Source organism: Chironomus tepperi, unplaced genomic scaffold (genome assembly GCF_022539635.2).
Source record: "Chironomus tepperi strain 1889 unplaced genomic scaffold, CSIRO-AGI_Ctep_v1 contig_88, whole genome shotgun sequence".
Taxonomy (NCBI): Eukaryota; Metazoa; Arthropoda; class Insecta; order Diptera; family Chironomidae; genus Chironomus; species Chironomus tepperi.
Genome location: NW_027226210.1, coordinates 93,703 through 237,881, shown reverse-complemented (window position 1 = coordinate 237,881; position 144,179 = coordinate 93,703). Strand labels below are relative to the sequence as shown.

Genomic DNA, 144,179 nt, shown 5'->3' with positions numbered 1-144,179 from the left:
CTTGATTGTTCAAGTCCTCTTGATTGTTCAAGTCAACTTGATTGTTCAAGTCTCCATGATTGTTCAAGTCAACTTGATTGTTCAAGTCTTCTTGATTGTTCAAGTCTTCTTGATTGTTCAAGTTAACTTGATTGTCCAAGTCAACTTGATTGTTCAAGTCATCTTGATTGTTCAAGTCTTCTTGATTGTTCAAGCCAACTTGATTGTTCAAGTTCTCTTGATTGTTCAAGTTCTCTTGATTGTTCAAGTTCTCTTGATTGTTCAAGTCTCATTTTCAAGTATAAAAATATCATCAAGTTCTTTGGGAATCGACTTAAAGTTGAGCCAACTCAATAACAATTAGGTCGACAATGCCTGAAATTGGCAAGCTCCAATAAATTTCTTTAAAAGTCTTCCTACATCCCAACTCAAAAACATTTGATTTAACTGTATTAAATTCAATTTCTTACCTTTCCACCTTCTTTTCTGCTGACTTTCATTCATATTTAGTCTGAATGTTTTTTAATAAAATTTACAAAAACGTCAGCCACAAGCTACCCTAAAAATAATGAAATATAAAAAAAGAAAGGAAGTGAGAGAATAAAGAATGATGAAAATACTTTTGACAGACAGACATCATTTTGGATATCCACGGACAAGTGATGGAAAACATGAAAGCATGAATGAAAATTGACATTAAAACTGACATCTAATGAACAAACAGCTCGGTTCTTTCCCCTTTTTTTCATTTGACTTCCAACAATAATAGAAATAATGTATTTTTATAGCAGCAAAAAACTACAGCTTGATCCACAGAACATTAAAAAATTGTGGGATGACATAGTCTGTTCTATCCGGTGGTATGGTGGGAATTTGTCAGCATAAAAATAGTGTTTAATTTGCTATTTGACATGAAACTTTAACATTGTTGCCATAAATTTTCATTTTAATTTCATGCGGTCAAGTTAGAATGAATTCTAATTGCTCATTAATGACAGTAAAATTGCTGGCTCAACGGTTTTATGTAGAAGTGTATTTGTGACTCTCATAGTTCCTTCTTTTATTGTTGTTGTTGTTATCTTCTTATCTGCATTTTCGAGGACATGTGGGTGGGGAACTTATTGATGTTTGAATGTAGTTTTGTGGATACAATGTAGGTTAAGTTTCGTTTTTAACGCGATATTAAATTTATGGATGTTGTGGATGTGAAATTGATGTGAATTAATTTAAGAGCTATAATTTTTTTGGAGGGTATATTTAGTCATGAGATATTTTGATGGCTTACAGACATGGAAAAATTGTGAATTTATGTTCAAGTTATAGAAAATGGTTAAAGTTTGTAATGTTGATGCAATAATCTTTATTCGGGAGTCATCGAGCAGCACAAGTCGTTAAATCGATCCAAAATTCAACATCAAGCTAAAATGATCTTAGTATGGTGAGGGTTTGAGCCGAATATGGCACCAAACTAAAGCCACGTCTTTTTGGAACAAGATTGAAACCTAATTCGACACCAATTCAGAGTCAATCCAGTCTACAGCCGGATTTATACTAAATCCTGTATCAAGTTAGAGTCACATTTTCCTAGAGCCGGATTTAAACAAAATCCTGCATCAAGTCAAAGTCACGTCTGTCTTAAGTTAGTGACAAAACTAATTTTAACCAAATCCGGCGCTAAGACAGAGTTATGTCTCAATGGAGTCGGATTTAAACCGAATCTGGTACCAAGTCAGAGTCACGTCTGTCTGGAGTCGGATTTAAACCGAATATGGTACTAAGTTAAAGTCACAGCTGCCTGAAGTCGGATTTAAACCGAATCTAGTACCAACTCAGAGTCACGTCTGCCTTGAGTTGGATTAAAACCGTATCTGGGACAAAGTCAGAGTCATGTATGCCTGGAGTAGGATTTAAACCGGGTCTAGTAACAAATCAGAGTCACGTCTATCTGAAGCTGACTATTTGGGGCCGAACAAAGAGGCAAAGGCCGTTTCTCAAAGAATCAGCAAAAATCCACCATAATATCCACATTCCCACCCAAAATCACCCTCTAACATCAACCTTTCATTACCTTTTAATGACAAAAGAGATAATTTTATTTATTGAATCGATTATGGTCTTGATTATTCAGCACACACAAAAGTTTTAAGCCATAAAAGTGCACTTACGAGAAAATTGATGAGTAAACTTTTCTAAACTGAAACCAATTTCCATTCATTACTGCTTATTTTAACTTGATAATTTATTTAAAAAGTTGTATTCATTCGTGTCCTACATTTTTATTTGCTATCTATCCAGCACACAAAAAAAAACCCCAGCTATCTACTGAGTGCTTTTGATAATAAAAATACATTTTTATTTGGGAATGGCGAATGGTATTATCACCGGATATAGCCGATAAAATTGTTCATCATTTCAAATAGGGTGGAAAGAAAAAAATTGCGTGACTAAAAATGGCATTGACGCATTGATATAGCCACGACAATAAAACACTACTCTATTGAACTAGAGGGGGTTATAAAATAAATTCCAAAAGAAATTTTGTCAAATTCTTGAATTTATTAATGTTTGAATTGCGTTATGGTCGTTGGACGATAGTTGATGAGGAATAAATTATATTTGTACTTTTTATAGACGAATTACAGCATAGAAAGTCATGTGGATTATTGTCATATTGCCGAGCAACACAATTTAGCTGCTAGGGCATCGCTATGCTGCTGTGTTGAAGCAAGAGTTGTGTTGGTCGTGAAGGCAACTTGAAGACTACATGATAGCTGATTTTGACCCATATTTACGGTTTTAAATAGAAAGACATTAAAAATAGATGCACGAAATTGTCGTATATATGAAATTTGAAGGGATCAGCCTTATGAGCTGGAGAAACTGCGATTTTAAATCTGTTGTACCACAACATTAAGACCTACGGTTTACGATGGAATTCGAACTATTTGCAAGCTCTGCACATTACAAAGACTAGAAAGCGTCGTACTTGTTGAACTGTCCATCAGATAGCAGTCATGCAAAGCACTGCTGTCTCTATCTCCTAAGGAGCTCTTCACTACAGTCGTACTCTTCAAGATATTATTTTTGACTTCAATAATGTTATTGAGCAAGCATGATGAAGCACCAGTATTTGATAGGATTGAAAATCAAGTATGGAGAACTAAGCGACAATCGACGTAGAATCTGAAGCTCTTCTCTCTGACTCCAGCTCTGAAGCTTTTCGAGTCCCCCTTGACTACAGCTCTATATTAGTGAATCTTGTGTCGAATAGTCAACATTACCGTACCCAGCAACGCTGAATATTTCCTACTTCAATTATATTTCTCAATTATTCAAAAAATCCCATAATTCTTTCAATTAATCATAATTTTAAAGACATTTCAATCTCCTCCCCCCGGCACACTTCCATAAATATAAAAAGTTAATCTGAAAACATTCAAAAAAAGAATTTACAGCCCCAATTTTTTTTTCTGCCATCATTATTGCTTCCCGTAGTAAAAAGTCATAAAATCCATAATATGGATTATAAAAGCAGGACGTGATATCAATAAAAATACTAATAGGAAATGTTGTAACGTCACATTTGACATTTTGTTTAATTTTCAGAGACCATTTCAAGCTGTGTCCCACACTGCATGTGGGAGTTGAGATTATGAAAGTACTGAATTATGAAAGGCACAACTGATACTTCAGCGTATGATGAATTATGAATGACTATCATCAATATTGAAAAGGAAGTGAATGAAACAATGACAAACTGGAGGGGGATTTTATGGATGAGATTGTTGTTGACTTTAGGAATTGAAAATTTTTTAGAGTGAATGATTTTAATCTGATGATTGTAATGACACGGAGCTTTTGTGATGTATTGACAATTTATGCGGATAGGGATGTAAGTGATGACTGTTTTTGGGATGGTTTTAATTAATTTTTTGGGTTTTAGATACACAAAGTAATAGTGTTGAATCAATATAACAGCTAGATCAAGCGTGGAATTGTTGAGGCATATTATAGACGTGCAGCGGTCACTAATGGCTTAGATTTGACTCCCTTGTAGCAATTTGGAACGATTTTGTGCAGTAAAAGGGAATTTCTGACTTGTTTCTACCAAAATGGGCAGCATCTTTGTCATAGACTTACATTTTGTCTGACTTATTCAAATATCCGCATTGAAGATCCCAAAAAATCAAGAAATGACTGTAATGACGTGAGTCCTGTGCAAATCCTTGCCATTTGGTGGACATTTGAGGACATCATCCTGTATAGTGATCAAAATATTGGATTCTGATGAGAATCGAACTCACATCCTCATGGATTCTCACAAAAGAGAGTAAAATGGATCATCTGCTACCTAATCACCCGGTCACAGAGGCCTTGCTCTCGCACTGACAGATTTACCTGCATATGACTATACATATGCCTACATAAGACATCATAGTGACTTAATCCTCCTCAAATTGACCCCATCGACTGCCTCAAATCCACCAAAACCATAAAAAAAAAATTATCAAATCCACCAGAAATCCGCCAACTTCCGCACAATTTTCCACGCTTATCTCTACATTCAAAAAAAGATAATCATCACGCCTTTAGTCAATAACATTAAGCAACAGAACATAAATGTTGACATTCATGGACAATGAAATTTCAAATGAAAAATTGTTATCAAAAATAATTTGTTTTATCGTTTCGGACATATAAAGGAAGGAATGTTGTGTATGTTTTATTTCTTCATTTTCTTGTTTTATGACACATTTGTGTGTTTATATGCTTTTCGGTTGTGACCTCGGGATGTTAAAATAAATGAAATTACACATGAAGAATTTTTGTTGACTTTGCAACTTTCATATTTGTTTTGTTGGAATTTTTTATTTTATTTTTTTGTTGATTTATTGATGGAATGGGAAATGTTTAAGGCTGTTCCATGTAATGGGATTGTTTAGATTACTTCAGAAGGAAGCTCTGTGTGGATAGGATCATAATTGAATGGGTATGGAGTATTATATCGTGAATCTTGTGAGAAAGGTCCAAGAGCTTATGGAGAGAAGCTATCGACAGACGGACGGAAGTCAGGGATAAAGGAGATGTCTAAACGATGTCATGGATCGCAATTAATGTCTACGATCATCGAAGTAAATCATTAAGTCTCAAGTTTTGGGTTGCAAATCAATTAGATAGTCAGTAATGCTTCAATCGCTCAATTGGCAAGTGGGAACCAGCATTAAGACCATGGTCCTTTTCAATCAATTTCAGGTGACATCTGAGAGATGCCATGAATCACTATTGATCTGTTTAGCCAATCGTTAAGTCCAATTCACTTTTCTTTGAACTTCTTAGCTTTATAGTTGAGTCTACCGTCTTACTAGACCAACACAGCACATGAAACTAGTACTAGTGCTTGTTTCCACCTTACTAGCTTCAACATCAAGCAACTTTAAATTCCTTCGAATTTTTTTCCTGTCAAATTGCTTTAATTTAAATGTACTTTACATGACCTTACCATCAAGAATTCACAAACATCCTTCAAACCAACGTAAAAATGAAAGTAATTTCCAGTAAAACTCTCAAAGGATCATGAAGCTTTACGGAAAAATGTGGGCAGCAATTTCAACAGAAGCTCAAAATAGCCAACACTTAACGGTGAGAATAATATTCAGTAAATCCCATTTAAAAGCTGTTTTTAGTATGAACATTTAATCAATTTTTTACCTAAAAATTCAAGCTAGAAAATTGATTGATTTCAGATAGATACTAAGAACTTTAAGTGCTTATAAATTCAATAATTGAAAGCTTTTGAGAAATAATTAGGTATCGTCTGTGAAGTTTTAGGTAGGTTCAAAAGAAAAGGTAAAATTATTACATTTAATTAGACTAGATTTAATGAGTTCTTCTTAGTGTGTCTAGAAATGGAATCTTGTTATTGGTGTGCCTACTCATAGTTATTGATAATTTTAAGGTACAGAATAAATTGAGGTGGTTCTGTTTTCAGTATAAACTGAAGCAGAGGCGATATAACATGAAATGCCAAAAAACCGTTAAAGAATCAAAAAATAAGCTCTAGTTCCTCACACTTAGACAGTAACACTTTGGTGTGTATGGCTGAAATTTAGCCTAAATCAGACCCTATTCACTGGTATATAAATAATTTCTTAACTCTGTAGCTTAGCTAGAATTATTCCAAAAAAAGTGAGAGGAAGTGTTCGCATTCATGTTAAATTCCACAATATATTGACTATTGAAACTGGATCTCCAATTGTTCATGATCTTTCCCCCTTAAAAACCCACCCAAAACTCATCTACCAAACAACTTCATTATTTGATAAAACCATCAAATTTAAATAATTTAACAGTAATCCGAGTGTAAAATAATCAATTTTTTAAAATCATTTTAATTATCAAAGGGAATCATATTACCGCCAATCATTTCAATCAAATCATTCATAGCTGTAATTAATCAATTAATTATCCAAATGCAATCGTTTGATGTGATTAACATTATTTTATATTTATTTATTTTTTAACTTAATTATTCAGTGTTGTGTTATAAAAAATTTAAATGTGATAAACCATAATAAAAATCAGCATTAAATTCCTTAATAGTATTTTTTATAGGAGCCAGGAGTTTAATTAGAATTTTTTATGGACTGGAGGGGGTTGAAATTCCATATCCCCCTTGAATACGTCCTTAATAGTATCGTACCTTTAATTACTTACTTCATAGGCTGGGGCGCATTTGGGCCCATTGACTCGCGATGAGAACGCTTAAAGCCTAGGCTCTATCCTTTGAGAACTTCAGCCAATTTGGAATGTTTGAAGGACTTTAGCGTCTTTTTCCACACATCCATTCCAGAAAATCTTTGGATCGAAACTACGAAAGCCCATTTCAAGGCTTAGCTTAATGCATGATTCCACAAACATCATGAGCAATTAAAGTTATTGATCTTAAGTAGCTTTATTATTTCACATCCTGTTCACTCCATAGCATAGACTCTCCGCAATTCACAATATTCAAATTAGGGTCAAAATTAGTTCAATAAATATAAATCAATTAAGATCATTTGAATTATAATTATTACTATCGATATATAGCTCCTTAAACGTGTGAATATGCGAAAGACCGTAAATAGCAATTAAAGAACAAATAATTTGCCAAATGTGGCCAAATTTACCAATCGCATTATATCTTCTTAGTTTGATTTTAAGTCATTTAAATCAGTAGCCAGGTCAGTAACCCGAGCAGCACAGTGTTGTCGATTGGACACTGCTTCGTCGCCGTGTTAACAGCATACATGAAGGTGCCTTAGGGGCTTTTCAAAGGCAAAAATCTCATTTAGTCCAATGCTACTCAAGCTAGTCGACCAGATAACACTAGTGGACTAATCGGGTTTAAGCCGAACCTGGCCTCAAGTCAGAGTCAAGCCAGCTTTGGGTCGGAATATTAATCAATTGACCGATTAGTGCTCTTCAGTCCTCACCGGCAAGAAGAAGCAGATTGACCCCATCACCCACTTTATCCTTATACACCCATAAAAAGCCACAACTCTGAAAAAAATCATTCCATCCCCCCTCAATATCTATTAAATTAAAATAATATGCTTAAATTATCACAAAATAGCCACACATAATATTGAGTGTAATAAAATAATGAACCAATTATGTCACGTCCACAAAATGATAATCAATTAAATATCAATTTGTATAATCTAATTTTGGCATCAAATTTTCATTAATGCCAACAATGTTGTGTTGATAAAAGCAATTGTTCTGGACGTTGGCAACCAAAAAATATAAAAAAAAAGTCTCTCAATTTGTGTGAATTCAAACAATTTGCAGTTCAAATAATCGCCATGAGAATCATTATTATTATTTTTTTTCAAGGGGTAAATATGCATAAAAAATTATTTTTTTCACTCCGCATTGTGAACAGTGTACAGACAAAACAGAATTATTTACCTGTCGTACTCAACTTTCATTGAGCGATTAACAGTTCATGAAAAGCTCAATCAAATTGTTATGCAAATTTCAACACAACAATGGGATTTTTTTTGTGCTATGCATTGCTCATTCTCATTTCATTGTTTTATAAGTGCAGTTGTTGATGTCGAGTTGAGGATTTTAGTGGAAAATGATGCAGTTTTGGTGGATTTGTGGTTGGCTGGGGAGGTTTTGGGGTTTTAGAAATTTAGGTAAATTTTTTTGTGCCTTCTTATTAAGACTTGATGTTCTAAACCCAAATTTCAATACCAATGGACCCCCGTTCAGCTCTTACTCCTCTTTCAAACATCTGTATGCTCCTGGATCATCATAATGCGATTTAACTAATTATATCTGATTTTAAGGATGAATGAAGCTTTCATGATGTAATTTATCATTCTTATAACTAAACAAACAATCCCTGGAGGAGTTTAACATAAAAATGGTTAAAATCAAGCCACAGGCTAGCGTGGCTCTTGCTACAGGCTAATTTCAATGAAATCCGACCTCAAGCCAGAGCCAAGTCGAATTATAGTCGGGTTTCAGCTATTCTTTGCCGTGTGATTTTTGGGAATCAGTTAAAACTGGACACTCTGACAAGCATCTTACTCGGATGGCATAAAACGACAAAAATGCCAAAAACTACCAATCTGTCTTAACACAGATGAAGGAGAGGAGGTTATAGGGGTGAGGGGGAGGTTAAGGATTCTAGATTTAGATACCAAGGCTTTCCGGTCTCAAAATATCAAAAATTCCGATTTTTTGCATTATATAATTAGCAAAAGACCTCCCTACCTAACGGCATGCCCATTTGGTGCCGTTCTTAGCTAATTCTAGTTTTACACCCACTTAATGCCTAACCTAACGATACCTCAATTCTAGATTTTCTTTCCATTTCTCTATGCTTTTCAGGACTATTTCATCAAATGCGCCTAAAAAAGCTTCACTCATGTCATCACCTTTCATCTCAAGTTTTGCATATCATACAGTGAGAAAAGCATATCCACAGGCATAAACGTACAAAAGCACATAAACATCCTCTTCCACTCCCTCACACACATATACATGAATGCTCCAGTAAACTCGAAACATTGCGGTGTACTTTTATAATGAAATGTTATTTACTCATCTCATTTCCACTGTTGTTTATTTGTTTACCCACTTACACGTTGATGCTTTCCTTACAGTCTCAACTCACCCGCAAATTAATTGAGTTTAAACTCAACGTTCTGCTATTGTTTTAAAAAATTTCCATATTAATTAATTTTTTTTTTTTTTTTGGGATGTTGAGGAACAAAAAAAGAGCCCTTCGAGTCTTGCTTCTTCTTCCTCATCTTAAGAAAATAATGAGAAAATTTTCCTAAAAGATAAAAAGCTTAACTTCAATTAAAATTCATGGATAAATGGGTCGATTAAAATGAAACAATGAAATTCAAACTTTATCTTCATCATCCTTTCCTGCTCGGATGCATGGCATGGCACAAAAAACTGTTTGATGTTTACATAAATTTTATAAGGCCCGAGATGTGTAAGATAATTAAAATGGATGCATGCTGTATGTCTTGGATGTGAAAATTCCTTAAGATCCATAGGTGAGGGTAATGGGGAGTTAAAGTGATGAAATTAATTAGAATTAAGGTTTCTTGTGGTTAGAGTCGATTAAATTAGAATTTTCTATCTTATAAAATTTTGGAAATGGTTTTTACCAAAAGGTAAATTTTGTGGTGAATTAATATTATTGGATAGGAGGAAGGTAGATCATATTTTACTGCTTTAAAGTTTGTGACTAGTTTGTTGTAGCTCTTTGTTTTGAACCAGTACTGGGTAACCATTTTGTGTCTCTGAGAAACACTCTATTACTGCCAGTACAGCACATCCTAGTATTATTAATATAGCTCAACTTAGTACTGGCAACGATACACACCCATGTGCGTGCCGCGGAACATAGGTTACCTACACTGTTTTAAATAGATCAATGAAGTATTTCAGAAAGTTGCTGAAGAAAAATGTCCTAAATTTAGAATATTGACAGAGTTTGGAGAACTTTGAGAGTCTGGACTCAAGTTGAGGCACCTTCAGAGTGGAATCTGTCCAATTCTGAATTTTTATGCTAATTTCTTGTAAAATGTTCCATGAAGTTAAAATAGGCTTAACAGGGTAGGCAAATAAATGAGTTTGTTGGCTCAAGGCATATTTCAGAGTATGGGCATAATTATTAGGGGAAGGAGGTTGTGTTCTTCTAGGGTCCCCCTTCACCTCCTCCTTCCAAATGCTTGTAGTTAATACAGAATGTTTTCAACTCCTTCAAAATATTGGTTGACGACTTGCTTCACAGCAAAGTATGAAAATCTCTTCAAAGCGATTGCTCATTTGTTACGTAAGGTTGGTTTGTTCAAAAAATTGATTTGTCAGTCAATCCCTAACAATATTTAACTGCTAGCTTAACAAAAACTCTGATTATCAATATTTTTCTTAAATATCAGCACTATTGCTTGACATTTTGCTTATTGAATTTAAAGAAAACCCCAGGGAACACCCCAAACTTCACAAACCATAACAATCAACCCCCAACCATCCATCCACAAATATAATTTCTGCATAATCACTCCCCAAAACATCCGCAAACAATAAATACCAATATGATATCGAGAATAATAGTCACATGACATAATAAAAGTGTTGAATGACTGTTGTAAAATAGCTGATGATATTGAAAAAAGGAACATGAAAATCCCTTTCACAGTCATCGACTACCTTAATATTTAACATTTTGACTCGACTTATGTTGTTGTTATTGCCGGTTGCATTGTCGGCAGTAAATGAATGAATATTTAAAAAGGAAGAGAAAAAATCCCATTAATGTGTCCTTTCCGTCACCCTTTTTACGCCTTTACAGATTTTTTTCCTTCCTTTTTTGATTTCATCGTAAATTTGTTCCTCACACTCTTCAATGCTGTATCTGTCCTTATGATCTCATTCTTCTCTTCTTCTTGAGATAAATATTCGCAAATTCATGTAATATTGTTGTTATAGATCCTTACCATACTCTACATTTTTATTTCCTCTTCTGTTGTTGTTATCCTTGAATCTTATTTACTATCAATGTAGAATTTATTTGACTGGATCCTTATAATGTTTTCATGATTTGTGTGTTTGAATGTTACGGGAGATGGCTTGAGGGATGTTGGTTAAGGACAGTGTAGCTGAGTTAGAGTCTGAGTTGGAGAAACTTTCTTTGGCCGGAGTGAAATAAAAATTTAGAGATTTTCAACCCTCAACCTTTTTTCTTCCTTAGCCTCAAAATTGAGCAACTTAACCTCAAAATTGAGCAACTTAACCTCAAAATTGAGCAACATAACCTCAAAATTGAGCAACATAACCTCAAAATTGAGCAACATAACCTCAAAATTGAGCAAAATAACCGAAGTGATGCAAACATTTTAGGATTCCCAGCCCTCAACCTTTTCTGCTCTTCTTCTAAAAACGAATCTGGTCCTTGATGAACAGTGAAAGATAGAGGATGACGATGGACAGCCTATTTCCAACCTTTCCGAGTAGCACAAATCGGTTAGTCGCTCAAAAATTCGGTCCAAGACCCAAAAATCTCTGCTATGGTCCTGAATTCGGATTCAGATCGGATTGACATCATGCCAAAGTCTCGCCGGTCTGTTGTCAGATTTTGGCTCGATTAACTGACTTTTGCTATTTGAATTTGGTTCAATATTGAGCTAAAGAGCTGATCAAGCATCAAAATCATAACAATTTATAGCAGTTCCTTCATATATCCATCCAATCTTCCCCTCAATAATTCAAACATATTATCACTCATATTCCATTCCAATCACAAACACGTTAAACATTAATCCACAATAATTGTTTCCCATCACATCCATAATTGACGAGCAACCGCCTTTAAATTATTAAATATGATGAAAAAAATCACACAGCAAACAATCTTGACAATACATATACTGAAGGAACAGAGAGTAAAAAAATATACCCGAAATGTCAACATGAGCAAAAGTGAGAACATGCTTGAAAGCATCCCTTTTTTGCGACGACCTCTTTCGACACAACAATAACAATTTTCCTTCGAGAAAGAATAACGGATTGAATTTGTTGACAAAAAAGAGAGAAAAGACGATGGAAAAGTTGGGAGTGAGTGATGAAATTTTCTATTTTATATCACATAATGTCCTTCCAGAATGTCATTATAAATTTCCTATTTCCTCCTTGTCATTGAAAATCGGAGATATTTTTTTCATGTGTTTTGATGTTTTGAGCACTCATGTGTTGTGTATGGGGCTTTGAGATTGATTTGTCTTAGTGTCATATGGATCCTAGTTTCCAAGAGCAACATGGCATAAGACGGTAATGAAGGAATGCCAGTTAGATGTCAAAACTGAGAATTTTTACAAGCCAGAGCTCGAAGTCGAGTCGAGTCGACTTCAACCATATCGACTTCGAGCTCTGCTACAAGCTTTGTGATTCGGTCAGCAATAGAGTCAGATGAAAGACCTTTTGTAGCAATCTAGGATCCATGCTGGAGCATAGTACAAATAAATAAGTAAGTAAGTGTCATATGAGGTCGTCCACTTATTACGTAATCGACCCCTTGCCCCCCTACCTAATGAGTGTTACTTAATAAGTGACCCTTACAGGCAAATAGTGAGATGAACTCTATAAGCTTTTCCAGGATGCTGATATTGTCACTATTCACTATTCTTCGGGAGAATCGCTTGAGATGGACAGGTCATGACTCATGACCACAGGTTGCACAAATTAGTCCAGGCAAAGATACCACTTTTAGGTTCCTTACTGGTCTTTCTGTGTCATGAAAGCTTGCTCTTTGTCTGTTAGAATGACCGACTCCTGTAAGGTCATTCCTTTATGCTGTTCATTAGTGCTCTATTGACCATTTAACCATTAGCAGTAGAATTAACTAAACACACAAAAACAACGCTTAGTCCACAAACCATCACATCCATTAATCGTTCAAATCTAACTCACATGCTGTGCACACAAACACACGAAAAAAATCAGGAAATGTACACGTGTGTGTATTTGTGGCCATAAATCCTTTATTTTCTTTTCCTTGACAAAACACTCCATAGTATCCACATGTTTAACCTACAATGAGTGAGTTTTGTTGAATGATATGTGATGTGATGTTATGTGACAAGCATATATCTTGATATAAAAAAACAGAAGCATTACAAAAGAAGAACCATTTTGAAGTTCGTCCATCAATCAGCTTCAATACAATTCTTTAAGTTCAGTCAGTTTTTTGAAGTAATTTCTGGACCTTCTTGGAAAATTAAATTGCTGAACATTCAAAGAGGAAGGAGCTTTAATTCCGTCGATTAAATTTTCAAGGAAGTTCATTACAAATTGATTGTTTAGTTCTTAGAATAACATCCTTATTATTTTTATACTAATTTACTTGCGAATCCTTCCACGAGTTCCATAAACAAATCAAATTTGATTTTCTTTTAAATTTTTTATGAAATTGCTTCTCAGAAGATCAAACGAAAGCATGAAGACATTTCAGGCATTACCATATGAATGTGCACATACCAGTGTCTTACGTAGCTGAGCAACAATCTTCAAGGATGGAATATATTTGATGGGGATGGGTAGATTGAGACATTTTAGGAAAGGGATGGTTGGGAACCTTACTAGAACTAACTTAAGGAACCTTACTAGAACTAAGGTTCTACAGAAATAGAGCTCATGGGATTGCTGTGTGAGCAACGATGCAAAAGTGCTTGGAATTAGAAACTGGCAGAAGTTATCTAAAGACAGATCCAGCTTTCGACGAATTCTAAATGCGGCAATGGGCCCCCGTGCGCCTTCGCCAAGGAAGTAAGTAAGTAAGTCTAGAGAAATAAGTGCACACTTCTTCACATGATAGTTTGTGTGGGATTCGAACCCATATGTCCTATTAAATACATGTCAAATGATCATACCTACTGAGCTGTCAGGGGGTTGTTGGAGAGCTTGTCACAATGCTAATTTAAACTGTCTTTCTCTATAAATAGCTCAATGAACAGCTTAATGCACAGCAATTATCGTTGGATTGGACTTGCGAAGACTTGCTTGCATGCTTTGCTGGCCAAATAGGTCAATTGTGATCCAAGGACACAATGGTCCTCAGATGTTGCCTGAAAATGGTCTACTACTGACTATTGCTTGCCATTTCCCAATACCAAATGCAATTCTGTCAATGTCGACAGCTTCCTTCGATAAGTTCGTTGGCCGTCCTCGTGATCTTTTCCCATCAGTCAAATTACAAAGTCAGGCTTGAAGACCTTATTTCGGATTCATTTTAAGTAAAGCACCATGTCAGAGTCACACCGACCTTGTGTCAGATTTCGGACCGATTAACCCAACTTGTGCTTTTCGGCTACATCCTTGTAAATAATTGACAAAAACTCATTCAACCATCTCTCAAAAATCACCCACATTCCACATCAAGATGCATCTTTACAGCTTCTTATTTCAATCTAGACATTGAAGAATCACACAATATCTCCTCAATATCAAAACATCAAACAAACAATCCACAACAAGCAGAAGGAGCAAAAAAAGAAAATTCAATCAAATAATTCATCAAAAAAGCTTTACATCGTATAGCACATCACATGACAAAAGAAATAAATAGAAAATTGAAGATTTTTTGCTTCTCGCTGCTTCATTCCGTTTCAAAACTTGATAATCTGGCAATAAACAATAGATTGAAAAATAAGGAAACATAGAAAACAGATTGAATGACTGTGACTACAAATGGAATTTCACTAAAACACATAAAAAATATTCTATCCATTTTTTTTTCTTATTTCCCTTGTTCTAGATTTTATTTTTCATCAAATATTTTATCAAACTACTATTCAGTCACATACATAGTGTTGGAGATGCATTGCTTGGGTTAAAATGTCTTTGAGATGATTTTGTGGGATTTTTCGGATGGGGATTTTGGAGTTTAGGCAATGATTATATTGTTGACATTGATCGATCGTGTTCCTATCCATTTAAGCCATTCTTATAACTAAGATTCACTTCACTTACAGTTCCTAGGCGAGGATGGAGTTTGGGTGAGTCTAGGTGCATAGATATATGTAGATAGGTGCATAGATATGTATAAAAGAAATATAATAAAATAAATAATAATAATAATAATAATAATAATAATAATAGAGGTAAGGTGAAATGAATTCTGATATTGGTTCCAGATGCAAGCAAGCTCTTCTTCGACTCAAGCTCCGTTCCGACTCGAGCTAGGTCCTGACGTGAGCTCTATTTTGACTTGAGCTCGGTTTTGACTTGACTTTCAGTTTCGATTAGATACCTGAATTCATAAAAATCTTGATCAAAGACTGATAATTCTCAAAATCAGACAGATTAGACTGGTACAGTGGAAGGCAACCTGTCTGCTGCGAGACACTAGTGTGGACATATTACCTGAACTAGTGTATAATATTAGGCAATGATTGCCAACCTGAGTGTCACGGACCAATAATATTGAAGAGGATGAAGGTTACCTTATGAATATTCCAAGCATCAGGGGCGTGCCTGACATTAAGGGTGGAGGTTTCGTCCCCCAAAATCCATCAAACTCTCCTTTCCTTCCTTGAATACGCACTTGCCTAGAATCCCCAATCCTTGATATGTTCAAGAGTAAGCCAAACCGCAAATTAAAGAGTAATTAAACCTCCTTATTTCGAGTAGCCTACTCCATCCCCCAAAAACTTCTCCTCCCATCTCTCATCCCCTAATCCTGACAAAATAATCCTCACATCAACACCATCCACAAAAAAAGAAGAATAGAATCAAACAAGAAGCTACAGAGAGAAATTTGCTGTATCTTCAAATAGTGATGAAATCGATCCATTGCTTATTGAACTCTACAAAATACAATCCGTACAGTTCCTCAGGCTATTAAACAATAAAAAAAAGGAAGTGAAAAAAGCATTTTTTATATTGACGACATGGAACGTGAAGATGAAAAAGGAATTAATCATTAGATAAGAAGTTTTCACTCAAATGGGGTGAACTGAATTTTTTATGCGATGAAAAATTTCACTCTTTTTTGAAGAAGGAAATGACTGGGGGAGAGGATTACATGGTGTTTATGATGTTTCATTACGTTTTATAAAAGATTGTAAATTTGAACGATTGTGGTAATTGCATTGAATGTGGAGACGATTTAGATAAAATGTTTTGTGGGGAAATGAATAGATTGAAATGTGGGGGAGAATCTATTGAGTTGTTAATGCTCTTGTCTTATCGATGTTTTGTGTCTTATGCAGTCTTTATTGATGTTCTTGGGGGTGCTGATGGTGCATTTTAAAAAGAAGTTGGTAAGATGGAATTTAAGTTGAGATTGGAAGGTATTGTTATGCAGCATGACCATTGTTATCAATGTTATCAATGACCGATTTAAGGGTGTCGCTGGAAATTTGTTGAAATGGGGTTAGAGAGTATAGGGACGGTTATTGGTTTAGTTTTGGAGCAAATTGAAGAAGTTGAATCTAAAATGTAAGGGTCTTTGACTCATACCCCTTTGAATACGCCCCTTGACCAATCACCGTCCTATAATTTTGAGAAAGAGACTGTCCTGAGGTATCTCAATTCGATTTCGTCTCGAAAGTTCAACTTCTCAACTAGATGGTGCCTAAAGCTGACTTTATCACTGACTATCACCAACCCTTTTTCAATACCAAGCACTATACTGTCTATTTTGTCAATATCCTTTCAAGTGCTCGACTAGATAATATGCACATTATATGCACATAATATGCAGATAATATGTAATATGCAGATAATATGTCGAGTCCATACATTTCTCCCCGATTTTGATAAAACAATAAAAATCAGTCCAAAATTTCAATCCCGGGATTCCGGTATTTGGATATTCGGGATCCCAGGATAGAAAACCTAGATTGCTGGCCTTACAGAGCTTTGATCCATGGCATCTCTCAGTTGACGTCTAAAACTGGCTCTATCGCTGGCTGCCAATTGCCAATACCAAGTGCTACACTGTCTCTATCAACAGCCTCCTTCCAAGAATTCATTAGCCATCCTCAAGCTTTTGTGCCATCTACAAAATTTGGAGGTTACAGTTGTCAGCTATAAACTACCAAAATGATTCATACATCTACACATAGACACGTGTTACAACTGTCAAATTGTAGGTCAATACATCTATCCAAAAGTTGTCAACTAGCCATTCAACAAACAAAGAAAGCTATCAGAAACTAGACAATGAGCCAAGTGACTAACTCATCATTATCACATGTCAAACTTACCTTAATGCTTACTTATTATATTCTTATCACCAACTACCTTAACTATCAATCTCAAATTTCAATAGTATCAAAAGGATCAATTTCAATGAGCTGTAACTTATTGCAGTGCGTCAATCAATGTGAAAAGCTTCTTAAAGTACATGAAAGAATTAAGTGAATCCATTCAATAATCTCACATTTCGGCCTGAAAAATGGCATTGAGGAGTACGATAAGAGGCACACAAAAGGAACAAATATTCATTGTACTTGCATCGTATTCGTTGTCGATGCCAAGAAGGAGAAAGGCGCCAAACCAATGTTGAGCATTCCCACGTTCTGTTCCATGAGAATTACTTGAGGATTATGAAACTTGACATCACCCAAAGCCGGAAAATTTATCAGACACCATCAATAACTTTTGTTCAAGCAACTTTTACATCCAAATTGTCCGCATTGAGGAGAGACGTGGTGGAAGTGGAAGTAAAAGTTTTCTTCTTTTAACTTCTACTCCATTGGCCTTTATTCATGCCAATAAAATGAGGCAAAAAAAAGGAATCTTTCCACAATGCTTAACTTTACAATTGAAGACGATAAATCTTGAACTGTATCCTCACTCTTGTCTTTTATGCCTTTTTCACCTACTTCCTATGGCATCGTCATCCTTATATCATATATAAAGATATCCTATTCCATTATTATATATAGTTTTACTCATAATAGTCATATCCATACATTGTGGTGGGTATGTGTGTGTGCAACTAACATCTTTCCCCATATTCATTGCCTTCCTTCCTTCATTCTCCATTCACAACCTTCGTCATCTATTTTTGAGAGAATAAAAAATATGAATAAAAGGTACATTGCGAAAAATTTATACCTATCGATAAATCATAATTCATCTGTTCTTGAAAATTAATTTCCTTCCTTACCTCCATCGAGGCTTAGTCCTTTGCTAATGCTATTGTGTGTGCAAAAATGAATTTTATCAACGACAGAGGCACATTATAATAATTTTAAATTCAAACAAAAGAGAACAATTTCTCCTCAAGGAGAGAATCTTGTTCGTTGTTTTTGTTTGAGACGGTGAGGCTTGTGGTGATTTTGTGGGGGAATTTGTAATGAGGTTAGTTTAATGGCAATCATGATGCTCACCGTAAAATACGACAAATTTACTAAATTTACCTTAAATTTAAAATAATCGTCATAAATCACAAAATCTACCTCAAGATTTACCAAATTCACCTAAAAGCTTATCTAATTCACCATAAATTTCACCAAATTCACCATAAATTCCACCCAATTCACCATAAATTTCACCTAATTAACCATAAATCTAACCGAATTCTCAATAAATATTACCAAGTTCATCCTAAAGTAAATCAAGTTTCCGATTAATGATCACCGAATTCATCGTAAATCGCAACAAATCCACTATCACTTCAATTCTCACCAAATTCACCAAAAATTTCAACAAACTTACCATAAATCTCAACAAATCCATCAAAAAATCAGCTTTTTCTAACAATTTTCTCTTCAATCTCAACAAATGCTACCAATTTCACCAAATTCACCACAAATCTGACCAAAATCATCACAAATTTCACCAAACTCACCAAAAACCCCACCAAACTCACCATAAAACTGAACAAATTTACAAATCCATCAAGTTCTATCGAATTTATCATAAATTTCAACAAACTCACCACTAATTTCAACAAATTCATCATAAAATCACCAATATCAAAAATTTTTTTTCCTTAATCTCAACAAATCTTATCAAATTCGCCACAAACCTCACCAAATTCACCACAAACCCACCAAATTCACCACAAACCCATCAAATTCACCACAAAGCTCACCAAATTCACCTCACCGATGATCATTTTGTCATCATCAATCATGAATAATTCCAAATTTTCCACAACCTTCATCAAAATTGACACATCATCACCACAAGGACGAAAAATACATACCAAATGATAAACGAATACAATAATGATGGAAGAAGAGAACGGAATGAAAAGGTAGAAGAATAAAAAATTCGTTCACTTCAAATAACACCTCTATAAATGCCAATTATAAACTTTCTCATTCAATTCTTGAGCATCGTTCTCCATTTTTTTAATCCCCTCCTTTCACTATACGCTTCAACTACGGACAACTTTTTTATTTCTCTGTCTTGCCTCCTTCCTCAGTCTCAAAATTGAAGGATTCTTTTTTTCCCTTTTTTTCGATTGTTAAAATTTAATTTTTTGGAAGATGATAGGAATGAATGGCGCTTCTTCTTCTGAATTCACAATGAGCTTTATTTCTCTTTCAACAATAAGCAGATGAAGCACCGAACAAAAAGAATTTTTAATGAACGTGAGATTCTTATTTTAGTGCAAAAAGTAAGGAAAATATTCAATTCCAATTTTTATCATCTTATTTGCTATGCAATCGCTGTTATCAATCATTAGTATTTGAATCGGTTTCACACAGACAAATATTTGACTAGATATGGAAAAAAAAATGATTGGAAGTATCATCGTGAATATTAAGGGGAAACAAAATTGGGTAAATGTTATGAAGGAAATTGGATTTGAGCTTGAAATTGTCTTGAATGGGAAATTTTTGATTCAAATCTTTAAATTTGTTAATCGGTGGATAATGGCTGGAATTGATTAGCTAGCGTGAGTCTAGAATTTGGACGGATTTCATCAAATTTGACTCTTGGCCCGAGTTACGCCGGCATGGCCCAGGATTTTTTGTCATTTCCACGATGTGTGATTCCTGGCTATGTTAATGAATCCCAAATAGCTCAAACCTATTAATCGATCAAAAATCCAACTGCAGACCAGTATGACTCTGATTCAGTGTAAATCTTGGTCCTAGTCAAAGACACGCCGATCTGGTCCCAGATTTTGGATCGATTAACCGACTTGTTCTTGGTAGGAGGCACTTGTGTTGCACTTGGTATTGACAATTGGCAAAGGGCAACCAACCATATAGCCTGTTTAAAAATCCTACTGAATGAGGCCATGGATCACAGCTGATCTATCAATAACCGACGTGTGGTATTCGAGAATGTAAGGTGTCCCACCTGTTAATGTCACGACATAGTATAGTGTCTCGTAACAAAGTTAGAGTAGCACTTGGCTGGTTTCAAAAACGATCTAGCAGAGCTTGACGAGAAGTCGACTCTAGTCAACACGACTTCATACAAAATTTAAGTCGGTTTCGAGTTCTGCTTAAGAAATTTCCTTGACAAGCTAACTATAAATTAAGTATCGACGATATTAGTTCTGTAATAGCCACTCCATATGCCCTGACACATGCTTCATTCCCAATCATCCAGCATGAACCAAAATATTGCATGATTTAATCCCATTTCTATTACCAAAATATCCTTCACCACCACACAAAAATTGCAGCTCATCCTTCCAACAATAAATATTCCAATTCAACTCAAATTTGTTTATTTAGGCTGAGTTGAAGAAAAAAAATTCAAACATCAATTTTAGAGTGATTGAAATAAAAATTGAGGATAGCAACCGAATACAGATTTGATGGAAAATGTTTGAACAAGAAATGAGAAAAAAGATAAATTTAAGAAGCAATATTTTGCTGCGAAAGTAATTAGCGATGATTGATATGAATTTGATGGATAATAGCTCAGTTCTAGGAAAAGAATGGCTTCTTTTGGATTAGTAGAATTAAAATTTGTTGTAGCTAAGCTTAAATGATGCTTAAAATCTCACATTTTAGACATTTATAGCTTGTCTGGAATTGGATTTAAGTTGTTTATTGATTGGACTATGTCAAAGCACATGAGTATCAATAGTTCTTTTTATTGGCTACAGTTGCCCGAGCAACGCATCCCTTGAAGCCACATGGATTATGAAATACGTATAAATCGACCTTCGGTCCAGTTTGAAACTGAATTTCACAGAATCTGACTTCAAATTAGAGTCATGCAGGATGTCGTGCTAGCCTACAGCCCAATTTATATCACTTTTAGGAGCCATGACTTCTTGGAAACTGTTGATGACGTTGAAGATGTCCTTATCATTCAGATGATTTTTAGTCATATGTATGTCATTTGATGACGTCAAGCAGTTATCAGGAATACATTTACTACAAATTCGTCAAAATTTGTCGCTCGGAGTGACTTCAGGAACAAATATAGGTCAATGTGTAAACAGCATGCTAAAAGCTCTAATGATCTGTTGACGACATTAGAAAATAGCTTTACTGTTGGACTTAGGAAGGAATTTCTGTGGTTAGTTCCTAGAAACAGACCAACAATCTCCTGATTTACGTCATTAGTGAATGATTTGGTAGTTGTTAAGGATTGTAGAGCTGTTGCTGTTGCTGAAGCTTAATTTAGTCATATATCTCATGCCAGCCTACAGCTCAATTTTCATCAGTTTTAGGAACTATGATTTCTTGGAACATGCCAATGACGTTGAAGATGTCCTTATCATTCAGATGATTTTCAGTCGTATATATGTCATTTGATGACGTCAAGTAGTTATCAGGAATACATTTACTATAAATTCGTCAAAATTTGTCGCTCTACTTCAGAACAAATATAGGTCAATGTGTAAACAGCATGCTAAAAGCTCTAATGATCTGTTGACGACATTAGAAAATAGCATTTCTGTTGGACTTTGGAAGGACTTTCTGTGGTTATTCCATATTTACGTCATTAAATTCAATCAATTTTAGTTCTTCTTTATAGAGCAGTTTCTCATCCACTCAATCAGTGTGACATCAATTTTTCAGAAATTGTCAATCACCAACGAAAAAAGTGTCAAAACATCCACTTCCAATGCCCCAAAAAATCCAAAATAACACAATTCAGACTCTGTTGCTCAACAAAAGTATCAAACAACACTGTCACAAACAATTTAATAAATTATGAGTTGGGAAAATCATAACTCGATATAAAATCCACAGTCTACACTTCAATCACTTTTTCAACTGTATTATATCCAATGATCGTAAAATTCCCATGAAATTTTGATGAATTGAATTCGATACGATTTGAAAAAAGTTTAGAACTGCTCAAGTCTCAACCATGCTTAATGACAGATTTCAAAAATAAAACTTTTGAAATAACATTTCACATTCAGTTCCAATTTTTTTTCTCCTCCTTGCAGTTCAAATGAATGCAAATTCAACGTCATGTACAATAATAAACTTCAAAATCCATTAAAATCCTTTATTGCACGTACGAAAATTTTCTGATTCGGTATTGAGAAAAAGGATGGAGGAAAATTTTTATTTTGAGTTCATAGTTACTGCTGTTTGCTGTATTCATCGATTTTATTGTTGAAAAATTGGGAAAGACTGTATTTTTGGGAGTAAGAAAAGCTAGTGTGATTTGTGGAATTGAGGTGCAGTTTTGGTAGGATAGATCAATTGTGATTATAGGTGTGATCCATGGCTTCTCTAAGATGACACTTGAAGATGTTCTCAAATGGCTTCTTAGATGGTCTCATAAATGACACCTTAAATGGACCCTAATAGATGAGGACCCCGAAATGGCTCTAATGGCTTCAGTCTTCCAATTCCCAATACCAAGAGCCCTGTCCAGAGCATTATAGTGTCCGGGTTCAATCCAATTTTCTGACAACCAAAATGAAACCCTCAATTTTTTGGAATTCTGTGCTTTGAAAAGCTCGATTCACATGAGTTTCGAAATCATCAATCTAATTAAGGCTCCGATCGAGTTGGCTATTTGAATGCTGAATTTTCGGAAAGCCTCTAGCTCGGACATAAAGTCCAGAGCTGAGTAAGGTTGCTTTTGGTCAATCCCCAATTTGGACTAAATTTTTCAATTTGCTAGGATTTTTGAGCCAAATGCGAAAATTGACTTTTCAAATTCCCAACTCAGACCAAAATCTTCAATTTTATTGTATTTTTGAGCCAAATGCGAAAATCGACTTTTGAACCCCTTTCCTCTTCGATCCTCAACACTCCCACACGACGAACAAATCATTACGTAATAAGAACGGCCCTTTAATAGCTATCCATAAAAGGACATTTTAAGTTTGATCAACATTCAAATCAGTCGTAATTAATGTTCACAATAACCCATAACTTGAAGGCAAATGTAAGCCATTATTCTGTATAAAATCCTTAAAACTAAATGCTGTTCAATTTTCAATGCATATCAAGTCGAACTCCAAAGTGGCGATGCCCACACATGCCTTTTGATCCTCAAACATCAGTACATTCAATCACTTACTCTAAACCATTTCAAATGATCTCAACATCCCATCATCACATCTACAACTCACTCATAAAACACTAAGCACTCATCATCATCACACAAAATCCATATCTGACTGAGTGTACAAAATGAACACATAACCTCCTCACCTTCCACTCATAAAAGCACCACTCATAGAAATAAAAAAAAAACTTTTAAACTCACTCAATCGATTTATGAATTCATATTTAATGTATATATGTGTGTATGATTTATATTTGATAAATTGCGAAAGCAGAACAGAACTTAGCAAACATATCAAATAGGAAATGTGTGGAATAAGCATCATAAGTAGGATGGCCAGAGGATTTTTGCAAAATATCGGGACATTTTGAGAAAAATGGGGACATTTCTAAGTTTGGCACTGCTGGGGTTCTTTTGGGGCTATATTAAGTCTTAATATTCAAAGAATTACTTAAATTACGTACGAAACTTGCAATAAAGTGCAAAATTGTCGAAATTCACATCAGTAAGTAGGTAGAAAAGTACATCAGCGTCCCGGCAAAAATACAGCAGATACTTACTTACTTCGCTGGTCGTATAGTTCAGTCGATGACATCCCACAGGAGTCACCTGAAGCTGGTTCTATCGCTGGCTACCACTTGCAAATTTCCGATACCAAGTGCATTACTATCTCTATCGACAGCTTCCTTCCAAGAGTTCTTTGGGCGTCCACGGGCTCTTTTACCGTCCCTGCAAAAATACAGCAGATGGCCGCCCTAATCATAAGCTTTCCTAGTTTTTCATTCTCTCTCTTCATATTTTGCATATATAGTCATAGAATTTCGCGAACATACACGCGCTTATTTCCTTCATATACATTTGCGCGCGTTAGCATATCAAAAAATTGAAAATCGCATGAATCAAAAAACAACCAATTTGTTAAGAGAAGCAATTTATAGCGTTTGTACTGTGAGATGATTTATGGAAATCGCTTTTTATCTCCATTTTTTTTTTTTTTTTGGAAAGTTTTTCACTTATGGGAATTTTTTCCTCCTTTTTTTCCCATGCCGTATTTATTCATTCATGGATATGTGTGTGGCTTAAAGATAGATATATGCACAGATAGATTGAAATTCATAACTTTTTTAATAATAATATTTTATTATTTATGATTATACAAGCTATATAAACTTTTATTTTCCTCTACGTACATACATGCTTGAGGTTAGTAGTATGAAATTTGTGTGTATGCATGTGTGATTAATGTGTTAATATAAGTTTTGTCGAGGAACCGAGGAATAAAATATTGATTTGGGTTTTAAAAATATACTGACTGCTTTTGTGCATCGGATGGGATTTTTAGGCTGTTTTTTCATTTGGTAAATGGATGAGTTGTGGATATATGAATTGTTTTTAGGTATCTATAGGCTGAGTATTTGTTTTGCAATTTTAAAGTATTGAGAGCTGCACAGCTGATTCAACAGTTTAACACTAAGCTGTCGTGTTGATCGTTAAACGTGAAAATGACGTGGATGTGTCATGAAAAACTGTGATAGCTGCTTTTGGCCGATTTTGAGGGCAAAATTAGTATGTATGTCTAAATGTCTGTCTGATCATCTATGTGTCCAACTGTTTTTCTATTTGTATTACTATTGGACTATCCAAATTACCAAAAGTCGGGAAATCGATCCAAAATATGACACCAAGCCAACCTGGCTCTAAAATGGTATCAGATTTAAACCAAATTTGACGAAAAATCAATCATTCTGTATGCTTATTATCGGCATTACTGTTTGTTCATTCGAAATGAAACACTAGAAAAATTGTAATAAGTGGGATGGAAAATCCTGGGGAAAACCAGCTTGTTTTAACGTCCATGTTTGGAATCTCCAAGAAAAAAGGCGCTGTAGTGCTTCAAAAGGAACAAATGGAGTAGAATAGTAATGCAAGAATGTCAATTAGATGTCAAAACAGAGAATTTGTGCAAGCTTTGTGATGTGGAGTCAGCAACAGAGTCAGATGGAAAGCCTATTGTAATAAACTAAGCTGCAATTTGGAGCAAAATTCTAATAAATAAGTGAGTAACTGAATGTTCATCTGCAAGTCAGTCTGTTTGTTTGACTGTTCGTTATTCTAGTAGTCAATATTGCTGCTCAAAATTCAAATTGTCCAAACTATATTAATGACTTTAAGTTCCATACAGAAGCATAGCCAGGGATGTGAAGTGACTGATTTTGGGGGCACGAGCCTGAAAGCTGACTACGCTCCATCTTCCATAAAAGCACAGAATTTCTAGGACTTATCACTTCCTACACTAGCAAAGTGTCATTACTAATATAAATCAACCTACAGTTAAATAGTAAGCATCACTAGAACTACCTACAAGTTCATAAAAATCAAGAAATAATTGCTCCACATTTTAATTACAATTTCTACAAATAATTACGACAAAACTTCATCATTTACAGGAAATTGCGCTCAATTCTCTTCACTGAACAGCACATAGCACATTCACATGCAAACTTTTACCTAAAACATAATGAATAATAATAATTCAAAGTTTATTTACCGCACATTTTTAGCACCTTGAACATAATCCTGTCTGACTCTCATAGATCAACTGAAAACAATTATGAAGCATAAAAGAGGCATTAAGTGCTTTAAATACTTCAAAAATAATAAATTTAAAAATTTTTTCACTAAAATTTTTGTAATTAAAAGTTCTTTTTTTGTGTTACAACTTCTTTTTGGTTTCAGTCACTAAAAAACTTTTCTAATTTATTTCCGCTTCTATTTTTTTCTTGCTCTATTGTTATTGTTCGTTCACTTCTGTGGAATAAAAAGACGATTAATGGTAAATTAAGGCATAAAAATTCTTTACGAATATTTTTCTGTCTCATTTTCGGGTGAGATTTGGTTTAGGGGAACTTAGGGGTCTCTGAAAATGGCATAAGTCGGATAATCGATTGATAATCTGGCACTAAGCTCAAGTGACTCTAGCATGATGCCAAATTTAAACTGAATTCATACCCGAGCAGACAAAAACACATAGTAACTAGTTAATGGCAAGTTAATGTCCACTTGATGACTACTTCTAACGTATTTTTGACCACTAGGGATAGTCACGTCGACCTGAAATCGAGTTTTGGATCAAATAATCGACTTGTGCTATTCTGGGTCGTATTCTCAAGCGACACAATATGACGATGACATTGTATATGCATTTATTACGACATTCAGCTTCCATTGAACATTTACAACGACCTGATGTGTCAGACACCTTCTAACAGCCCATATCAACGTGAGATTGAATCAGATAGTCGCCAAAATCAGATCAAATTAAGCTTGATTTAGCAAAAGATGCAATTAAATTCGTGTAGTTATTTACTTGCTTCACTAGCTTTAAATCGAATCAATTTGGATCTATAGTCTCACTCAGATGATCCCTTAAGCTGATTCCTCTGCTGGCCACCACAAATTGAAGTCTCTTGGACTCAGGGGACGGAAAATTTAGCAGTCAAACTTTGACATTTTTTTCGCATTTTCATCATTTTTGTCACTTTTTTGTAGCTTTTTTATCTAGTTGGACTGGCAAATATGATAGCAGAAGCTCTAAAAAAGTTGGGCCTGGACAAAGCATTCGTCATTAACGTACGACCCTCAATACTCCTAAATTTACAGGTAAACCCCTTAGAATCCCTAAAAACTCACTCAAAACAATCATTCTGACTAAGTCACAACTTATGCATGTGAAAATAATATCCAAAAGACAATTTACAATTCCTCTACAGTCTCCGTCTTCGTCTGTAAATTTATAGACCATTTTAAATGACATTTTAAATGTTAACTTTTTTTTCTCTCATTCTTTTTATTTTTATTGTCGGATAAAGAATGAGACTGGAAATGAATTTTAGATGGGGGTAGAATTGTGAGAACGACTGAGTGCTATGCCATAGGCAATGTTGAATCCGTTTAACAGGCAATTTAAAGAAAGAAGCTTTAAATTACAACGAGAAATGTCTTCATTACTCTTTCCAGTTTTTTACTCATGATTAATTGGTTGAAATTGCTATGAAATTGAAAATTAATGTGAGAAATGAAAGTTTTATAGTTGAATGGCACTTGGATGGTTTGCTGTTCATGCAAAAAAATAGCAGAACGATGAGAAGAATTTTCAAACTAGTTGGAGTGCAAAGCTATAAAGTATCATGACATGAACTTATGTGTCGCTCTTTATTTTGCTCTTAAACTTCAAGTTATGTTGAGAGAATTTTAACGAGAATGATTTTTAAGTGAGCTATAGTTGGTGAATGTAATCCCTTGAAATGAAAGTTTTCATTAAAGTTATTGGATTTGTATGGTTTGTTTGAGGATGTTTGTGATTTGACTGGTTCAGTGTTAGTATAATCTTATTCGTGCTATGACATTTCAAAAAATTACGGTTTTTTGCAATATAAACAAACTGAGCCGGCGGCAATGCGTTAACAACACTGAACTAGTTGTATTTTGTCCTCAGAACTAGACATTCAAGTACAGTCAATAAAATAACCCAAGATTGGTCTCAGTCGACCTATTTGAATTGCGTTGTGTACAGGATTTAGAAGCATGCTCAGGAAGGAGCATATAGCGAAATTGTTGCAATTTGTTTCCTTAAGTTTGGTGCTATCTATAATCAGGTTTACTGGGGTTTGTTGCAATAAATGTCAAATCTTTAGTCCTTGTTGTGATTCATGCAATCGATCAAAGTTCGCCCGATGCTATGGACTGAAATTCGCCCGAAAAATCCCCAAAATTTGACTGAATCTTTAGACTGAAATTCGCATGAAATTAATCTGAAATTCGGACAAAGTTTTTACAAAATAAGACGAAAATTGGCTCAAATCTGGCAAAAATTCGGCCAAAATCTCACCAAAATCCGGCAAAAACTTGGCTGAAATTTAGACAAATTCCTATCGACTAAATGAACCTTGCTCATCAACCGCGTTGATGACCCAAGCTACTATTCGATATTTTTGAATTGCACCACCTTTTAGCACAAGAACCTCAACCCTAGTTGCCACAAACTCTTGTTTCAAGAGCCACAACGCATCAACCAGCTATGCAAAAACTATTAAAATGATTAAGCATTCTTATCTTTGACATAAATTCCTCATAATGTCAGAAAAATCTCCAAAAACCATTCAAGGATATCTGTCGCTCCTTCCAATATTCCCATAATCTCAAAAACCAATCAAAGATTCCACAAAACCATCACAAAAAGTTCGCATGCGGTGCATGGAAAATGATAATGATGATGAGTAAAACATGACAACTGTCATTCAAATAAATTACGTAGCACATCCCAACTATTTTTTTTTCCATCTTCCACCTTCATGTGAATGTTCATAAATTTATTTATTCAGATATACATTGCAGTGAAACTGCAGTCACGTTCATCCATCTCCATTTAAGTTATTTTTATTTTTTTTTCTTCATTCTCTTTCTTCTTCTTTGCTGTTTCAGTTGGTAAATTGGCATGAAAAAATTTTCATTTTCTGTTTAACAAGCGATTTTCTTATTGCTAAGCACGAAAACTAATTTTTCAATTTAATGCTTATTGTTGTTAAGAAGTTTTTAGATCATGGCATAAATGTGTTTAAATTTATTTGTGTTTTGCAAATTGAGGGAAGTTTGTGAACGATTTTTTTTGGAGGAATTTCAATAAATTTTTGGGTGAGGAAGTGATTTCTTTTGTTGGGTCGTGTAGAATGATTGAATTTAAGGGACAGAAATATTTTATTCGTCCTCTTTAATTGCATGAAAATGATTTTAAGGCATTTAAGTGCTGTTTAAGTATGTGACTATATTCTGTATTACTATGCTGTTGGAATGGGACTATTGTTATGGTCTATCAACCATATATCATTAGAAGTGCAATAGTAAAAGGGATACAGAAAATATGTAATTTATATATGACATTTTATACAGTCGAATAGCCTCAGATAGCTCAATTGCAGCAGCGTGCGACAAGGAATCATAAGGCCCGTGGGTTCAAGTCTCATTTGAGATCCTTTACTTGGAATTATACCCAGAGCTTGAAATCGACTCGAATTTCAAATGGACTCTGGTCGACTATACTTACTTCGTTGGTCGTTTGTGATACATGACCTCCCACAGGAGTCGCCTGAAGCTGGCTTTATCGCTGGCTTCTACACGGGTCGACTATTCCAAACAAAAGGAGTTCGAGTCGACATCAAGCTCTGTTTTATACTTCTGTTACTCAACTGTTAGTCTAACGTAAACTTTATTCTAATAATACTAATTAAGTAGAATGGGAAGCCAGGTGATTGACCTTTTAATAAGAAGCCTTTAGAAAAAAAAGCATGACATAACAAACATCTAAGGTATACGGAAATAATGATCGTTGTTTGTGAAAGAATTCTGAAACAGAAAAATCCCGAGCGCACAAATGAAGAAAGCTTCACCTCCGATCCTTGAAGACTCCTTTAGTGTTTTCTCATTCAAACAAAATGGGACCCTAATAGACAAAGCTAGGGACAAAGCCCAGGGTAAGGTTAAAGCACGCTTAAGAGAATGCTCAACAATAAGCAGAGTAAATTCTTGAAAGCTTGCGTTCTGCCTGTTAGAGAAGCCGCTCTGGTCGTCAATATGACTACCATATCCGTAGAGAGGAGCCTTCTACAATTGTGTCGTTTGAAATGTTAACGAAAACATCCAAACTTTTAATTTGTGGTCATTTACTACTTCGCTGGACGTATGTAGAGATCAACTACAATTTAAGACCTTCCATTGATGCCGCCTAAAACCAGCTCTATTGCTGGCTTCCGCTTATTAATTCCCGATTCTTAATGCTATAATAGTTCCTTTTATTGTCCCCTCTAGATGCCAAGGTGACAACAGTCTAATATGTGCTGATCGGGCTTGCAAAGTAAACTTCAAAAGCAAACAACTAATGCAACAATTGCAGATTCCATGCTTCTATTTGGTAACTTAGCAACCAATCAGCTTCGCAACTATAAAAATGTATTTTTGCCATTTTTATTTATAAATGGCTTTGCAATTGTCTGCAGGCTGAATATATGTGTGAATTTATTAAATTTATATTAATTTGAATTATGAGTCAGGGGTCAAAAATTTAATTATTTTCAAATTATTTTGAAAAATGTCATTAAAATTTAAAAATAATCTATTCAGGTTATGTGGTAGAAGTGCTGTCCAAACTATGTGCCACGACACACTAGTCATCAAGCAATAAGGTCAACAAACTAAATTCACACAAATTGTGAATATTGTGCTGCATTTAATTGACTTCGATAGAAATCGAGAAGCACTGATCAATGAGCCTTGTAATTCCCCAGAACAATAGAATGCAATTTGTACAACAACAAAAAAAGTTATGCTGGAAATATTAATAGAATTACTCCTGTTGCACTTTATGATGAAATAAATATTTCTCGTCGGGTATAAAAGCAGAATCACGGATGAAATTTATGTCAGTTGTCAATTATACGCGTTGATGTGCAGCTACTGATCGAAAATTTGTGAAATTTTGGAAAGTGACAGAAATGGAGTTGTGGACATTAAAGGTTCTATTGTTGGTTGAAGTACTGCTGTTCCTTAAAGCATCTGCTGAGATTAATACCCAAAATTTGAATACTTCTATTGATGGAACTGCTAAAATTTCATCAATTGATTTAGAGGACGTAAAGAAGTTCCAAAATGTCCAAAGCTTATTGGATTATTACCTCACAAATAGCATGGAACTGATTGAAAAATTCAGCAAAAATCCTTCAAAAGACTACAAATGTGTTAAAAATAAATTAAATCTCACAAATACTGGATCAAAGCTAATCACAGACACCGTTGGATACGTACTTACTCTATCAGCTATAAATCATTGTTATGGAAATCAATCAACGACATTCTTCACAAAATACACAAACAATTTGATGAAAATATTAGCAAAAGACTTTCCATATGAATACTTGGACTGTGTCAAAATGAGACTAAAGGAACTGAGGCCAAATGCAAAGATTTTAGCTGATTTTGATAGAAATAAAATGACAATAAATATGACAAAATGTGAAGAATTGTTTGATCCAAAAGCACTATGGGAACTGGACATTGAACTGCAAGATGTTAAAGGATTTTCATGCAACTCCTTCACAAAGGAAGTGTCAGAAACTGTGGATTTCTCATTGATAGTCATTTATTTTGTAAAAGATAAGGAGTTAAGAGGATATGAATTTTCACGAATTGTGGACTTGATTGTAAAGCATTTTAACTATACTGTTGAGTGTGTTGTGAATGATAAGAAGCTTATTAATGTAGACAGCATTAAAGACATGGATGTAAATTAAAGTTAGTGATGAATGTCAACATCATCAATTCTGAGCTAATACATACATTGATTATATCAGAGCTGTAGAATACAAGTCAGCATAATGTAGTCGCCTAGGGACTGATTTGATGTCAGCAAGATGAGAATATTTCTTGACACCTTCGTGATGGCTGTTTTTGGGACATTTTTGAGCAAAAAGTGAAATTTACTAAAGAATTCCGGAAGGCACACGTCGTAAAACTTGCAAGAAATCCGATACCAAGCTAACGTTACTTTGACTCTAGGCAAGATTCAAGACGGCTTGGGGTCGGATTTTCGACATTTCTATGTCATGTGCCTTCTGAAAGTCCTGTTCGGCATGATTGAAAATGCAAGAAAATTAATAATTTACCCGAAAGACACTCGGCGTAGAATAATGTGGTCCCAGGCTGGCGTGACTCTAGAGTGAGGCCGAATTCAATGAAATCCAGTCCCACACTAAACTCTTGCTGAGCTTTTGGCCTGATTTTTTGTCTTTTCTAAACCGTGTGCCTTTCGAGCTACTGCCACTTATAATAATCCATATCCAGACAACTGTTGAGTGTTATTTAAATGAATGTCAATTTTGTGTGTCCTATTACAAACCCTTAATAGCATAAGTCGGTTAATCGATCCTTAATCCGATGCTGGTTAGACTCTGGTATGGTACCTGATTTAAACTGAAACTACAAAAATAATTCAAATTTGACAATAATTAATCAAAATTTGTACTCCGTAACAAAATTGTAAAGCCAGCATTTTTGCCCTCCTCATCCTCATCCTCATCCTCTTCCTCCTATTCTGCCCTTTAGCGTTAAGTAATTTTTGAACGTTCCCTTATTCATATGAGCATTTAATGTGAATCAAGTTGTGAATAAAAAACTGTTAAAAATGTAAAAAATTGTTTTATTCCATCCATAATAATTCTACCAATATTCTACACAATATAGTAAAACAGCCTCCATCCTTATTAAATTATTTATTGAATTAAATGATACCGACATCCATGCTGATTCACGAAAAATTATACATTACCATCCAAAAAACAAAAAAATCTACCCTCACGCTCTATTAAGTAAAATTTCACATTCAACTCACTATTCTTACCACAATAATTTCCATCACATTCTACATCTTCAGATTTATTAAAGTATGTATGTATTGTATAATATACAATAATAATTTTACCTAATATAAAAAAAGTACAAACCAACAAATAGCATAAGAAGAAGGAGGCACTAAAGAAAAACTTTTGAAAAACGTGATATTATTAATATTCTTGACGCAAACATGAAGAACATCTGAAGAATGAGAAGGAAAAAAAAACTAAAATTTATAGAATAAGAGGATATGAGGGTAAGAAGGAGATTATGATGATGATCGTCGTGAGAATCAAGTTGTACAAGTAAGAAGATAAAAATTGACTTGCAGTTAGATTATGAGATGCAATTTTAGTCTATAGGAAGTGATATTTTATGGTAGTGGATGTAGAATTGGGATTTAGAGATGTTGCTTGATATGGCTCTGTGGTTGAAGGAATTTAGGTGATGCTGTTTGTACATTGAGTGATTATTTTGATCTAGATCGTTTTCTTAGTAATGTTGATCAACTTTGGAATCTTTAGGGTGCTCTTGAACTATCTACCCCTAAGGACAAGCTTTCAAGAGCTTGGTCTACTTAAATTACTGGGTCTTTGAGAGCATGCTCTTTGCCTGTTAGGGTACAATACATACAGGGTCGTCCTAAATAGCAATTTAATGACATAGGAAGCTGCTCAGGACCAGAGGCTTTATGATAGCCAAGAAATCACAAGTTATCAACAATTTTCAGAGCTTAACCGACTTCATGCAGTTGTAAAGTCGAATTTGACGCTCATTCAGCACCAAACCGATGAGGTCCTGTCTCTAGGTCATGTTATGAGCTTTTTGACGCCCTATGTCATTTGGATAGATGATTTTAAATGAGATTGGACTTTATTTTTGAATCTTCAGGCTTGGTTCAGGCTTCATCCATGTTTCATTAAATTCCAGTACCTCTAACTCAATAAATCTACTCCATTCAAGCTTTGAAATCAATCCAAGAGATTACTACAGCACCTAGCCTCCTCATCTGATCATCAACCCCAGCCAACAAGCCATAATATCACCAAATTCCCCACAATTCCTATCCATTCATCTCAAATGCATGCATATAAAAATAATTCACTGAAATATGAATCACAAAAAGGTAAAAAAAAAAGAATATCATTGTATAATGTTATTGTGTTCCACATGATTTAAATCTACCACATTTCTCATATGCAGCTAATAAGTTCCACATGCGAATGATACATTCACAAAACAAGAAAGCAATAAAAATTGTCTGCTGAGAATACAGGCAGAATTGCAGCTTTGAGATCGCAAATTATATTTTTTTGATAAATAAATTCAATTCCCATTCACATAAATACATGAGCGCATAAATTTTTAATGCCTTCAAGAGCATCTCCCCCCATCCACCCTCCTTCCTCCTCATTCCCATATTATTCATTTCACATTTTCCGATTTTTTTTTCTGTTCTGCTCTACGTACGCTAACAAATTTTTCATCTTCTCAGATACAAATGTGCATACATAAATGAGAATATATCATGCTGAAGCATATTACGTTATTCTACCTTGAATGTGATGATGATGTATGAGATCCAATGCCATAAATTGAATTACTTGCTTCTATTTTTCTTATGTCATCGTTGTTACATCCGTTTTATTTAAAGCTTATTGTTTGAGGTGGGGGGATGTTAAAGGTGATAAGTTGCTGTTGTGGGAAATATTTTTACCCGAAATTGGACTGTGATGTTTTGGATGGGATGAATGATAGCTGGAAGTGGTAATTTAAAGAGAAGACTGGTTTTTAATTGATTGGCTTAATGTCGGGTTCTAAGGACGACTATTGCTGTTGTTATGAGAGGATTTAGACCAAAATTGGAAGAACTACGGAAGGTGAACTCCAAAATAGAGTCCTACCAACTCTGGACTAGACATACAACTGACATTGTCTCGATTTAGGGTCTTTAGAGTATTCGGAATAGATTCGCAACTATAATCAGCTGCATGACCCAAGTATAGGCAATATAATGGTACCTAACCATAATTTGTGTTCTGTGTTCCCGTCTTTAGCTATTTGGTTGGTGTACGACATAGTAAGGAGAGTCTTAAGTAGTTTGGACCCCCGTTATAGCTGAGAACATCGTTAAATCTTGTCTGGAGAGCTTTAAGTCGACTTCAATTTTTAGTAGCGCTGAGTTGACTTGAGTCAACTTTTACATACATAATTCAAGTCGACTTAGACCTCTGCTTGCCTGCAACCGCCTCATTTAGGTCCAAATCTCTATCCACACCACTAAAAGCTCCCAATTCAATGCCCCTCAATTGAATAAAAATAACATTTAATTAAATTTACCTTAAATTTTCATAAATTATCTCCTACATGCACGAATTTAATTGCGTATATTAATTGTTAAGCTACATACTCTTGTTGCTGCTTTAAATTAAATTACATAATCTGATTATAAACTCTACAGCACAACTATTTTTGTACCATACAATAAAGTGCTTCCAGAAAACCTCCATTCCAAAATTAACACCATCCAACGTAATTAAACAGTTTCCTCTTTTAATGCTGTACACATTGCGTCACAGATATGGATCGATAGAGTTATGTACTAGGAAAAAAGCAAGCAAAAAGCAAACGCGTATGAAAAAAAAAGAAAGTTCATTTGTGGCTTTTTCCTTCCTCATTTTGCTGCTCACATTCATATACTTCCATCAAGTAAATTAGAAATGATTTGTGACCAAATTACTCATAATTATGTTATGCTTAAATGATGATGATGTTGATGTTATTATTATTATATCAAACAGGAATGTGAAAAAAAGGAAGGAGGATATAAGCGGAATTACTGTAATGTTTGTGCTTTGTGCGTTCGCTCGAAACAGCATTGCAGTAGTAATCCTTGCTGGAATTTCGTCGAAATATTTTGATGAAATTTGTAATTTTGTGAATATTTGCGAAATTGTTTCTTAATTATTTGGATGTCTGGGAGGTGTATATTCTCAGAAATTCAAGGTTGTGTCCAAATTGATGCTGCTTAGCTTTAAGATTGCAATAATATCCATCAAAGTCACACATAATCCATCAAACCTTCAATTTACTTTGACAAATTATCAACAAGTTCACCCAAAATTCCATCCAAGGGAACCACACGTCCATAAAAGCCCCCAAATTATGGCAAAATTCGCAACCATTAAAAACTATAAAAACAAACTAGACCAAAGAACGACGAACACAAAGAGGCAAGCTTCCAAGTTTTTTTCGGGAATAATGAAGTATATGGTGGAAAATAAAGCAATCAGTTATGCTAATGGATGGAAAAGTTGTTAATGTCAATTAATAATGGACTAATTTACTGTATATCAGTGGTGGGCAACCTTTTTTCTTTTGTGACACACCATTTATCTAGGTTAAGTCTCGATCGAAACCGCAAAATTCAAATTCAAAAATTCAAGCAATTCATGACATTTTCACGAAAGCAGTGCCGTGGCACACAAGTTGCTCACCACTGCTCTATATTGTAATAAAATTTCAGAAGGGAATTGAGGGAAAAGCGGACAATGAAGTAGAAAATTTGTGGTAAAAAGATGTAAAAAGCTTTTATTATTAGCAGTGCTTTTGAAAAAGTTTTGATGGAGATTGAGTTGTATTGGAGGGGACTGGGCAGGAGCTTGCTATTTAGGAACAATTTAAGTGGATTTGAACAGAGTAGTTCAATGCAGAATTGACTAGATTTTGAGGGTCTGGACTCCAAAAGTCCCAAAAATCTCCACTATGGAGTTGCTTCTCATAAAATGTGGAGTCACCCAAGGGTCAGACACTCCAAAAGTACAGTACTGTACTTACTGTACTTGTTGAATTTATATGAAAGTACAGCACTGTACCACTGGAGTGTTTGACCCTTGGAGTCACCTCCAATGGAGCCCGGACTTCGCTATAGACGACTCAGCTTTTTTTGGGATTCACCTTCACTAGAGTCCCGTCTATGATTGTGAAACGGTTTAAACAAAAGAATTGATTTTGTATGGATGCTTTATAAGGAGGGGGAGCAAGTGTTTTAAAAATCCGTCTTTTTGCATAACCTAGCAAGTGAACAGCCCCAAAGCTCTACAAAATAAAATGCAAATTTTGATTTATTTGAATTTAAATCGTCATTTACAATAAATAATATTTGCATGCAATATCAACATATATTTACATATATATCCAAATGATCCAAAATATTTATTTAATAAGAATTCCCTGCATTCAATAAATTCAGCAATTAATTGACATATTTGAGGAATTCAATACAAAATTGTTAATGTTAAGAAAACATGCTACACATGTTGAGAATTCCAATATATATCTCAACAACAAATCATTCATGCAAGAAACAATAAGCCCTTAAAAAATTCAAATAAATTCCAAAAAACACGTATGACTGCCTTCTTGTACATCATATGAGTGATATTTTCTGTCAAAACATAATTTTAAATTCAAAAAAAAAATTAATTTTAAAACCGAGAAAAAAATGAGAAAATTTGAAAAAAAAATAATATTTATTCAGCTCATCCCTTTAAGCAAATGCCAAAAAAATTATGTCATCATTTTTTGTGCATGCAAAATAATAAAATAAAAATAAAACAAAAGGAGGAATATTATTCATGCAGACACACACATAGACAGGCATACATAAAAATGTCACAAGATTGTGCGATGTCATGTCATGTCATGCCTATCAAATACTGGCAACAAGGCACAATAACTAACTATGAAAGTCAAAGCTCAAAAAATCAATAATAAAAATGGGGAGGCAGGCAGGCAGCAGCAACAACACAAAATTATTTTTTTGTCCTAGAAAAAAAACGAAGAAAATCTTTGGAAGCAAAAATTTTGTGTTATTTTTCCCCAGCTGTCTGTTGGCATTAGAATTATGCATGCACATTGTGGAATATTTTAACTGAACTAAATTAAGCTTCTGCTGTTGCTGACGCGCACATATACACACAAAATTTTATACTATATGCTCATATATGAAATGATATGATATGATTTTTACCATCATTGCACATATAATGAATTGTGAGTTAGATTTATATGTCTCCAACAAAGTAGGGACTTTAAGGCGACTTTTTTGAGATGATTTTAAAGTCTTTCTTATAGCTTGCTTTGGCTGCTCTCGATAAATTGAATAATTGTAGCTGTGGAGGAATCGGCAAGACGTTTGGCTCAAATTTGTTGATACAATTGAAAGGTCTGTCGGTTCAAATCCCAAGCAAATTCCAAATTTTTTATCAAACTTCATCTGCTTAAGGAACATGAACAAGGAAAACTTAGAACAATGTTCTATTAAGAAGTAAGATCAGTAACATGGAACTCTTATAAGTTTAGTATAATTTGGTTTAGTAAACCTATGGAACCAAGTCTTCGACTTGCCACCAGGTTGCTACAAAAGGATTTCTGTCTGACTCTATTGCTGGACATATCACAAATCTTCTAAAAATTCTCAGTTTTTACATTTAATTGTTGAGTTATAACCAGTTGCAAATATACCATGCCTCTGTTTGAGGGGTTGCTAGACATCTTACAGTCGAGAAGCTTTTCATTTAATCCGGCTACAAAATACTTATCCTGGCATAACTTCGATCGACAGCGGTATTCTTAATGAAAAAGGAGAAATTGAAACACTTGACGTTTGATCAGTCACCAAGTCAGATTGACAGGATCTTCAACTCCAAGTCATGGATAAGCTTGAAAATATGAACAAGAGCTACAAGATTATCCTATGAATGGGAATATTGACAGAATGAATCTATGAACCACGCTATGTCTATGGAAAATCGAAACTAGAGTCTTAATTTTTGAATCCAGACTGAATTGAAGGCTTTTCGGACTTTTGGGGTCAGTACTCCCAAAGTCCTGCCAACTCTGGATTATAGCACGCTACAACATGAAATGATCTATAGTATCATGATGTCGATATTGGCAGGACAGTGCTCAAAGTCAATAAATAATTACAGACACCAAGACATTTCACCACCCATACCCTCCCCTACACCCACCAAAATATGATCATACATAAAAAATATTTTTCATGCACAAAAACAGAGCGAAAGATTCTTTGACAGTTTTGGAATATTGTTCGATTGAAAATAATCCAATAAAACATTTTATTTTTATCCATAACCAAAAAAGAAGGAAAAATATCAAAACATCAGTAAAATTAAGTATCATAAAAAAATATATCCATATTTTGTGCTGCTATGGAAAAATAGAAAAATTACGTCAAAAAAACTTTGAATATTTATCATGTTGCTTTATATCTGCTGACATGTGATCATTTTATGACGTATTCAATTGCAGCCACAAACTGGAGTTCCGGTAAAAAAATTTTCATTTAATGATATGAACCTTGGATATATGAGCGTGGGTAGTCACCAAAAATAATAAATTTTTTTAATAAGGTATAACGTCAACATTAATATATGATGTAATGTAAATGTTGATGAGGCTTACATCATGATGTAAATTTAATAATCTTTTTTTTTGCCCTCCTCATATTTAATCATCTCTCTTGAGTTCTTTTAAGGCATCCCTCATCCCAAAAAAATCTCCAGCTTAAATTATCGCATTACAAAATGTGGAACCTTTAAAGGTCTACATGATTTACAGCACAAATGAAGTAAAATCACTTCTTTTTTTTTGGGTCTCCCTTAAAAAACAAACATTCGCCTTTATAGTGAGGTATATAGGCATAACACAAGAGCCTTCATCAAACATTAAAATGGATATACAGTCATTTGCATGTAGAAGAAAACGAGCACGTCCATTTCATTTTGTTTAACTCTTCCGTTCTGTTGGTCGGATGGTGTTTGTGTTCTCTGTGAGAAGAATGGAGAGAACAGTCATTCTTTTTCATACCTTTCGTTTTTTGGTTTAGAGCGGAACAGGAAGGATGGTTTTAATTTTTTGAGGTTAGAACGCATCGAAATGTTTTGGGAATTTTTCATATTTTCCTGAAATTGAAACTCTTTTGGCGAGTCTCTTCCATGTCCAGCAGAGCGAGGTTCATTCAGATCGAGCTGAGCGAGACTTTTTTGGGTCGAGCTGAGTGAGAGACACTTTTGGATCGAGCTGAGTGAGAGACTCTTTTTGGTCGAACTGAGTGAGAGACACTTTTGGGTCGAGCTAAGCGAGACTTTTTTGGGTCGAGCTGAGTGAGAGACTCTTTTGGGTCGAGCTGAGTGAGAGACACTTTTGGATCGAGCTGAGTGAGAGACTCTTTTTGGTCGAGCTGAATGAGAGACTCTATTGGGGTCGAGCTAAGTGAGAGACTCTTTTGGGGTCGAGCTGAGTGAGACTCTTTTGGGGTCGAGCTGAGTGAGAGAATCTTTTGGGTCGAGCTGAGTGAGAGAATCTTTTGGGTCGAGCTGAGCCATTCTTTTTCAGACAAGCTAATCAAGGCTCTTTTGATTAAATTGGACAAAGCATCACCACGAAAAAATTCCTTTTCATAAATTAAATTTCTAAAGAAAAATTCACGTGAAACGAATAAATACAGACATTCAATGCCAGTCTAGCTTCTGCTGCTATTTCAGTCGTTTCATTCTTCATCTTCATCATCATCGTTGTCATTTTCAGCAGTCACAATTGACTCGTTGTTTTATCACAAGCCCATTTGACTGCAATGCAGTTTTCTCACGTTAGAACTGTAGCAAAGATTAAACATCAGAAGCTGCATGCTACAACACAGACCATACCATTCAATAATAAACACCTAATGAAGCTATACTTTATATCATCATGTGTACTTATGTATCATCATCAACAGCACAACACTATATAAATTTTTGTGAGTCTAGAAATTTTTTCAATTTGAATAATTTCGTATAGCTGCCATGAACAGAAGTGTAATAAAGTTATGAGCATAAATGAAAAAAATTTCTGTGGATGAGGAGATGAAGAGCACACACAAAAAATGGCAAGTCTCATTTCCACTCACAACAACAATGATGATGAGAGAAAAAGCTATTTTAAAGGAAAGGTGACATCCTTAGGATGACTTTTGGGTTGGAATTTTAGGGCAGATGAGTCAAAGAAGGCTCTAAATGCCTTTGTTGTAGCATCCACAATCAGATGTCTTATGATATAGCTTGGGGACCATCAGAAGATCCTCAGAAAGCACACGGCGTCAAAATGGTCAACATGACATTGGTCCCAGGCCAGGATTGATGAAATCCGACCTCAAGTCAAAGTCAAGTCAGTCTGGGCTAGAATTCCAGCCATTTCTACGTCTTGCGCTTTCCAGAATCACTTAGGATAGTGAATCTAGTGACATATCCTTATAGTATACCCAAAAGCTCCAAAACATCCAGCCATTACTCATATAAATCCAATCCCAATCCAAGCATCCCCAAAAGTTAACAAACCAAAAGAATCTGCCTAAATCTCCCTACATTCAAGGTAGTTTAACGTCTAGTATCATTACAGATTGTCATTGGGATAAAAAGGTATGGTAAGGTAAGGACATCATCATGACTTTCATGTGTAATTGAGCGTGTCGTATGTATATATGTATGAAGTCAAAAAAGCACACGAGAATGGACCCATAGTCATTTTCATATCCGAAATATGAGTAAATGAAGGTAGACAATGGTATGTTGAATGATAAAATGAGAACAGAAAGACTGTAAAAAATGATATATACATTTTCAACGTGAAATCCATGCTCACATGTGTTGCTCCATCGTAAATACAAATGGGTGAGGGTGGAATACATTGAATGGGATTTTTTTTATATATCCTGTACACAAAGTCTCATTTCACTTAATAATCCGAGTCATTATTTCTAAATTAAAAAGTCGAGTTTAGTCATTGTGTGTAGATTATATGTATTCCTGTGTCATTTACTAACTCTATCACGACCCCCTTAAATACCATCATTACCGACAGTGATAAAAGTAACAGTATGGTTGGAGGAACTGGGAGGCATCGTGAGAAAATTGCGGAAATGAGCTGAAGATGTTGATTTATAATTAAATATGAACTTTTACATTTTTCTACGTGTTACTGCATGGGTATAAAGGTGAAAAAAAAGTACAGATATGTTTCCGAACCACATCTGGGACAACGAGATCTTAATGACTCTCTTCCTTTGCATGCTTGTGTTATTTTTACATGCACTGAAAATGCATTGGAAAATTAGGTGCAATTTTCATTTATGTAGCAATAGGAAATTTATAACTATTCAGAACGGTGAGCTGCCGGATGAGGCGTATTTACTTGTTTTATTGCTGTATTATAGTTGCTTGCTTAGTTCGCTAATCGGGGAAATGTTAATCTATTAGATGGGAGCTGAATATGGCTATATAGGTAATGCTGCAATACTGTTCTAGTCTCTTCCTGGCTAATGATGCAATACTGTTCTAGTCTCTCACTCTTGGCTGTTTAGATTGTAGTTCAGGTGATTAACTTGTATATATAGATGGTGGTAGATTGCTAGGACTAGATGGCACTTTTTTGTGTGCTTAGATTTTATTCTAAGCCTGTATATAAGAATGGGGGGTTAATCGACAGCATTAAAGCAGCATTCACACTGCCAAGACTACTTTATCCCCTCATCAGTCTAATGCTTGTTCGAAACAAACTTCTCATCTATACTTAGGCTGTCCAATGCGGATTTTAGTCGGTTTAACAGATCTACATACTGAAGCAAAAAACTTTTAGGTGTCTTGCGTCGCGAAACACCGAATAAACCACAACATAAATTAAAGCAAAACAATTTCAAAATAAAATAAAAAACAAAGTGATTGTATTTTAAAAATTTAAATACAAATAAAATGGTATTTAAGTTAAAAATTTAATGAATAAAAAGTTTATTTAAAAAAAAAAAAAAAATATAAGAATGGTGGTTTGCTAGGAATAGATGGCAGCTGATCCGGGCTTTGCAGCTGTCTAGTTGCCAATACTTGATTTAATGAGATTCTAGTCAGTTTCTCCCCTTTTTGTGCTTAGATTGTATTATGGCTTATATTTCAAGATGGTTTATGAAAATGAGTCGAAATCAGCCATCATGGAGCTGTAGACGCAACTACGTGTCTTACGGTTGATACGACACGGTAGGATTGCCCTAGTTCTTGCTACACTTGCTACAAACATATATTCCACGACATAAATTACCAGAAAATTTCATATAATTTACGATTTCATAATTTTTGATGAGTAATAATATTAAGCACATAAGAATCCTCATATTCATCACATTTTAACAATCTATCTTTTAAGAGTTATTTTTTAACGACAATAAATTTCGTTGAATTCGTTAAAATAATCTTGTAAACTTTTTTTATTTCAATAAATTTTTTTGTAGCTGCACTTGAGAAAGCCATCTCATCGTCATGTAGAGCGTAAAATAAATAAATCTCAAAGCTGTTAGAAGATGCGACAGCAGTTGAAGTACTAAACAGCAGCACTAAAACCATCCAAGTGCATTGAATAAAGCTGTAATTTTTAGTGTTCCACATTTCCCTCCGCTTGTGCTTTACGTGTATACTCAGCCAGAGTTTAAGCTATTTTTCTAATATATTGTATTAAATACTTCCAAAAAATAAAAAGTTTGTATATCTACAAATACAAACATACCCAAAAAAAAGCAGCATAAGGAGCTTAAAATATGCAATGAAAATAATTCTTAATGCAAATAAGTTAATGACTGAGAAGCAGCTGCATGAAATTTATGAACAAATATTTATAAAAATATATACAAAGCGAGAAATGAAGCAGAACACACTAAAAAAAAAGAAATTCCGTCACGAAACTGCATTCTTTCACTACCGACTTTTTTTCAGTCTCAACATGACTTTTTATGGAACATTGCAATGTCGTTGGATTTAATTTTCTTTGTGCTGGTTTTTTTTCTTTGCATGGGTTTGGTTATAATAAATATTATGATGGCAGTGCTTTTCAAGCATTTCTGGTATTATGGATTTATTAAGGTGCATTGAAATGAGGACTTTTTGTTGTGATTTTGACTAGGTGAGTGATTTGTTCTGTGGATTCAGGTGGGAAGTTTGAGATTTTAGAGAATTAATTGGGAAATATTAGAGTTGAATCTTCTAATCCCGAGCAACACATTGAAGTCAATTGGGCACTCCTACTTCCACGAATAGACGAAGAGCATGCAGATGAGTATGCTCACAAAATTGAATGAGATTGCCGAATTAGATGAGCTTGCTCATTGTCTTTAAGGATTTGCCACCTTGACTTCATTGAGGCGACTGCGTCCGATCCATTTCTAAGGTATAAAATAAAATTTGCCGGATCCTACTCATCGAGATACTCTAGTAGCTTTTTGTAAGTCTGTCAATAAGTTTATCCAATGAAGTGCCTAATTATGGCTACCATAAGCTTAACTTTAATGCTTTCTCCCAACTCTGCACGCCACATGACTCATGGTATATCATGGCATATGCAACGTACCTAGCCACAATTTGTGTGTCGCGAATACACAAACCGAGTTGGTGTGACTTAGAACAGCGAAAAATGCACCCGAATCCGACTAGACTTTCCCTGGGATCGAGTTTAGGTCGTTAAAACGGTAGCTATCCATAAGCTTAGATTTACCTCAAAAATTCAGATTTTATTGCTTTTTGAGTGTATAATTCAGTGATTCAAACTAGTTCAAGATCAAAAAGCTGAACTTAAGCTTTCTGTTCTTCACTAGGGGCGTATTCTTAAGGATTGTGGAGGAGCTTTAGGAGGGTTGAATATTTTCGTATGGATCCTTTATTTACCTCTCTCCTTCCTTCTGAAAACGCTCCAGATGACCTTTCTTCCAAGCAAACTAGGCTAAACTAACCAATTATACATACCAATATATCGTGCCTTATAATTAACTCTAATTCAACATAACTCATAAAATTTTGTTGTCAATGTCAAAACTTCAAAGTCCCATTTTTCAGAAATTACTTCAAAGAGCCGACATACATAGAGTAGCTAGATTCTAAAGCCTTGATATGCCTATAATTAATATTATGATTTATAGCTTAATTTGAAAAAAAAAACTAAATTAATGTCAAGTGCAGTTTATGAAACTTTTGAATAGGAATAATTTTACCTCTATAAACATGCACTCCATAACATAAAAATGCACATAAAACGACCACTTATGAGTTGTACTCTTAATTTTACCCTATCAACTTACATCATATACACCAATTCACCCCATAACACAACATTAAACTTCTGAAACTCTCTTCTTTTGTTTACGACATCAAAACATGCCAAGTTAAAAGGGAATAAATAAATATAAATAAATAAAGAAAGCTTTCATAACAAGCAAATGGAAGTGAAGGATTAAAAAAAAGTTATCAACACATCATCTCTCTGCATGATTCAAATACAACACATTCTATCGCTTAATTCTTGTGAAATTTTTCATGAAACTTTTTTAATTGCACAAATCTACTCAAAGAAAAGTTTTTAGTCCCCCTTTTGTAGTTTGGATATTCATACATGCCATATGTATGCGAGGGAGAACAAAAAAGTTAAACTTTGAGTGAAAGTTGAGGGGACGTTCAGTAGTTCTGTAGCCCAAAAAATCATATTTTTGACCCCCGACATGCTCACTCATCTGTAATGAGGCATAACAAAGGCTCAACTCCCTCTCGCTCTTTAAGAGCGTTACACAACAAGTGAACAACATCCTGCTCCTCCCCAGTGCGTTACATGGCAAAAGCTCAACCCTCCTATCCCCCCTTAAGAGCACCTAATAAGCCAACAACCCCACAAAACCTAACACAAAAATTCCCCCACCTTATTTGCTTGGCATGTTGACAGTCTAAAATGTATTTCACAATGTACAGCATGCATCAAAACATTTCATGTTCCTTGAAGTTTTTTTCCTTTCTTTCATTTTTTTAAAGTATGAATATCGCATGTAATCGTCCTCAGCTGTTTTGTGGCTTTTTTTCCTTTCACACAAAATGTTTTTTTTTTGTAGTTGTATGTATATCCCATGATATAAGGCACCATCATCATCATCATGAAACATATCACGATCAATAACCTTGAGGGATAGAAGCGGTATATGACATAGAGCTGCAAATACGTGTACAATATAGAGTTTGGTTTTGTCGTGTTGAAATATTCACTGTATTAGGGGTTATTGGGATGGGATTTTTGGAGATTGTATGAATTTTGGATGTGGATGGAAGGGTTATTGGGACGACTATTGTAATAAGGGAACGATCGGAAGTTATGGAATGCTGAATTTTGCTTTAGACTCCTTTCGGCCACAGAATTCATGGAGAGAAGCTGTTGGAAGAGATGGCATTTGGGATCGATAATTGGCAGATGGAAGCTAGCTATATGGCCAGCTTTAGGTGACGTCTAAGGGAGATCATGGATTTAAATTGATCTGTACCACCAACGAAGTAAGTCATTAAGCCTCTTTAGTAGTGCTAGGTAACTCTGGGTTAAGGTCAAAGTTCCTTGTAACTCAATCCTTTTGCCTGCTTTTGGTTACCCAGGTTAGCTGAGTCTACTTCATAGACCCCTCATTTGAGCACTTCATAGTCCATATTAGTATATAAAATCCAAAAATCCTCAATTTCTGACGTGCTGTTGTCAGATTCAATTTGAATCCCGCACCATGCCAGAATCACGTAGACCTGATGCCGTATTTTGGACCGATTAACCCAAAAATCCTCAATTCCCGACATCCCATCACCCCTAAAACATCATCACAAATCCAAATAACCAAGTAAGAAGTAAGCTTCGCCTCAATCAAAACTGTTTATCAGAATATTGAATTATGCTATGGATTTTTATAGATGATGAGACATCCTCTCCTCTTTACTTCAACTATATCTGCAGTATACTAATCGTATATCCCTTCAAAGCATTTCTCATTATGAGTGTGTATGTGTGCAAACTCATCGTTTATCTCTGGCCAAAAGGAAATGTATATCCATGCTACAGCTAGAAAAGCAAACTCTTCACATTTTCGTCTCTTTTCTCGATCATGAGTCCAAACAACTCAGTTAAGCTTATCTTTGTTGTACTTTGTTGCTGCATCTGTTTTGTGGAGGAATTGGAAATGGTGAGAGGAAATGCTGCTTCTTCTTTTTTTTGGTGCTCAACTGTCAGTCGAGTATCCTTTTTTGCTCCATATTGTATATGAAATTACATCATAAGCTGTTACATGAGAGACATACACATTAAAGAAAATTATTATATGAAATGAAATCGAAAGGATGGAGAATTTATTTGTTCTGATACTTTTTGCAGAAGTGACCAAATTTTTTTTTTTTACTTCTTCTTAGTTTGGCAATTTTTCTTCTTGGAGATTATTGAATTTTTTTTTTCTAGTATTTTTCTGATTGAATTAAGTGGAATTGAAGATAAATAAATTATTACAATCATGGAATTGAATGTTGTTATGGCTACTGAATATATTAAGCTATTCGAAAGGATTTGTTATGTTCAATATAAGAAATTAGCAAGATTACTAATTGATTTTTATTCTAAGAAGAGTATGTGCTGAATTTCACGAGACTTTTACTCGAATAATCCTGAATGATCTAATTTTCTAAGAATTATTGTGACATACATGAGCGGAATAGTGCAGCAAACTTCATTAGTAGCTCAAAAAATCGGCCTTAAGCAGCTATTACGGTGCCATAACAGCATTTTTTGGATATGCTGTTTAAACCTCTATAGCGGTGAATAAACTCCTATGTTGTTCGATTCTGAAGAGGACAAATCGATCAAAAATCTAGCCTTAGCTCGTTGTGACTCTGACTTGACAGAGTCCTTAATTTACATTCAGCAGCACGCCAGGGATACGTCGGCTTGGACTCGAATTTGGATCGATTAACCTACATGTTCTATTCAGGAATATCTTTACATCTTTGTGAATTATAGTAATTGTGATATATGACATACATTAAAGCTGGCTACTGTTATTGATGTATATATATTATTTTAATGCAAAATTCAATATGAGTTCCCGACGTCGAGATCAAGATATCTCTGTCTCGATCTTGAGATTTGTCGAAACCAAGACTTCGATAAATGCTCTTGTAGTCTTAATCCCGCTCTCTATCTCAGTCTTGAGAATTTGTAAAGACCAAAACTTTGGGAAACCTTACAATTCAGTTACTATCATGTATCTCCTTTCATTTCCACATGTCATACATATATCACTAAAAAATTCCGTTATAACTATTCAAAGCCAATTTAATGATAAGTTACTGACTAGCTCGAGGTCATTAATCACAATTGTTCTGTACGGCCAACTTTTGAAATTTTCGGGATTCCCCGGGATTTTCCGATCCCGATAACGAAAAAGCATAGTAAGGGCTGACTAGTTCTTATGGTTTTTTGTGCATTCGGAGTTAATTTTCCTACTTGAAAGTCATAAGTTCAGAAACTTTATTACTTCCTTCACCATTAATCACATGACTACACTAAATTTAATTTCTAGAATAAACATCACCATAATTTAATAACATCCACCACAAGACACCCCCAACTCCCCTCCCCTTACAACAAAAAATTTAATTTACCACAAATAAATTTGAATATATTTTCTCATGTCTCCATCACAATTGTGTGACGTGTGACGTCAGAGCAGAAAACAAGCTGTTTTAATATTCTGGGTATTAAAATTTATCTTCATTAATGCACCCTCCTCAACATAGTTCTTGCTTTTTTTACTTAATAATAAATCCCAGAAAATAATTGTATTGTAAAGATTCATAAATATTAAATTACAAAACTACATGAAAATTTAATTATTCAAAACTGAATCACATTTGATTTATTTACAACAGATCCTGCATTTTAGATTAGCTTTTTTCTCAATTTACTTATACAAGATATTGCTGAGGGATCCTCCAGCTCAAAAGGGTCTTACATAACACTGTAGGTGTTCATGTTTTATTTTATTTTATTGGGAATAGACTCAACAGTAGATTAAAATTCATTGCCTTATGGACTCATGGAGCTTTTTGCGTATATTTCTAAAAGGAGTCACACACTTTGCATATATTCAAAAGTATTTACATGCTTTGCATGCATTATAGATTTTGAATGTTTTGCACGTGCTTGGAGATTTTTGTTTTGGGTTATTTTTTTCGGAGCTTTTGAAGGAAGCAATACATCCATCACTGTTAAGAGTAGGAGCTGTGAGAGGAGATTGCTTGTGATGCCTTTTTGTGATGGTTGTGAGTGTAGGTTTACAGCTCTGTGATGCTAAAAATACGGTTCATCCAAATCCAGAAAAACCTACAGCCTTAACCTAAAACATACCTAGGAATGCAACTAAAATTGAAAATTCAGGCTGTCTCTAGACCAAACCCTACTGAAAAACGATTTTGGTTGATAGTTCCATTAATAGAGGAGCTTGAAGCAGTTGAACAGGTATAAAAGTGGTAAAATGAATGGCTGTGGCTTCCAAGTGGCTACAAGGTTTGCATTTTTGATGGTTCGACTTCAACAAAATCTCGAGATCGTCTATTTAGCAGGGGCGTAGCCAGTAATTGATCCAAAACCTCACCCACACCACCTCTTCCTCTACCCTTGAATACGCACCTGATCCCTAGATGATTCGATCCAGTCTAAAGAATCCAAACTACCAAATGACTACAAAAATTGCAAACCTTGATGCAAGCTTTAACAAGCGTTTAGTTTGCATGGATCTAAATTGAATATTAACAAATGGTAGCCAACAATAGAGCTTCAGGTACAATTTAATTGAGGTTATGGTGATATCACATGACAACATATGTAGCTGAGGCCCCTTGATTCTATTTATATTGTTCATTTGGTTGACATAGGGACACAATATTTGAATGTGTGTCATCTCGTCGAATTCTATGCATATACATGACAATTGAAGATAATACATAGCTTTTATTTAAGATCTTTCTGAGCAGTATAATGTGTTGTGGATAGAGAATTTGGATAAATTGGGTGACTAATTGAAGAACAGAGTCAGATGGAATGGCATATTGTTGTAACTTAAGTTCCATATAGAAACATTGTTACTGTAGTAGCTCAACATGTATGACAGGAGACCGCTATGTCGCCGTATTAACGGTTAGACGCGAAGTTGCCTTAATCAATGTGATGGCTGATTTCGACTCATTTTTGCAGCATTGTACAGCTCGGATTCAAATTTCCCCTCAAAAAAATTCACAATATTTTGAAAATTCATTAAATGCCTTAAAAACTCATCAATTTTAGTAATGTTTGTGTCAAACCAAAAAAACATATAATTTTTTTGTAAATCCCAAAAGAGCAATCACACATGGGAATTCAATTCAAACTTATTGTTGTTGCTGTAAATGAGGAAAAAAAGACTCAAAAGCAAGAAAAATCGCTTCACATTACATAAAAAACCAACAAATTCAATTTCGATGCAGAGCAAAAAGGGCAAACCAGGAATAAAAATGCTGGAATGAAAATCTGTAATAACAAAGGAATAAAGCAAAGCAGAATGGTGATGGAGATGTAGAGGAATGAGAAAAATGATAAATCTTTGCGCTGACAGAGAATCCTTTCATGTATTTTTTTATATATTCCTTCCTATTCGGTTTTTTATCATCAGATTTTTTTTCTATAAAACATAATAGGAATGTAGCTCATTCAGCAGCCATGGCTATTGCTGTTCATTTTTTTTGGGGTTGCTGGAATTTGTCACATATGCTTTACACATTCCGAGATAGATTTTCTTTTTTTATGCCATTCAACTCGCTCTCGAATCCTATTTCAAATCTATCTGTGGATGTAGATATCTAAATACATTAATATCAAAGGGTCATGCATACTTTTGGACTATTATTATTATTGTTGATTCTTTATTATTGTTCAGGATTTAGCTGATTTTTGTGAGAAGTCAATTTTAACGACAGTATGTCATTTTCGAGGATTTAAGATCAATTTAATGACATTTTCCCTATGACAATATCCCTAAAGGCATATGACGTGGAAAAGTTGGAATATAGTGTCACCATGCCAGCTAGACTCCAGCGTAGGGTCGTATTTTGCTGAATCAGACTCAAACCTAGAGTCAAGTCAGTCTGAGGACAATTTTTACGGACTGTTTCAGTCATAGCGCATGATAGAGCATGACAATGTTCATGATAGTGTTGTGCAGTCGTATCAGTCAGGGTTGAGGCATACTGCTGGAAGATTTTAGTGCAGATACTAGTAAGACATTAGTTGAACATCAATTCGACATTAGTTAGTCAAGTTCTACACCAAATTTGCCTTATTTTAGTCTGAACTCCTGAAGTTCTGTGAATTATGTTCTGCACTTATGTAGTAGATGCAAATGTCTATTCATAGCTAGCGATAGAGTCAGCTTAAGGCACCATCTAGGGTAGGTCATGACTCATGACTCACAGAATGCCTAAGACTGCAATTTTTTTAAAATGCGCTTATAACCCAAATGCCCTCAAAACCCTCACCACATCCGGAAATTTCATTTTACACGATTTCATGCATGGAGTAATAAGCAAAGGAAAAGCACATTTTGAACACACAAGCATAAATATATTGACCCAACTTTCAATCTTAATCTATTTTTCTATGCTTTTTTACTTCTTGTTCATTTCTCATATTATTATCGGATATGTACTAAATTTTTGGATATTATTGAAATGAGATTTTCTGTTCTTATCAATTTTTTAAGGGATGGATGTTATTTGTAAGGTACTAAGAATGATGATGAATAGGAAGATTATGATGATGATGGATAAAATTTTGTAAAGGAAGGGGAACTGAATGGATCGAAAAATTGATGAAAATTTATAGATATGATTTGGTTATTTTGGAGAAAGTCTTGAAGGAGCTGTAAAGCTATATTAAGTGCTATATTGTTTAGATAGTGTTTATATGGAAGTTTTGAGGGAAAGAGGGTTATTTTTGGTAACAATTCCAGATTTATTTCCAATTTTTCACAGTAAGATGAGCGTACGAGTCAAATTATTAAGTGACTGCCATAAAGTCAGGTTAAGATGTCATCTAAAGAAAGTTATATAAAGGATCACAACTGATTTGGGAAGCCATCAAAGTAAATGAATACCAATGAGTCCCTAGCTCCCCTCCTTCTCATCCTAAGAGCGATTAGTAATAAGCAGAGCACGAAGTCGAGTTGAGTAGACTCGAGTCGACTTCAACCATATAGACTTCGAGCTCCGGTAATAAGTGAATGGCCTAATGAGTGTCTGTTAATATTGATGTGGATTCAAGGTTAGATTTAGTCAGACTTTAGGCGATTGGAGAGATAGAGCTATTTACAGACGTTCTCTAAACCCGGTAGCTGGTCTCCGTGCGCCCAGCCAAGAAATGAACGATGAATGAATGAATAAATTGTGAGATTGGACTTCAAAAATCCAAAAATATGCCTTCATATTGGAGTTCTGCCCACTCTGGTCGAGACAATATCGGGATATCTCTATTTTGATTTTGTCTCTAGATTCCTCTAACAGTGCTCAAAATATACTGAAATTTCATATGAAAAAGTAAGCTTAAATCGTCCTTAATAAAGGCTACCTCAAGTAGGTGTTAATATTGACAGCCTACCCCAATTAAATGATCCAAACCAATCCAAATGTGCTGCAAAAAAAACCATTTCCATCACAATATCACCAAAAAACATCACCAGATTGTCTTTAAATCCACAAAGTTTTAAAACCTATCAAGTTTACCCACCAAACGGCCCATAACAATCATTTCTTCCTCATAAAATTTCATTTCATTGGCAACAAAAAAAAAAATTCTACATAAATTTATTAAATTCCTCACGATTACTCTAAGCTGAATAAAAAACACAAAACCTTGAACAAAAGTTTAGACAACAGCAGCAAAAAAAAATCCATTTAAATGGAAATAAAAGCGTAGCTGAAAATTGCTTTTGAGGATGAAAGGACACAAATAAATGTGAATTCCATCATCATTATAACCCCTTGAAGAATCCTCAAAACACATTCTTGTCATTAAACTTTTCTTTCTTTTTTTGTTGTTGTCGCTTCCACTAATAGTTCTCAACAATAATGCTCGTAACATAAAAGAAGACATACACAAAAAAAATATCATAAATGGAATAAAATAAGCCATCAAAACTTTTCACATTAAAGGTCCTTTTCCTTTAATGCCGAAAGATTTCTCAAAGACATAACAGCATCAGCACCCAAAAGGCGGAAAAAAATGAGAGGAACCTCTCCAAATCTCATATGTTTTCTCATCATGTCGCTATAGAGTTATTTATATTTATATTATTGTGTGTTTATGGATTTTTATTCTCCTTTTTCTTGTTGTTCTATTGATTTTTCCGTCGAATTCTTTTTTATGATGAGAAAGCAGCCATAAAAAGCTTTTTATAAATGCTTTTCATGTCCTTGATGATACAAAAAAGGCATAGGAAAGTTGAAGATAATTGGCATGGTTGGGGATATAATGTGAATTTTTTGAATCGGAATTGTTGCATTTTTGGCCGACTTTGTAGATACTTACTTCCTTGGCTAGAGCACACGTGGACCCATTGCCGCGTGGAAATAACGCCTAAAGCAGGCTCTATTCTCGGAATATTAGGTACTTTAGTGTTTTTTTGCTATGCATTTAATCCAGGAATTCTTTGTAGATGACAAAGGAACACGAGTGTGGCCAAAGAACGCTGGGAAAGAGGTTGTTGATTGAGGCAGTGTTGCTCTTGATATTGTCAGAAGGTAGATGCAACTTCTTACGGCAACTAAGTGAAGCTATGGACCACGGTTCTCTTAGTCGCGATTCAGGACTTTGCTAGTGACCCTAACAGCCAAAGAGACCACTTTTAAGGTACCATAGTGGTATTTCTGTGCCATGAAAGTATGCTATTTGCATGTTAGGGTGATAGCCCAAGCAGCATGCTGCAGAAAATTCATTATTGGCCGAAAATATCAATCACTATGCCTTAAAGACACCCTCAAGTCATTTTGACGTTAACCGTCCACACAGTGACGTAGCGGTAACCTAGTGACCATATTGTGCCTCTCACGGTTGCAAGCTGAGTGTCATTTATGAAACTTGGTAAAAATATTCAGATTTCTTCAAATTAAGACTTAATATGTGTCATATTTTACATATCATCACGCAAAACAAAGCGTTATCTTGAATACAATGCTCAAATGAGTGTCTGAGCTTTGTTGGTATCGCAATAAGCTTAGCAACACGCTTAAAATGCAAAATTTTAGACATTATCACCAGAATTTTTAGCATTAAAGAGGTCGTCAAGTATAGAATTCAGTCATTTTTGAATTTAAAGCTAGCCATCTGCTAATAAAATCTCTCAAACTGTCTCTAACCACCAAAAACAGCCATCCGCGGCTGGATATTCTCAAAATTACACTACAAATATGAAAATTCACAATTTTTCTCAGCTCTTATTCTTACAGCCATGCATAAAATATCAATAATCCTCACTCTTCTTCTCCTCATTCAATAATCTGACAGAACAAAGTTCTAGTTCCATTTTCAATTTCGTTTACAACCCCAACAAAAAAAAGCAAAAGCAAATCAAACGATAGGAAAAGAAATAAAAGAGAGGAAGGCTGTCAGGCATTGAAATAAAAAAATATGAAGTAATAAGAAGAATAAACGCATAAATTCCCCATTTCATAATCGATCTGAAAACAATTTCATTGTGACTGAAAATGTTCTTCTTCCGATTTTTTTGAGAATATCATAAAAAGGAGCCGGAAGTGAAGAATCAAGCAGGGACTGAAGAACATTATAAATGTAAAAATGGTGAGTGTGAAAAAAAACTTTTTTTTTGGACCGGATGAAAATTTTTCATTCCTTTCTTTCGGCATCGTAAAAAAATTGGATGTAAATATTATTCGTATAGAAACATAGTCACGTTTCTGATGAGATGGAATAGGGATGTGAGAAACAATGTGATGACGGTTCAGCCCGTTGGGATGAATTTGGATTGATTTAATTTAAGGAAGATTTTAAGTTTTTTTTAGAATTCTGTGAAATGTGGGTGAGGGTGCTAAGAACAAAATCATGTTCATGTCTACAATAGTTATCTCTTGACATGTGACTAAGAATAGCTTTCAAAGAAAAAATCATTCTCGGCATAGGTGTGAGTCTTTCTAACCCGAGCAATACAATTCTGCGAACCGAATTTTTCACCGTAAAATAGGTTGATCTCAACCGTTAGTATTCCATCAGTCTAACTTCGCGTCCTAACGTTGATATGGTGACTTATTTATCATATCATCTCAGTTCTAGACTTGCAGATGAGCAATTGAAGATGTTGATGCCAGTTGAACATCCATTGGATACGATTTGAATTTTCGAAATTGAAGTCAATTGATGTCTAGCTCTGTGACAAATGCATGATCCAGAGTATTACACATTGGGCTTAGGACCTTTAAATTGAGCGTTGCTACTCACAAAATCTGAGTATTTGGCTAGAATGGAATCAAATCTAGTAAAAGTGTCTCAAGTAACAAAATGAGATAGTCACTAGAGATCCGCTATGTCATCACCTTAAACGGCAAGATCTGAAGTTGCTAAGTAGTGATGGCTAATTTGGTCCATTTTTAAGGCGTAAAATTAAATATGAGCCACATTGTGCCGTTCGGATTCAAATTCGATTTTATTTACATTGTTGAATCCAATTTGATCCACATCCTGTCAGGAAATATCAATGTTTTTAGGATTGTTTAACTAAAACAAGGGTAACCATGCACTAGCATCTTCAGAAGACTGTCCTCTAGTTTGCATTAGCTACAAGTCGATTTAAGAACCACACAGTTTAGCTATGAGTGAATGAACCTGAGTAAGCTCAAAATGACAATTCATAACGATAATGAAATATGACGTCATATGCCATTAGTGTGTTGCTCGGGTGTAAAAGAAATTTAACTTAATTTTCCGAGCAGCTTTAAAAATCATTGAAATTCCAAGAAACTCCACAAAAAAATTATTCGGTGATAAATTATAATTCGATGAAAATTCAATTCCCCCCTCCTGCCTACAATAAAATTTCTGACAAACTTCTCCCAAAGGATCTTCCCTAATTTTCTCCACAACAAAGTAAAAATTTTCAACTTTCAACGCCGCTTTTATGTGCTCAAATATTTCACAATTTTTGGCTGTTTCATATTTTGTACACAGTCAACATCCAAGTCACTTTCACACAATTTCCCATTTGTATTATGGATATTATATTCTAAAATTTATGATGGGACTCCCACTCCAAAACAACGGCAAAAACTTCATGCAAAGTAAATAAAAGAAAAAAAAAAATTTCATTCTTATATCCCACGAGAAGGAGCTTCTTCTTTTGAAAACATTTATTTTTCCTCCCCATCATCTACTTGCTATCATGACAGGACAATGAGATGACTATCATTATTTTGTCTGTTGAGAGAATCCAGCTGATGTTCAGTAACTATGGCAATAATACTTATATTACAGCTTTGATTATGGCTTTATCGATGGTAGCATTGATAGTTATGGCACTTATAAAATAGTCAGCTATGTAATGTCTTCTTTGTCTCTTTTGTTAATCCTTTGATAGATATTTATATTCAGAAAATATTGGTTGGAGAATAAATCCTTATGTGCTGTTGGTGATGACATACTTATAAGGTAATAAAATGAAGAACAGAAAGCATAAAGTATGCAATGCAGAAATTCATAAAGGTTGAGATTAATAGTCATCAATAAGGTTGTTAGTTTTGTGAAATTCGAACAAATAATCCGCGATTTGTTGAGTTACTTGCTTTGCCTTCCTGCTACTTTGAGGCAAATAGACTCGAGTTGACAAAAAACCGTTAGATCAAGTCATTAACTAGACATCGATTTGCCTTTAACTAGTTTTAACGTATTTTTGTCCACTCGGGAGAATTGAGGATTAGAGGCTTATTCAAGTGGATCTGATGAGGTCAGGAAGTCTTTTGACTATATTTAAATCAGAGCTTGAATCGACTCGAATTTTGTATTGAGTCGAGTCAACTTTGAGCTCTGGATTCAAGAATTGATAGGTTTTCTTGATTGGTACACATTGAAATGGCGAACTACCTCGAAGAAAAGGCGACAACTCAGCAAATTTGGATGCCAGGTATAATACAGCCTTGTCGCTGAGATGACCATAATTATTTCAATGTGAATTGATTGGGATTCATGCTTTTTACACTAGATTCTATCACACTATTCAATTAATGATGACAGTGTCGTCAGAGGTCGAAGCCGACTAAGCCGGCTATCCTCTGGTCAGACTTGGAATTCTTAATTGACAAGTGGTAGCCAGCGATAGAGCCAGCTTCAGGAACCGACTGAGGGAGGCCATGGATCACACTTGATCTGTACGGCCAGAGAAGTAAGTAAGCTTACTTTAAAAATGCGCTCTAATTCACAAACTAATTAAAGCATCTCCAACTTACTTTAAACTAAATAAAAGGAAATTAAAAAGGAAAATTTTTCTCTTTATTCACACATTCCCTTGATATTTTATCAGTCCGAGAGTCTTTATAATTGCTTTATATTGTATTTTAACACTCTTTTGTGAAAATTTTAACATAGTTTATTGTAAAATAATGAAAAATAAAGTCAAGGAACGCTTTTTTCAAGTTCCTTTGGGAATATTCTTGTTTGTGAGTAGAAGAAGTAGCTGCTGAATTAATTATTAAGTATCAAATTTATTGTCAGATTCATATATGAAAAGTGAAAAGTTTTAAAAACATCTGAGACTTGTGCTGAACGTATCGTAAATAAATTGAATTTAAGATTAACTTCACAAAAATTACTTTAAATCCAACAAATTATTTGGAATGGAATAAGTCTCAGAAAATAATAATTTCCCATTATAGATTGAGCACGAAGACATTTTTTATGCGGTAACAAGAAATTCTCATTTTTTTGCAATGTAAATATTCCACAATTTAAAATCAGAATTATGTAGATTGTTGTAAAATTGAGATACAATTCATCGTTACAATGTCACTGTCGCGTGGAAATGGAAATTGACTTATTCAGGAATTCAACGATGATGGATTGAATTGGAATTGAATCAATCAACATTGAAAATGTTTTGCTTGACAATTTATATTAAGGAATTTCTTGAAAATTGGATGGAATTGATGATTTTATTGTAAATTGTCGTTACTTACTATAATTGCTTGGTTTGTCTGGGTAGTTGAGGAATATAGCAAATAGCAGGAATCGGTTAATCAATCAAAAATCAGTTCTAAGGCTAGCATGACGTTATGATTCGGTTGAATCTGGTACTATACCATAGATACATCAACCAAGAGCCGGATTATGGTTCGATTACCCGACTTGTGCTATTCAGGTACATCTATAAGTATATCGATTGTTTCTAATTTATGATTCAGAAGCTTTCCGCTTCCAGACGATCTTATGACGTCCACAAATTCCGATTCGTGTTGACATTAGGTCGGTGAAAAGACTTGCTTGATGTCGAGCACCAAATTGGAATGATTCTGTCCTCATGCCACATTTTGGGCTTTTTGGCATCATGTGCCATGCAAAACATTACTTGGACATGTTGTTTGTGTTTGTAGAACTCTAATTTGTACAAATTAAATCGAAGTTAAAACGACTCGTATTCTAGGACCGTCTAGAGCCTACTTCAGATGACAATATCGGATTGAATAGACTTGAAGTCGATTTGGTTCAGCCTTGAGTTCTAGTTTCTACAGATATTAAGCAAATCCATAGTAATTGGCTTGAAAAAACCACAACAATGTCCGTATCATAGAATAGCTGAGAAATTACTTTATTATGGCAATTTTAATATTCATTTTCTTCATTCGTTGGAACATAAGTCACTCGCAATTCCCTTCATTCAAAACCACAAAGCGGTTCTTGATCAGCTTTCATGTTTTAGAGCTACAAGACTATTATTTCACTCTGGATTCATTTGTATGCAGTCAAATATTGAGGTCTAATGACAACTGAACTCGTGCTTAGCGAGATGATGCTTCACGTTCAATTCAACATTTTAAAGCTTCAAAATAAGACACATCAAACAGAAACTAATAATAAAGTCAACTTTTTGACCACTAAGAAATGTTTACCCTCATTTCACAAAAGCCATTTTAATTATTTCTTCTTTTATTCTGTGCCAAAAAGTTTATTTTATTCTGTCAATGAAGTGTAAAGAGGGGACAAAGACGATTGTAGGTGAATGGCAATGAAGACGTTTAAAAAAAGTTATTCCAACTTTTTTCTTGTGAATGTCTTGCCTTAAAAAAATCACGTTGAATATTTTACTATTCACGATGAGAATTTCACTTCCATTTTCTTTTATTTCCTTAGTTCAGTGAGAAAAAGAAATTAAGAAGAAGACAAGAAAGGAACAAAAAAAAAATCCGAATCGAGTTGGAATTTGCAAATATGCAATGAAAATTCAAGACATGTGTAGCAAGAATGATTGACATTCAAAAAAAGATGTTGTACAATGCATGCAGAACTACTGTGAGTTCACATATTGGAAATAGTTTTTTGAATTGTTGATTTGATGGATTTTGGCAATATTCAAGCTGATTCTTGAGATTGGGTATGAAGGTTGATGTCTAGTGATGATGATTATTATAGAAATTTTGTCGTTTTTGCTCTCAGAGGTTGAAGTCGACTCTGATTTTGGATGGAAAGTCGACTCAACTCCATATGATATTCAAGTCGACTTCAAGGTCTGCATTTCAATTGTGAATCATCATTACTTGCCTATTTACTTATAGATGATGCCTCAGTTTCTGGTTATCAATCAGGGGGGTCATATGCGAGCAATGGTAGTCCGAGGATGATGGCAACCTGTGTCTATCTTCGGAAGAAGACAACATATGGTCATCGGTGGAAGATGACAACCTGTGGCAATCGGTAGAAAGCAGCAACTTACGGCTATCGATGGAAATCGACAACATGTGGCCATCAGAGTAAAGCGGCAACCTTTGGCCATTTACTAGAGTAAGAAACCTGTGGAAGGCTCCATCTGCGTAAGATAGACTGGCAATCCATCCAAAACCCAGCTTTTGTCAACTATGCTAACAATTGTAATGCTAACTGGCTAACAATACCAACTACAATATTATTTCCATCAACAAATGACTCGAGTCGACTCTACTTGCCTCAAAAATTCAACTTTTTAAAGCAAAAAGTCATCAAAATCTTCCAAACAACACCCACATTGTATTTTAGGTCATTCAGCATATTTTGATCTATTGTACTCAACTTCCTAATTCCATTTATGACTGATATTGATGAAAAACGTGACCGAAATTTTATTTCAAAAATTACAGACTTTGTGTATAAAAAGGTAAAGTCAAATATTTGTGACTTCCGAGAATTCATTGATCCATCAATAATAATATATTCCATAGGACATTTTTTTATTTTGTTGAAAAATCAATATTTTTGAAGATAAATATGTAAAGTATGTTAGGTCAGTGCCGTTTTTATGAATATATCATCGAAAAAATTCTGACATTTTCAAATCAATTTTAAAGAATAAAAATTGTACACGTGCGGGTTAATAAATTATGATAGGTAAGTAACCTTAACTCATTTTTCATTGGCAAGGCTAACATAATATCGAGCGCATGTGAGAACTTGACCCTTTTTGAAATGAATGATGGAAGTATTCATTGTAATAATATGTGAAATTTGTAAAGAGAATGTCAAGTTTAGGAGCTTTTTAACGTTGTGGAAGTAAAGAGGTGGCTTGGAGGTGGTTTAAATTCATGGAATCTCCATCAGTTAGTGAACGACTGTGCATTGTGACTTCTATAATTATCCAGAATAGCACAAGTCGGCCTAATCAATACAAAATCCAGAACAAAGCCGGCATGACTCTGACAAGGTGTCGGATTTAAATAGAATTATGATTTATTGCTATTCCAGAGTCATTCAAGCCTAAAACCGGAATTTTGATAGATTATCGATTTGTGCTATCCAAGAATGAAACTTAATCCAAAATTCCTAGTTTTTTACTTCCAAAATAACCAAATTTACAATTTTAACAAGAATTTTTCCCAATTCTTGCAAAAAATCTAATTTTAAAGGAGCATTAAGCAACTTAAAGCTTTATTTTGCTAATTCTATTACAATTTCAAATCAATCGACCCACACAATCGCAGACATTTATCCCACGCCGTCCACATAAAACCAGTTTGATGAATATATAACATCTTTTGTTTTGCAAATATTGAAATCGAAATTCGGAAGAAAAAAAACTTTAATTAATTCAGCATAAATTTGAATTTTGTTGTGATTTAAAAAAATCCAAAAACACTTTCTCTGGTTTTTATGTGGGATAAAACGGTATTTTGATTATGTAAGAAGCCCGAATAGCACATCAATTGATTGATGAGAAATTCAACCTCCGGTTGGCATGACTCTGACTCGATTGGCTTCGATTCAAATTTGGTGCAATTACAGAGTCACGCTGACCAATATGCGAATTTTGAATCGATTAATCGATTTGTGCTATTTGGTCACCGATTTATGCTTAAATGCAAAACTGAAATTAGTTCAAAAAACTGTGCAATAAACATAAACACATATGTATGCGGAACTGAAGGTCAAGGTGTGTTTGACACTGATAATGTATAATGACCGTTATAAAGTTTGTCAAATGTTACCGAAAATTATTTGATTGCCTTTCTATATGATGATGATCAGGGGTACAATCATGGGGAACTTGGGAGGTCTAACTGTACTTTTTTGTAATTTCTCATCAAAATTCTTCATAATCCATTCAGACACTCAATAAAAATCCATCATTTTCTATAGAGGCCGTTCACTAATTATGTGTCCAAACGAGTTTTTGGACCCTCCAATCCCATAAAATTGCACACATAACGCCACCTTCCACACCACTCTTCCATTCTATAACGTGAACATAATAAGTAAACAACCCCATAGCAATTTGCAACTTTAATCATGACTAATACACCAAATGTCTCAAAACACATGATAGACGACAGTAAAATCACATTCAAGTTCCGAATTTCGAAAGCCAAAATCACACACAGCAAAATACACAAATTATGCTAATATAATTCATAATATCTCCAAGTTTGTTGCAAAAAAGATACAAATCAGTGTAGTTTCAGCCATCAGCAAGACAAAAAGTTCCACAAAAAGATGTTTAGTGAAATATTACTAGCTGCGCAAATTTCATTTCCATTCATGTTCATCCTCATGAACAAATACAAATCGAAAATACCAAATTTAAGAGGAAAGAATGTTCTAGTTACGAACGGATCTAACGGACTTGGACAAAAAATCTGCATAAGTTTGGCGCAATACGGTTGCAATATCATCATTGTTGACATTTTGCCAGCAGATGATACATTGAATAAATTACAGCGATACAATGTGAAGGCAAATAGCTTTAAAGTTGACATGTCGAATCAACAAGAAGTCTCAAAATTGAAGACTGATGTGATAAATGAGTTTGGAACTGTCGATATTCTAATTAATAATGGTACGACTGTGACGTATGAGACTGTCTTTAAGAATTCAAGTGAGAATGTTGATAAAATGCTGGACGGGAATGTTTGTGCTGTGGAGAATGTGAGTATTGATGTATTGGACATAGTGGCTTCCTATGGGGCACTTCCTGGTCGGCTTGACACTACGTTATATCCATAACATGTAAAAAGACCGCTTTTAGGTACTGTAGTGGTCTTTGTGTACCATAAAAGCATGCTCTTTGCCTGTTAGGGTGTGTTGCTGTGTCTACGGCTTATAGTCATACAGATGGTATCTGGAGCAGCTCAGACACCTAAAAATCCAAAATCCCAACCTTTCCATCAACAATAAACATCCTATCCTGTAAACAAACCCCATCCATACCACAAATCTCAAAATCATGCCTGAATAATCAAACATAAACATAAATTTCACATTAAACAATTCCCAAATTATTCTTCAATCTACACTGACCATTTTATAGCCGTAATCAGCAAGCTTAAACACCAATTACATGCAAATTTATCGCTCATACCCACACAACTGCCGCTACTAATTTCCTAATCAATCATTTATTTTCCAGATGACAAATTGTTTTGTCGAAACAATGAAGGAAAACGGCTGTGGCTACATAATGACAATTTCGGGAACACCGGGAATGGATGCACATCCTTATTCAACTGATAATTCACATGTTAAATTTAGAATTATGAATTTTATGACTGATTTGAAGGAAGCGCTGAAACGTCAAAAATTTAATGGAATTAAAATTGTTTATTTTTCACCAAAAACAGCACCGTTTGAGCCGGATGTGTAAGTTTAGGTCTGCTTTATTAAGTTTGAGGTAATTTTAATGATTTTTTGTATTTTAGGACACATTTTATGAAGGCTGAAGAATACATTAAGATGATTAAGCTTGAGGCTGATTCAGATTCGTTTTGGTCGTCATTAAAAATGCAGTACGTTGAGGTAGCTTGAGATTTATTGCGGTTAAAGAGGTATTTTTAATTGTAATTAAATTGACTTTAGCTATTTATAGTCAAATTATTCAGTAGCTTTTGTGTCATATTTTCGATACAATCAATTATTTATAAATTAATCTAATTATGCTTGCTAAATGTCTCAGGGTTTATATTTTTATAGACATAGAATTAAATAAAAAGCTTTGTGTAACGTCCTAGAAATATTTAAATGTCAATTCTATTATTTCTGTAAATTTAGTCATAGATTTTAGCATGCGCACATTTTTCAACAGCACGAAGCTTTTAAAGCTTTTATAAACTCTACAAGAAGCTTTTTTCAAAGTTTTTATGAACGTTTTGGAATTGAAAATTTGGAGAGAAAATGGAAATAAATTTTTAGCACTCGTTACATCTTATTAGAGAATGTCTACAAATTCATATAGTAAGTAAAAGTAGAATTCATGTGATAAAATAGAAAAAATTGGATATTTTATATCCAATTGTAGAGAGATTCCAAAATTGATATTGAAATGTATCTTTAGGGGACAAAAATACGTTATAACTAGTCGATGGCAAGAAAATGTCCAGTTGATGATTAGTTCTAACGTATTTTTGTCCACTATTACTAAATGAACAATGACTTAATGAACTGAGGAAATGGTCGGACTTATATAGCACTAGAGAACTGCTCACTTTGCAGTTGTTTCTGTTTGTACTAAGTATTGGAGTTACCTATCTCCTAGGTAGCGTTCTGCCTTTGTCTACTACACATACAGATTACTCTTTGATATTGGTAATCGGTCAACAGCAGCCAGCAATAAAGCAAGTTTTAGAAGCTAATTGAGACAGGCCATGAATCACAGATGATCTGTACGGACAGAGTAGTGAGCAAGTATGTATACAAATTGCCCTGATGACAGAGTTCTGCGTGATTCTAGTATTAGATCCAATTTTTGTACATTGTGTGTCTTTCAGGTCAATTCAACCATTAAAAACGTTTATACGCAGTACTGGTATTAGAGAATAACACACCTAATATGGTCATATCGTCCTATTCGCTTTTACAGGGACGTAATCAGAGGGTGAGGATGGAGTTCCATACTCCACCTTCATTTTTATGAATCAATTCCTCAATTTCCTAAAGATTTTCATCAAAAAAATTCCAAAGACTCATGATCCAAATTACTCAACGATTCTTAAAGAATTCCTTAAACACAAAATTCAAAAACAATTTACACAAAGATCATTGACCCTTGTTTACAAAGAGAGAATGTTACCAGATAGAACCTTTGGGAATTCTTTTTATAAATTTTGTTCAGAAAAGGTGTTCTTAAAGGTGGTGTATAATTTACAGCTATAAATCTCAAGGCTTGAAAAGCTACAGTTTCATAATATCAAAGGTTAATCGAGTCAAGTAGAAGAAGAGAGCTTGGCAGTAGGTAAATAAATAATCAAACGGCTTGATAAAGTATTACAGACGAGAAATTGTAGTTTCGGTATGGTGTGGGGCTGGAATTGATAGAGTTATACTGGGCTGTAAACTCATTTTTCGGATTTTCTACATCAAATGACTTTTGGACACCTTAAATTTACTTGTTAAGTTTTAATGGACAGCAGTTCATTTTTTTTTTTTTGCATTTTTATATGAACAATCTAAAGACATTGCGTATTCAGGAAGTGGAGAGGCAGTATTTGAGGTCAAAACAGCTTTTTTTTGGAAACAAGTTCTTTAATATGCTACAATTTCTTGGTAAAAAGTTCCTAATCACCATTCCCCCTTCCTTCTCTCCCTTCCTTCCACTGTCTGAAGGGAGAAGCACTGATTTGGCTAAAAAGACGACCCATTCCACTATTTCAACTGACATTTCAAAAAATTCTAATTATAATTAATTCCATGATTTATGAAAGTTTAAGAAAGCTGTTAAGTCTATATCCTACAAACATTTTCATACCCTTTAACATAATTTTAGCTTCATCTCATTAATCATTTCAAATCCACACCTTCTTTCCTATGTTCATCCACGAATATACAATTTGTCCACATCATTATATCCATTCACGATGTAAAAGATCAAGTTCAAACACCGACAATAACATTGAAAAATTTCCACTTCTTTTGCCTATTTTCAATATGTTGTATTCCCATTTCCATACCTTTACTATTGCTTCCGTATCCCTTTGCTGACTTAAGGAAAAACTTGAATAATTTTTCATACTCTGCAAAAGTCACCAAATAATAAATCATCAACTTTAACCTTGAAAATTGTATAGAAATAAAAATCATATGCGGTTATAGATGATAAAGGAACAAAAAATAAAAAAAAAAATCCACGTGACAACGAAGATATTCCAAGATCATGACGTCACAGGTTCGGGTAAAAGTTTGTAACTGCGCATAGTGATGCTGTTGTTGAATCCTTCAGACGAATTGTTACAATCTCATTTTTGTCCCTTCTTATTTTCAGTCTCTTACGTGATGTTCATGTGAATGAACACCAAATTATTAAAACTCTCGATTTTTTTTTTGTCCTGTCGTTGCCGGTTCCTTTACTTGAGGATGATAAAAAAAAATAATATTTTATGTGACGAATTGGAAGTGAAAATTATTTTATGAAATTGACTCCAAGTGGCTCATATCAAAAATTGATTATGTGCATATAAATGCTGTGTGAAGGCATTTAGCCAATGTCTGTGGACTGAAGACACATGTGCTATGGAAATAAAAATAAAATCAATGAGATAATTAAGGATTTGGATTTTTATATGAATTACGAGAAGGAATTTAAGAAAAGTTTTTGTGTGAAATATAAATCTCGTGGTAAATTATTGAGATTTGATGGATGTTTTTTAGTTCCTTGGATGAGGTTTTGTCAGAAAAATAATAAAAAGATGTTGTAATTATAATGAAATTGTGGAATGTGATTTAGTGCATTAAGAATTTTGAAGGTTCAAAATGTTAGAAATTAAAAAAAAAAGTTAAAAATTTCTAAAAAAAATTCAATTTTTGTTTAAAAAAATCTATTAAAAAATTCAGACTTTTTTGAAATTCCAAAAAAAAAGTTCAAAATTTTTTTGAAAATCTAAAAAAATTTAAAAATATTTTTTAAAAAATTGAAAAGATTTTGAATTTTTGAAATTTGAAGAAAAATTGAAGCAAATGTTCAAAAATAATATTTTTTGATCGAATAGCTGCACATTATTTTAAAATGCATTTTTATGAGCAATCTCTTCTCGCTTTTTCAAATAAAAGCTTTACTATTGTCTAAATAAATCCATTAAAATACTTAAAAAAATGAATGGAAAACCATAAAAATTTCCATATTCTAGTGAAAAAAGCTATTTTTGAAATCTGAAGTACAATGGATTATTTACAAAAACTAATGCATATCTATTTGATGATCATCATTGAAGGCATCTCAATTTGAAATTCTCTAAAAATATATGTAATTGAATATGGTACAATATGAGAGGCTTAAAACTATTCATTTCAAAATTTCAAATGAAATGATAAATTGATGTGTGTACTCGATAGGGACGTATTCAAAGTGGGTGGTGTGATGGACGAGTGGGGTCGATTTAGAAGTGAAGTTTCTTTTTGAAATTCTTCAAATTTCTACATAATTTCATCAAATTAATCCCAAAGCCCTACCTAAAATAATGCAATTCATTCAAAAAATCAAATTTTTTCAAATTTTAAGCAAAATTTAGAATCGTTTTGGGGCGTTCCTTTCCAAATTGAATAATTTTTTCAAAATTTAAGAAGCTTCCACTCAAAAAAAGTTTTCCTAGATACGCTCCTACCTGTAATGAGTGTCTATACCAGAACTTGAAGTCGACACACTTGAAATCGATTTAAATTGACTCGAAATCGATTAGCAAAGTCGACTCAAATCAAATCTAATCGACTTGACTTGGAGTTCCGGTCAATACTCCATACATTTCAGTACAGTCACTCAATCCTAATTAGAAATTAATCTTCCAAAACCTATTACAAAACCAAAAATATAGAACAATTTAAATTACATGTCCTATAATTTTCCTAATAAATTTGTCCACTTCTGTAACTGCAATTAAAATTAATTGAATCCATAAATTTCATGTCCATCTCTATCTATGACTATTTAAAATATCAAAATTGCAATTAAACTCGCTCATTAAAATGTGATTAATTTCATTAAACGTAAATTTTCAATCAATAAGCAGCAACAATGGCTGCATTCAAATTGAAATGTCTGTGATTTTGGACAATAGAAATAAACATTTTTTGGCTGGTGAATTTTGATAATTGATAATTGTGAACACGATTGGTTTTTAATGAGGTTAAATTAGGAAATTTGATTAAAATTTTTTGGTGATAATTATTGAATTTTGTGAGTAGTTTTAAATTAATTTTTGTGGATAGACAATTTTTTGGGAATTATTATTCAGAGATGGATTCGGTAAAATACTGCAGGTGTTCATTTCCTGCATTTTATACCCTAAAAGACAAAGAACATGCTTTCATGGTACAGAAATACCACTAAGGTACCTAAAAGCGGTCTCTATAGTCGCTAGGGATATGAATAAGTATTCAGATTTGGGGAATCTTCATTTAAACTGTCTTATCCAATCAATACAAGCTCATACGTTCATGAACTGTAAAAGGTAGTCGCTGGGGAAAGCTGAATCGACAAAATAGCTTAAAAGCGGCCACGCGGAAGATTGACGGCTGTTTTAGGTCCATTTTTGCGACTCAAAACTATATTTTCAGAATTATGCTGTTTAGGGCTGCTATATTGGTGCTATTAAGCTAATTTACAATTTTATTAACTTTCACCAATTGGCTGGTACTTCATCCTAAGTGTACTACCTTCGAAGGCCTTCATGGCAATGTTTGAGCAATATTTGACTATGTTTCAATCATGTTGAACTATGCAAAAATTAAAAATTCTTTTGAACATACTCGTACTCAAAGAATGCACTTATAATCAATACTGAGCTTCATACTCTGTACCTACTATAGCTTCATAACTCTTTTACTATTCTACAAAGATGTAGAACGAAAATGTCCAATCAAAAAATCAATCAATTTTCAATACAATTAATTCAAAAAGTCTCTCAAAAACTACTTCAACCATCCACAATCAACCGACAAAGTCTATCACAAACTATTAAAATTCCACTCCAAAACTCTCATTTTCATTTCAATAAAAGCCACGAAATTCCAATTTTGATATGTTGCAAAAAAATCCTCAATCAATTCAATTCGGTCAGTGCACTCAATAAAAGACTGTGGCACAATTTATTTCTCGCATTTTTCCTTTTGTGCATCGCTTCTCACTTCCTGACTTGAAAATTGTTTTCGCCATCATCACATCGTCAAACAGCATTTTTTCATTCCATCTTCACATTCATACGGTCGCTTAATACGATGATGTATGCATGGCAATCAAATTAAAGAGCGAGTGTTCCTTTTTTGCTTCACAGCCGTGATGTGAAGTTTGTACAGAAGCCAAAAATAATGTTTTTAAAGATAAAAAAATGAAGAAGGTAAATGAATGAATGACGGTAGCAAGGAATATGGCATGAACGTGAAAGTTTGTTCGAGTTTCTAAGTCTTCCGTGTAGTATTTTAGCGCAATAAATGACGAAATGGAATTTTAATTTTTGGCATAACTTGTTTGCACTTGAAATTAATTTTATGAGGGGAGCACTTAAGGAAGATTCTGTTTTTAGCTGTGGAATTTAATAATGTCGAGGTTTCTCTCATTTTGTGATGATTTTTGGGGACATAGAGATTCATATTTAATTAAATGTATTGTTCTATTTTAGTTTTTGTTGGAATTTGATGAAATTGAAGCTCAATGTTCAATTTTGTCATGATTAGGTATGGAATATCAACATCTTAGATCAGAATCACAGTGACACCTGCTCATAGCATTATGTTGTATATATAGACACGTGTAGTATCGCTGGAATCATTTTATATTAATATTATTATGAAGACTACCTTTATTGGGCAGTCTAGCAATCTGAGCTATTGCTATCTATCTGTAGATTAGATTTGAAGGCATATTCGGACGAATTAGGCTCTCGTGGTAGCTTCAGAGCTATTGCGACAATATGATGGCAATGTCCGTTAATACAGCGACATACTGGTGCACTAGGGAATACTCTGTGATGTTCAGGGTACTTTACCATAGTGACAATAGCTTATCAAGTAAGGAATCTCAAGATGGAGTCAATGCCAGAGATATTTCAATCTTGATCTCAATCCAAACTTGATCCCATGAATTCTACCAAGTCTAGACATCAAGAATCCTCAATTCTAACTAAATCAGCCCTCAGCAATCCAACAATCAAGATTCTCTGCCATTTCCATACAAAGCTACATCCAAAATATCTAAAATTCTCCTTCATCTCATTTGTAATTTATCAAAATTTTAATCTCTGTCTGATTTTTTTTCTTTCTTCTCCTTTTCATTTCACAAAATTCGAGATAAATTTAATCTGCATTCACCAGACCATTCAGTAATTGCCCATCCAATTGTACAGAAAATTTTCATTCAAATTTTTTTATTTAACATGTCACATCTAATTAATCATTTTCAAGTTTGTGACAAGTCGCTAACTAGAAGAAAATATTATATTAATTGCTTAAGTGTCCTGTACACATCCCTCCTTATTAAGGCTATTGAAGATGTGATGTAATAATGGTGTGGGTGGGTTCTAGTAGACCTTATGCTTGTGTTTTTTTCTTTGTCATGGTGATTTTGTGTAAGAAAATGATGAATAATTGGACTAGTCATTGAGGTTCTTTTTGCTTTTGGGAAATTTGATGTCAAAATTTGAAAAAATCTGAGGATTTTTGGATGAGGATGAAGATTTACTCTGACTTGGAGTCAAATTGGAAGAGGAAATTCTTCAGATTGAGACAGAGGGCGAGATCGAGTTTGAGACTAAGTCTGAGACTAAGACTGATACTGAGGCTACGGCTGAGGCTGAGACTGAGACTGAGACTGAGACTGAGACTGAGACTGAGACTGAGACTGAGACTGAGACTGAGACTGAGACTGAGACTGAGACTGAGACTGAGACTGAGACTGAGACTGAGACTGAGACTGAGACTGAGACTGAGACTGAGACTGAGACTGAGACTGAGACTGAGACTGAGACTGAGACTGAGACTGAGACTGAGACTGAGACTGAGACTGAGACTGAGACTGAGACTGAGACTGAGACTGAGACTGAGACTGAGGCTGAGACTGAGACTGAGGCTGAGACAAAGGCCTAGACGACTATCTTGCCTGAGATAGGAACCGAGACTATGTAAGAATCTTCTAATCAGGAAGCCTTAATATCAACCTATACAAAATTTTCCATGAGAAGTAGTTTGAGCTACCTCAATGTATCCACCAAGCTAGAAGAGCTTCTCTACTTAATCTCCTCAAAAACCAGCAACATTAAATAACATAAATGCGTCATCGCATCATCACATTCAACAATAATTTTCATAACGATTTCACAATCCACATGCTGGAAAGATACGAAACGAAATCTCATCAAAGTGCATGAAAGCGTAAAACTGAACAAAAAGAGACATGAACAAAAATAGGGAGACACATAATAAATGTCTGTAAGCATTGAAAAGAAATCATTTAGAATTTTGGAGATAGAATAAAAAAAATTGCTGTCAAAAAAAATTTATATGAGACAACACAATTAAAGATAAAGTCACAAGACATGCTCTCTTTTTTGTGTGAATTTTCTATTTTCATTTAGAATATGTCCTCAGCTACTTAGTCAATGTCTAATTTTCTTGTTGTTCGTGACAATGTTTATCAGTCATAGAACATCTTATTACAGACATGTATCATTGTAGTTCTGTTGAAGAAGAACCAAGTTTCTTGACACGATTCGCTTCACTTTTCATTCATCTTCCAATTCTTCTTTTTGTGATGACAAGTCATTGCCAATGTGTGGATAAATTCTCTCTTTAGTTTTTGGTGATGAGGTAATAACGAGAATGTGTGAATCTAATGTCGACAGTAAGTGATTGGCACGAACATATTGAATTGGGAGTTGTGCATTTAGGAGTCATTTTTTCACATCGTGTTTGATGTCGAGAGAAATGAATTTTGAAGATTGAAGAAAAGAAGAACATTTAGATGAGAAGTTACAGAAAAGTAGATGAGTAGTTTGGCATTGTGGTCTAGTTCCAGGGTGACATACTTACTGACTTAGTTCAACTTAATTTCTAGCAGAGCTCGAAGTCAACCTTTCCATTTTTCCATCCAAAGCTAAGATGACTTCAAGCTCTACTTTCTAGGCTGGAGTGTTCGGAGGCCTATTGTGGTACGATCCATTTGCATATTGTGACTTGTCAAGTCTCGTATTCACGAATATCCTTATAGTTTGTACCGTTCAGTTCAGTTTGTACCGAAAAGTTCAGTTTGCACTGTCTGTAGCGCATAGTCATTTATATTGCAGCAATGGACAAAAAAAAAGATGAAGGAGGTGTTTAGGTAGAAGAGGTTGAAGGACGATAGACATCCCGGATTGCATATAGCGACAAAAAAGCAAGGAAAAGTGTCTTGCCGCCTTGTTACTAGTTCAATTTCAAATCAGCTTTGCACCTACATACCTGAGTTTGGTATAATGCCAAGTTTTTCGATCTTATGCTTGTCTAGCTTTAATTTTCTGTATTAAAATCTATTCCTTCCACTTCTACCTCTCCTTTCTACCCTTCCTTCACCACCTCTCCTAAAAATACATCCACAAAATCTCCATATTACATCATCAAGACGTAAAATTTCCTAATAAATTCCATTTCAACAATTTTTTCTTCTCCGAATTTCAACATCATTTCTTAAAATACCAAAAATTACCATCAACAGTTATCTAATTTCAAAATCATGACGATTTGTTTTCCTTTTTTTTATGCAAATTGGCTTGCTGCTTTCTTAAATCAGAACCAAAAATTATTCTTTCTGTTTGAGAATAAATAAATTACAAGTACAGCAACAAAGAAGACATTATGATGAAAATTAATTTTAAGCAAATTTAAGGCAATTTTGAGAAAATTTAATGATTTTGTGGAAATGGGAAGGATGTTTAAAGGGAGAATTTTGGAATTAATTTTGGAGAAGCTTTAAAGGAATTGAAAAAAGGATTGGTTTAGTGACTGCAGATCTTAAGGGTTACTATCAAGCTCTAGATCATCGAGAGTCTGGACTGATGCCAGATTTTAAAGAATTCTTGTCCAATGCCAGAGCTACGTTGTCCTGATCCTGGATATATTGCCTTTTATACGACTAGAGCCGTCATATTGATAATACGGCGACTTACCGGTACCCTAGCGAACAAACTGCGCTGTTTGTTTGTTGTTTGTGCTAAGTGGTTTCATAGCCTCTTCTGTCAATCTTCTATACCAAGCACAATACTGTCTAGTCACCCAAGAAGTCAATGAACGTCAAATCTACAAATTTATCCCCACCCGCCAAAAACAGAAAATATTCAAAAATCAATCAATTTTGAAAGGAATCACTGCTGTTTATCCAATGATACAGATTTTCGCACACTTCATGCTTATATTCTGCATCAATTTTCCTAGTCATCATGTCAACAACTTCATCCACGCATGGATTGATCATAAATACCCATTTTCATTCATGAATAAATTTTTGCCTTAAAATGTAAAGACTTTAAATTGAATTGAATTACTTATGAGCTCACTTAACATAGAACATTCTTCAAGATTATTCATTTCCATAGATGCAACTGAAGTGCTCTTTTAGATCTCATGAATTTGAATCTGTGATTACTCGTACATTGATGCTTTTGAATTGAATTCTTTTGCATTTTGCTATTTTGTTGTGCATTTGAGCATGCAACTTTGTCATTTTGATGCTTATTGAAGTTGCTTTGTGCTTGATGCGACTGATTTGAATTGAATTTCGATTTAAAATGTTATTTTTTGGATGCATCCAAATATTTGAACATTTTGTTGAGATTTGACAATTTTGGTGCTGTGTTGAGTTTGTGTAGCTTTGAATCTGACTGTACTGATGTGAATACAACTCATTGTAGAACACATAAACGTACTAAATCATACTAGTCATGATTCAATACGCAACTAGACACACATTTCTCTGTAAATAAGTCAATTTCGGACGACCTCGACACATAAAACTGCAAAGAAACATTAAACAAAATCCATCAGCCCGAGCGATACAGAAATACAAGGCTCTGCCACGGATGCTCTTCTATTGACACTAAATAGAAGCTGTCTCTATCCTGAGTGGACAAAAATACGTTACAACTAGTTAATGGCAAGTTAATGTCCAGTTGATGTCTAGTTCTAACGTACTTTTGTATAGTCAGGAATATGGTATCCATTCGAATTACATGCGGCTTCCATTTAGTGTCAATTAAAAAGCTTTTGTGGAGCCTTCTCCTAACAGGCAAACAGTTTCAACTACAATTGGAACTTTTCGGCTAAAATCGGCATTACTCGGGTACATTCGTCAATCTTCGGCTACAATCGGCACTTTTCGGCTTCATTCAGTACTTTTTGACTAAATTTGGCACTTCATGGTACAGAACGACCACAACGATACCTAAAAGCAATCTCTTTGCCAATCAGGCTTCTTCATTTATGTCACTCGGGCAGTCAGTCCATTAAAATTACAAAGCATGCACCACAAATAAATTATAATAGATCTCGAAAGCAAAAAAGGGGATAACATCCAGCATACAAATAAATATAAAATAAATGGAAATATGCAATCACATTAAATATAGAGTGAAAAATTTATTTCCTTTTGAAATGCACAACGAAATGCTGTGGATTGAAGATGAAGCAAAAGCAGTGCTTTCTTGCTCAAGAAGCACCAGACACATTTTCTCCCCATTTTTTGTGAATTTATGCTCATAAATTTCCAAGTGAATTGCTGTTGATGGATTTATCTACTAACGATATTTTTTCTTGTTCTATATCTGAGTCTCTCATTTTGTGCTTTATCGAGTGATTTTGAGGGAGATGACAGTTTTATAGGAGACTGAACAGAACAATTTGTCGTCTGTGAATTTAACAAAGATTTGAGGTGGTTTTGAGATTGGATTTGATTTAAATTTGGGGTTTAGATTTCACTGATTCAAAGTTATATTCAAGGAACTGGTGCTGGTGCTTAAAGTCGACCTTACTGAAGACAGACTGATTCAGCCTAAGTCTGACTCAGCTTGACTAAGCTAAGAAGGCAAGAATTTTGGGGATGAAGAACGAACCGCATTGTAAGCAGTCTAAATCAGGCAATATGGTGAAGTCAAGGTGCCTTGCTTAGAATTTTACTGCTGATATGATGACATACTGGTGTCCTGACGAACAAGTTGTGCTGTTTGTGATCAAATCGACTAGAGTCGAGCCAAAGGCATAAAATCGATCATTTGCTCTATTTTCCAACTTATCTCCACCCTTATAGCCGACTCTACTCTAAAATGTAGGTTTTACGGTCAAGGTTGACTCAAAGCAACTCCCAGCATGACCTAATCTCTCCTAAATTCCCAATCACATCCCAAAAATGCGCTCACAATCAAGCCCAATATCCCTTAAATAAATCCCAAACCCACATACATATATTCTCATTCAGCTCAAAACTATCGGAATAATGTACATCAGTTATAGCAATATTAGTTCATTCAAAGCATACACAAAAAGATAGATGAGTAAGATATGAAAGAACTGCATCGAAATAGTGATAACCATTTCCTGTTACATGAATAGTAAAAGAAACAAGCGATTGTAGATCTCTTGAACCATAAATTTCAACTCTTTTTTTGCCTTTATCATCGTCATCATTGGAATTCCTTTTTTTTATTATTCCTCTACATTCTCGAATGTCCATGTGAATAAACTTGATGCATAAATCTCGACACTCTGAATTGAACATTTTTCATCGTGAAAAAGGCATTGAAATGTGTGCTCTTGTAGTAAAATTGCATTCAATTCCAGGGTCTTTCTCGATTGTAGAGTACTACTTACTTTATGATATATGTGGAATTTTATTTCATCAACAGAAAGGGATTTTAATTAAATTCATCATTGACTTGTTGGCCTTTATATGTTCTATTGAATTACATCTGGGTTAATTCGTTGTTTTACTGTGAAACATGTATCATGTAGCTGAAATTCTAGGTATTGGGTTGTTTTTAAAGAAGGCTCTAGTGTCAATACAAAATGTGAGATATTAAGCTAGTGGTGGGCAACCTTTAATATTTCGCGAAACACCTTGACTGTATGCTTTAACCGAAACCGGACACGGTATAAAGTTCATAGCAGAGCTCGAAGTCGATATAGTTGAAGTCGACTTGAGTCGACTCGACTCGACCCAAAAACTCCCAAAAACACTTCAAGTCGACTCGAGTCGATACTTTTCTTTTTGAGACGACTCGAGCTGACTCGACTCGACTTCAAGCTCTGGTTCATAGGATTAGAAAGCCGGGCATACAGATTTCACACTATTGCATTAAACTTAGTGTCCACTTTTGCTTTGGATTATTAGACTTGGGGATACTTGTTTGGAAGGTTTTCATGAAGAATCAGTTAGGAAGGAACAAGAAAAGGTTCAAAAAGTTCAATTTTAGAGTAACCTAGTAAGTGAATGGATCCTATAGTGTACTGTGCATCAAAAAGCTTGTAAACTCCTGACCTAGACCTAATTATCACTCTATAAAGTCAATCAAGTGTTCTAAATTAGGTTATAAGTAAGAATTCCATCAAAATGGGGTCAAAACAGCAGTCCCACTGCCACTGGGGCAATTTTTTTGACATTTTTGCATTAAGCTAGCTTTGAAGCTGTGTTATGGGTTTGTCGAAGTCTTGGATTCGATGAATTTTCAAGATTGAGACGGTATCTCCAAGAAAATACTCCAAAAACTCGGTTTTGATCAAGACTTCCTATTCTCGATGTTGAAAATCATTAGTAATGTCCCAGCAGCTACGCTGTACATTGCTCAATTCAGCAAATATAGCTCTATAAATGAAATAAATTATAAAATCGCTCCCAAAGCTCTTTCTTTCATCCAAGCTCCCGCTGAGCTTTCATTCCAGCACAAAATATATCCTCCAGTCAATCAAGATCAAAATCTTTGAAATATTCTATTTAAATTTCCTAAAACATTTCCCCCCAACCCTCATCTTCTGTCTAGACAACATCCGATAAAATTCTGACAAAATCTCTGACAAGGGACACTGCAGAAAAAAATAAAATGAAATTATAGAAAGTGTAAAATCATGTAGTGGCGATGAGAGATATGAAAAGTCCTTTACTAACTTTTTATCTCTTCATCCAATTTTTTTTTTGTGTCTGTTCTGCTTGTCCTGATTTTCGTTCTTGTTACAATTGCAGCTGAGTTGTAATTCAACGCAAGATAATATTTTTTTTGAGTCAGACACTGACGTGATGACTGTAAGTTCATTTTAAAGAGAGTAAAAGAACATCTCAAAATGACATGAAGGAACGAGAAAAGGAAATGTGAAGACATGGAAGAAAGTTCACTGATTGTGTCGTGTTTAAACAATAAAAGACTTGTGTTGGATGAATGGATTGAGGAAATGATACAAATAAATATTTAAAGTCATACATTACATCCATTCATCGCATCTACAGTGCTTAAAATTGTGGAACTTTGACTATATATTCCCAAAAAATCTACAACTAAGTGTACATAAGTGTGTGTTATACTATAAAATTAAATAAGATACATTATTATTAAAATAATAATAGTTATAGTGCTGTATATATGCTGATGATCCTCAACTTTATGCATTGTCGGATACACCATAATGCGGATTATATGGGGATTTATAAAACTCTATTTGTACAACTTATTTTTATTCATGAATATAAATGGTAAGTCTTTTGTGAATGACAAATGTTTTATTACAGTTTTTTTTATTTTTTATTATTTGGAAGGTGCATTTTTGGATTTTATGGCCTTTTTTGACATTTTTTAAACTGGATATTGAAGCTTTAAAAACATATAATTTAAAGGAAATTATAAATGAAAAATAATAAATTTAAAGTTTTAGATTGAAAATTAAAATTTTTAAATTGAAAATATTAAATTGAAAATTTTAAAATGAAAATAGAAAATTTTTAATTAAAGACATTAAAAATTTGGAAAAAAAAATGAAAATTCAAAAAATTTAGATTGAAACATCTTCTTTGAAAATTTCAAATTTAACAAGAAAAGAAAAATTTAATAAAATTGGAAAATTAGAAAATTAAAAATTGAAAAATTAAAGATTAAAAAGTTAAAAATTGAAAAGTTAAAAATACAAAATTAGAGAATGACTTAAAATTAATTTTTAAAGAAATTAATCATTTTGAAAATTAGTTTTTCAAAAGTTTTTCAAATCTGCATTTTTGCTTTTAACGTTAAAGAATAAATGAACAGAATCATTTTCAAGAATTTTAAATGAAATTAAAAAATTCAGTCTTTTAAATTGAAAATCTTTTCATAAATTTTAGAATGAAAAAAGATTGAATTTCATAAAAAATTATTGAAAAAAAAGTTAAATCTTAAATTTGAATTCAAATTCTTAAAATCTTAAATTTTAAATTTTCTTAAAATTTAGATTTTCTTAATTTTCAAATTTTGTTAAATTTCAATTTTTAAATTTTTGTAAATTTCAAATTTTCTTAAATTTCAAAATTTTCTTAAATTTCAAATTTCGAAATTTCTTAAATTTCATAAATTCATAAATTCAAAATTTTTTAAATTTTGAATGCAACAAAAATTAAATTACAAATTTTAGAATGTCCAAAAATGCACCCAAAACCAATTCCAGCGTCCAGCAAGAAATAAGCAACCTTCTTTCTTTCATCTCATTCCATCCTCCATTTTAAAATATAAACATTTTTATTGTGCTTATATTCATTCCTCTATACTTAATAATACAATGCTGTGCTGTGATTTTTTATGCTATCCGTCGCTATTCCTCTAGTCTTTTCTTTTTATCCTACGCCATGGTAAAATATATCATGAGAAAATATGCTGTTCTTTATAATTTCTTGTTTATAATTTATGCTCTAGTCTATGGAATAATCTCCATCATTTTGCCTTTCTCGCATCGTTGCTGCTGCCTTTATCAATATTTTGAGATACTTTTTTCTGCATCAATATTCTTTCAGTTTCTCACGTTTCTTCATTTTCCTTATTATACACAAAGTTGATGTCCTTTTGTGAAATATTGACTTTGATGTTCAAGTACATGATGTACATAAGTGGATGGTCTTCACATTTTACGTTCTTAATAAATTCAATTTGTAAGAAAACTGAATGAAAACTTTTAAGGATCCTCAACATTCATGCTTATTAATTCATTATGAATTTCAGCACGTTCATCTTATTAAGTCTGCGACAAAATTCTCCAAAAACGACAAATTTACCTCAAAAAAATTAAGAACAGTTCTGTCGCTGTCCTTCTTTTTAGCAATATTCATCCACATCCATCCACAAAAAATAAGAACTTTCAAAACGTGCCATAAAAGTTAATTAAGCGAAAAATTAATAAATTATCCGAGAACAATGAAAAATTCGATAAATTTTTAATTAAATTATTATTTTTCTATCGAATTAACTGAGTCTATTAGAGTGGAGTTTACATAAACTTTAAAAGCACTTTATGGTATTTTAAGCTTTACATATTAATTAAGGACGAAATTGCTTAATGCCTTGAAGTAGATTAAATGATCTGGTTAGTGAGGTAAATTTATGGTATTTTATACATAATTATTGAGTTTGTGAGAAGTTAAACTTGTTGTACTTGAGGCATGGAGGAGAGTGGGATTGAGGGGGGATTTGTCTCCTTATGCTTGAAATTCTCGAATTTTCTAGGGTACCGTTCACTTATGTAGGTTGTATACGTTATGTTTACTATGGGGAACATGCCTTTCTTCTTAACTTCCTTGTATGGTGCGCACGAGGGCCCATTGTTGCGCATAGGGAATGTCTAAAGACAGCTCTATCTAACAAGCTTTAAATTTTTGTTTTTTAGACCTTTCTTTCCCCTAAAAAGCGAAACGCGGACCTCAAATTTGCCTCAAATTTTGTATGGAGTAGGTAGACTCAAGTCGACTTTCCACATAAAATCTGAGTCTACTTCAAGCTCTGACAAAACATAACTAAGTGAAATCAAATATTCAAAAATTCACTCCATTTTATTACATCCTAACTACATCCCTGCCATATTTTGTTGCTCTAATTACACAAAACTGTTCGATTTACAAAATGCATTTTAGAAAGTACATCTGAGCTACAGTAAATGGTAATTGATACTCATCTGTTGTTTAATGAATGTGCAATTAAGTTAACAATGCTGTAGTTTATGCACAAGTTCAACTTAGTTCATAATAGGCGAATAATAAATCATTGATTGGCTATGTGATGAGACTGAAGTGATGAGGAATAATTTAGTGAAATTTAGGGTAAAATTAGGAATTTATGATGAGATTTTCGGGATATTTATTGCAAATGTTTCGGATTAGGGTGTCATAGACTAAGTATAACTGAATGTAGATCGTTTTTAGGGGGTAGAATGTGGATTTAAGGTCAAACCATACGTTTTTGAAAAAATTCTTGTCTACACCCTTGCCCGAATAATAAGTCGGTTAATCATCTCAATATTTGGCACCAGACATGACTCTGGTATGATGACTCGTGGTATAAAAAGAAGCATAAAAGCTATCATGTTGTCGTCAGGCACTCATATGTCTTTTCATTGACACAACAACGTAGCAGTGCTCCAGTGAATGCATTGTTCTGCTCGGGACAATTATTTCGAGTTTTGAGCATTTGTTCGTCCTCGACTGGATGTGTCTGAATAGCACAATTCGATTTAAACCAAATCCTTCAATAAATCAGAGTCATGTCTGCTTGTGAGCGAATTTTTGATCGATTTATCGACTTGTGTCATTCGGGATGAATTTAAACAATGAAAACTTCAAACTGCTTCTGACCTTTCAAGCCTCAAACAAACATTTATTCAAGTTCACGCTTTTAAAATTATCAGATCCACGCTTTTTTGCATGTTCGTGCTAACTGCAGATTTTAACAAATCCTGATAACATCAGTAACAATCCTGGCAATATTAAAATTACCAGTATATGCTGACTGTCCTCATACCACTATATCCAATACAAAAATGACTCATTATTCAACATACACAAAAAAAAGTTCCCAGACATATCCTCTTATCAACAAATGAACTCTGTCATTATGATAGCATTAATGGCACTTGTTAAGGAGAACAAATTTCATTAAATTAAGTCGATGAACTTAACACATCATTAGAAAAGCTTATTTGTATTCATAATGGGACATTAACCTGTAACCTTAGACATTATCAAGGTTAAATCAAGGAATGAATAAATTTTGTCTTGTGAATTTGGGGAAAAATTGTTTAAAAAATCGATTTGTGAATGAGGAAGTGCTTCCCGACTCTTAAAGATTGATCTAGACATAAAGGAATATTGTTCCGATAACAATGAACCTCAATGATGATTATTTTCATAGAATAAAAATCCATTAAAAGAATTTACATTATTTATTCATAGAAAATGCTTCAGCAACTCAATGAATCTACCAAAAATCATCATCATTTATTGCATATCACTTTGTATGGTATGCGAGTGGAAAAAAAGGTTATAGCAAATCGATTTCTGATCTCAAAAGCGATTCCGTTCATGATGATTGTTTCCTTTCGATGTAAATGCTTTTGGGGTATTTTTTTTCATGAATGAATCAATAATCGCAGTGAACTGCTTAAAGGCTTGAATAAAAAAAGGTTGAGGAGCATTGTTTAGATCAATTTTATAGGTGCGGATCGTGTTAAAGGGTTATGGACTTTGATATTGATATAAATGGTGAGAATTGTTGGAATTTGGATGAGGTATTGTCGGGTCATCAATGATTGATTTTGAAAATGTGGGGAAAATTGAAAATTTAAGCATTTTTGGGGAAAATGCTGAAATAACGTAATTCTAAAGCATTTCAAGGGGAAGATGAGGAGTGAATAAGGTTTTACAATTTTGCGACGGAGTTCAAATTTCGATTCAAGAATTTTGAAGATTAATTGCTATTTTCGACAATTTTGGCTATAATTTGGACAATATTGTTGAATTTTGGCTCAAATTTCCACAATTAATTTAGATTTAATTCGATTTTTAGCAATATTTTCGATTTGAATTCTTATTGTCTTTTACGGCACTTATCTTAACACCACCATGTACCAAATCCTCCTTCTAGTAGTTTATTCCTTCTAGACCGTTAATCCAAGCCACATAGTGCAGACCGAATCAAATACGACCATCCAGTTAACCGTACCAACTATTTACTTGCTTACTTACTGGAACAATGCTCCGACTTGAAGCCTAGTTTATTACAAAAGGCCTTATATCTGACTCTGTTACTGGGCACATGACAAAGCTTGTACCAACGACTACCACACCCAAATCATATTTAACAAAAAGTCTCAAACTCCCAAAATTTATTCAAAAATTACCAGTATAATGAACTCAACCTTAATAAAAATCCGAGACACACAAAAATTGTCTGCAATTTTCAAAAAAATAAAATTCCTAAGTTCAACATTTATATCAAATTAAAATCTAAATTTGTATTCAAAAGAAATCATCTCATCTTGTCTTGAAACATTTTCATCGTTCAGAATATTAACAGCTTTCAAACATGCTAGAAAATTTGAATTGCATTATCAAAGTAGAAAAAAAGTTATTAAGTGAATAGAAATTGTATTACAAGATAGAAACTTATATGAGAATTAAAATTGAAATTCATTTTTGTGAAGTAGAAGTAGTGCTGCATGCATACGCAATTCGGTTGGGAATTATATGCTACAATGTATTGAATGAGACGTCTTTAGAAATATTATAATAGAATATTAATATTTTTTGAGAGGGTTGGGAATTGTCGGGTATGGAATATATAGTAATGATTACAATTGCTGACTGCATCTAAGTTTATCTAAGAGATAAACTTGAAGTCAAGGGGCGGACACTATACTGACAGACACAATCATGTTTGAACCTGCTTCCTTGGTAGAAGTATAGCTTGATACAGTACTTTTGGAAGTGTTTTTGAGTGAAAAGTCGACTCCAAGTCAATCAGGTTTTGGTATTGATAGAGAAAATGCAGCATTTGGTATTGGTAATTGCCAGAAGTCAGTTAGCAATAGACTTGCTTTTAGATAACCTAAGAGAGGCCATGAATCACAAACTGATACTTCCGACCAGCTTAGTAAGGAACCTTTCACTTATTGCGTAACGCTCTTAGAGAAGGGCTGCACTACGAATGGAAGAGGGGGTCAAAAAGTCCATTTTTCGCGTTACGTACTAAGTGAACGTCCCCAATGTAAGTAAGTCAATCAAATGTCAGTAAACTCAAGCTTTAAACAGCAAAATTGCAATTAGGGATGTTATCACTGTTGATTTCCAATAGAAAACCAGCTCACCTTAATTGGCAACAGTTCACCATCCCTTGAACTCTCATCCTTTAAACAGCATATACAGTCATAATAATTCTATTCATTCACAGAATATGCACCGAAGCTCTATTCACAAAAAATGTGTATCCCAACTCAATCATTTCATCCTTTAGTTTGCTATTATATTTCCATCATGACAAGCCTTCATGCAAATATCATCGTCAAAGTTCCACAGATCCTGTAACTCTAATCTCATGAAAATGAGCCACAACGAGTTTAAACATTATCTTCTTTAAAGACATAAAGTAACAACTTAATGTGTAGGAAATTTGAGGAAAAGATTAATTTCATCAGCATCATTATTCCTTAATTCTTCCTTACTTCCTTCTTTTTGTCAGTTCTGTCTTCGCCATGACGCATTTGAATACACAATTTTTGTACAGTTTATGTTGAGCCGACGCTTTTTTTGGACTGTAAAAATGTATAGAGTGGATTGTTATACTCATGCAGAATATTCACGAATTTTCAGAATCATAAACTTTTTCGTTTCTTTTTTATGTTGACGACGATGAATGACGACGGACGGGGGTCTGTTTTGTTATCTCATTTGAGGGATGAGTGAGTGATGGCTTGGGTATGGTAAGGAGAGGATTTTTGTGGTTTTTTGGGATTTATTAAAGTGATTTTTTGATGGTGAATTTTGTAGATTTTTGCTATATTGTAGTTTAAGTATTGAAAAATCTGAGGCTGTAAAGGGGTGCAAGGGGATGAGGAACGGAGTAAGTTATGAATTTGACATCAAATCCCTCCTCACTATTGAATTCGCTCTTGATCCCATTTGAATTTGCTCTTACTTTCGAAGAAAATCAACAAAATGAAATAAAGTGCCAGCCCTGAACCACGCGGAAGTTCCAATAATCACAGAAAGGACCCAGAATCTGGCTTTTTTCATTGACATGATTCAAAGTGCATCTAAAAAAATCAATTTATTTATAAAAATACTTCAAAATGCATAAAAATATCCAATAAATTCATTACTGATGAGCATCAAGCATGAAAGAGAAATGATAAACATCAAGCATGAAAATCTTTAAAATTTCCAATATTTCCAGCATAAAAACCTTTTAAAAACTTAGTCCAGCTTATTTTAAATCTCCAAATATTCAATTCTAGGAATTATTCAACCCAATTGCCAAGCTATTTTCTCGTATTTTTACTTCTACAACCACCAGAAAATTCATCCGATATCATTTTGCCCAAATTTTCCTTCCTTCTGCCTGCACTGACATTCAATATTTTTTATGGGATCTTTCTTGGCGTAATTTTTTTGCTTGTATCATTATAAAGCCATTAATCATTTAAACCGTCTTAATTCTTCTTGTTTTTTTCTTCAACTTTTCTTCCTTTATTCCTCTTCATGTCCAAGCTGGACTTTATACTTTACAATGGCTCTTATTCCTGCAAAAAGTATGAAAATATTTTTATTGAATTTTTTACTCTTAATTTTTACATGAAATAGTTTTGTGATGTGAACAATTTGGACTGTGCATCTTCAAGTCTCTTTATTGGCATTCTTCATATTTATTGAATTTATGGACAGAATAAGAAGAGTTTCTAAGTAGATGAAAAAATAGAAAAATGATCAAAACGAAAGAAACATTCAAATTAAGACAACGAAAAAGTAATGGACATTTGGGGGAGGTACTTTTGTAAAAGACAAAGACTTCATTTTACCTGAGGTCATCAAAATAATTTGAAGATGAAGTTCATGAAAATACTTGAAATATGTAGAATTATTGCTGGTTTGGGGCTTCTTAGTGAGTCGATCTAGCTTGATAGCAGAATGGTTTATTAATTTGGTACCTAATTCCCTAACAGGCTAAAAGCATGCTGCCAAGAACCTGCTCTACTTGAATAAACTAGTAAAGCATGCTCACGAGCGTGCACTCAGCTTAATCTGTTCTGGATTATCGCAATGTCGACCCGGCTATTATAGGTTCTCGAGTCTCAACAGCAGAATTCATTCATTTGTCCTATTTTGAATCATATGCAGCAGGAACGCAGCTCAAAGTCTTTATTTGTAGATTACAGGCAATTATGTCATCAAAAATGGCGTTTATTCCACTTTAATTGAGTCCAGAGGTCTGGCTCGCATCCACGTCCCTTAAACAATTATTACCCGCGAATCACCCTAGTTAAAGCTATGGATCTCAACAATCTTAACAACTAAATGATTTTTCAGGCTGTTCCAATTCCCACAGTAAAATCTTCCATCACCAACTCTCACACACAAAAGTAAATCATCCCATTGAAAAATGCTAGATATCCATCAAAATGACATTTTCTCTTCCATCCACAGCACATCTCTTCTCGTTCATAATTCTCGTCTACAGCATTACATTCAAAGTCACATCTCGAAAAGCATTTATCATTTAATATCGCATGAAGTAAAAAAAAACTACTTAAAGGTCAATGAATTGTAAATTTTTCTGTTCATTGTCGTTGAACATCCTAGGGATATGTCTTGAGTGCTCTATAATTATTTCTGATAAAAGAGAGAAATTGTGTCGCTTTAGCAATAGTTTTCCTATTAAGCTGCAAATGACAGAAAAGTTATTACTAGTTGTGCGAATAGTTTTTGCTTTTGACTTATAATTGATTGGATTTGTGGATGAAAAGTCATTTGTTGGGGTTGAATTTAGTGAATTTATGGTAGCCCGGTGGGCATAAATGAAGAAGAGTCGGTCATGGAGCTTCAAAGACTCCGTTTATCCTCTTTTATTAGTACCAAATGAAATCAGGCTCTGTTTAGAGTTCAAATGATTGCAAAGTAAGGAAATGAGGTTCAGCGGCTCCGTAGCAGAGCCTTATTCACTTGTGTCGCTCGGGAAACTCAAAATTACATTTCAAACCAAAGCAAAAATTCAGATTTTCATGCAAAATTTTTAATTAAAAAAAACTCAGCATAATTTAAAAAGTTTTGCATTATACAGCGTTAATCTGTAAAATGTGGTTGACCAAATAGACCGCAAATTTATAATTATCAAGAGCAATATTAAGTCACTAATTAAAATTACAGAAAAATTCATCGAAAGAAGAGAAAAAAAAAGTCCATTAACTTGAAATCAAATTACGGGCACGTTGTTGAGCTTAAATGTCATTCAATGTTGACGTCCAACTCGAGGTGTGAAAGCTTTATGACTGATGGAAGCTATAATGAGCTTATTTTTTAGTTGAACACCATTTTTGAACGATTCTTTGTGCAAATTTTAATTACATAAAATTCCGTAAAACTCCTTAATTGAATTTTTTTCAATTCAAACTTTTTTCCCATAGAGTCACACAGCACATCCACAAACTGAAACACTCAAAACCCATAAAAATAACGATTAAATGGTTTTTGCTCCAATTTTTCATAAATTGAATTATTTTTTTTTTCTTTTATCAGCAAGAAAATGTTTTGTTCGATTCCTATTATTTTTGCTGCAATCGACAAAGCAATATGCTCGCATTCATTTGTGCACAAAAAGCTTCTATATTTTACCCCCTCTTTTTATTTATCAATTTTCAATTTGTTTGTATTTTTAATGCTAAAGGTTTTTGTGTGCTGTGATGATTTATGCTTTGGGGATGGCAGTTTGTCTTAAAAGGTGTGCTTGCTATTGGGATGTATTTAGAGATCGTCATGTCAAGAGAAGGATTTTAGTCAGGTGGGAAGGTTATGGAGTCAGTCATTTGAGACTTTCGAATTTCTTCAAGTTTACATCTAAGTATAATTGAGGACACACTAGTGTGCCCTTCTAGAACTCATCTAGTCATGAGCAGCGAAAAATGGCAATGATCAAGTTGGTTAGGAAGCTGGGCAATCGACTCAAATATCCCGGGCTCGATTTCAGGGATAGTCTAGTTCAATTCGAATGCTTTTTCGCTGTTCTAGTCACACCAACTCGGTTTGTGTGATTCGCGACACACAAATTGTGGCTAGATACGTTGCATTGAAATACTGTATAGTCATACCAAGAGCAGGGATTTTGAAGTCAATCATTAAGGTTTTCTAATATTCTTACATCACATCTAAGCATAATTTACGATACACTAGTGTAGCAAGTCTCACAGGTTGAACACCAATATTCTAGACTTGATACTTACTCCTTACTGCCAGCATGCTCCGTTGTGGAGCCTAGGATTCTACAAAACGCCTTCCATCTGACTCTATTGCTGGCCTTATCACAGAGTGCTTAGATAACATTGATCAAGATGGAAAATGGAAGCTTTGACCACCCAAGCTACCTTCTGCTGAATACGTGCCTGTTATGTAGAGCTTAGACTACAGTAAAAGACTTCTTTTCAGACTCTGTAGCTTGCCCTGTCACCTAGTTTGTAAATATTATATTACAGCACGTGAAGCTGACATTCTTTCATTATTGTTCAATGTCAAGGAGCTTGTAAAACTCTTGATCGCCGTTTTCCTTGCAGCTTCCAACCAACCGCCGTTCATCAAACCACATCAACCCAAGTAAATGCTCCTTACATCCCACATAAAATAATAACTTCCCTACCACAACTGCTCTTCTTTATAATTCAATTGAACTAGAAAGAAAAGCATTATTTTATAGCTCGAAGTTAATGCAACAGTTCCACAAATTGCAACAAAATTACAATGCATTCCTATACCCCCCTGACTGTGTTTGTATGTACATAAAAAATAATAGTAACAGTAGAGAATTTCTCTTTGTTATATCTAGAAATCGAAGGGAAAGAATCCTTTAAATGAGAAAATATTTTCATATAAAAGCACAAAAAAGGAAAATCGATAGCTCACAGAAATAAGAAGGCAAGCGAGCAGAAGCTACAAAGAATGTGAAAGGCAAAAAAAAGTGCTTTATCTTACTCGAAGGAGCAATTGCTGTTGCTTTCCATTTTTTCTTCTCTTTTATCTCATCTTCAACTGTTTGAAATAATTCGAATGGAATTGCTGGCATAAGCTTTTCTAAGCTATATAAGCTTATACATATGATTTTAGTGTATGAATTGCTGCTTTTTATGAAGCAAAATCCTTTTTAAGATTTTTTTTGCTTAATTTTTTTTTGCTTCCAATTCTTACGGGAGTCTGATTTCATTTTATGTCTTTTCGTGAATAAATTCCGTCAGATTTCTAAGGCATGGCTTGAATATTTTTAAAACGAACGTGATAATCCGATGCATATTGAGAATGGAATATTTCTACAAAATTTAATATTTTTTGGATTTTCGTACAACAAAGTGCTTCCTGGAATGCATTAGACATTGCCAAAAAGGATGAAAGAGAAATGGTGATTCTTGATCTTCTAAGAAATGGATGTGTCGTATCTTTTCCAATAGATTCACATATCACTTGATGTTTACTTATTCATATGAATAACGATATGTAGCAATAGATTCTGACAAGAATCAGGATCAAAGTGCCTCTAGCTCTTTGCTTTGTGTAATCACATCGGATCTATAGAATCCTTCTTCATTATTATTATTATTATGGATGTACGTCTTCACCTCGTTGGCCGTTCAGATCGATTGTGACTCATGGCTTCCTTCTTCATTAATAAAGATGTGGTTAAGGATATTCAATGAATTTTGGAGCCTAGAGATTAGTCTGCGTCAATCTACGTTTAGTCGACCATATGTCAAGTCATATGTAAGCTTGATATTTGAGTAATTTGCCATTAAATGTCAAGTCACAAGCTCACCATGAAATGTCAATAATTTCATGAAATGTATTCAATAATTATTTCAAAGCAGTTTCTCTGGTTTTCCTCTCAGTAGCTATCCCTAACAGACAAAGAGCATGCTTTCAAGGTACAATATACCACTTTGGTATCTAAAAGCGATCTCTTTGCTTGTTATGGGTATGCAAGTTGAGCTAGATCTATGCTAGAAATTAGAGCAATATCTAAGCGACACAAATAAGAAAGGCTTCACTACGAATCCTCTGAGGTTCTGTCTATGGTTCAAATTTTATTAAAATCAAATAGACGCTGGTGTACATCAATTCTGGAAGCCATATGGCCATTTGATTTAATAATTTGATATTTTCATTTATGCCATTTGGGATTGTCCAAGTCAGACCTTGAACAAGTCTGTTGATCATTAGGCTAGTGTGAATCCGACACTAAGTCAAAGTAACGCTTACCTGTTTGTGGTCCTTAATAGTTACCAGAAGTGGATGATTTGATCTAAATTAATGAAAGGCTTCAAATACAAAAATCCTTAAACCAAACAATACATTACGAAACTCAAAACCAACACTGCCGTCCCATGTCCCCATCCGAGTGGTGTACATCCCTGACCCATTTAAGCACACATGATACAAACAATCAAAGAAATATCTGACACAAGAAATCAAAGAAATATCTGACAAAAATATCCTAAACAATTCCAGAATCTTTATCTCTCTACTTTTTTTTATAGACATCCATTCTTCTCATTTTTATAGACAAGAGAAGCAGCAAAAAAAAGTTTAAACTAATCGAATTTTATCGACACAACTTAATGAATCGAAAAGAAAGAAAATAAATATTTTAAGGTTTAAAGCAAAAAGCATTCCTTGAGGGTTGTGAACAAAAGGAAAGTTTAGGTATTTGATGAGAATTTCCACAAAAAAATATTGAAAAATTGAGAATAAAATTGTCTTCAAACTCGTTTAGGATTTAAGGCTGTCATTTGGCTTTAGAATATTTCACATGCTGTACAAAAAGAGATTGTTAAATTCAGCATAGACTCAATTTTAAATGGATTGGAATTTCTCATTCAATAAAGTTCGATTATTGAAAATTCCTAAAAATGCTAAAAATATAATAAAAAGTTTTTAAATTCTTTTCCGCTTCTTTTAATATCCAAAAAGTTCCTCATAATGAAATTTTCTTCCCTCTTAAAGATCTCTTCATCAATTCCTTCTTAAAAAGCTACAAATCATTCCTAAATAAACTTCTGCAGAAAATTCTTGTTAAATTCTTCACAGTTTGAGATTTTTTTCTTTCTTTTCTTGCTCAATTATTTGCGTACTGAATAAAATTGTTGTCTCGTGATGAGCAAAAGAGAATGGAAAATGACGACTGAGTTGCTTCCTCTTTTGTAAAATAAACATTTCCCGCTTGGAGAATTATGAATAAGAAAAGGGAAGGTTCGTGAATTATGGAACGTTGAAAATAGCATTTTTAGACGCGCTTTTTCCACGGTATTAACTTGTTTACTACTTGTAACCATTCCTAACAGGCAAAGAGCATGTTCTTGAGAGCTTGCTCACTTTAAATATACTAGATGAGCATGCTCGAGAGCGGTGCTGTCGGCTAACTCTGCTATTGAGAACATATTCTTAAGGCTGCTCTTGGGCCTGCTAACACATGTTCCTATTTGTAGCTTAGGTTTCAACAAAAGGCTTTCAATCTGACTCTGATGCCTGCATTATCACTTAGTTTGAACAAATTGTCTGTCCGAATATTCAGCTGACATTCTTTTTTCACTGGTTTGCGTCAAGTAGCTTTTGGAGCTCCTGATCACCGTTTCCTTGGATACCATCTATCCATGGTTTCCCTTGTGGATTCCATTTAAGGACAGAGTAGCAAACTTGCGCTTCTGTCCCAGCAATGATGAACTTCCTGATCTGAATCTCCTTGTTGATGCTTTGTTGACCTGATTTTTGCAGACCTTCTAATTCAAAGCATTAAATGTTACGTAATTTACGAACATCTCCATCATTACATAATTCTGTAAATAATAAGAAAGCTAATATAAATCGAAAACTTGTTAGAAGGGAATTTGAAGCACAGCCAAAGAAGAATCACCAAAAAATAATAATTTCAAATTATTACATAATGCAGCAGCACTTCCGTGTCTTATAAATCATCAAAATTAACCAACATTATAAATCCTTCAAAAAAGTTCAACTTCCGCTTCTAAAAAAACTAAAAATCAAAACTTTTTCATAAGATTATGAAACTTCATGTCACTTTCTCATCATTCAGGAAAAGTTTAGCTTCATAAAATTTAAATGTCTTGAAAAACTAAGATAAATTTGAGATAAATAAGATCGCGCAGCAAAAGTTTTTAAAGATTGTGCATAGAAAAGATTTTTTATATTAAATGCGAGGAAGATTTTATAGCAAAATACTTGTTAGCATGTGCTTTGGGGATGTATTTATGATGTGAATTTGTGATTTTTGGTGTTTTCTAGAAACTTGAAGTTGGAGAATCGGATTTTGTATGAAAAAGTCGACTCAAGTTGACTCAGATCGACTCAAGTTGACTCGAATCGACTCAAGTTGACTCAGATCGACTCAAGTTGACTCAGATCGACTCAAGTTGACTCAGATCGACTCAAGTTGACTCAGATCGACTCAAGTTGGCTCGGGTTGACTCAAGTGGACTCGAATCGACTCAAGTTGACTCGGATCGACTTAAGTTGACTCAAGTTAACTCAGTTGCACATAAAATTTAAGTTGACTTCGAGTTCTGGATTTTTCATAGCTTTAAGTATGACTTGGAGCTTTAATGTTACGATTTGGAGCTTGGATGCTCCGACTTAGAGTCTCGGTTGCTACAAAAGGCCTTTCATCTGTGTCTATTGCTGGCCAAATCACAAAGCTTGTACAAATTCTCAGTTTTGACATCTTACTGGCATTCCTTCATTACTGTCCTACGCCATGTTGCTCTTAGAGCACCAGGACACCTGTTCCCTAGTGGATTCCAGAAAAGGAGAGTACAGCAAGCTTGTGTCTCTCTCCCAGCTACAACACTATCCTGAGAAAAGAAATTTAGCGAAGCCCTAACAATTTCATTGAATTTTGATTCTTAATTAATGAAAATTCACCCTTAAATGACGTGTAACAATAATTATCACATCATATTCTTATCAAATCAATTTCCAACAAACTCATCAATCACTCAATTTACAGCATACCCAAACCCATTCCTACTTGTCTTCATTCATTCATAAAAACAGAATCCTTCAAATCTAAAACTTTATTCGTTCCCATTTCATTTTCTATGATCTTAGATAAATTCATTTATTCAGCATGTAGGATGAATAAAAAGAAGAAGAAAAACTTTTTTATGCACAATTCGCGTACTTCAAAGTTTCAATGAAAAAAGATAGATAAAATAAAAGTTTCTCGTACATGCTGTATGCTTACCATCCGTATGCTCCGCATCGTCTTCATCTTGTGGATGAGATAACATATACGAGTGCTATAGATTATGACGGAATAAAAAAAAAGAACAAAAAAAAAAGTTGATGATTTATTGAAGTTTAAACCCATGCCACATACACATGTATCCATCATAATAGTGTCAAATGAAATTTTCATAAGTTTGAAAGCGGAGATGAAAAGATAGTAAAAAAAAAAGTTATAGGAATCTCCTCCATCCTGATAGGGGTAAGTTCAGTTGTCTCATTTAAGGCGTGTATGATGAAGAAGTTTAGGAAAAAACTTTTATGGTGAATTATGGCTTCACAAAACTGGAACAAAAGTTCGTCGATAAAAAAGAAAATTTTTTTTCCATATTCAGTCAAATATAGGACTTCAGAGTATTTATGAGCAGCATAAAGAGATAAATGAATTTTTATGATCGATTGGATTTCGGATGGGATCCAAAAAAAAAGTTGAAAAACCATAAATTTTATCGGAAATGAACACAATATGAAAAAAGGGGAAAAAGTATAAAAATTTCATCATTAAAATTATTTGAAAATCGTGGGAAATTTGGCAACAAATTCCCGCGGTCATAGAAATTGAAATATATTAAAATTTATCGACCAATTTTTCTGATTATGGATGTGGCAATGCTTTTAATTTGTTAATCGATTGAAATTTTTTATTTTCAATAAATTATATTAACTTTCAATCTGAGATTTATGGCCTTTGAATGATAAACTGTGGATATATATTTGATTTTGTCTGGTATGCTGACTGGTTCTGGGAAGAATAATGTTGTTTTTTTCAATTTTATTGTCAAATATCAATAAGTGAATCATTGGAAATAGGTAGTTAAAAATGAGACAATTAATCCTGCTTTGTGTGGCTTCTTGAGCTGCAAAAATGAAGAAAGCTCAGCCATGGAGCTTTTAAGGCTGCGGTAGAGCTCTTTCATTGACAAATTAATGGAAGCCACCTACCAGAGTTACGGTGACAGGTACCTGTCACAGGTAGAGGTGTCAGGTTCTGTCAAAAGATGACCTGTCACAGATCGTTACCTGTTGACGGTAGACAGCAGAGACATTGCAACTCTGGACCTACATATGCAGGTTAAATGACAATAATTGGTATTAGTAGAAGAGTCTTAAAATCCAGTTTAAGGACACTTCTTCATCTGTGTTTCTTGGGGTTGTTTTTCGCTCAGGCTTGAATGTCGTTCGGACTTGTGTTTCGCTCGGGCTTATACACATGTGTCCAGGGACGTAGGCAGAAAAATTTAGCTGGATTTTGAGTTTTTATTTGAAATGACAACCATACTGATGCTTCATTTGTAGAGATGTCTTGAACCATTTTGTGCTGATAATTTAGCTTTAATGGGGGTGTTGGTCAACGACAAAATGGGAAACCCGCGGGTTTCTGCGGAATTCTGCGAGTTTTTGCAGGATTTTCCCGCGGGAATTCTGAGGGTTTTTCCCGCGGGTTTTTCGTTGTGTCGTTGACCGACAATCCTTTAATGGAGCCCTTACAGATCGGTATCGAGGTCTTCTGCATTTGTATCACTTGGGCTTGTGTGTAGCTCGGGTTTTTGTGTAGCTCGAGATTGTGTGTCGCTCAGGTTTCAGTGTAGCTCGGGCTTGTGTGAGCACAGAGGCGTAGAAAGCTTTTTAAGATCTATAAATTGTTTATTGAAACTAGTTTTAAGCTTCTAACTAGTTTGTAAACCGTTTAACCCGAGTTTGCATGAATCCATTGTGAAGGTGGCTCCAATGGAGGCGTGACTCCCAAATTTCTGCGAATTCTCTTTTCAATCACGTCCATGAACTCTACACTATTAAAAATTCATCGAATATCACTTCAAAAGAGAATTTTTCTCAAACTCATTCAGCCTCCAATGTATGCCTTTAAGCATCCTATTCTCAAATGTTTCCATATTATTTCACATAATCACGTACAATTTTTTCTTCCATCAAACAATAATCGTTCATTGTACTCAGTCAACTCCCAATACAGCATACTGAAACTGACAGAAATGGAGCACCATTCATATACATACATGCTCATATAACCCATTTCCCATGTTGAATAGATTAACTTTGATGAAATTGAATTTTTGCCTTGCCAGTTTTCATTCAATTTTCACCTTAAAAAATGAAATTTACATGAAGAAAATCCTAGATTACCCTTTAATATTTCCATTAAAGCTCCTTTTTCTTTTCCATCCATTCGCATTTCTCCACGTACGTGGTGTATTGGGATTATTCAATATTCAACAAGTTCTGATAACATTTTTTTGGTTATTGCTGAATATTTTTGTATTGTTGAAGGTTTCCATCAATCGAACGGAATCGATGAAATTATTCAGAAGAATATTGACTTTGATTTGAAAAATTGAATTTGAAATGGAAATTGTGAATATTTTTTGAAATATTGAGGCAATGCGGAAAATGTTGAAAATATTCATGCGTAAATGTATAGCAGGTTGTCGATTACAAAATGTGTAAACATGGTATCATATAAGTAAATACTAATTTAATTTAATTATAGGCAATAATTTGTCATCAACCACATGTGTGTGTATGTGATAAAATTCATTAATTTTTTTAGGGGAACTGAGCTTTGTTGGGAATTTTTTTTTGGAAGCTTTAAAGAAATTAGAAATTTTAATTTTGAAATATTTTAAATTTAACATTTTATGGAATTCTAAAAATTAAATTAAAATTCAAAAATTAAATTTAAAATTTTATTAAAAATTCAAATTTAAATTTTGTTAAAATTTCAATTTTTTAATATTTTTTGAAATTACAATTTTTGTAAAATTTGTTAAAATTTTAAATTTTTTAAAAATTTGTTAAAATTTAAATTTTTAAAATTTGTCAAAATTTCAAATTTTTAAAATTTGTGAAGAAGTTCAAATTTTTAAAAATTTGTTAAGAGCTTTAAATTTTTAAAAATTATTGAAAATTTCAATATTTTAAAATTCGTTGAAAATTTCAATTTTAAAATTTATTGAAAATTTAATTTTTAAAATTTATTGAAAATTTTTTTTTAAAATATGTTGTAAATTTTAACTATACAAAATTTGTCAAAAATTTTAATTTTTAATATTTGTTAAAGAATTTAATATTTTCAAATTTGTTAATATTGCAAATTTTGAAATTTTGACGAAATTTTAAACTTTAAAAAAAATAAAAATTTTAAAATTTTTAAAAATCAAATAAAAGTTAAAACATTCTAAATTTCTATCCACATACCTAACCCCCTACAAATCTCTAACATTATATAAACAATCACAAGCGATTATAAACGCAAAATATTAGCTTAAGCTATATTAAATTTTAAATTAATGTTACACTGATTATGATTACCATATTTAAATTATTGAATAAATATTTAAATTTTCAAAATATATATGATTTAATATTTACTTCAAGCGTTTGAATATTTCCCAAAAAGTTAATCACAAAAAACCCACATAATTTGATTTAATTCATTAAAAAATATTTCACATTGAATATCATCGCGTGGTAAAATTTCTTGTGGCTTCTTCAAGGTTTATTGAAAGAGAAACAGAATCAATTTTCATTTTCATTATCGAATGAGACGTGCAATGAGATACTAATGAAGCCAGATATATTCAAATGAGTGGGATTTCGGGGAAAATCTTTTGTATGTTGCATGAAAATTAGGCACTTTTGAGTTTTTGATCCCGAAAAATTAGAATATAAATGGCTTTTAAATTTGGTTCTATCCTCAATATATGGTTGTTGCTTTAAAAATTCATACTGAGTTCATAATTGTATATGATTCCTATGCTAGAAGGGGGTATATGTTCGAAATTTAGGTGTTTTTGGGTTTTCAGGGTGTGGTTGAGTCTGGGTCTCCTAAAGGTGGTGAACGCGGAGCATATGTGACTCCATGTCACTCCTAGCTTAACCACACCAAATAACAAGTCATATAGTGGGCTTTATACAAGCACATACAGGCTCTAGTTAATACAGGGTGCGTTGGCCTAGCAAGACCGTCAATCCAAGTCACATAGTGAGACGGAGTCAAATGAGGCTCTGCTAATGCATCAATCGTTGACCTAGCAAGCCACCATCCCTAAATACAAACTAATATAACCAAGAAGATAGCGAGGACTGCATTCAAAACCCCCTAAAATTCACCCTGCTTCCAATTCTCTTTAAATTCTCAATTTTCCCACGTGTTACAAAACATTCAAGGCGATACTTACGAAGCCTTAAAGGTCAAATACTTTTCTCATTCATCCTCATCCACAGATGTGAATTTTCATCCAATCGATAAAATCAAAATAAAAAAAATTCCATTCTTGTACACAAAAATTGCTCCCCCATTGATACCTTAAAGCGTCATGTCCTTGAAAGATAAAAATTTATCCTAATTCAAAATTAATGGTTAGTCATTAATCCTCTGGGGGAGATTTACAGCAACAAAGAAGTCACAACTGTAGTCACAATGAGAATGTCTATGGCATTCATTTATCTAAAATGAGAAAAAAAATATAATAAATGCTGTGACAAAGAAGAAGACAAGATTATTGAAGGCTTTTTGTTCCATTCTTAAGATATTCTCAATCACATTCCATATCCACAATTCAATTGTGTTTAATTAAATGCGTAGGTTGAATCTGTGCGTTTTTATTATTCTAATTTGTGGTGTCAGATGTCTGGCTTGGTACGTAAATATTTTCGTATGGATTTCATTGATATTCCTTCTTATTTTGATCGTAAATTGTTTTTGTGATGCACGGCAGTATTCTTTCTTTGTGGACTGAATTAAGGAAGGAATGTTATTGTCCGCAAGATGTGGAATCAAATTTATATTGGAAAATTTGGTTAAATTAGGTATTTTGTGAATTTTGAATGGACATTAACTCTAGAAATTAATTTAAAATGCATATCTTAGTGGTGGACAGGTGGTGAGTCAGTTGGTGAGCCAGTTGTTCCAATGAGAGAAAGGATGGGGAAGGAGTCAACCTCTGAACCCCTCCTGGATGTTCATTTGAAATGAGATTCATAATTTTTTGGTAAAATCATCACAGAAGAAAAATTCGCCAGATTTCTTGCTCTAACTTAGTGCTACAAAGTTTATAGTTGGATCCAGAACCACTTCTTTGATAGCATAACAGCCTGTAAGGCTAAAAAACGAGGCTGTGATCCACATTTCCACTTCATATGTTTCGAAAATGAACAAATGAAAAATTTCTGCGTCTCGAGTCTCGAACTCAAGACTGCTGAGTCGTTCTTGCTATAAATAGATACCAAACTACCAAACCTCTCCACCATCAACTCACTTCAACTCATCAAATCATACTCAGCATAAATATGACTACATAATCCTTACAATTTCATAACAGTAACGAGTTGTTGAATTAAAATTTTGGCTACATTCATGGCATGTCATACAGAAAACTAACAAGCAGCTCTTCTTTTACTTCATTCTCATAAAAATATGAAAAATGAAAGATTCTTTATTCTACAATATCTTCATGTATTACAATGTTGGAAGCATACATCAATTTTGCAATATATTACATATAGAAGGATGTTGAGACATGGGAAGGTTTGGATGTTACGGAACGGTTGAAATGGCTTTTTTAGACTTCTATTCTACTTACCCTAATGCTTTGTATCTTCCCTTTAAGTAGGGTTTGGGCACAAACCCCAAACCTGCATTTTCTGCAATTCAGATGCACAGGCTTGCACTTTTCTACTGTACCTTACTGTTCGCCCAAGGCTACAGACCAGCAAGTCTGCAATTTTGCACGAACCCAACCCCCTAACCGTCACATAACTTCCAATCATTCCCTCAAGACATGAAGACATTCTTTTTCACTTATTTCAATATTCCTACATAAGACATATCTAATGTAATAAAGCTACGAAAAGGAGAAAAAAATTGAGGGAATAGTAAAGAGAAAGAATTTTCATATTCTTTTGTTGGATGTAATATATGTAAGAGATTTTATTTGCATGTCAATGTTACCAACGACATGCAATGAATTTTGACTTATGCATGAGTAACTTAATTTGATTTTTAAACAATCAAGAAGTTTTTTGTGAGAAGCTTTTGTGAGTTTTGGGGCTGTTTAGTCTAAGTGTAGACATCTGGAGCCCTCAAAATACACTGACCTACGACCTATCGACCTCATGTTGCCCTTAAGATACTCATTTAGATGGCTAATGATCTTAATGTGTCTAATAAGGCAGAAACCTGTACATCAAGCGACAAATCTTGTCAATGACATGGAAAATACACTCAACATGACAACTTATTGCCGCCAAATCGACGATTGGATTAACAAGGTCATTGCCATAATGTGTAGCTTGAGATTTGAACTCCTAATGGACTGTGAACTCTATCTCTAGCAGACAATGAGCATAGTGTCTTACTCAACTTAAGTATTCAGGTTGAGCATGCTCACGAGCAGCGTAATCTGCTGTTGAGAGGACGTACATTGTCTGCTTGAGCGTGCCACTTCTAAATTGACATCCAGCCATGCGTCACTTTGGAACTTTCTAATTTTCTAGAATTTCAAAGCTTTACAAAATCTGAGATTGAAAATTAATCATGAATAAGAAAAATCAAAGAGTCAATTGAACCTTGAAAGTTATGATATAAAAGCATAAAGTCTGAAGATGAAATTGATTTTATTCTATAAAAACCCGTCCATCCATCGACAATCTACTCATGCTTCATGTTCTTCATGAAAAGTCTTTAAACTTATTTTTCCATTATCAAAGAAAATAAATAAAAATTTATGTTCAAGTTCTGCCATATTCAGGCAGGCTTGTTATTTTTTTTGTAGTCTATAACTCTCTATTGCTTGTCGGAGATGAAAAGTTTATGCTGTAAATATTAATTTTGTGTTTTAGAGCAATCGCTCGGGAATTTTTAATGGACTTTTTTAAGGTGCTGAATGTTGCTGTAGGATATTGCTTTAAAACTTTCCCGTCGAGACAGGAAGTGATGGGGGGTGGATCTATTTATGTTTGTAGTTCTGGGAATTTTTTGCTGTTTATAAAGTTAAAGAGAATTTTTGTAAAGTTCAACGGGGTGTAAATGAAGATTTATTGGGCAGTTTAGGGATTGTTTGGACTTAATGTCTTAAATTTGGGAGTTTATTAGGTAAATTGTGGAAGTTTGTGGGTTATTTAATTAACTTACTTACTTTACTGGGTGGACTGATCAATTTTGATGAATGTCCTGCCTTAGACGAGGTAAGAAGCGGGTTCAATGACTGGATACAGCTTGTTAACTACCAATATAAAGTTAATTACTGTCTCTATCACCCAGAGTGGGTTGGACACTATTTTAGAGGCATCTAAACTGCAAAGAAGCTTTTATGGAGTTGTATAGTCTTTCTAAGTCTGTTATCCACAGCATCCTTCCCAGAAATTCGACATACTAAGCTATTTAACACTTCCTAGAACATTTCATCCACCAATCTACTGAATTAATGCCAAAAACCCCTCCATCTTGATCTACATCACTCATAATCGACTCCCAAAAAAACCATATTCCATTATATTCAATAGAACAACGCCTTAACAATGGAATCTCATTTCCTAAAACTTTCTGACACTATCCATTGTATCTATCAGCACACTAAAGTCATATTCAATAGTTTCAACATTCGTCCCCAACCCCATCACATATTCACATAACATCCATTAAGCTTTATAACAAAAAAAATGTTAATAAAATTCCTGAAACATCCATTCATTGTGGAGTTCCCCGAAAAAATCCTCCCAACTTTGCTCTCTCACAAAATTGTTATTATCCTCAATATATACAGCACTCACATACAATAGAACTCTTTTTTTTGTGATCCTAAAAATATTCATTGAAAATTGTTCGTGATAAACAATGAGAAAAGCAATTTCCATGGGGAGGAATGGGAAGGGATCAAAGATTAAAATTTAGGGGCATTTTAAAAATTGAAAAAATATATAAAAATTGATGAAAAGGATTACACGGAGAGGAAAGTTTATGGAGAGTTAATTAAAAAAAATGTTCACGCAAACGCTTGATTAATTATTAAACTTAATTAACACGGAAGAGTCGATTTGAGTGGTGTTTTGGAGAAAGGATAGGATTTTTGATGGTAATGAGATAGAGTTAAGGATGTTGATAATTACACAGAGAATAGCTTGACAAAGAGGTAGTTCAGGGTCACTTAATTCGATGACCGAACTGCGATCCATAACCTTACATACAAGTTGCCTTAAATTTGCTCTATCGCTAACTACCATTCGCCAATTTCAATTCCAAGTGCAATATTCCCTCTATCGACAATTTCCTTCTATGAATATTTTGAATGTGATTATTTGGTATCCTCAAAGTCAAAATTAATAAAAACGAAGTTTTTTGACAATGATTACAGTGCCACTATCATTTACAACCGATTCAGCTCAATTAAAGTTAAGTCTAGCCGACTCCGAGTTCTGCCCAAAATGCTTTACCCGATCGGCACTCGTTGAAATGTTACCATCACGGCGACGAGAACCAAGTGGCAGCCACTCTCAAAGCAAAGATTTCAATGTGTCAGATTCATTCGCCGGTAAAATGAGCTGGAAGAGCACTAGTCGGTTAACTGACTAAAAATCCGGCACCAGACCAGCATGACACTCACTTGATGCCGAATTCGACTTAAATTTGACATTATGTCAGACATATATCGGTCTAGTACTGGATTATGGATCAAAGAAAACGCTATTAAACACCAACACATCAATGTTCCACTCAGAATCAATGCTATTATTAATTGAACTATGAAACTAATGAGCCAATGACTATATTCAATATTAACCTAATTATTCAATTCCTGTTTAATGTCCCATTAAGCGCATGGCTTTAGACATAATAATTTAACTAACAATTTGATCAAAACAACAAACTCAATTTCCAGGAAGTTTCTCTATTTACGGATCTATGAAATATATTGAACATCCTTCTTAGAATCCCAAAAAAAGCTCCAATAAAAATCACCCATGAAGCTTAATCTCATAAAAAAGAATTCCGATCCGATCCCTCATTTCGACTCATCAAAATTTATCCTCAATCAACCAAAAAAGCCCTAAAATTCCAGCAATTGCAATTGGAATTTATTACTCAATCATCAGTCTGGTGATAGGCATAGAGTCAGTCACACAATTTTTTTTTCATTGAGTGTAGTTGGCCATAAAAAAGTGTAAGAAAAAAATAATTGAATAAATTTCCCATGGGATCCTCATAAGAGCATAAAAACATTTACATATATATCCTCATAAATGGGGAATGAATGTATTAAAAAATTCCTTTTCCTTGCCTTTTTCCGGCATCTCCTCTCGACTTTTTTTTTTATTCATTTCCACATTCACATGTGTATGTATGAGGATCATAAATACTTTCATTAACACATTATGTGGTTTATATAAATGTGCTCGACATTGCTCCTTATTCTTCCATTTTTTTGGCTGTGGATTAGAGCGAGACAGGAACACATATACACAAAAAAAAAACTATTGTCGTAAAATGATTTTTTATTTCCTTTGCTTTACATTCCTCAATAAAAATAAGATGATAATGTGTCCCCAAAAAGTAAAATATTATGTGACGCATTTTATTGTAAAACAAATTAGAGATTTGGTTTGGTTGTGGAATGTTAGGGCTTAACTTGTTAAAAAATTTAAGTATTAAGTATGTAAACTGTGTAATGTTTCTTTTATGGACCTGTGAAATTATAAAACAAATTAGAGTTTAAATTACTTACTTACTTCCTTTTTTGGGTATACAGATCAATTGTGTTCCATTGCCTCTCATAAGTGTAGCCTGAAGCTGGCTCTATCGCTGGCATCTACTTGATGAATATTTCCTATTGATTGATTGATTATGATTTATTAGCCCTATCTAGAACACTGTAAATTTTAGAAGTAACTTCAAAGGATTTCTGATAATTTCTTGTGAAAATGAAAAAGCCTTCTTCTTTACTGTTGTAGAGTAGGCTATAAGTTTCCGATTCCCAATGCTTAATGTTATACTATTACTATAGACAGCCTACGTCCAAGAGTTCTTAAGTTACCATGACTTGAAAGAAAGTATTCATGATATCGAGATTAAGAATTCTGGATCTAGGTTCTGGTCTTAATATCAAGTATCTTTGAAACCAAGACCACAGGAAACCCTATTCATATAATCATCCGAACCTGCAAAGGATCATGTTCCTAGAGCACTGAAGAACAAGACCTGAAGTGGAGTCCAAATCTGTCACCAATCCCTGCCCTGTCAGTCCCAGGAAGGACATTAGGCTTGAACTTGGCCTCGAAATCGACACTTGTATTGCCAAGTAGGTTTAGGTATTAGAGTTTAGATGAGAATAATGCTTATTACATGCCGCTTGACTTTCAGATCAGCTTTTAGAATGCTTAAAATCATATGAGCTAGATCAGTCCACCTTAATCTATGCTCAACGCCTATAGTGGTGGACAGCCTGAGTGATGCTGAACACTAATGTGCGGTTTCAATCAAGGCTTAACGTCATCTCCCCTTCAGAGGGTCCTGTTCACACAAGAAATGATCGACTAAATAGTTTAAAAGCTGACAATTTTAAAGTTTTAAAGTAATAAGGATTTAGAATTAGTAACAAAGGGATAGTACAACTGCTATCAAATAAGCAAACCCAACAAATTCCAAAACAGACAATCCGCTCGCAAATCACCCAAACTACCCAAAAATCATGCAAAACCCTCACAAAAATACTGTTAAAGACGAGCAAAAAGTTTTTTATACACATTTCGTTAGTGCTGCTTGTGAACCTTCATTTTCATGGGTTAAGATGTCATTATTATTATTTGACCCTTTATGGTCATGGTATATTTTTCCTCCTCGCACACTGCAAACTTGTGGGTAAAAAACAGCAACAATAAAAAAATGGACATAAAAGAAGAAGGAAAGGGAGGAAAAAAAGGAAATTATTTGTGCTACATAAAGTAGATGATGAAGAAGTTTTTCCACTTTTTCTTACTCTTCATTTCCCTTCCATTTTTTGATATTCACTGTCAGAAAGGTTGTCAGGAATTAAAAACTTTTCATTCATTTTCTTGTGATGCTCCTCAAAGTGCCTAAATACAGCACAAAAGAGTAAAAAAGAAACTTTTCATTTTTTTTGCATCCATCCTTTATTGAAAAATGGAAAGTTTCTGTTCACTTCTTGTGTTATTAAATAAGGATCATAACAGAACTGAGAAAAGATCATAAAGAAGGAAGTCTTACTTCCCCAAAAAAAATAAATAAGTGATCCCTTTACTGGATGCGTGTGTATTGTATATACAAAAAACCTTTTTTTAGTGTTCCTCATCCTTTTCATCTCCCGACTGTATATTAAACAATAAATGAAGCTTTTCATGATGATTTTGAAATTTATTGAAATGGAAAATTTATTTTACACAAGTAAAAAGATTCTTTTTAAGCATATGGTGGGAGTTCTTCCACTTGATTTCACTTTGGGGAAGAAGAATCAAGTTTATGGTGCTAGTTTTGACTATAGGAAGTGTTGTTAATGGCTGTGATTTGTCTTTTTGTCTATATAACAGCTGAACGACGACTTTTTCTTAGAAAAACGTTAACATGATGTTGTAGATGTATTCATCATGACTCCATGGTGACGATAAGATGAGTTACTACATCCTATGATGAAATTCATGTCAATGGAACTTGAATGTAGCTTGGAAAATTAAATTAAATCTGAAAATTTCAAAAAAATTACGAGAAATCTCATAAATTGCCAAAATATCAAGCTTAAATAGCAACATCAGGTAATCAGTCAGACCTGCTTGACTCTGCCTTATTCTCCGATTAGGTTTAAATCCAGCATCGTGCCAAATTTACTCCAACTTGAGATATTGAATCAATTAACCGACTTGGTATTCAAATTAAGCCTTTCAACTATTACTTCTGATGTTCGAATCTCATACATCAACAATCAATTCCTTTGTCCCTTAACCCAAACAACACATCACATCTCCACTTGATTTTACACCAAATAATCAAAAATCAAATCAAAGAAACCTTTGAAACCCCAAAAAACTCATATCAGCAAGCCATGAAATAGAAAATTTTCCACAAAATTTCATTCAAACACAAACTTTCATCGTGAAAGGTCATTTTTCAGTGATTAAGCAATTTACGTTAAGTGATAAAATAAGCATGGATGAATCTGGTCATCCTTTTACTAATCAAAATAACAAGAAGGAAGCAGAATGTAAGTTGAACACAAAAATTCAATCAAAAGTTGCAATTTTAAATGAAAATTTCACATTTCAGACAAAGTAGACATGGCGGATACCGCAAAAAAGTCAAAAGATCGTGGAGATGCAGTAACAACTGAAGATTACTTAAAATTGTTACAATTTGGATTGGATACAAGAGTTGCTGTCAAATTGGATGATATTTATAAGACAGGCAAGCTTGCTCATGCTGAACTCGATGATCGTGCTTTTGATGCCCTCAAGGAGTTCCCGGTTGATGATGCTTTGAGCATTTTGAGTCAATTTTTGGAATCAAATCTGGAGCATGTGTCAAACAAGTCAGCATACTTATGTGGACTTATGAAAACTCATCGTCAAAAGACCCGAGCCAATCAGGCTGGAATTTCATCACCAATTGTAGCATCTCCAATAAAAGGCCCGGATGAAGATAAAATCAAGTCAATTCTCGAACGTACTGGATATAAGTTGGATGTTACAACTGGTCAACGGAAGTACGGTGGTCCACCTCCAAATTGGAATAGCCCAACACCAGGCAATGGATGTGAAGTCTTTTGTGGTAAAATACCAAAAGACATCTTTGAAGACGAGCTGATTCCACTGTTTGAGAAGTGCGGTACAATTTGGGATCTTCGCCTTATGATGGATCCAATGACAGGCACTAATCGTGGTTATGCCTTCATTACATTCACAACTCGTGCTGCCGCTAATAATGCTGTACAAGAGTACGACAACTACGAAATAAGTCCTGGCAAGTGCTTGAAGGTTAATGTCAGCGTACCCAACCTGCGTCTTTATATAGGCAACATCCCGAAGTCAAAAGGCAAAGATGACATTATTGAAGAATTTGGCAAGTTGACAGCTGGACTGGTTGATGCAATCATTTATAACTCACCAAATGATAAGAAGAAGAACCGTGGCTTTTGCTTCCTGGAATATGAATCACATAAGGCTGCATCTCTAGCTAAACGTCGATTAGGAACAGGCAGAATTAAGGTTTGGAGCTGTGATATTATTGTTGATTGGGCTGATCCTCAAGAAGAGCCAGATGAGGATATAATGAGTCAAGTAAAGGTCCTCTATGTACGCAATTTGATCCAGGATGTAACTGAGGAGCAACTCAAAGAGGAATTTGAGCAATACGGCATGGTTGAAAGAGTCAAGAAGATTAAGGACTATGCCTTCATTCATTTTGAAGATCGCGACAATGCCATACTAGCAATGAAGCATTTAGATGGAAAGGAACTTTGTGGAGCTCAAATGGAAGTAACTTTGGCAAAACCACCGTCCGATAAGAAGAAGAAGGAAGAAATTTTGCGGGCACGTGAACGTCGAATGATGCAAATTTTACAGACTCGAGCTACGATTTTGGGATGTGATCCATTTGATGTGACTGCACCTGCAATTATTCCAGCTACTTTACCGCCAACATCGACAGCTGCTGGAATGGTGGCTAATGGAAGTCATCAGCCAAGACTTGCACCTCGTGGACCTCGTGACTATAATTATGATTTTGCTGGCTATGCCGACTATCGTGGTGGATATAATGAAGCATTTTATGATCAAAACTTTCGATCCGATAGAGACTATTTAGGACAACGTTCAGGACGTCAGCATTCGTGAGGCATCCTATCCTATATTTTTATATGCATATACATACCTAAAATGTCTCTAATAAAATTTCATGTATTGTAATAAATTCGCTTTTTATGTCTGTTCCTTTCATATTTTTTAAGTACCTTCATTCAACTTTTTCTTCAGTTTCGTTTGTAAGACTTAAAACGAGAAACTTCTAAGAAAAGTATAATGTGACTTTTTTCTATTTTTTCATCTCCCTTCTGTTCCTTGTTAGCAACAATTTTTAAAATGATGAAAAAAGTTTCGTGTCAAAGCAGAGCAGGCAAAAGTTTCTCCTTTTTTTGCATGAACATTTTCAATTCCTTTTATTTTAATTGTTAATTCAGCTCAACATCTTGTGCATTTAAAGACTTTTGTCAGCACATAAAAATCATGCGGAACTGACATAGAACTTTTAAGACAATTAAAGTCACATAATCAGATTTGAGAATATCCAATGATGACTAAATTATGCCTTAATTGGTTCAACTTTGACTTCTTGAATGATGATAAACAAATTTAATATTCATAATTATTATTTCTCGGGTTTGACATCAAGTCTCGCACACAAGCTGCAAATTATTGGTTTGAATAAATTATTTGTCTAATTCATTGATGTGGAAGGCTGATTGTTTGCTCATGATGAGCCTAAAGTCTTTGTATAATTGAATATTTTGAAGATGATGTGGCATGTGCAGCTATTTATAGTTTCTGGTTTGTTGTTTTTTGGTGATGAGGAACAGACTGAACAAACATGAAATATTGAGGTTTTTGGGAAGTGATTTGGGTATGTCCTGTAGGATGTTGTTTTCGAATGTTCTGTTTGAGGCTGTTCGCTGATTATGTTCTGACTTACTTCGCTGGCTGGATAGACTAATTGTAATCCACTACCTTGCTCAGATGCCGCCTGAAACTGACTCTATTGCTAGTAACTGCTTCCCAATTCCCAAAAACCAAATACAACAGGCTGAAGTTGATGATCAAGCTCAAGTTCAATTTTAAAGATCCTAATCTCATGCCAGACTTGAGTATTCATCGTCCATCTTATTCTTAAGTCCAAAATACTAAAATCTTCTGTCCCTAAGACTCCAACAATGTTTCAACTCCATCCTCATCACTAACTTGCAACAGATCTCATAAACTTAATACAAAATCTACCACAACATACAATAAAAGTTCCCAAGTCTAACAATCATCTCCAAACAGCAATCAAAACAATCCAATATATATGTATCTGCAATAATAATAATATTGTGCATTGGATATCAAAACTTTCTCTTGTGCAATCAAATTGATTGAAATATACTGTTGAGGATAATTCTTGTACCCGAGCAGGACAATGATGGCAAGGTCCATTCGTAAAATTGTGTCAAATAAGCTGTCACGGGTTACTGTAAAGGCAGCTTCGGGTCTGACTGTTAAGACTGCGATAAAGTTGTGCTGATTTGTCCATGCTAGGTGACAAAAACTTAGGTTGTAACCTAAGATCCACATATTAAGCTCCTAAGGTCCACATACTAAGCTCGTACGCTCCTAAGCTCCATGAGTATAGCAAGCTAGTAGTGGCATCCTAGCGAACACTGCTTAGTTGTGCTGCTCGGGCATTATTGAGAACGATGAATGATTAAAGTCCATAAACTTCAATTTTCCATTATTAAAATGTCAGTCAATAACAGATAATGTCTCTCACACAAAAAAAAAGGAACAACAAGAAATAAAGTTTATCATAGTCTGAAATAAAGACACAGTGAGAGAGTTTCCTTGTTTGCAGCCATTATCCTCGTGGCTGTTGAAGATGAGATCTAAAAAAATGCAAAAAAAAAAGTAGTTGAGCATAAGAAGAAGTTGGAAGTATGGGAAACATTAAGTTAATTGAAATCATTTAATGAGAAAGAAAACTTAGTTCCATTATGAGGGAAATGAGACGAAGCATTAAATACATTTTCACACAATACTCTTCAATCAGTGAAATTAAAATCATCATAGTCATCCACAATTGAGATTCCATTCGCATTATAATCTGTTAAAAGCTTTATTAATACTCCTTAATTTCCATTCTTTATGCTAATTTCAATCACATCCAGCACTATTTCTCATTCTATACATTTAATTTTATTCACTTCCATTAAAATGTTGCAGCTGGATATATTTCGTCCTACTTAATTCCTATTTCTTCCTTTATTCTCGTTCACAGCAAATGATATCATAAACATAAACAGCGAGACAAGTGAGACAACACAACCGACATGGCAAAACACAAATTATGGCCTTCCATACTTTGACAATATGACAAAGAGAGATATTACTGCAACAGTTGGACAATCGGCTAAACTTCACTGTGTTGTACGCAATTTAGGTGATAGAGCGGTGAGTATTAATATGGATTATATTTTTTTGGGGGAAGTGCTGGCACTGAGGGGAATTTATTGGATTATAGAGATTCTCAACGACTTACATACGTCCTTCGCTGGCCTTCCAGATCAATTGTGATCCATGGCCTCTGTCAGTTGACGTCTAATACTGGCTATATTGTTAACTGCCCTTTGCGAATTGCCAATACCAAGTGTTTCTGAGCTATAGCTTATAAAATTGATACTCTAGTTCAGTGGTGAGCAACTAGTGTGCCGCGGCATATTAGTGTGCTTCTGAAACTTTCTGGAAGTGCCATGAACCATTTGCCGTTTGGGGTTTCGGTCATAGCTTACCACAAAGGTGTACTATAGCATAAAAAGGTTGTACAGCACTGTTCTAGGTGCTTAAAGACGATTTCTAGGAATTTTCTAGAGGTGTTTTAGGGATAAAGTCCTGGAAATGAAGAATACAGCCTTCCTTTGTAGGATACAGGCAGAATTCTACTATTTGATCCTTAATCCCTAACAGACAATGAGCATACTCACCTTAATTAGCCTTCTCATGAGTATACTCAATCTATATAACTAAGCATGCACCTTACTTACTTACTAACTGGAACCATGCTCCTAAGTGGAGCCTAGGTTACTACAAAACGCCTTCCATCTGACTCTATTTCTGGCCTTATCACAAAATTTCAACACATTTTCCGTGCATGCTCATTGTCTGTTCCAAAATGTCACAAAATCGTCCTCCTTGTTTAAAACATTCAATTATCTTACCTTCCATATCCCTGCCATATATTACTATAAATGATAATAATAATGATGATGACACAACCATAACACACACAAAAAAAAATTGAAGGTTAATCCCCGACTTAATGAGAATAATATTTATGATAATCATTAATATGAATCTATAAGGCATTAAGTATCATCATGCACGGTTAATTGAAATACAATGTTGCGATTTATAACACCTAGGGTGATTTATTATTAGCTTTATGGCATGCGATGTTAGTTCGAAAGTGGTGGTTGCGGTTACTGTATCTTAATGAGCTGAGGCTTGATTATTGTGGCTTTTTATTAATAGAGAGGAACTTCAAGGACATTTAGGTCGTTTAAGATGAAATTTTCAAGATGCAGCATGTCCTTTACGTATTCATTTGTGCTATTTCAATCAAGATCCTGCAAAGTTCCCATACATAACCTCAAAATGCTCTCAAAGCATTTCCACCCCTATTTTCTCAACTCATCACAACTTACTACTTAATCCTTCTCTTCCACAACATTCACATCTACAGTTAATCCTTAGGTTACATTTTAATAATCTCATATTAATTCATGTTACAGGTTTCATGGATTCGAAAACGTGACTTGCATATTTTAACAGTTGGTATTCTTACATATACAAATGATCAGCGTTATCAATCACTGCATGCTGACTCGTCTGATGAATGGACGTTGAGGATAACATCGCCGCAACCAAGAGATAGTGGCGTAAGTTATTTAATGTCTTAATAAATTATTAGGATTTAAATTAATTAATTTTGTGTATATTAATTCCTTCACAGATTTATGAGTGTCAAGTCTCGACAGAACCAAAAATTAGTTTAGCATTTCGTTTAACAGTTATTGGTGAGTATGATTAATGATTGCTTTGAATTTGGAGATGTTTAAATTGTTGGATGAAGTTGATGTACTTGATCATCTATATGACTGGCATTTGGGAGCTACTGGGATGTGGCTTACATTTTGTGTTAATGAATAAGCTTCGTTGGAGCGTGACGAAGACTTACAAGCTTCATGACGAAGCCTTACAAGCTTCATGACGAAGCCTTACAAGCTTCATGACGAAGCCTTACAAGCTTCATGACGAAGCCTTACAAGCTCCATGACGAAGCCTTACAAGCTCAGTGACGAAGCCTTACAAGCTCCATGACGAAGCCTTGCAAGCTCCGTGACGAAGCCTTACAAGCTCCGTTGTCGGTGTCTTACATGCTATTTAGCGGAGCCTTCTTCATTTGTGTAGCTCGGACTAATTAAAAATCATGAAATTCAGTCAGTAATCTTCAATAATTGACAAAATGATGCCTTGGTACCTAAAATCAAGCATCAACATTTGAGGCATTTGAATAAATAGCTTCAAAAATGCACAAAATGCACAACTAACTAGAGTTGCTCTCAAATACCTAATTAAATAGCTGATTATATCAATCAAGGTAATCAAATTAATTTGCATACATGCTACAAAGGCACCAATTTATTTTAAATTCCCTCAAAACCAGCATTACTTGACGTGCATAATTTATTAAATCAACAAATTCCAATCCAATCAGCACAAAACAACCACAAAAAGTTATATACTCTAAGTAACTTTAGTTTCCATTTCCAAAGTTCAGTGTACTTTACAGTTATGTGAATCATACACACACATGTGTCATGATTAATTCATTTACTTACAATGCTGATGATTAATTAAGTGTTATTCGCATTTCACATTTTTCCCTCCATTTTTTTCATATAACTCAATTTGCTCTGCAATGCGGACAACTCAAATGTAAAAGAAAGCAATGTGCTAAGTGAGTCTTGTACAGCAAATAGAGGAATAGCGAGGGGAAAGAACCCCATTAATTATATCCATAGCTCAAGTCGAGGAGTGGAGGAAAATAGATGAGTAGAAATAAAAAAAGAAGAAAATAAACGAGTTGTTGGAAGTGAAGTTGAAAATATATGTTAACAGGAAATTAAAAAATGTTGTTCAAATTGAAAAGAAAGCACTTCCATTTGCTGAATTGAAATTGGTTGTTCTTGTGATGAAATTGGGAGATTTTGACTCTCGACAGAAAACACAGGCTTGTAGTCTTGGATGAACTATAAGTTACAGCCGAAAACTGCAGGCTTAAGCATCTAAAAGGCAGGAATTGCAGGCTTTCCGACTTACTGGCTGTACATATCAGTTGACTTCAAATCGTTGGCTGCCTCTTTCAAATTATCCAATACCAACTGCTACACTGTCTCTATCAACAGCCTCCTTCCAAGAATTCTTTGGCCTCATGCTCTTATTCCATCTCCCGAAAATTCCAATTTAATGTTGAAATCTGACAAACTTCCATTAAGGACTTTATGTCAGAAAAGAAGTAAATCGACATTAAATAGAATTCGTAACTCTAGCAATACATCCTGCTCGACTTCAATAACCTTTTAAACCAGTCTTAAATTGAAAAATTTACTTCGTATTTTTATATCATTCATGTTGTGACAGTAATCGTGCATTATAAATTATTTTGAGTTGTAATGAACTTACTTGAAGGGGACTCATTACACTGATGATTTTCAGTAGATTCAATATGGAGAGGAAGGGGTTTAACTTTGTTTTTGGACCAGATTCTTCAATTTTCAACTCTATTCCAATCAATAAGAACTCTCCTTTTACAGATCCCAGGATGTTATAACCTAAAATAGAAACTTGTCATTCGAAGAACTCATTATTGCCCAAATATTCAAAGTTCAATCAAGAAATTTAAATATCCAAGAGAAGAGAAACTGAAGTATCGAACCCATCTTTTTGGACAAGATTCTTCAATTTTCAAAATTTCTCATGCAAAAAGTTGTCCATTCTGCCCCCTTACGTCCTTGATCAATAAGAACTTGTCATCAAGAAGTGAGATTAATACCCCGAAAAGCACACGGCATGAAAAATTCGAAAATATAATGTTTCAAGGCTGTAGTTGTTCTATCTTCGAGTCGGATTCGACTCTTTCCATCTTTTTCAAATCGAATGTCTTTCTAGAATCTCGTAATTCTAATATTCGAACGAAATTTCCAAGCTAGTAAGTGTTCCCGATGATTCGACTTCCACAAATTCTTGAGATCAAAATAGTATTCAGGTCGAGACATTCTTAAGATATCACAATCTCGTCAAAATAGCTCAAATCTGTGAATCAATCAAAACTCCAGTCTCAAACCTACGTGAATATGATTTTCTGTCAGATTTGGTTTAAATCCAGCACCATGCTAGAGTCACGACTGCCTAGTGACGGATTTTGGATTGATTAACCGTCTTGTATTATTCGGGTAGACCCCCATCTCAATAACCTTTACTTACTTACTTACTTACTTATATGACCGTACAGATCAACTGTGATCCATGGCCTCCCTCAGATGTCGCCTAAAGCTGATGAGCAATAACCTTTACCAGTTAAGAATAAACATATTTTTTGAATATCCACAAAATTTATTGAAAATATTTAAAAATTAATTAATTTTTTAATGAGTTTTATGTTAATTAAAATTCATCATTATCCTCGCGAAACTTGAGAATAATGGATATGACTGGATCAAGGCATTGAATATTTTTTAACAACAACTGGGTCCATTCAAGCATTTCAATAAAAATTTGATTAATTTTTTACTTGAATGATTACGTCAATAAATGCAATATTTTAACAATAAATCAATCAACAGGAAATTAATCTCGAGTAGTGCATCCAATTTCAGGAAAAAAAATTATTATTGTTACTTGCTCATTAGCGATAATAAGGTATTTTAATTAATAATATTGTATATAGCCTGGGAATTAATTAATCTAATGAGCTACATCCATTAAACATTTTCAAATCCATCATTAAAATAACAAAATCAAGATTTATTGAATCCACATCCATTTTCAATCAGATAGACATCCAATAAAATTATCAATAATCACCAACCCATTATGCAGCATACAATCGTAGCAAAAATCAATTTAGATACCAAAATAATTGAAACAAATAATCATAAAATGCTTCACTGAGCACAGCTTTTATATCCCAAAAAAATAACTTCAATCAATTCCTATTTCATCCAATTTGCTACACATCGATTAAAGTCATTTCAATCTCAGGAATTTTGTTATTGATATTTACCAATTTTTGTCTCTGCTTTTGTGAATTACTTTATGAGTTTGTTTACTTCAAAAACATTCGGATGCCATTTTCTTGTCACCATTTTTCGGTGGATGTGATGATGGTTTTTTGTGGGGAGTGGGAAGATGATGAGGATGATGGGGAATATGGAGCAAGAGTTATGGTGATGAGGCAAGGATTGGAGAGTTTTGTGGTTGATGATGTGGAGCTGTGTGGTGGATGTTGTGGAGTATTTGGTGATTTTCTTTAGGACTTGTTCCTAAAATTCAGAATAGTCAAGCATTAACTGATTTTAGAAGGACAGTATGAATTAATGGGAGTTTGAGTGAAAGCTGCTGCTTCTTTGCATTTTGGAGCAACCTAGGCTCCAAGTCGGAACATGGTTCCAGTAAGTAATCTAGGGCATCCTTAGACATTACTTACTTACAACTTACTTCCTTGGCTGGGGAACACATGGGCTCATTGCCACGTGAAAACTACGTCTACAGCCGACCCTATCATTCGAGCTCTTCAACTTATTCGTGATGTTAAGGCAGAAATGTATAAGCAGAAATCGAGGAGATCAACCTCCTTCTCCCCCTCCCATACTCTGAATACGACACTGCTTAGGCCAATCCATACTGTAAATTCAAGAAATAATAATAAATTGAGCCAAAAAATGTCAAAATAACAGTTACATCCTTGCCCTATTCAAGTATTGTCACTGGTTCCTACTTTTTTGTATCATGGCCATTTAGTACCATTTTGATAATAAGCCAGGACCTGAAACCACACATTGATTGCGAAGCATTGCTGTGCCGAGGTACACAGTTTGTACAACTCTGCCCTATCCAATAAATTCCTTCATATCACTATTTAACCCCAATATTCCCACAACTTCTCCTGTATTATCCTGAATACTCCTTCCCTCCAACAACCACACCAAGCCAATATTGACATATGCAAAATATATTGATACAACAAACAAAATATTCCCTACGCCTTATATCCAACGAGAAGGAAGTCGCTCTGTCAAAACACAAACTTCAATGTCCTCCCCAAGCGATATTCAGTGTATTATGTCACATCACGCCATTCCATACGATTCGATAGCAAAATTTATCATCGCATTAAGTTGTTTTGAAACTTTCCTTCCTTCCTCAACTATCAAGACATTTAGCTCGAATGTTGCGATGTTATTTGCTCCTTTCCATGATGCCCAGAAGGAGACTTCTGTGTGTGATAAAAAGATTGTTTCTTTTTTGCCCTTTCATGATGCTGCTATAGCTGGCTACTGATATTGATAAAGAATAAAATAAAATAAAACGAGATATTATATCGTCAAGAAAATAAACTGTCTCAATATACTTACTTAATAGAAAAATTGTGGCAGTGATATATAAATTGTTGATTATATGACCAGAACAATAAAGTATAAAGACAATCGGAAGCGATAGTGAATAAATTGATTTCAAAGGATATCTTTTATTATACCCCATACGAGATAGGATGGACTACTTTAGAAATAAAGATAAACTTGTATCGTTTTCATGATTGTTGTGATTTTTATGGCTTTAAAGGTGAAATTGGGAAGTTTTAAATGGTTGAAGACTTCGAGTTTGGTGTTGTTTGTCACTTGAGTGGCTCAATGTAGTCGCTAGACGTCTACCTCGGACAGCAAATGGGGTAAAAATAGCCGGAAAGCACACGTCATAGATACTGTTGAAGATCCGACACATGTGTCGACTTAATTCAGTCTTGAAGTCTGACTTTTGGAAATTTCTACGTCGTGTCCCTTCAATGTACTTGGTCGAGTTGACGATAAGAATTGAAGGTCCCTTAATGGTATCATTACTGCTGTTTTTGGTCCATTTTTATGTCTAAAAATGAAATTTGTCACAGTGAGCTGTTCAAAAGTGTAGAACTTGAGAATGTCACACAGGAATGGGACGCAAGGGAAAATTTAAGAGACAGTGATCCAAATGAAGGTTGTAAGGGCTTCTCAGGTTCTTTTCAGAATCATATGCACTGGAAATGCGGTTCAGAAGCTCGCTTAATAGACTACAATCCCGAACAGCACACCATATTCGCTAGGACATCGCTGCGTCGTCGTATTAGCAGTACGACGCAAAGTTGCCCTGACGGTGCCATGACCATGAGTGGTTCAGATCCCATTTTAGAGTTTGGTCAAGATTGGAATTCGTCGTCAAATTGTAAATAGACCATAAACGCTCTGGATCCATTATTCTGAATTAATTCCATACAACTCATCTCCCAACAATAATAAACCTTTAATATCTCATTATTTTGTTCCTCTTGCTCACTTGTCCAAAATATATTTATTCACTTGTCAAAAGGACTTACTACCCATGTCATTCTTCTTGACTCCTCATCATAAGATCATCAATGACTGGCATTAAATTGTTTCTTTAGTCCTAACTGATAACCCCATATTGTTATGACATTTTAATGATTCCAGCTATGTCAATGACCTCCAACAGTTCGTAACTCCAAAATATTTATTATCTCCTTTTTCCTGTCAAGCTCAATCGGAACTAAATAAATTTTTTTTTTGTCATTTCAGTTTCCCGTGCCGAAATATTAGGAAATAGTGAAGTTTTCATCAAAAGTGGTAATGACATTAATCTAACGTGTGTCGCATACGATGCTCCAGGTCCACCATCATTTATCTATTGGTATAAAGGACCGAGTGTTATCAACTATTCTCAACGCGGTGGAATAAGTGTTTTAACAGAGCGACAAACAAAAACAAGCAAATTGGTCATCTCACGTGCGATGTCGTCCGATAGTGGAAACTATACATGCTTGCCAAGCAATTCAGGTATGTTAGATATACACACATTGATAATACAACAGATAATTGACTGCATTCAATGTACATGAGCTTGCAGAAAACAAGCTGAAGTGGTGGCAACAAAAAAAGAACGTCTAGAGCCAGAAAATGTTTTTTTATTCACATCGTATGAATGAAGTGCTAAAAGCTTTTATGAAGTGCTACAGTCACTTATGGCATGCTCTCTTTTTTCTGCAAGCTAATATAAAAATGCTTCGCACTTTAAGCACATTTTGCTTTACAATTTTTCACTGCTGGGTGTGCTGTGTATTGAAATATGTATTATTGCTGCATTTATTGAGGAAGAATGTTGTGATGAATTGCAGTGTAGCTTTAAAATTCAGATAATAGATTTGTAAAATGATTGATTTATCGAGCATCAATTGATTAATTAACATTTTTTAAGCTACACTAAATTTATTACTATGAATAAATACAGCCAAAACACTCGATCGTTAGTGCTGAAATTGGCAACAAATTTCATGCAATTTTGAAATCGCAAGTTCAGTGCAACATTCGCGTACTTGAGTCAAGTCAAATTAATATTCAAATGGAAGTGAATAACTCAATTCTTGCATATAACTTGGTACTTGCATTAAATGAAGTATTGAAATAAGAGGAATAGATTATATGGAGGTAAACACTCGTTAAGTAAACACAAATAAGAGTGAAGCTTGATGTTAGATGATTTCTGCAATGTATTATGCTAAGTGCACTTTAATGATATTCAAAATTCAGATTTTTATGCCGTATTCGTTGAGATAAGAGCTCGAAGTCGAGTCGAGTCAACTCGAGTCGATCAGAAAAAAAAACAGAATCGACTCGAGTCGATTCGAGTCGACTTCAACCATATCGAATTCGAGCTCTGATTGAGATAGGCTAAACTTGAGCTTAAAGTCAATTCAATGCGGTTTTTATCATTCAATCTCGTCTTGAGATCGACTTTTCATTCCTAAATTGGTTATATCATTAAATTGGCTAAATTTAACTTATTGGCATATCCATGATATCACTAATCGGTTAATCAATCCGAAATTCGACCTCAGATCGGCATGACTCTGACTTAGTACCTATTGACTTATCCCCAACCCTCTTACTTACCCCTTTTTTTAGGACAACTTCTATTTACTCACCTATATCGATTGAAATTCCAATTCAGCCTCAAAAGCAAATCTGACAGTACTCTATTTATGAGGCATTTGAATGGAGTCTTAAGCAAAAATAGATTCGCTTTCTTAAAGTCATGTCTTGGTTAACTCTGCCCTTAAGTAAAAGTTCAGATTTTACTATAGACTTTCAAACTCAAATCAAGAATGGAGAAAAAGTCAAAGTCGAGGCGGATTTAGTTAATTGACCCATCTTCAAGTTCTGATGGAAATGCTTAAAAGCAAAAATTCATTCATAGCAAAACAAACGTTCCTTATAGTCACTAACTACATTTTTAATAAGAATTCATTTAAGAGTTGCAATTTCTCCAAAATTCCTTTGATTTCTCAAGATCCATAATTCACAACAGAGTTTACAGTCGAGCTTTTTAACATCCTCATTATTAAGTTTAACAAACTCGAAAATGATTGTTGATTAAAATTTTTAAATCTCGCTTATTCCCTTTAAGTGTCATAAAAGTTCCATTCACTCCGCAATCTTAAATCCTTACAATGTAGAGCAATGAGAAAAAAAAGAAAAAATTATGCAACGAAAGTGCCCCGCTGAGAATTTTAATTGTCGGAATGGTTGGTTGAAATTGCTTATTTATGAGTAATTCTATGCTCGAAGCATTTCAACAAATTTCCACTTCTGTTTGTTGTGTATTCATAAAATTTTATGCATTTTTATTTTTTCATCACTAATGGACTTCTTTTCCTTCTTTTTCCATTTTTTTGTACAGATCCAGCAAGTGTTATGGTTCATGTTATAAACGGGGAACATCCAGCTGCAATGCAGCATGGCAATAGTAGCAGTAACAGCATACATTCATTATATTGTAATAGAAACAGCAATTTTTTAACATTCCATCTATCGAAATGGCTTTTATCATCACCAACGAAAATGTTCTCGTCTATTCCCACGCTTCTTCTTGTAACCGTATCAACTGTCATGTGCATTAATTTCTCCATGAGATGATTTATGTTTGGGATTTGTAATGACAGCCTGTAGCATCCAAAATAAAACTGTCATAGATAAATACACACAAAAATACACACAAATAAATGCATAGAAGAAATGAAAATGTATACAAAAAAAATCTCTTTTTTGTCCTTTTTACACACAATGAGATGTTTAGGGTATGTCTTTAGGAATGAATGAATAAAAAAAAATTATTATACATAAAAACATGAATTAATGGATTAGATGTATTTATATCAATTTTCATTTAGTCAATCAACTGTGAATATTTGTTGACGTCATTAAGAGTTGTAGTGGGTATTCAGGGGGTGTGTTTAGGAGATTATAGAGGGACTTTGGGGATCAGAACCTCAAAATTGAGATATAAATCTAACTTAAATTCAGGTTGAGTAGGAGAAGGAGTTTATTTTCAAATTCTAATGCATTCCATACAAAAAACTGTCAATTGCTCCTTCAAAAAAATTTACGGCTACGTCCTTGATAGAACTCAAAGAACAAGGGCATATTTATCTGATATCCACTAACTTCATGGTTAAGACTTTCTTGAAAAACTGTTGAATTAGTCATCCAGAAATGTACACAATGACATAAGGTCTAAGATGAGGCTTGAGGATAGAATTTGTGTCGAACCCGGCTTGTCGGCACATTGGGTCTAGATTATTTTCAAACCATAGTGGAGTTACCAAGGAGTGTAGTCCCTTTTTTGGGATAAGGCTTCCAGATATCGCACAAATTGAGGTTGAATGAATTTTGACCTTTTTCTTAAAAATTCTAGTAAATTGAAGGACATATCCAAAAAACAAGGAGAAGAGGGATATTACGCCCCTGTTTGATACTTTGAAACATTGCTAAGGATGAAATTGTATCTGATATTGAAGAAAACTCAACAGAAATGTTATCAAAAGCTCTTCTGATCTCCCACAGTGTTACAATAAGTCCATAGCATATGCAATTTTGAAAAACAACCTTCAATCCTTTGTTTTCTCAGCCAGCAATCTCACTTGATTGAAATCTCTACAGTATGTTCAATTTGAACCCCACATTGTACCTCCAAATCCTCTCATTCCAATCTGATGTAGTCTCAGTCCTTCAAGATGACAATATCAATTTCAAATTATTAAGTTTCTAGACTAACTTTTATTTCAAAAATAAATCTGAAGTAACAGTAACAAATCATGATATCCAACACAACAGCAGACTATAGCAATCTCAAACAGTATCAAAAGCTAGAAAAAACTTCATGCTACACACAACAAAAAAACATATTCAACTCAACACACAAGGCTCATGTCATATTCATTCTCAATTGTAGTCAGACGAAGGAAAAAAAAATCCACAATGAGAACATAAAAATGAAAAATTCAAAATTGAATGAGATATGAAAAAAAAAGGAACAGCATCAGCAGTAGGAGTAGTAAAAATCACATAGAGAAACATAGTCTGAATGATGAGATGTATGATCCATAATAGAAATGTTTTTTTATGATTGCTATACGATGATGCGTGATGAATAGAAGGGCCAATCTGTGTACTTTGAATGTAAAACTTTTAAGCTCTAAGCTTGAATGGATTAAAATCCTTTCTAATTTCTGTCTTTTGAATAAGTTTGCGTTTTATTGTAAAATTGAAATTTTTGTACTGATTCTCAATGAATTTGTTCTAAATGAGCAGAAAATTCTGATCTGTTAATTAAGAAAGTTGACAATTTTGATGGAACTGGATAGAATAGGATGATAGACAATGGATGGTGTCGCATTTTACGTCACTGTAGCCGAACTTAATTTGGAATTTTGTTTTAAATTCCTCATTTTTTTGTGAATTTATCAATTATTTTCAAGTCTTCCTGACTATGTTGCATAGCTTGAAATCGACTCGGATTTTGTATGGAAAAGTCAACTCAAGTCGAGTCGATTCCAGACAAAATTCAAGTCGATTTCAAGCTCTGGCATGAGAATTGTCAAGTCAAATCACTGTAAGGGTCAGCTGTACTTACTTACTGTACTTACTGTACTTGTTAAATTTATATGAAAGTACAGTAAGTACAGTACTGTACCACTGGAGTGTCTGACCCTTGACAAATCATCAACTGCTGCAGTAATACCCAAAGGAAATTCAAAAATCATGTCAAGAATTGCTGAGATTTTCTAGATATTTGCAAATTTCCATGCCCTGATCCTACCAGTCATCCAAATAGTCTCTCATCAACTTTGTACATCAAATCCCACTGAATATTTCTCACAAAAATAAAATAAATGGAGATAATTCATGAAAAAACAACAAAATTCGACAAATTGTAAAAAAAGCCACAAAAAAAAAAAAAAGATTTTTGCATTTACATTTCCATTAAAATCTGAATTCATAATTAAAATAATGAAAGCTTTTAGATTTAAGACAGATAAACAATAGAATGACACAAAAAAAAATAATAATAATAATTTTTTTTGTAAGTGAGCTTCCATCAGTGTGATGGATGTGAAATTAAGGGGTTTTCGAGATGGAGAACTAGACTCGGTTTTGAGATTTGTCGGGACTCGATTTCAATTTTAGGTTCCGGATTCTATCGGATTTGGATCTATTTGGAACTCGATCTCAGTTCGGGAATCGATCTCTGTTCGGAACTCGATCTCAGTTCGGGAATCTATCTCGGTTCGGGAATCGATCTCGGTTCGGAACTCGATCTCGGTTCGGGAATCGATCTCAGTTCGGAACTCGATCTCGGTTCGGGAATCGATCTCAGTTCGGGAATCGATCTCGGTTCGGGAATCGATCTCGGTTCGGGAATCGATCTCGGTTTGGAAATCGATCTCAGTTCGGAACTCGATCTCAATTCGGAACTTGATCTCGGTTCGGGAATCGGTCTCGATTCGGACCTTGATCTCGGTTCGGAACTCGATCTCGGTTTCGGACTCGATCTCGGTTCGGAGTGATTACGGATCGAACTCGAATCTCGGTCAAAATCCGAGAGTCTCCAGACAACCCTAAATTGTGAATGGATGTTGGGTATGAGAATGTAATTTTTATGTAGCTCTGGTGCTCTGGTGTAGCTCAGATTTGATGGTTGAATATGAATGATTATTGCAACACAGACTATAATGCAAATACAATCTCATACCCAATAACAATATTGTTGTTTTCCGTACGAAAAAGAAGTACTTTTAAGTAAATTATAGAGAAGAAAATTGAAAAGAAAAAAAATAACTTTTTAGATTTAAATGAAACTGAAAAACTTTGTAAATAATTTTTACCCCCAGTCATCCACAAGAAGTCAAAATAAACAGAACATTGTTTGTCCGTCTCTAGTAAAATATTTGCAAATCAACATCCCATGCATCTTTTCTGTAAATTTTACTTGCATCGCAATGGACATTAAAATAATTGAATAAAAAACTATATATATTTTACGAGAGATGAAAGCACAACATAAATCAAAAAAATTTACATAAAATAATTGTAAAATGTTAAGAAATAAAAAGAAAAAAAATCTGAAGGAGAAAAATAAATAAAAAAATTTCACTTTACTGGTTGTGAAAATGAAGAAGAAGCTGAGGTAAAATTATTAAAAGAAAAATTGAAAAAATAAACAGAATGAAAGAAAAATTTAAAAACTAAAATAAATTTTGAGTTCTTTTTCATTTGATTTTTTCAGGGGGATTCTCTCAAGCAATACAAGATTCTATATCTGCGGTGAGCATGAATCTTATTTTTTGAAGTACACCTTTTTGGTGAGTCTTGAATGAAACATGACATGGCATACGGTTCATGGTATTTCCAAAAAATTTTGACGGCCCACAGTTGACCCACCACTGCTCTATATGGTAGCTATCCTGAAATGACTAAGAATTCGTATCTATTCTCATCAATATGAATCAAAGTTCAAGGACGACTCAGATTTTTAGTGTAAAAATAACTATATTTGATTTATTAGGTCTGTAGTCAGAAGGGTGAAGCCGTTAGGAACACGGCCCCTTCCTCACCCTCATTTATCACTCAGGGAGTGATGGTCCCTATCCATCCTTCTAGATTCTAGATACACCGACATTAAAATCATTATCAAAATGTTTACGGATACCGACTAGCATAAATTGGTTAATCGATCAAAACTCCACCCTACCCTATCCCCTCTTCTCTTCTACTTAAGCCGGCGTGACTCCAACTTGATGCCGAATTCATTTCTCGTCATCGTGATTCATTTTATGTACCATGATTTTTTACATCGTACCTAATTTATTGAGTACGTGAGTCCTAATAATTCATGAAAAAAAGCTGTTGACAGAGACAGAAGCCAGTGTGACTCACTAGCGGCTCACTGGCGGCATCTGAGGTAGGTATCACAATTGATCTGTACGGCCAAAGAAGCAAGCTAGTAAGAAAGCAAGCAAGTATTTAAATAAGTAAGAATGTAAGTGAGTAAGTAAGTACCTGATTGAAAATGAATGCCAGAGTTATTCTGACTAGGTGCCGGATTTCGAATCAACTCTCAGACTTGTGCTATTCGAGAACAAGCCTTGATGCCAAATTCATATATTCAAGAGAATAAGCCTAATACATATCAAATGTCATCACTATGCCTGGATAAATATAATTCATGTTAATAAATCAAATGTTTTCATTACAAAGTCCTTGATATTATTATTGACTGCATAATGTTTGACAAACAATAGATATCCGTCTGAGATAACAGAAACCCTAGCTTGAGGCAACAAAAATATTACAATAATGTGGATGAGTCTCAATAAAGACAAACATCCCAAATAGAAACAAAAGCTTAATCTACCGGAAATTCCACAACAACGCACCTTCATTTTGGAAATGAAATTCTGGGAAAATAACTTTATAGCTTGAGGATGAATTTAAATTTAGTGTAAATTTAATGTTGCTAACTCAAATCGACAAGATTATTCTCCCAAATTTGAAAGCGATTTCTCACGAAAAGGCTCGATTTTTCATGGATAGACAAATTCTAGCTGGATGCGAATGTCAACTGAATATTTTAATAATTATTTTGTTTCAATGAATATCAATTACTTCCTTAAAATGGCATTGATGCATATTTTTTGAAAATAAATGCAGAGCAAGGCTGAATTATGATAGACGTGACGTTGGCAGTTCTGTGTAGGACATGATGTGAATAAAAGAGGAATGAATTTTAGAATTATATCAAAAAATGCTTAATTTTTGGGTTTGTCCATAAATGAGGTTCAAACATGTAGCATGAGTAGCACAAGATGGCTTATCAATTCGGAATCTGGCTCTAGGCTGACGTGACTGTGGCTTGATGCCGAACTATGTTTAAACTAAGACCATACCAGAGTCACACCTTTCTGGTACCGGATATCTGGTCAATTAGCCGACTTATGTCAGACTATATAAGACTAGACTCATTCAAGACTTCTTGCTACTCCATCTGCCAATGCTACCCGTCGCACATGAATCACTCCTAATTACACAATAATATTTCCATCCTTCAATTCCTCAATCTAACTCCCAAAACTAAACAAAACTCAACCTAATACTAAACTTAAACATAAGGCACGCCATTTCAAAGCCAACAATAATTAAGGCTTACTACACACAAAATATTCTCATTTAAAATTCCGCATTCGCTTGATGACGATGCATTAAAGAAATTATATTTTTCGACTCGGAAATGAACCATAATAGTTAAAATAGTAGAAACAGCGAAATAATCTCAAGAGCTTATGACTACATAATAGCGAAAATGAAGCTATAAGCATAAAAGTATCTACTTCAAATAGCGGTGAGATGATGAAAAAAAATTTTCTTCTCATTTCCTTAATCTAGCACAAGTTGAAGAAAAATAGAGGCAGGGATTTGGGGATGGAAAATAGTTTTTGAGGAAGGCTGTGACTTTAAACGTCTGTTGAGAATTGTGCATTAAAGATGCCTAATAATCCAACATGGAATGGATTTTTCAATAATTGAGAGATCGGTTTAAGGTCGAAATTGAACTTATGGACTCACAAAAGAGCGATTCAGGTGTCCGATCCACCAGAAGGCACATAGAGGAAAAATGGGTACCGCTAGCCGGTATTAAGCTAGCGTGACATTGACTCTTGTCCGGTCTTAAGCTTTATTGCTGAAAATCCGACAATAAACCATCTTGACTCAAGCCACAACTCAGATTCGATGAAATTATGTCTCAAACTAGAGTCAAGTCGACATTTTACTGGATTTTCAGTCATTCATATGTACATCGTGTGTTTTTTGGGTCTGTTGCTTAACCACTTGGCAACAGAGATTTAAGATTTGCATTATTTAACACAGGAAAGCATACGGCGTTGAAATGGCTGAAAATCGGGCACTAAGCTAGCTCAACTCTATCCCCAAGCGCGATTCGACAAAATCCAGTCTCAGGTCAGAGTTGAGTCGACATAGGATCGGATTTTCGGTCATTTCTACGATGTATGCCTTATGGAACAGTGTCAACGCCTCCATAAATCCCCATCCCAAACCCCTGAATTCAACAAAGCCAAATGAGCAAAAGAAAATTCCTTTCTATGAGCTTTTTTTCTCATTCTCATCTTTTCATTTCTCGTTGATAAATTAAAATAAACTTCCAAAAAAAAAACAGCCAGCATATTTTTTTGCCTGTGTGCTCATTTCATAGTCGTCGTCTTTATATAGAATAACACATTTCCCCATTAAGCTCAAGCTAAGAAAATTCGTGTATATATATAGAAATAATTTCAAGAGATGTATTTAAGCAAAAGACAAAAAACAGATGGAAGTAAGTGGAGCAGAACTGTCATAATAAATTTTACAGTTAAACACCGTAAAACAATATCGTCGCATCACATGATTAATTTTGACTTCATTTCACTTAGAAATGTAAAGAAAGTGAGGATGGAAACATTGATGATAAGGAGGAGGAAGTGCGAGTAATGGAATGTGCAAGAAAAGCGATGACGACGACGAAAATTTTTTTTTTAGTATAAAAATAAAACATGCCGCGACATAAAGAAGACATTAAAGTCGTATTTACAATGTTGAAAATGAACTCGTGCATGTCTTATGCTTTGATACATGATTTATCTGACATTGACGTAATATAATTGTGGAGGAAAAAGATATGAAATTTCAGAATCGTAAAAATATCAAGTTATATTGTGATTAAAAGTGCTTTTGAGGTTGTTGAGGTCATGTTGTGAGCTATCAGAATAATACAGGGGCTCGAAGTGGACTCGAATTTTATGTCAAATCGAGTTGACTTTTCTATGTAAAATTCGAGTTGAATTTTGAGGTCTGGAATAATTGAAGCTTCTTTCTGTTTAAGTCAAGTTAGGCACAGAATTCGGTAGCCTGCGGTGACAAGGAAGGTATATACTTGACATTAGAGCAGCACATTAGAGTTGCTTCTGAATTCCCCAATTGAAGGGCGAGTGGAATTTTTTTCGAGTTATTTAATAAGTTTACAGCCCGGCTCTTAACTAATTTACTTACTTGCTTTCTTCGCTGGCCGTACAGGTCAAGTGTGATTCATAGCCTCCCACAGTCGGCTCCTGAAGCTGGCTCTTTTGCTGGCTACCGCTTGCCTAACTAATTTGAACCAGATTATCCTCAAAGTCATTCAGTTACACACCACAAATGACCTTATCATGCATTCTTATTAGAAATAAATCTAAAAGTTGTCAGAAAGAAACCAAGAAAAAGAATCACACCTCGATTGAGTCCATCTTGATTCCATTTGAGTTATGTTTACATCTAAACATTCTCTGTGATTGTTCAAATCCCGAGTGAAACAGGCTGAAAGGCTGCGATTAGTCGGTCTTATGTCTAGTTAAAAGCTTATCATTTCTCAAGCATTTGTGGATCTTGCAGTGAAATGTCAAGTTTGTTAGGGAAGGGTTTGGCTCATAATTTTGTTATAGTGTGGGAACATGGATCTAACATTCTGATTTCATCGTTACATAACTTCCGAACATCCCCTCACTAGACATCAATCCGCCTCCTTCATTCCTCGGGTCCTCGGGAATAATACAGCAATATCGAATCTTGATGATAAAGGCACAAAATAAGAAAACCTTTCGTTCCACTCGAAAAATTTATTTAGAGCGTGAAGTTTTGACATCGACTTGAGCATACATACATGTAAGCAAATATTAGAGCCATATATATTGTAAAATATTTGACACATGTAATAATGAAAGCTATTTTAATACCTTGAAGGCATAGGAGGCTTCAAGTTGAGGTTTACACAAGTATCTATAAAGAATTCATACAAGATGACAATGATGTTACATGAACATTAGACTTTTGTGTACGATAACATAAGAATGGGATGTTTACTATGTTGCTGTTGTGTTTTGGCAAATATTACACATCTGAGTCTATAGATCACTGTATGTTCCTTTGTGGTCGATGATATTGCCGATAGCTGAATAGAGCTTGTTTGAAAAAAGCTACTTCGATTGACTTTAGGGCTGTATTTATTGTGAGTTGAATGTTTTCAGTCAAGGTCAATAGTTTTACCTGTTTGTGTCTGAATAGCTGACATGTCCAGTCAATAGCAACAATATATACTGAATTTGACCTCTTACGTACCAACCAAGAAGAAGATCTTATCCAAATTAATCAAAATTGACAAAAATATGACTAATCAGTTCCACATCCTTGCAGCCACCACCAAAACACTTCCCTGTTACGCAATGTCGATGAAATTTACTACAAGAATTTATTACGCAACGTTTTCATTAAAGAAATTGTGAATTTATCGCGTGCTTCCCTTCCGGCTATAAGCTTCTTATGATTTTCCTGTTTCTCTTTTTCTCCCCATCCATAATGAGAGACCTTATGTCGATTGTTTCTGTTGGAGAGGCTGTTTATGTGATGATTAATTTAATGAAGGATGTTGAGGATGCTATTCATAAGAAAGGATGATAGTTTGTGTGAGAATTATTATTGTAAGGAAGGTTAATCATGTGATAAATTTTTGTTGGAAAGGGTAAGGGGAGTGGATGGGAGTGGGAGGTTACTTGATGATGTCTGTTTCAGGGATAGCTACATATATTGAGTGTTATGTAGCGTGTAGTTGGTAGATACTAAGTTGATTTAGATTTTGGGACAATACAGAAAAGCACACGGCGTAAAAAGGAGAATAATGTAGCTTTAGGCTGAATTGTGGCTGGATTACACCGAATTTGGCAGGAACGTAAGAGAGGGGATGGTCAAGGCTTGAAGGTCAAGTTCTTCAATTTGTCCGAATGTAGGCATGACAAGAGGTTCATTTACGAATAGGGACAATGATATCCAGGATATTCAGCTCTAGTTTCATATAAAAACCTTCAAATTCCCTACTTTCCTTCCTGAACAATTTTCTAGCAACGTCCCTGCATTGGTGCAACAGTAAACAACCCTAACTGCATCAACTCCTAATATAAGTCATGAAAAATTCACAGAAATTATTCATAAAATTGAACTTCATCCTTTCCATTAAATTCTATATCCACAATAAAGCACTTGAATCCATAACAAATTCAAAACTATTAAGAAGCCTTCAATTAAGCAATCCATACCTCAATTTAAGCAATTCAAAGCTTAATGAACTTGAATAATATCAAGCCACATAAGTGCATAAATTTTCTTCTCGCCTCAAGAAGCTTCAGGATAAAATTTTGAACTTCTAACACATTAGAAAATTTCTCGGAAAATTCCTTACATCTTACCATGCTACATGACATTATTCCTTAATATATTTATTAACATCATGTATAACAAGCACATATTTGGTGTAATTTAAATACGATAACGTTCACATCATGAACTCATTCATTGACTCAATGTTTCATATATGTTAATACATACGTATTAAAATTATTTTGGCATTGGATGTTCTGAACAATGTGCGAACATGGATGAATCTTTATATTATATCGATTATGTATATAATTTCATCGCATTGATGTCAATCTCTTGTTTTGTGTGTCATGTTATGTTTTTGACAAGGATATTGTTTTCAAAGGTAATCAGTGATATCCTTGGTGCTGTGATACATTTTAATGTTTTTCGGAGAAATTGAAATCTTGAAAATTTTGCAATTTATCTTGTGGATGTTGATTTTGATGATTTAATGAGGAGGGTGTCTAGGGAAGTGATGTGTCTTGTGCTAACTATGCTCATATAATGGTCAGAAGAGTAGATAAATTGTATTCGGTATCATTAGGTCTCTGTTCCTTTCTTACGTTGTTCTATGTCTAGTTAAGGACTTTAACAGACAGTTAACTGCCTTGGTGGTGGAACAGGTAAGATGCTTGGCTCAAATTTGGTATGGTAACTCGAAAAATGTCGGTTTAAATCCAGACATTCTGAAATTTATTCTAATTCGGAAGTTAACCATTAATATGGCTGCTTAATCTACAATATTATGTCTTAAATGGAGCTCTGAGCAACATTTGATTAAGGAACGGGCCAAAGACCTGTTTCTAAGGCACCATACCCACAAACTGAAAATTGATATACTATTTTATGGACTAAACCGTTACTTGAGTAGAGTGTCATAAGTTACCTTAGAAAACGGCCACAGGAACTTGACCTAGGTCAAGAATTTGGTTCCTAGATTACCAAATGGTTGGAATATTGATTGAACGGACATGCAAGTATCACATTATGTCTATAGAAGACCAAAACGAGAGCCTAAGACTATTCAAATCCTAGATTTCTAACTCAGCACTATAGTGCACTATCCCATCTTCAGAGCAATATCCTCTGAGGTCAGTCCATGACAATCACTAAATTCCCTTCAAATATAACGTACCCTCCATACTAGCATCCATAATAAAGACATTTTATGAAAAATCTACACGAAATGTAGATCAATAATTAAATTTAACAAGTGTCATTAAACACGAACGATTTGCTCGTTTGAAGATATGAAAATGCGAGGAAGTAAGAAAATGAGATTGCAAACTACGTACGTACACAACATACATTAATGGATGACGATGAATGTAATATCAATTCACATACTACACACCTGTATAATTTCCCATGATGTAGCTGTAATAACACTAAAATTCAATAGCTTTAATCAATTCAATAACAATTTAATCCTCACAAATTTTACAGCGTCGAAACAATGCCATTAAATCGGATGTTCTACTCATTTCATGTACACGACTGGATTAACATTAATCAACAGTCTGTAGCTTTAAGCGACTTTTTTTTGGATTGAAATTTATGAAATCAATGGTAGACATTTATGGATATGTATTGATTAGCTGTTGGGGATTCAGATGTTCAGGTTATTGATTCTATATTTAAGCCTGACTTGATTGAATACCCCAACTCATCTAAAGTACTTCCAATTTTATGATAAATTGTCTCAAAATACGTGATTTGATGTCATTTTTATGAAATATGTTCAGTATATGCTTATTATGGATTTAATACGTGACATCCTATATCAACACAGCATATCATTACGGCAGTCAAATATGGATTCACATTTATATGGAAAATATTTATGAATGAATTCAAATTACAGTATATGCTGGATAAGTGCAATTGAATAATCGATTTTGGGCAATATTTTGTAATTTAATTATTTTTTCAATAAGGGGATTGGATGAGGGAACTAAGAAGGTCAAAACTAGCATAAAATATTTAATCCACGATTATTGCCTCAATAAAACCATATCATCAATCCTTATTAAATTGATAAAAGTCATCACAAACACTTTCTGAATTATCAATGATTTGTTGACCGTCATACATACATAGCAGCCATAAAGTATGTCAACAACTACTGCTATTTCATGAGATGAAGCTATCATAATTTCGAATGCATCGGTACTCGTGTCTATATAGCTACTACGTGACAATATATGCGTCGCTGCAATGACAGACATTTAACTACCATATGACTGCCTTGTCAAGAACATAGCATGACAATTTTAAGCGGCTGTCACATGACACTGATGTGGTGCTCGGTAAGGCTTCCATTTAGAGCTTTATTGAGCCCTAAAAGCTCCATGGCAAAGCCCTGTTTATTTTCGTCACTCTGAAATCAAAGCCTATATCCTGTGGATTTCAAAGCCTTAATAGACCACAAATTCTAATCTCTACCTTTATTTTTACTACAAAAATATAGATTCATTTCCAGCAAATCAAGAACAATTAAATTTAAGAAGTATTTTCCACAAATGACCGAAACAAAGTCACTAAAGAAGCTGCACGGCTAATAATCAAGCTGTATATCGGTAATGAAATGTGATAAACAAATGCTTCAATCCTCAATTCCTTTTGTGCTCTTAACAGGATTATAATATAATTCTTATCATATTCAGCACAATCATCACAAACTCCTAGCGATGTATCGACAATCTGCTGACCGCCATAACAATACATCAATAATGCCAGAACTGCTGCAGTTAAATGAAATAGCGGAGCTATTTGCTTTCCTGAATCCTTGACCATTGTTACGAGAAATGCAGTCGCACATATCATAACAGACAGCACCGAAAATACACCAAAAATGACAAACCAAAATAGATGCTTGAATTTATTTGTCAAGTCAATTAAGCTGTTGTGAAAGTCAACAAATTCTCCAATTGTCATAGTGTTGATGAGTTTTGAAAGGATCTTGAATTGAGCACTGATGTTCAGGCAGAATGCAAAGAAGAGTGTTTCAGTCACAACCTGGAATCAAAAGGTTTATGTTTTATGGTGATTAAGAAAGGTAATTGGATAGAGAAACGTCCAGAGGCATAATCAGAGGGTTTAGCTTGGGTTTAGCATGTAGGGTCAAATCCAATCTGGATGCATCTAATCGAGGGTTCGTCCGAAGAGCAAGCCTACAGACTTTTGTCAAACTATAAGATACAGCCGAAAACTGCAAGTCGGCGCATCTAAAACGCAGAAAATGTATGCATGTGGTCCATTGTTGAACCTTCGCCTGATCTTTTTTATTGCTTATTTTCCATGCTATTCATAGCTATACCAACTGAATACAACTTACATTTATAGCAACCACAATAAAGTATTGATAAGATTCAATAGCAATGATGACTTCACGTAATGATAACTTGTCTAAATCAATGAAAAGATGATGTTTTAATGGAAAGTCATAAGTCGTTGGAATACCACGAATATATCCAATTATAGTCTTTATCATCGGAGGTATTACAACTAAACTAGCAGTGAAGAAACAGCAAAATGAATAAATTAGAAAAACTCTTCTTTCTCTACGGTTTGCACGCTCAATTATGGCAAAATGGTCGGTGTACTTAACTGGAAATAGAATTTTAATAATTATATGATTATATTGATTATAAAGCTACTTACATTTGTCATTTAAGACTCTAATTCTTTTGATAATCTCAAATATTTCATTTGAATAATAGTAAAAAGTCAACATTTTGATGATTGAAATTATTTCAGTGACTAATGTCGCCAAATATTCAGAAATTTCAAGAAGTTGGGAAAAATTGATAACTATAAATATTGATGACATTAGAGCTCGATAAGTAATAATAAATAAATTGAAGAATTGAAGAATTTTGAGGGGAATCTTCCATTTTATAGGAACTGATTCAAAAACTGCAACAGTTTTTAATAAATTTATTTCAAATTTGAATTCAGGCATTATTTAAAATATAATCAAATTTATTTTAACATTTTCCAATATTCAAAGTTTAGTTCTTGAGTTGAAAACTGACACTGCAAGTCAAAGTCGATTTTCTTTGCGTTTTATCAAAATCTAAATGTCTGCCTTTTCATTTCCAAAAATTGATTTATAATAACACAAATTTGCTCTATTATAATGGACAGGACAACTCCGAACAGCACGTAGTATACGCTAAGCCATCGCTAAGTCGACGTATCGTCTTTAACATGAGTACAGTACTTAACATTATGACCAGTTAATAGCTAGACTTACGGTAGACTAATTACATGTTCTCAGGATCGTTCCAAAAAATTTGTCATTAGTTGACCTTAAGTCTTGATATTAATTATTGCATGACATTATGTCCACTCGGAAGAGACGCAAAACAGTCCTGAATGGACCATGACGGCTGATTTCAACTCATTTATTTTGGTGAATTGTGTTGCTCGGAAATTTTTCAATTCTATAAACTACACATTAACCAATTGACTAGATAATATGAAATTTTCTACATGCTAAGTGTTAATCATTCCTTCACTATATCATACCATTACATAATTTCAGACTGTAGCTTACAAAAACGACTGCAACAAAGTAATCAACGACATTGTTCGACTCATAATTAAAGTAAATGTTGGCAATGATGCATGAAACATCATTGACTTAATCCTCAATTCCTTCTGTGATCTCATTGCTATGAAAACATAATGATCATCAATTTTCTCGCAATCATCGCAGACTTCCGCAGAAAAGTCCATAACTTTCTGTCCACCATATGAATAAATCAATAAATCTAAGAATGCAGCCATGCCATGAAAAAACGCCACAATACTTCGTAATAAATCATCGCTCATAACAACTTGAAAGGCGGTAACGCAAAGTAGAATAGAAAGCAGCAAGAACTCGATGAAAATTACGAAACTGAAGAGCTTGTTGAGTTTTAATGTCATGTCAATTACTTTTTGATGATAGCTTACGAAATCCTTTACTTCCATATTATTAACAATTTTCCGAAGAATCTTAAAATGCACACAAATGTTAAGGCAGAAGCCAAAGAAAATTGTATCGACTGTGATCTGGAATTAAAGATTAATCAATTGACTGCCTCAACTTTAAATGCCTGATAGCATGCCATACTTACATTTAATATAATTGTTATATAAGTCCAGTAAGCTTGTATCATGTAAGTCAGTTCATAAGCTGGAGATTGAGTTACGTCATAAAAGAATGCAGTTTTGAAGGGCATGTCATGAGTTAATTTAAAGCCATAACACAGATCATAGAAATTCTTGATGAATGGGATCACAAGATATCCAACTCCACCAGTCAGGCACCATCTTGACATCAGGAAGAAGACTACCCTATCTAAGTGATTTGCTTGGTTAATTAAGGAGCTGAATTTTGAGGATTTCCCTGTTTGGATGAGATGAGAATTTAGGAAAATTGAGGAAGAACTCCTTAATAAGCTTACATTTTTCATTCAGCATCCTGATCTCCTGAATCAGATCAAAAATGTCATCAGTATAGAAGAACAGAAGTGAAAACTTCATCAATGCCATAATTGTCGTAATCGCCGGAGCCATGCACTCAGAAATCTCGAGAATGTTTAAATAGTTTTCAGCCATAAAACTGAGAAGTGTAATCAGGCAGTAAATGTTGACAATAACGATGAATATTTGAAGAATTTTAATGAATCCTGTCCATTTTTTTGGCGGTGACTTAAAAATTCCACAATAATTGATGAATCTTATTTGATTTTCTAGTTCCTTTTTTGGGGATGACTCAAAAACTTTAGGAAATTTGAATTTTCTGTTTGATTCCATTTTGATTACTTTAACAAGGAAAAGTTATCAACTGAAGAGATGGGAACAGGATGTGTCTATTTAAATACTAAAGTCGGACTGATGAAATCTTGTATTTTACAAATTATATTTTGCTTACTGCTCGAACTAAAATGCTGCAATTTTCATAATTGTCTTATTGATAACTGTCTTTTGAATTGTCTCCTTGAATAATTATTTCATAAGCATCAAGTCTTATAAAGTCTAGTCAAGGATTGGACACTCGCTTAGAAATTTATTATAAAATATTAAATAAAGCATCTGTTGTGGCTTATTCAACTTCGGTAGAATTTCGGTCGGTCTCATGAACCACGTCCAATGCTACATCTGTCATACAACGTTGACCGGCGTCTTAGCCTAACACAAATCATTAAACAAATCATCAAATTCAATCCACTTTCATTAATTTTATAATTTCATTTGAATTATTGTGGCTTTACATTTCATCCAATTAGGGTTTCTGACCCTAAAGCTTCTAAAGCATTTTCAAATCAGGAACGTAGTCAGAGTCATAAACAGGGTAGTCAGGGGTCTAGTCATACGTAACCAGCGTAGTCAGAGGCGTAACCTGGGTAGTCACGGATGTACTTAAGGTCGTCAGGGACGTAGACAGAATGAAGGTTGAATTATATTGTATGAAACCCTAGATTTTAATTTCGCAAAGCCTGAAGTCAAGTCGACTAGAAAAAATCGAGTCTAATCGAGTCGACTCAAATTGAGTTCAAGTGTATCGCCTTCGAGCTCTGATATTTTTTCCGAAAATGCAGACACAGAGAAGATATGACTACCAACCTCACTTCCCTGAATTCACTTCTGTATCATCAATGTCCTTTAATAGTTTCTCGTTAACAGCATCAAATATTCATACACAATCAAAATATTTATTAATTTTTGTCAATAATACTATTAGCTATAATCACTATAATTATTATAATCACTATAATCACATCTGTCAGCCAAAATACAATTAAATTGCATTATAGCACCATATCATTTCAAAGTATAGCTTACAAAAATGATTGCAATAAAGTAATCAACGACATTGTTCGACTCATAATTAAAGTGAATGTTGGCAATGATGCATGAAACATCATTGACTTAATCCTCAATTCCTTCTGCGATCTCATTGCTATGAATACATAATGATCATCAATTCTCTCGCAGTCATCGCAGACTTCCGCAGAATAGTCCATGACTTTCTGTCCGCCATATGAATAAATCAATAAGTCTAAGAATGCAGCCATACCATGAAAAAATGCCGTCAAAATTCTCAATAAATCATTGCTCATAACAACTTGAAAGGCGGTAACGCAAAGTAGAATGGAAAGCAGTAAGAACTCGATGAAAATTACGAAGCTGTAGAGCTTGTTGAGTTTTAATGTCATGTCAATTACTTTCTGATGATAGCTTACAAACTCCTTTATTTCCATTTTGTTAATAATTTTCCGGAGAATCTTAAAATGTACACAAATGTTCAGGCAGACACCGAAGAAAATTGTATCGACCGCGATCTAAAATTGAAGGGTGACTTACTAGTTAAAGCTTTGTCTAGCATCATACTTACATTCAGTGTAATTGTTATATAAGTCCAGTATGCTTGCACCATATAGGTCAGTTCATAAGCTGGAGATTGAGTTATGTCATAAAAGAATGCAGTTTTGAAGGGCATTTCATGAGCTAATTTAGAACCGTAGAACAATTCATAGACATTCTTGATGACTGGTATTGCAATATATCCACATCCACCAAATAAACAACATCCTAACAAAAGTGATAAGACTAGCTTGTCTAAGCGTTCTGCATCCTTAATAAAGGAGCTGTATTCTGAGGATTTCCCTGATTAAATGAAATGGAAATTTTGGAAAATTAAGGAACAACTCTTAAGGAAGCTTACATTTTTGGTTCAGCATCCTGATCTCCTTAACCAGATCAAAAATGTCATCGGTGTAAAAAAACAGAAGTCCAAACTTCGTAAATGTCAAAATTGATGTAATCACTTGAGTCATGCATTCAGAGATCTCGAGAATATTTGCTGAATTTTCAACCATAAAAGTAAGAACTGTAACTAGACAGTAAGCGTTGATAAGGACGTTGAAAATTTGAAGAATATTGAACAAATTTCTCCACTTTTTGGACGGTGTTTCAAAAATTCCACAATAATTTATGAATTTAATTTGATTTTCCAGCTCTTTTTCCATCATTTTTTGGATAGACTTTCACAAGTTTGTAGACAGTTGAAGAAGAAAGCTTTAAATGGTCTTAATCGGGCGATAATCGTGTAGGAACTGTCAATATCAGAATATTTGTCAAATGTAAATCTATGGATTGACTTTGTGGATGTTATTAATTATTAATATGTCGATCATTGGTCACGTGCACCTTAAAACTGGCTATTAAGTTACAACAATGTAAGTTAAAGACTACTGAGCAGGAAAATTGAATCTGCAAATAAGTATCATCAATATAATAATATATGAGGCTATAGCTTCCTTCTAGTCAAGAATTTATTTATTATGCAGTGGAATTACAGCAAATTTGCTGTCTAGAATATCTGATCAATTACATAGCTTTGAATTAGACACTTAATTATTAAATTCAGTTACATCTTCCTTCTAGACCAGAGGTGGACAACCTTTTATTTTTCGCGGTACACCTAGGTGGTAAGCCTCGACACTTGGCAACACAACAGTGTGTCGCGTCACACAGGTTGCCCACCACTGTCCTCGAGACTTAATATCCTTTAAAATTCTCACGCAAAAGACATTAACAAGGTTATCATAGCCATTACTCGATTCATGATCAAAGTGACTGTTGGTAAATTTGCATCATACATCAAAGAGTACAGCCTTAATTGATGTTTGGTCCTCATCATGACGATGAGATAATTCTTGTCAATCTCATAGCACTCATCGCAGATTTCCTCTCCATAATCAATTATCTTCTGTCCACCATATGAGTAGATTAACAATTCAATTACAGTAGCCATTTCAAGGACAATGCATACAGTTATTATAGATATGTCATGACTCATGATGATCAAAAAGACATTTACACCAAGTAGAACTGATATGAATGCATATTCGCCGAATAAAATAATTTTGAAAATTTCATTGAACTTTGCGACTAAATTAAGGACCTGATTGTGATGAATAACAGTTTCCTTTAAGTCTCTCTCAGTTATTGACAGTCTGATGATCCTTAACTGAGCACAAATGTTCATGCAGAATCCAAAAAATAGTGTATCGACGCCTACCTACAAAGAAATAATTAAATTGTCAATATTGTGGTCAATTATACATTATTGTACACAGATTGTACATGATACTTACATGTAACAGTGTCCCATACATGCACAAACTAGCTTGTATGAAGAATGTCACTTCATAAGCTCCGAATTTTGAAATATCATAGAAGTAATCTGTCTTAAAAGGCATGTCATAACTTGGTTCATTTAGGGTAAAGAAACTGTAGATTCTATTGATCATTGGAGGAACTATGTAGCCTAAAAGAGAGCCGAAGCCTAATCCTTCCATAATATGCAAGATACGTCTTTCTATAGCATTGAACTTTTCTATTTCTGTAAAGTGCTGGCTGTTTTTCCCTATTGAGAAGATAGTAAGTAATCAATGAGAATCAGCTTTAAAAGTTAGAAACTTTCAGTCAATTTAGCAACTAAATAGGAAAGCACACTGCGTAGAAATAGCCCAAAATCGGACATCAGGACAACGTGACGCTAGCCTCAAGACAAGGACGATAAAACTCAGCTACAGGACAGAGTCAAATCGACCTAAATTCAGAATCAAGTTGACCTAACATCAGGCTCAAGTCGGTCTCAAGCAAGAGTTAGGTCGGTTTCAAGCCAGAGTCAAGTAAGCCTCAATTCTGAATCAAGTCTTCCTGAGGCCGTATTTCGGCCATTTCTACGTTGTGTGTCTTCTAGGTGTCTGTCTAAAAATATCCTTACATTTCTCATTCAGTTCCTTAATTTCCTTAATCATCTCAAAAATCTCTTTCGAATGTGTCAGCAAGAACAAATATTTGATGAACGTGAAACTACTTACAACTAGTGGAGCAATACTTGCTGTAACACTTATGACATTGTTGTAGTTTCTAGCTATAAAAGTAAGCAGCATAAATGTTGTGTAAATTGACACGAAAATTACAAAAAATTGATTTAATTTAATTAAATTCTTCCATTTTGGTGGAACTTTTTCGAGAATGACACAAAATTTTAAAATTTTAATCTGATGGTCAAGTTCTGGCTTCATTTTTCTAACAGGCCACTTTAGTAACTAAATTTTCGAGCAGAAAAATCAGGCGATTGAAAATATTTTTATTACAACATTGAAAATTTATAAAGTTATTGACTGAATTCATGATTAAGTAGTTTGGTAATGATGTCCCTATTTTAAGTAGTGGGATGTGGTCATCACGAAACCGAGACTGAGTCTTAAAAGTGGTCTCGTGGCTCAACCAAGGAGTGTTTGTATCAAACTTCCACAATTTATTAAGCCTAGATATATCCTGCCTAATAACATTTTATACGTCATATATGAACAAACCTTAGTCCAATTTAAATAGAATGGGCCGATAATAGTACATTATTTGATACGCCAAAATAATAAATCAATAATGAGCACATAATGATTTAGTCTGTAAACAAACTTTTAAGGTTAATACATATTTAACTAAAGATTTAAAGCCGTGTGAATCATTAAAAATATAATTTTATTCTTATGAAAACAATTTAGGGCTATTTAGGACAGTGTTATTTAAACTATGACAAGTGACGCACTAAAAAATTCCACAAAATTCAATTTTGATCCACTTCTAGCTTTACTCTGTTTCAAATGTCCTTAAGTAACTGAACAGTCACGTTTGAATTATTATTAACAAGCTAGAAATTCTTTGGAATTAAAAAATCAGAAGATTGTGAATTTGTCATGTGAAGGATGTTTAATTACTTAATTAAGGATTTGAAATAATCATCAGTTTTGAAATAGTTATGAAGTCATTGTTCTTAGAAAAATTTATCTAAAAGGCACGTGAATGAAAACGAGACAAGAGTTTGTCCAGGAGCGTAGCCAGGGGGGAAGTTATTAATGACTGGGCCTTTTACTTTATATAATTGGATTCGCCCCTATCCTTTCTCCTATAGTAAAATTATCTGACTATACCCTGAATCTGTCCCATCTGATTTAGCCTGAATAGATTTAATAATTCATGTGAATAAACGAACTGATTTCTCGTTTGATTATAACATTTATAGTTTAAAGGATATGTGGGTGTTGTCCTTGATTTTGTGATAGTTTTACTGACAGACAAGCATGCAGACAAAAGACGAGTGGGTGGAAATTGATTAGAGATTTATTTCTTCCTCATCTAGAAGTTCCAAGGTTATGGATATAGTCAAACTTTTCACGGCACATGTGAGTTTCCATCACATGGTTTCAGGTTCCAGTCAAACGTGAATCTGGTTTCATGTTGTTCCTTGTCTATACGCCGTGTGCCTTCTGTGATACTGAACAAGATATACCACAAGATTAAACACATATTACTATAATTACATTGAAGACAAAGGAACACTTTATTAATTTATAAAACAATTTTTACATCCAACAATTTAAGTCAAAGACTGTAACAAAGTTATCAATGCCATCGCTCGATTCATGATCAAAGTGACTGTTGGTAAATTTGCATCATACATCAAAGAGTACAGCCTTAATTGATGTTTGGTCCTCATCATGACGATAAGGTAGTTCTTGTCAATCTCATAGCATTCATCGCAGATTTCCTCTCCGCAATCAATTATCTTCTGTCCACCATATGAGTAGATTAACAATTCAATTACCGATGCCAGTCCGTGAAAAAAGCAAATTGTCAGAACAAAAACATCATCAGACATGACAAACAAATATCCAATCACGCAAAGAAGAACTGACATGCATGCATATTCGCCAAATAAAATAAATTTGATGATTTCGTTGAATTTTTTAACCAAATCTGCAACTTGATTGTGATGATTTACAGTCTCCTTTAAATCTCTTTCAGCTATGGCTAGTCTTACAATTTTCAATTGAGCACAAATGTTCATGCAAAGTCCAAAAAGTATTGTGTCAACGACAACCTGTTGAGAAATGTTAAAATTCAGTGTTAGCTTGAATTTTGAGGTAAATTAGGTAAATATTAAGCTGAAGTAGGAATCTAGTGGTCGGCAATCCAGCAAAAATGCTCAATCCAGCATCCGTGTTGATAACTCTTATAAATGTTGAAATTACGGCGACTTAACTACAGCATACATAGAACCAATTGGCAGTCAATGAACAAATTCAGCTATTTTCACCAAGTGACTGCCATTTGGCTCTAAGTATACCGTGTTGGCAACATCTTAGTGTGTGTTGATCGGGCTAGGTTCCTAAATTTCTAAAGTGCCACAGATTCTAAATGCTTAAATTCTATAATCCATAAACAAAAGTCATACATACATTTAATAATGCTGCATACACACAAGAAGTAGCTTGTATGAAGTAAGTCACTTCATATGCTCGATACTTTGAAATATTATAGAAATAATCAGTTTTAAAAGGCATGTCATAACTCGTCTCATTAAGTTCCGATGTAGTGTAGATGTGCTTCATCATAGGTGGGAATATGTAGCCAATTATAGAGCAAACTGCCAGTCCTTCCATAATATGAATTACTCGTCGATCAGATGCATTGAAGTTTTCAATTGTTGATGAATATTTTGTGTTTTTCCCTATAAGAAGGAATCAATATACTTAATTAGTGTCTGAATCTCAAACTAGAGCTCGAAGTCGATTTGAGTCGACTAGACTCCATACAAAATCCGGGTAGACTTCAAGCTCTGTCTCAAACTAAGCCAAAAAATTCCGGTAGATTACGTCCACATCAACAAGGCTGCCAAGTGGACGCCGTTCAGTTTTCATAATGATTTCTACTTGACTGCTGTATGAACAACATCTCAACATGTGTCGAACATCAAGTCAACACCTTAACATACTCACATTTTGCATTCATCTCCTTAATTTCCTTAATCACACTGAAAATTTCCTTTGAGTTTTTCAACAAGAACACATACTTAATTAACGTAAATGAACATGTTACAAGTGGTGCAATGCACTCAGCAACTTCCATGACATTAGAGTAATTCCTGACGATAAAAGTGCATAACATGATTGTCGTATAAAGCGACACAAAAATTATGAATCCTTGGTAGAGCTTAATCATGTCTACCCAATCAGCAGATATATGCTTGAGAATTCCACAGAACTTTAAAATCTTAATCTGATGATCTAGCTCAGGCTTCATGTCTTAAGAGAGGCTTTTCGTTAACTGAGCAAGTTGACTGAATAGTGCTTGATTTTATATTGTAATGCTAATTAAGGAAGAAGATGATTTTAATTGCTGATGATGCATAAGGTATGTGTGAAGTCAGTTAATTATTAAATTAATCAATTAATCAGGGTACAAAATTAAAAAGAATTTGATTTAAATTATGGAATTCCATCTAAAATTCTGAATGGTAATTTAGGGTTAATTCTATGCCGCAATGGACTCTATGCCGACTAGTCTAGGGCAGAGCTCGAAGTCGACTCAGATTTTGTATGAAAATGTCGATCCGACTTCACATAAAATTCGATTCGGCTTCAAGTCCTAGACTAGGTTAGTCGAGGTCAGAAGAAGCCACAACATCATCAATTGAAGCCTTACCTCAGCCCATCACTAATCAACTAACACAAAATTACGAATTCACCTATAGATTCTACCATCTAGATGCTATAAATCCAATCTCCATCCACTAGATATGCTAATAACAAAAAATCTATCATTGAATAACTTCATTTCCAATGCACAATGGAATAAAAAAACAATTGGAAATTCCTTTTTGTTTTTATAATCCCTAAATTGAGTTATAAACTGAAAGATACAAAATGACACACCATTATGGTAATCCAATATATATTCTTTCACATTCTATCTTCTTACTTCCCCCCTAGTCTACGATGTTTCTGTATGCTTTTTTTGTTTTCTTTTTAAGATTAGTACAATGACTTTATGGTTGGTCCTTGTGGTGAGATTGGGTCGAAATTTTTAAATTTGATCATGTGAGGTAGGCTCGAAGTCAGGGCATGGTTCAAGTAAATCATTAAGTAAGTATGTAGACTAGTGTGGTATGGTGTTTGAATAGAGAAATCAAGGGTATCCCGTCATATGTAGACGAATCTGCCAATTTGAGAGTTAAGTCGATGTGGCGGAGTGGCTAGGCAACAGACCGGATATTCATAAGCCCATTTTAGGACGACATAGGTTCGATTCTCATCAGATGCTTCAAACCTTAATTTTGTGAATATCTAGCTCATATTTGATAGGTTTTGCATCTAAGATCCAATAATTAAGCCTAAACCACAAACAGTTCCAAATCAAGAAAAATGCCCAAAATATCCCTAAAGGACACAGCACATAACAAAATAGACCATGAAAAATTCATCATACTTCCATTTCTCCAGAACGATTCTCGCATAAGAAACCCAGTGTAGCAATAGTATATGCATCATATATAGTCTAAAAGGAATGTGTGCCTTAATGGCGCAACCGGATGTTGTCCATCGACAAAATGTGTATCTTCAGCGACATCAGCAATTGATAGTTCAGCATAAACCTACAGTCTATAGTCATTGACTGTAGTATACGATCCCTTTTTTTCTCGTTCCTTCCCCAAAAAAAAAAATGTATTCGCATTTAAAGAAATATAAATAAAATATACATATGGAATCTATGAAGGAGACACACACAGACAGTTAGCACAGAAAGAACTTCATAAATAATTCTATGCTCAATTTAATATTTCATATATGTGAATGTGGCAGCAGTGGCAAAAATGGATGGAATAAAAGGGGCAGGGATGGATGCAGGAGGCAGGGATGGAGTCGGAAGGTTATGTGGGCATCTCATGTCTATATCCCAAGCTGACTACAATAGAATGCGACAATAGAGACATCATGAAAGTCGATAAGAAGCATTTCAAGCTACAGCACTGACAAAAAAGGACATCTTTATTCCAAAAACTCACACATGTATCCATACTTTCCACAAACCCATGCTCTATAATATTTATTAAGTTGATAGATACAACATTCTCAAAATTCCTTGCCTCACTCTATATGCGTGCTTAACTAAAGACAATAAGAAGACGTCATGATGGAAAATATCTATAAGAATTGATATTTTGGATAGAGTTAATAGATTTCGGTCATATAAAGGAATAATGGAAATGAAGAATTCTTCGATAAACTTTCCTTACTGCCTACGGTGAACCATAAAAAGCTTTCTCGAGAATAAAAGCTTACTTCTTATTCCTTTTTTGTGTGATAAGTTTTGTACAGAAATATCTTTCTTTATGGTCATCCGGTTGAATACTTTTGAGCTGTAGGAAGGATAAATAAATTGTTGTAATAAATTACATGGAATGGTCGAAAAAAGATTCTTGACTTTAGGCAAAAAAATATTAATTGCTGGTAAAAGTGAGGATACTGTTTGAGGAACCTTGACTCTTTACTTTCTTGGAATTCTAAATTAGGTATTGAATGTCAAGATGATGTCAATAGAATTGTTTACTTTTTAAAGGTTTTGATCAAGATCATTGGAACTAAGTGGTGATTTTCAAAAATTAAATTGATGACTGTTAAGGACATGGTGGTTGTCTGGGTATGTCCAGCCATGAATCCAGTATTTTGTCCAATTTAATAAGGCTGTTGATCGAATTAACTGATAGGTGTACATGGACAAATGTGGTGTCTAGCAACGCAATACCCAGGTCCTTGCGATTGATGCAATCGTTGCCTGTGTCTAGGCATGTCCCTAATACAGCTGCTTGTTGAATCTAGTCATCAACCGAGGATTCTTAGAAGCCAGTCTTTAATTGACAAAATTCTTAATTTGTTATAATTTTTTGAGACCAAAATTTTAGATCCCTTCCCCCTCTCGTCCCTTATCATCGAAAATATTCTGAATACATCCCTATCTCAGCGTCAAAATTCAATTCAAATTCCATATCAAGTCTTCTTTGCCTCACACAATTTTACTATCCTTAAAGCTGTGCAACATCACAAAAAGAAGTCACCAATGTTGTCAAATTCTTCAGTTATCCTTGAAAATAACCATCATTTTCTTAAGAATCTCAAAAGTACCAATTTATATTAGGAAATGATGAAATATAGAAGGTAATAAACTGAAGAACCAAAGAAAAATCATTTTACAAAAATAGAAAAAAGGAAGATAAAGAATCAATAAGTCAGCAACAGAGAAAAGAGAAAAAGGAGCAGTCAATGTCTTTTAGATGATCTTTAGGTCAAAATTATTGATGATTTTTTCTATCTTAAAGAAAAAACGGAAAATAACTTCGTAACAGCAGTGACATCGAAATGAGCAATTTAGATGGGAGTTGGATGGTTTTTGTGGGTTTGGAGGGGATGGAACGCATGTGCTTGGTCTAAAATTCTAAATTTTGTCATCTTATGAACCAGTTTTCTTGTGTAATATACCCGATCAGCACAATAATGCCATAAAAGCGAGAATATGAGTAGCTGCCCTGACGACATATAAAATGCTTGAAG

General features: G+C 34.2%; 3 protein-coding genes and 1 pseudogene across 3 annotated transcripts in view; 3 read left to right on the top strand and 1 right to left on the bottom strand.

Moving 5' to 3' along the window:
* The window catches only part of LOC139086749 (serum response factor homolog B-like), a 574-nt gene extending 95 nt beyond the window's left edge, over positions 1-479 (bottom strand). Inside the window, exons 1-2 of the mRNA XM_070635332.1 lie at positions 450-479; positions 1-250 (exon numbers count right to left, since the gene is read on the bottom strand). The exon at positions 1-250 is cut by the window's left edge and continues 95 nt beyond it. Coding sequence (XP_070491433.1) covers positions 1-250; positions 450-479 — 280 coding nt within the window. The remainder of the gene's footprint in view (positions 251-449) is intronic.
* A 61,525-nt stretch (positions 480-62,004) lies between these two features.
* On the top strand, positions 62,005-63,509 carry LOC139086740 (3-oxoacyl-[acyl-carrier-protein] reductase FabG-like). Its single transcript, XM_070635321.1, has 3 exons — positions 62,005-62,472; positions 62,954-63,183; positions 63,243-63,509. Exons 1-3 carry the CDS (start codon positions 62,041-62,043, stop codon positions 63,346-63,348), a joined length of 768 nt encoding a protein of 255 aa, XP_070491422.1. The 5' UTR covers positions 62,005-62,040; the 3' UTR covers positions 63,349-63,509.
* A 2,306-nt stretch (positions 63,510-65,815) lies between these two features.
* LOC139086739 (protein amalgam-like) lies at positions 65,816-118,866 on the top strand. The gene is made up of 7 exons (XM_070635320.1): positions 65,816-66,150; positions 76,718-77,221; positions 108,060-108,232; positions 109,570-109,716; positions 109,791-109,854; positions 115,687-115,944; positions 117,845-118,866. The coding sequence occupies exons 2-7, from the start codon at positions 77,155-77,157 to the stop codon at positions 118,078-118,080; spliced, it is 945 nt and encodes a 314-aa protein (XP_070491421.1). The 5' UTR covers positions 65,816-66,150; positions 76,718-77,154; the 3' UTR covers positions 118,081-118,866.
* Positions 104,190-105,871, top strand: LOC139086719 (heterogeneous nuclear ribonucleoprotein R pseudogene; annotated as a pseudogene).
* Positions 118,867-144,179: the final 25,313 nt, after the last annotated feature.

Coding starts and splice junctions, on each gene's coding strand:
- LOC139086740 (XM_070635321.1), top strand. CDS start 62,041: ATGTTTAGTGAAATATTACTAGCTGCGCAAATTTCATTTCCATTCATG. Junction 62,473..62,953: donor ATGTTTGTGCTGTGGAGAAT/GTGAGTATTGAT, acceptor TTTATTTTCCAG/ATGACAAATTGTTTTGTCGA. Junction 63,184..63,242: donor GCACCGTTTGAGCCGGATGT/GTAAGTTTAGGT, acceptor TTTGTATTTTAG/GACACATTTTATGAAGGCTG.
- LOC139086739 (XM_070635320.1), top strand. CDS start 77,155: ATGCGGATTATATGGGGATTTATAAAACTCTATTTGTACAACTTATTT. Junction 77,222..108,059: donor TTTATTCATGAATATAAATG/GTAAGTCTTTTG, acceptor TCTCGTTCACAG/CAAATGATATCATAAACATA. Junction 109,855..115,686: donor ATTTCGTTTAACAGTTATTG/GTGAGTATGATT, acceptor TTGTCATTTCAG/TTTCCCGTGCCGAAATATTA.